At 41.8% G+C, this 122,500-nt stretch overlaps 1 protein-coding gene across 8 annotated transcripts; it reads right to left on the bottom strand.

Annotated features, from left to right (window-relative positions):
• Nucleotides 1-11,178: 11,178 nt before the first annotated feature.
• RASSF8 (ras association domain-containing protein 8) lies at nt 11,179-100,192 on the bottom strand. Of its 8 annotated transcripts, none has more exons than XM_076172827.1 (11): nt 100,075-100,192; nt 49,737-49,837; nt 46,074-46,184; nt 39,149-40,780; nt 38,144-38,293; nt 36,844-36,960; nt 35,362-35,501; nt 31,295-31,463; nt 27,624-27,762; nt 14,310-14,384; nt 11,179-13,391 (listed from the first exon to the last, which is right to left on the bottom strand). In XM_076172827.1, exons 2-11 carry the CDS (start codon nt 49,806-49,808, stop codon nt 13,291-13,293), a joined length of 2,706 nt encoding a protein of 901 aa, XP_076028942.1. In that variant the 5' UTR covers nt 49,809-49,837; nt 100,075-100,192; the 3' UTR covers nt 11,179-13,290. The 8 variants fall into 8 exon arrangements, with proteins under 8 accessions (XP_076028942.1, XP_076028946.1, XP_076028945.1 ...); XM_076172831.1 differs by having other exon boundaries at nt 27,633-27,762; XM_076172830.1 differs by having other exon boundaries at nt 31,295-31,460.
• Nucleotides 100,193-122,500: the final 22,308 nt, after the last annotated feature.

Raw genomic sequence — 122,500 nt, 5'->3', positions numbered from 1 at the left:
ATCACGCTGCGTCGATATCTCTCAGGACATTCGCCAGCGCTATTTGAGCAGAATCCTAAGTTAGTTGCTTTAACGTACGCTTCCGTGGAAAAACTGACTGTGCCTCTGTGTATGACGGTGTTAAGGAAGGGGAGTTTGTGATCCGTCCCCAGTTCGTATGAAAAATCGAGGGAGGAGTTTTCCTTGAACACCTCCATGATCTGAGAAACACTTTCTTCAGTATCAACACTGAGAAAGATATCATCAACATATCTTGCATAAATAAAGGCTTGAGTTCAGGGCGTTGTGTGAATGTCCTCTCTTATATTGAGCCCATACAGAAGTTGGCAATCATGACACCCTAGAAGGAACCCATGAGAACTTCATCAATTTATTCATACGTGTCCTTGCCGGGTCCATAGAACGATTCTTCTTCATTACAGGCTTGTAGTAATTGGGGCAGTACGTCCTCGGGAATCGAGAATGACGTTTCTTCTCCGTGGTATAGTCTATTAAAGATGAAGTTATTTGTTTATCCACAGATACATTGTTGAAGAGGGATTTAGCAGCCACTGATCCTAGGATTCCAGAGAGTCTGACATCAGGAGATTAAAGTTAACTGAAGCAGCATATATTTATAACCTATCGTAAACATTCAACAAATGCTTGAGTCAGCTCTCCCCTCAGCAAGAAGACCCCAAACAATAACACACGGAGCTCCACCATATGAACAAATTTATCATTACTATTTCGTATGTCAACAGCCTAAGTTGTAAAAATTGGCAATTGGTGATATAGGTCACTAGTTTTGGGTTGTGTAAGTCTGTTGATGGACAGGGAGGTCCTGTCACGTTACACTCATTCAGGATGTGTTCATAGCTCTGTATTTGGCTGCATGGACAGAAGTCCGATTCATCACAGGTTTTCGATGGAGCGACTTCAGAACCTCTGAGTCTCTACATCTAGATGCCAGCATTCTTTCACTCAACCAACACAAACACAAACTACACATGAGACACCTAGAACAACTGCACACCAAACACAAACACCTGATCTGACACATCATACCCAGGCTATTTATCAGCTGTGCCCCTCTCTCGTGCGCCATACACGAGAAACCGTGTATGTGAATATCGTCTATCATATTCACTAGGGATCTTTTCTTTTCCTGTCTCCTCCCTTTTCGATGTCTGTCGTGCACGGTGGGGAGAAGGCTTGGCACAGCGGGAAGTGAATTCGATTCACTTCCCGCGAACAAAATCACGACCACATACACAAACATTTCCACATGCCTTTGCTTCGACTAGAATTCACCTTTTTTCCAATTTTCATACTACATCTTCTCAATTCAGTTTACCTTTCATTATTTTTGTCCGTGTTTCTACCTTTCTCTGCAACTATGTCTAAGGCATTGTTCTACGCTTTTTGGTTGAAATAGATTCAAGCCTCCATGTCCAAGTCTCCTGCCACATTCTGAGCCACGATACAAGCCTTGATGAATATCCCTTAAAAGTGCTCAGTGCCAGTAACTCCTTTTTATACTATCGTATAATTTCGTACATACTTCTCTTCTCCCACAAAGCCGATCACGCGCGAGCGGATGGTCTGTCCTTGGTAGTCAGTCGCCCATAGTCAGTACCTGAACTATCACCACAAGATACAACACCTGAAGATGGTCGATTGATAGACGAAAGACGTCTTGAGGAAATAAACCAGGGGTTCTGGAAATCTACTCAGTACCCTGACCAAAGAGGACCCAAACATCGTAAAAAAAAATATGTAGAAAAATAAGAAAGCAAACTACAAACTGAAAAATGCTGTAATAGTCGAGTTTAAAACACACACACACAGATACGTACACACACACACACACACACACACACACACACACATATATATATATATATATATATATATATATATATATATATATATATATATATACACACACACACACGCACACAACAGGGTTACCAGGCCTTGCTCAAGTACAATTTAATTCCAAAACCATGTTTGACCATTTCTTGAATGAAAAGATCAATAAAAAGGTGGATGGATGAATAGATAGTTGAGTGACCTTATATAAGTGAGACTCGATATATTACGTCCACCTCCTTGTGAAAAAATGAGTGGAGCTAAGGGTTAACTACTAAGAGGAATGTGGAGTCAAGAGCCAAGTACTAAGGGGAACGTGAAGGTTAAAAGGATCAAGATCTTTTGGTTTTGGCCGAAGATCAAAGATTTCCGAAGACCCTTCATCTGGGATGGTTCTTCTCTCGGTCGTCAAGAGACGACCGCGCTCGCCTTCCTCCTCCCACTTCGCCGGAGTACGAGTTCGAGACGACGGAGAACCCAGACGACTCCGGCCGAAGACCTGCAACGCTACGACCCCAGAAGACATCGAGAGAGAAGAACAAATTCCAGGGACCTGAGGAGCGGCCATCGAGGGAAAAGAACAACGTCGGATAAACAAAAGAGTGGCCATCGAGGGAAAAGAACAACATCGAATGAACAAAAGAGCGGCCATCGAGGGACACATTACTGGCTCTCGACATAGTTCAGCAGACTCAGGGAGAAGATCCACTGCCAGTGAGGAACTCCTTGACTCCCACCACCGGCGACGGAGTTGGAGGTCTGACGAAGGCTGATGGCCACACGTGCCGCGATGGTTGACATCACTGAGATCCTCGTGGTTCTTCTTTATCGGGAGACAGAGAGCGGCTGATGTGACCCGCGAAGACTCGATGAGAGCTGAGGGACCGGCAGTTTTGTAATAATCTACTTACTATAAAGCGCGGAGTTTTCTCAAATTGTCAGTTTTCACAAAACCATAGTGAGCTTGAGCGAAAACGGAAAGGGGTCCGGCGTTTTTGGGCCACGTCACGTTGTTTAAGATAGTGGTCGTTTTTTTATTTTGTATCTTAGGCACTATGCCCGCCAGGGAACCCGACGCTAACAAGAAAAGGCGTCTTCGCCACTTTTGGAAATGGATTACGGTTAACCGGAAAAAATAAAAAACAGAACTGCAGAATGACAAGAACCTGCATGCCCAGTTACGTAACGAACACACAAAAGCTTTCCTGGATCTGTACAGAGACGTTAAAACCTTCCGTGCCAACGCATCTGTTCGAGAGTTCTAACGAAAAGTGCTTAAATTCAACGAGACGCTACGAGAAGTTGAAGATTTCGAGTATTCCGACGAAATGTTTGACAATTTTGAACTTTTTGACGGAGAAATTGAAGACAGCGTTTCTGAAAATTTCTCGAAACATTATTTCGTCGGGTATAAAAACTTTGTGAAATCGGGCGGAAGACCCGACCACAAAACATATCAAATGTATTATCTAGAGAAGGCCTTCAAAACGTTCAACCAGGCAAAACGAAGAAACATATACGCCATCAGGAAAGCTATGAAAGACTCCCGTGACCAAACGCTGTCTTCAATTTCTCCGTCAAAAAGTTCAAAATTGTCAAACATTTCGTCGGAATACTCGAAATCTTCAACTTCTCGTAGCGTCTCGTTGAATTTAAGCGCTTTTCGTTAGAACTCTCGAACAGATGCGTTGGCACGGAAGGTACGTCTCTGTACAGATCCAGGAAAGCTTTTGTGTGTTCGTTACGTAACTGGGCATGCAGGTTCTTGTCATTCTGCAGTTCTGTTTTTTATTTTTTCCGGTTAACCGTAATCCATTTCCAAAAGTGGCGAAGACGCCTTTTCTTGTTAGCGTCGGGTTCCCTGGCGGGCATTGTGCCTAAGATACAAAAAAACGACCACTATCTTAACAACGTGACGTGGCCCAAAAACGCCGGACCCCTTTCCGTTTTCGCTCAAGCTCACTATGGTTTTGTGAAAACTGACAATTTGAGAAAACTCCGCGCTTTATAGTAAGTAGATACTAGTATACTTGTACTAGTTCACTAATACTAGTAACATACTAATACTAGTAAACTAGTACACATATGATAATAGTACACTAATAAATTCTTCGTAATACACTAGTACTAGTATAACAGTACACTGGTACTAATACATTATTACTAGTATACTAATACACTAGTACCCTAATACTGGTTGGTACAGTAGCATTATAGTTCTAATACACTAGTTTGGAAGTGGGTAGAAACAACTTTGCTGTGTAGATAATGGAATAAAGTTCCTGCAGAGGCAGTGCAATGTAGTTCAGTTCGAAGCCTTAAAATTCGTTTAGATAAACACCTAAGCAAAATGCTGTAATGCCTGCCATTTTTATAATGTGTATTTGTTATTGTCTGTTTATTACTTGCTTTATTTTCATTTATTATATATGTAATTTTGCTATTTTCCTGTTTACTATTTAACTATACCTAAGCATTTATTGATTTTGTTTATTATTTATGTTGTTATAATTTTTATCTATCATTATTATATGTTTTTCGCACCCGACCTAGTTATGGACCAAAAGGTCTCCTGTCGGCATGCTCCTCCTTTGTAACTAGTACACAAGTACACTAGTAATAGTATACTACCACATTAGCACTAGTATTCTATTACACTAGTACTAGTACACTGGCACACAAGAAGCACACCAATATTAGTACATTAGTAAACTAGTATTAATACATTATTACTTGTACAATACTAGTAAAGTACCACTAGTGTGCTAGTACACTGGTGCACTTGTATCAGTACACTAGTACAGTAGATGTGTGTGTAGATGGTACTCTGGTAAGATGGGGTTCAGTGTGCTTCCATTTTAAGGCTGTGCAAGTATAAGGTTTAATGGTGGTTATTGTGAAGGGGAGATTGTTGTTGTTGTTGTTCCCTAGACTGTCTGTCCGAGCAGTCCTGTCTCCCCAAGGAATGCCACGGCTGAAACGGGGTTTTCCCACAAATCCTTTATGGAGTGTATGTTGTGTCGTTTGCGTGCATGATTGTGTATAATGCAGTCTTCCATAATGTGTTGAATAGTATGGGGTGAAGTGTTACATCCTGGGCATTTGTCCACATGCGGTCATCCAGTCTCTTCTGGTAGCTTAGAAGGGCTGGGTGGTATGGGGGGTATTTACCTCGGTTATTTGATGGGGAGAAGGTATGTTGGATTTTTTGGGGTGGGGGGTTTACAAGTATGGTGTACCTGATGATTATTAACCTGATTATGTCTTTATGCTTTCTCCTGGGGTGGGGGGCTTGCATAAAAGATTCTTGTATTTCAATTGGGATGACAATGAGGAGTCAAGTTTGAGTTGATGGAGGATTTAGGAATTTGTGTAGGGAGATTTTGTATCTCTTTTTGTGTTGTTGTTTTGGGTAGAACTACTGGGAAGGGAGGTCCACCTTCTACCCTTGTGACTAAGTTTGATTATCCTGGATTGTACTTACCTTTTGCAAACAACAAACAAGTGGCTCACTACTACAATCCTATAACTCCCCTCTTTCCTTTATAATATTGAACTGTACAAGCACTGCTCCAGCATAATTCCTTCCCTTGGGCATGCATTAATCAGCATCAATGACCTTTGTGTCTTATCATTTCCCTCTCCCCTCACAACCATCTTCCTAACACCTCCCACTGCCACAATAAATCACTTATCAATGTCTTCCACATTCAGCAATTCTCTGAAATACTCTACTCATCTTCCCCTTAGTCCCTTTATTTCCATTAACATCAGTCCATCTACTCTTAACCTTTTCCTCTCTGCTTAACTTACACCCCTCCCTCTCTTCATTTTCTTCTAAAATATCCCATCATCCAGGAGGTGCTAAGATGAAAGGGAGGGTGGAGGGGTGTGGAGTGTATTCAAGGATGGAATGGGTGGGAATGATTTTATGCCTTTTCCTTTTTGGCTACCTCCCTTGTAAGGGGGAAAAAGCCTTGGTATATGTATGTAAATTCTGCCAAACTCCTATTTTACATCTCCCCATCTCTTTGCCTCCTTCACCTTCCATTTTGCTTCTTTCTTCTTCCTGTACCTTTCATATGCTTCCCTTGTTTGACCTTGCAACCAATCCTCGATTGTTTCTTCTCTTTCATGATCACCTTCACCTCTCCATCCCACCATTCACTCTCTTGCCTTCCATCTTCATTATTCCACATACTTCGTGCATTTTATCACTTCCTCCTTCATACGTACCCATTCTTCTTCTCCTGCTTCACTTTTATCCCTCACCAATTCCTATACTTCTTTCAGCTTATCCTGGTATTCTCTGTCATTCCTTTTTTTTTTTTTGCTGTACTTTTCTACCTAATTCCCTTTTCCTCCATTCTCAATTTCCCTTCTACCAAAAATTATTTGACAAACCCTTTCTCCCCTGAAAATATGAATATCCAAAACTCTTCCAATCCTCCTTTTGGGTACCACTACATAATCCATTAATGCTATATCAACCACCCCTTCCCATGTATATCTATGTTTGACTCTCACTGCTTGCTATCATCAACTCCCTTCTAAACATATCTCCAACCCCATACTGGGGTAATGAATGCATGGTAAAACTAAACTAATATTTTAGAGACTGTTTTGGAGCACCCCAACAGACCAGAACTAAGCATCATTTGTCTATGTTAGAAATCAAATTTCCCTGTGGTGGGGGAAAAGAATACTGCCACCAAGTATTTCCACTTGGATCGTAAGAGGCGAGAAGGGACGGGGAGTGGGACTAGGCATCCTTCTCCTTGTAGCCCCACAGGGGACATTCCTAAACGAAAAAGTAAAGGCATAAGAGGGTCTGGGAGTTTTCCGACCAGCACCCTAAGGTTTGGGTCTTTTAATGAGCGTGGATGTGGTACAGATGAGAGTAAAAGGGAAGAGATAGGTAGTATGTTTGTGAGAAGAAAGATGGATGTGTTGGCTTTGAGTGAAACTAAGTTGAAAGGGAAGGGTGAGTGTAAGTTTGGGAGTGTAAGTGGGAGGTTATCAGGAGTGAAGAGAGGGCGAGGGAGGGAAGGGGTGGCTATTCTAGTATTTACCTAGTAGTAATATACGGGAGGGGAGCTATGCTTGTGGTGACCCGTCTTTGTATCTCTCCGCATCAAGTTTTATCTTAAAATCTTGTATAGTTTTAGCACATACTGTTTTCGCTCTGTGTGGGAAACTGTTCCTTTTCAAGTTTTTTCTATAACTATCCTTTTTCAATTTTTTTCCGTGTCCTCTTGTTTTACCATTGTCCCACATTAATAGGTCGTTCCTGCCTGAAACTTCCATTCCTTTCATTATTCTGTAGATAGTTAGCAAATCTCCTCTTTCTCTTCTTTGTTCCAGAGTTGGTAGGTTCAATTTGGATAGTCTTTGCTCATATGTTAGTTCGGCGAGTGTCGGTGCTAGTTTTGTTGTCGCTCTTTGTAATCTTTCTAGTTTCTTAATATTCTTTTTGGTACTGGGTGTCCAAAGTGATGCTGCGTACTCGAGTTTTGGTCTTATTAGTGTAGTAAGTATTTTCCTTATCATTTCTTCGTCCATATAGGTAAATGCCACTTTGATTACTCTCAATAAGTTGTAGGTTTCTCCGAACATCTTGTTTATATGCTTATCTGGTTTCATGTCCTTTCCAATCATCACTCCAAGATCTTTTTCATAGTTTGTTTTATTTATTTTTTCTTCCCAAATTCAGTAATCTTTTGATATTCTATTTTTACTCTTTCCAAATTCCATTATGCTGCATTTCTTAATATTGAATTTTACTTCCCATTTTTGAGTCCAATTCCATATTGTGTCCAGATCTTGTTGCAATGAGTTGCAGTCCTCTTCCGTTTTTACCTTCTTAAGTAATTTTGCATCATCTGCAAAAAAAATTATACAGCACTCCACGCCTTCATTCGTCATTAATGTATACAGCGAACATGATCGGTGCCAGTACTGATCCTTGCGGGACCCCGCTTTTTACTTCTTCCCAGATGGAGAATTTTTCTCTAATTACAACTCTCATTTTCCTCCCAATCAGAAAGTCTTTCATCCATTCCAATAATTTTCCTCTGATGCCACCTTTTGACTCTATCTTATTTATTAGTTTCCTATGAGGTACCTTATCGAATGCCTTTTGCAGGTCCAGAAAAGCACAGTCTGCCCATCCATCTCTTTCTTCTATTATGTCTACTAATCTTGAGTAAAAGCAAATCAGATTTGTTGTACAGGATCTCCCTTGTCTAAATCCAAATTGATTTGGGTTCAGTATAGATTTTTCTTCCAGGTACTTAACCCATCTGTTTTTGATCACTCTTTCACAAATTTTTGCTATTGTGCTTATTAGTGAGACCGGTCTGTAGTTACATGGATCTTCCTTATCACCTCCCTTATAAATTGGTACAATGTTTGCTTTTTTCCAGTCCAATGGTACTTTTCCTTCTTTAATTGATGATTTAATTATATCATATATTTTGTCAGTTAATTCTTCCATGCATTCTTTCAGTATCCAGTTTGCTATTCCGTCTGGGCCATGTGATTTTCTGACATCCAGGGTTTTAATTTGATCACTGATTTCTTTTTGTGTTATGTTTATTTCTTTCATTGCTGGGGATAATTCTCTCTCTCTAACTTCACTGTTAGGCGAGTTTTCTATTGTGAATACTGATCTGAAGTGGTTGTTCATTATTTCAGCCATTTCCAGTTCTTCTGTAAATTCCTTTTTATCTTGGCACAGTTTTTCTATTTCTTGTTTGTTTTTCAGTTTTCCATTTACATATTTGTAAAATAGTTTGGGTTCTTCTTTACATTTGTCTATCATCTTTTTTTCGTAATTTCTCTTTTCATCTCTGCGTATTTTTACATATTCGTTTCTTAGTTTGATGTATGTTTGCCATTTGCTTTGTGTGAAGAGATAGGTAAACGTGTAGTGGAGTGGAAGGAGGTTTCCTCAAGGATAATGTGGATGAAGGTGAAACTGGGAAAGGAGATGTGGGTCTTTGTAAGTGCATATGGGCCTGGCAGTGAGAAGAGCGTAGAAGAAAGGGAGGCTTTTTGGATAGATCTGAATGAGTGCATAGAGGATTTAGGGAGAAATATCAATGTAATAGTACTGGGAGACCTTAATGCTAGGGTAGGAAATGGTCCAATTGAGGGAGTGGTTGGGAAATGTGGAGTTCCAGGAAAGAATTGTAGTGGAGAGTTGATGGTGGAAATGTGTCTAGAAAGAGAGTTGATGATAGCAAATACAGTGTTTCGGAAGAAAGTCAAGCATAAGTACACATGGGAGAGGGTGGTGAAGGGAAGGGTGGTAGATAGAGCGTTGATGGATTATGTAGTGGTAAATAGGATTATAATAGGAAGAGTTAAGGATGTACATGTGCTAAGGGGAGAGAGTGGGGGAATATCAGATAATTTTTTGGTGGAAGGTAAGTTGAGAGTGGAGGATAGATGGAGAAAGAGGAAAGGGACAAAAGGTAGGGAGGTGCTTAGAGTGAACTCTTTAAATGAAAAGGAAAAGGAGTACAAGAAGAAGCTGAAGGAGGAGTGGGAGGGAGTGAAGGATAGTGGAGCTAGGTGTGGAGGAGGAATGGGGATGGTTCAAGGAGGGAGTCACAAATTGTGCAAGGATGGTGTGTGGAACAAGAAGGACAGGAGGAAATAGAAGGAAGGGTAGTGAATGGTGGGATGAGGAAACAAAGAAGGTTGTAGAAGAGAAGAAGCAAGATTTCACAAATTGGTTACAAAATAGGACAGTTGGTGACAGAGTTTGGGAGAGTATGTGATAGAAGAAAGCTAAAGATAAATGTGGGTAAAAGTAAGGTGATGAGATGTACAAGGGGTGAAAGTGGCAGTAGACTGGAAGTGAGCATTAAGGGAGAGCGACTGGAGGAAGTGGATAGTTTTAGATACTTGGGTGCAAATGTGGCAGGAAAAGGTGGAGTGAAGGTGGAAGTAGAATGTAGATTGAGAGAAGCGAGTAAATGCCTTGGTGGATTAAAAAGTGTAACGAGGAATAGACATTTGGGAATGGATGCTAAGAGGAGACTGTATGAAGGAGTGATTGTGCCAACAGCACTGTATGGGGAAGAAACATGGAACACAAGAGAGGAAGAGGGAAGGAGTTTGAATGTGTTTGAGATGAGGTGTCTGAGAAGTATGATGGGGGTTACTAGGCTAGAGTGAGAAATGAGGTGAGGAGGAGAACGGGGGTGGAAAGGGAGTTGGGAGATAGGGTTGATGAAAGAGTATTGGGATGGTTTGGACACATGGAAAGAATGAGTGAAGAAAGACTAGTAAAAGAGGTATGGAAGGCAGATGTGGAGGGAGTGAACATGAGGGGACATCCTAGGATGAGGTGGATGGATGGGGTGAAGGGGGCTTTGGGGAAGAGGGGAATGTCTGTTGAGGAAGGATGGGAGAGGACAGAAGACAGGGGTGAATGGAGAATGGTTGTATATGGATGATGTTGTGATGCATGAGGTGGAATGGGGGGTGAGGTAGTATGTGTGAGCAAAATTTGACGCAGCCGAAGGGATTTCTCCCCGTCTTCTCCTTTTATGCATGGGGGGACGGAGAGAGGGGTCGCCGATTTAATGAAGCGGCCTTGCTGTGGATGTGCTGTGTCTTGCGACACTGCTTCTGACCCAGGGCAGTGGACAAGGTGCAGGGATGACCCGTCATCCAGGTGCTAAGATAAGAGGGAGGGTGGAGGGGTGTGGAGTGTATTCAGGGATGGAATGGGTGGGAATGGCTCTATGCCTTTTTCTTTTTGGCTACCTCCCTTGTAAGGGGGAAAAAGCCTTGGTATATGTATAAATCAAATTTTCTACTTGTATAGGAATGATGATAATTTTGTATTATGGCTTTTTTCTTCTTTATGCTGTTCTCTTGAACCTGTTTTATACCATTTGACTTCCTATTTTGAATCCTGTGGCAAAAAATTCTGCCACTGTGTTTCCCATGCCTCTGACCCAGGGCAGTGGACAAGGTGCAGGGATGACCCGTCATCCAGGAGGTGCTAAGATAAGAGGGAGGGTGGAGGGGAGTGGATTGTATTTAGGGATGGAATGGGTGGGAATGATTTTATGCCTTTTTCTTTTCGGCTACCTCCCTTGAAAGGGGGAAAAAGCCTTGGTATATGTATGTATGTGTGTGTTTCCCATGTGTGTTGTAGGCAGCAACTAAGTGGAACTCAGGGACTTTTCTGTGTGTTCCTCCTATGAAAAGTCCAGGCATAACAGGATTTGGGAGGATTCCAACCATAACCATAGTAATTGGGTCATTAAATTGGCTCAAGGTAGCACAAAAGAAAAACAAAAGAAAGCTTAATTCAAGTATATATTTCTGAATCATACTGATATATACACAACTACAATGAAGTGCCTTTTGTCCATCCTTACTATATTCAGAATCACTCTTACCAAAAGTCTATTAACATATAAACATTTAAAAATTCTGGGGGAAGCATCTTTTAATAATTGTGAGTGTCAACATACATGCATATCTATGATACAATATAAAAATACAACTCCCAATTTAAAAAGAAAGGAAGCATATGCTTCAACCTATGAGAAGATAAAAGAAAACTATAATGTGAAAATAGTGAACTATATAGCAACCTTCTAATGGTGAATATGAAAAAAATATATATACTTTTATTCTCATATGGACGATCAAACTCATCCACCACAACATAAAGTGGAAGTACGACCAGAAGGCAGACTGGGTCTTATTTATTTATTTTTCTTTTTTTGTGATGAGTGGGACCAATTTTAATGAAGTGGTGGGAAATAGTGAGCAGAAAGAAATGCCTACATGAATACTATAATGGTTTCATTGCAAACACAATACATTGGCTGTGTGTGACATACTTGCATAAAGAGTTGGGATCAAACTACATGACACTCGAATATTGGCAATGTCTATATTATGTTTACAAACATACACACAAATATATATATATATACACATATATGTGTTCTCTTACATACCGATATGAAATGGCAAAAGTAAAACACAAATGCACCTAAAATCCTGCAATTTGCAAGTATGTACTCCAATGAAAAATAAGATACACAATTCACCTAACACACATATTTTTCACTTAAATGCCATCATTTCACCACACTCCTTATATATACATAGCTATAGGCACCTTGTTTTGATCACCTCATCTTAAGGCTACAGTAATTACATATATAGTAAAACCAGATGCAATTCTGGAGTCATTGCTTAGCTGCTTCGAAAGAAGTAAGAAAACCATAATTTTAATTCCACAAAAATATGACTAGGAGACAGAAGTTTTATACTAAAATAATAACAATAACTGTAGAAATAAAAAGACCAAAAGGGGGCAGCACAATTTCAGTACAGGAAGTCCCCAGTTTAGATTGCTGAAAAGAACCTACTTCTTGGCAGTTACTGAATAATGTAGTTTAATTCTAGGCTGTGTCACATTCATATCAGACATCCTAAGACTGTTCTTTGATCCATACAATGGCGCCATAATTTACAAATTTTGTTTTGAGTAAAGCCAATAAAACCAATTACAAGATAGAAGAGTTGTGAATTGACTGATAAGAGTCAGCCCTTCAGGTGAATAAAACCATTTGGTGTTATCCAGTCTTGCTACCACAGAGTATGAGTTTAAATATTAGTAAGTCTAACCCACTGCAATGTTACATACCCTCCCTCCCTAGATAAAGGAAAGTTCACAACTGACATTTAACATGTCTGAGGAATTCCTAGGCTACTGTTTGATACTAAGGAAAACTTAAAATTGATCAAAATTTATTACAAAAAAAAAAAAAGACAGCCACAACATAGTTCAAGAACTTGTTGCTGCAACCAATGCAGTTGTACGTTTCAACTAAAGAAATTTGAACAGTACTGCTGTTGTCTTAACAGTACAAGCCATTCTTGTTTCCATAAAGAATGATGCTAAACACACAGCTCCATTGTCTGTTCTATCAGTGTGTGATATGCTTACCCCTTCTACATCATACCTAATTCTTTCTGTTTTACGTGAAATCTGGCAGCAAGAGAACACAAGCAAGAAGACATATTGTAGACTTACACCATCATAAAATCTCCACTGCTTTGTCTCAACTACACCTCAGAGACTAGCATGACTTTATCTTATTGACAAAGTATTTTCAACAATGGAAGTTATACATCACTACACAGGCATCATATTAACTCTTACTGTTCTGAGAGAACCTTCAGTAAGAGGTGCAAAAAGTATGTTCAACTTGTTCTATAACCCCTGTGTGTTCCCTACAGTAGATTTACTACCTATTAAACAGATGTGTGATGACATCTGCCTCAATGTCTTACCTTGCTGCCAACATTGACTACAATACTCATGGCTGGAAAACACACAGGCCTTCATATGTCCTACATATAGCTAGATTCATACACTCCTATCAACTGCTAAACCCATACCCCATGGGGATTCTTGGAGGTAGGGACAGCATTCTCCAACTGTCGTGGCGAGCCGATCATCCGCCGTGTGCTGCCTGGTTTGGTAGGACCTGAACAAACAAACAAAAGGCATTACAGAGGACTGCTGACCAATCAATGGTCTGTCATGACATTATAATTAAATTCACTGTTATTCATGTATTAGTTAAGGCATAGGATTTAGATCAAAACACACCAAGAGCAAATTAACTATGGAAAGCAAAGTATGAACAGGAAGATAATAGAAATATAAAGTTGGAAATGGGTATGCTGATTATCACACAAGTAGTAAAGGAAAAGAAGCCAATACACCAGGGTGGGTGAGAGGGGAAGTGCAAAAGAAAAGGGAGAAAAACTATACTGGTGGATCAAAAAGAGCAACACAGAGGTAAAAAACAAACTGGAAAAAAGTTAGTAACAATAAAGAAGTCAATCTAGGAAAATTGTGGAAAACTCAGAGAGGGAAAGAGGGAGGGAAAGAGAAGGAGGGAGGGAGGGAGGGAGGGAGGGAGGGAGGGGGAGAGAGAGAGAGGAAGTAGAGGGAAATGGGAAAGAGAAGAGGGAGGAGGAGAAGAAGAGAGAGAGAGAGAGAGAGAGAGGAAGTAAAGAGGGAAAATAAAAAAAGAGAAGAGAGAAAGAGAGAGACTCTGAGAGAAGGGGGGGAGGAAAGAGGGGATAGAAGAGGGGTTGAGGGAAAGAAAGAGAGAGAAAGGAGAGAGAGGAAAGAGAGAGGGAGATAAGAGGGGAATAGAGAGGAAGACGACAGAAAAGGCAGAAAATATAAGAGAATGAGAAAGTGGCATAATTCAGAGAGAGGAAAAGAAATATACATGAGAGAGAGAGAGAGAGAGAGAGAGAGAGAGAGAGAGATACTCTTGATATTTTTATGGCATTATTAAAAGTTTTGATTAAGGTGACAAATCTGTTCTACACAGTACAAAAATTGTGGAGAGCAAAACGGCAAGCGGTTGTCTCCTGCTCTACCCTACCCTGCTTCTCCGCCCCACCTGCGCCTCGCTCGTGCCTAACCACCGCCTCTGCCCGCCGATTGGATTTAGGTGACTCTATACCCATGGGGGAGAACAGATCCTTCAGTCTTGACAATTCTAGCACAGACCTCTGTGCTATATTAAAGCAACTACCTAAACAAGTTTGTATAACTAAAAGAACTTATTCCATACCATCAATTACTACACGAATATAAATGTCCTTACAACAAATATTACAAATTATTTAAATATATATCAACCAAGCATTGTACAAAACATTTAACTGTTTACCTACAAAAAATATATATATATATATAATAATCTGATCTGACTTTATTAAAACTATGCAATAGTAAAATACTCAAGATTCCAGGATTCAACTGGATGAAACTTGTTTGGCATATTCCTCCAGTCTGACTTGCAGGGTAATTATTTGTATGCTATTTATGTCCAGAAACAAGTCAACACATTTTTACTATACACTCTTGAACCCTTTTGACTTACAGATATCTTCAAGACATTTCAATCTAATACCACATTACTTAATTCAGTTTGGGGGTAGACTGGGCAACTGGGTCCCCTTTCGTTGAAAATCCAGACTGCTGTGAGATAGTCCCCCAACTGAAGATGTATCTAGCACTTGCCAAAATTATGGTGAATGCATCAAACACTGGACTGAGTGTTATCAATAACAATATCATAGAGTTGCAAGTCACAGCTATACCTAAGCTTAATGGTATAGTTGCTGAAAGGCCTTTTTTTTCTTTTTAATAAAATAGCATTATCCAATACCCTGAGCCTCTTTAAAATTGAGGAAATTGCTGGGGAAGAACTGGCAGTGACAGTGGGAAGTACCAAGGTGCAATTTTCACACATTCAGAGAAGGGAATGAAAAGAATGTGTGTTGAATGAAATGAAATGCATGAGGATATCCCTTTTCCTTGCTCAGCCACCATGCTTTACAGATAATGATGTCCAAGTTGAAAGCTTCGATCTTGGAAGCTGAATATTACTTCGGTATTACTCATTCATCTTGAGATCTATTTTGATACTTCTGATCACTGACCTATCTTTCAAGTCTTCTGCTGCTTCTGAAATGTGAGCTAACATATTTGTAAATTTCAAGACATTACAATACTCCAAGATAACAGCTCTGGAGGTGCTGTGTCTTACTGCACTGCCTCTGATCTCAGTGGTACATTGGGAAACAGGGACAACCCTTCATCCACAAGGTCTTAAGATGGAATGAGTTTTGGATGGGTATGGGATGGGTGTATGCATAGACTTGACACCCCCTTTACAGGGTGGCAAAGGCCTTTGGTACGTTTCCATGTATATAATATTGCATAACCCAGCTACACTCCTTGCTGGGACCAATGAGAGGTACACTGTGGTGGTCCAGGAATAAAGTCAGTAATAATGGAATATACTTAGTAACCATGTAGTGAGCACTGAAACAATGGGTTGTTTTTAGAGAAGATTAGATTACTTTATGAAAAGAGATAACAGGTGGTGAGAGACAGAACTGTCTAGTGTAGCCCTTATGGTCTCTTGCAGTCTCCTCCATTCTTGTGTTCCTATAGACCAGGGGTTCTCATTAGGGGTGAAATTCACCCCCAGGGGGGAATTTTGGGATTTCTGGGGGTGATTTGTGACCACAGTCAGCTTACGGGGTGAGGAAAGCAATTATAGGTTTTGGCCTATCTGCCCTGTCACCTGGGCTGGATTTATACTAATTTGGGAAAAATATATACAAATTTGGAAAAAATAAAAGGGTTTTTAGTAATATTTGCATATTATTTAGAATGCACCTTTTGAAACAGACAATCTTGGAAAGGAGGGGGGGAATGACATTCTGACAAATGGTGAAAGGGGTGAATGGGCCAAGTAAGGCTGAGAACCCCTGCTGTAGACAGCAAGGGAGGACTCATAGTAATGGATTTAAACTGGACAAATTTAGAATTAAGAAGGAAATATGCAAGAACTGGTTTACCAATGGAGTGGTTAACAAATGGAATTTTCAAAACCTATCAACTCCCTCACCTCAATGAGGAGGTGCAATCCTAAGGGGCTGACATCTGGTGTCCAGATTGGGCCCAAAATCTCTCAACTTCAACTGTATTTCTTACAATTTTTCACACATGGAGATTGACAAACAATGACTGCTCCCCTTCTACTACTTTTGGAAACAGTCCCAAATTAATACAACACAGACAAGAGTTCTGTGGGAGGGCCCAACAAAAGGAATATTTTTTTTCATTTCTCTGTATAAGTATGTATAAAAGCCACAACAGTTTCATTTGTTTAAGTATTTCACAGAATCCTTGTTCATTTGCACCATGTTTGCATATCAAGTCTAACATTGCTTTGTTTCAGTAAATCAAAGGCCTTTTATCATACATACATACATATACCAAGGCTTTTTCTCCCTTACAAGGGAGGTAGCCAAAAAGGAAAAGGCATAAAATCACTTCCACCCATTCCATCCCTGAATACATTCCACACACCTCCACCCTCCCTCTCATCTTTGCACCTCCTGGATGACGAGTCATCCCTGCACCTTGTCCACTGCCCTGGGTCAGAAGCAGTGTCGCATGACACAGCACATCCACAGCAAGGCCGCTTCATTAAATCGGCGACCCCCCCCCCTCTCTGTTCCCCCATGCATAAAAGGAGAAGACGGGGAGAAATCCATTCGGGCTGCGTCAAATTTTGCTCACACATACTACCTCACCCCCCATCCCCCCACCCATTCCACCTCATGCATCACAACATCATCCATATACAACCATTCTCCATTCACCCCTGTCTTCTGTCCTCTCCCATCCTTCCTCAACAGACATTCCCCTCTTCCCCAAAGCCCCCTTCACCCCATCTATCCACCTCATCCTAGGACGTCCCTTCATGTTCACTCCCTCCACATCTGCCTTCCATACCTCTTTTACTAGTCTTTCTTCACTCATTCTTTCCATGTGTCCAAACCATCCTAATACTCTTTCATCAACCCTATCTCCCAACTCCCTTTCCACCCCCGTTCTCCTCCTCACCTCCTCATTTCTCACTCTATCCAGCCTAGTAATCCCCATCACACTTCTCAGACACCTCATCTCAAACACATTCAAACTCCTTCTCTCTTCCTCTCTTATGTTCCATGTTTCTGCCCCACTCCTTCAACCACTCCTTCATACAGTCTCCTCTTAGCATCCATTCCCAAATGTCTATTCCTCATTACACTTTTTAATCCACCAAGGCATTTACTCGCTTCTCTCAATCTGTATTCCACCTCCACTTTCACTCCACCTTTTCCTGCCACATTTGCACCCAAGTATCTAAAACTATCCACTTCCTCCAGTCGCTCTCCCATAATGCTCACTTCCAGACTACTGCCACTTTCACCCTTGTACATCTCATCACTTTACTTTTACCCACATTTATCTTCAGCTTTCTTCTATCACACACTCTCCCTTTTATCAACAAAAGGTAAACATAAATGTTTATCATATTCTTTGGTATTCTTGATTAGTTGGCTATGTTTACAGGTGTTCAATATTACCCATTTCTGAATCCTGCCTGTCTTTTCCAGATTTAATTCAAAACTTCACTTACTCTGTTTGTAAGAGTATTACAGAAGACTTTGTATGGAATTGATAAACTGGAAAATAATTGCCATAGTCTTTTTTTTTTTTTAATAGAAATGATCTTTCTCTCTTCATTACATGGGCCTACACAAAAACTTCTCTGAGTTCTTTCAAAATTCATCTGAGTATAACAATCACCCTTTTTCATCCACATTCTCTAGAAATAAGGAAAAATTAATAAACAGTAATAATGATAACTAAATAATTGTGTTTCCCTCCATCTATAGAGCACTTCTCAATGAATGGGACTGTCCACCCAACCATCACTAGAGGACCCATCAAGCCCAATACACTAAAATAGTGATGTACGTCCACCAATCAATTGTTGCCTGACTGAAACCCACAATTCCACAGCAGTTGGTAATGATCCTTGGGCCTTCCCTTCAATCTCTCTCAGAAGAAATCTTTGACTAAAGTCTGCATTGTATAAGTATCGTTACTTGCGGCGAAGGTCGAGGGGATGGCGGTTCGAATCCTGCCACTAGCAAAGTTGAACCAAGGGCATGGTTCATAAAATTCCACGCTACAAAGCCCTCTGTGAGGGGCACCATCCTTGCGTTCCGACAGGAGGGAGTTTGTGACGTTAAACCATACATACATATAAAATTCTATTTTACCACATGAAAGTAGGAAGGGGGCAGTTGCTGGCTCTCAGCTCTCCTTGTGTTTAAAGGTAGAGGAAATACAAATAAAGCTGATATAACATAAGAACATAAGAATAAAGGAGACTGCAAGAGACCATGAGGCCTACACTAGGCAGCTCCGTATCCATCACCACCTGTCATCCCCATCCATAAAGTTGTCTAATCATTTTTTAAAACAACTGATAGTTTCAGCGCTTACTACATGGTTACTAAGTTTATTCCATTCATCGACCACCCTATTAGGAAACCAATTCTTGCCTATTTCTTTCTTAAATCTAAATTTGTCCAGTTTATACCCATATAGGGAACTCTTGGGCCCATTGGGGTGGCACCTCCAAAGGGATGTGATGGAGTTGACAGGGGTTAAAAAAGGGTGGCATGGCAGGGAAATGACTCACATCCTACATGCAAGATCATTTCATGTATCTGTTGTCAGTCTCACTATGGTATATGTGAGGGTTGGGAATGAGGAGGGTGAATGGTCAGGGGTGAATGTAGGGCTGGATCAGGGTTGTACAATATGGCCATGGTTGTTTAATATGTATATGAATGGAAAGATAAGGGAATTAAGTGCAAAGAGTGCAAGGCAGATGCTTGGATAAGCTCTCCTTATGTGGAATAGATGAAGGAAATTCAGTTAAGTTGATGGATTTTGGAGATGGCCAAGTGGGTGATGATTTTGACACCAATTTTGCAAGACTACCACTTACAGGTCCTTATCAATAGTCCCATGAAAATGGATACAGTAAGTGAATCAATTGTCTTTTTTTAGATAACATAGTATTTGTGGCCGATTCTACAGAGAAACTAAAGTACTTGGTGAGTAAGTACGTGATAGATGAAAGTAAAGAGTTAATGTGAGAAAAGAGAAAAGTTGAACATATACAGGTAATGTTGACGCTACCTGAATGTAATGGTGAGATGCTGAAGGACAAAACAAGTATAATTTGCAAATATAGTTCTTACTAAACAGCAAGGTGTCTTTACCAAAATTTACCACAATATTTTACCATCCACCACCATCTACAAAGCTTTCTAAAGCACCACAAACTTCTATCCACACCAAACATCACATACTATTACTAACATCACAAAAATCTTAAAATTTCCCAATTGTACAAAGCTTCTGACCCAGGGCAGTGGACAAGATGCAGGGATGACCTGTCATCCAGGAGGTGCTAAGATAGGAGGGAGGGTAGAGGGTGGAGGGGAGTGGAGTATATTAGGGATGGAATGGGTGGGAATGTTTTTTATGTCTTTGTTTTTTGGCTACCCCCCTTGTAAGGAGGTATATGTATGCATGTATGTATGTACAAAGCCTGGCTGCCACCACCATCCAGTGCATACACAGTCCTCTTACTGGTAACTCCATGATAATTGCATTGCTCTTTTTCATTTGAAACAACACAATATGGTATAATCCAGCTTCATGGCATCCAAGTTCCTTCCTGAAGGATTTTTGTTATGTATCACTTACACTGTATGTGTCTTTACAACACAAAACTGACGGTGAATATGGCTAATGATAAAACTGACATTACAAGAAAGTTCGGATGCTTAAAGAATAAGAAAATAAATAAATAAGAAGAGAGAAAAAAATAAATAAAATAAAAATAAATAAGTAATCAAAAAAAGAGAAAAAATACATATACATATATATTTATATATAATAAATAAATAGAATATCAAGTTACAATAGCCACTTCCACAGCAAAAACTAACACACTAACCATAATTTCATGATAAAGAATGTGATGACCTGTTTTAATTTTCCTTGTTTCAATAAGAAATGGTTTCAACTGCAAACACCTATTTATACTCTGAATCTGGACAACATGTGCCAAAAAGGCTTAATACTATACTTGTGCAAACTTTCAGTATCTGTTCTAATGTGCTTTCTAAATTGGCCTTCTTTAGAATAATGACTACTTATAATAGTTATCAATTGACTACCAATCTAAAATAAACACATAGTACAACCACAACTACATAATTATGATCAATACCATCAATTTCTATTAGAATTGACAATTTCCACCATTAAAATTACATCCTGAAAAGAATATATACATTAAATTCTTAGATACAAATAAAAATTGATTTAATTTACAAGGTCACCACACAATCTTAACTTTATCCTTAGATTTGGCTAAACATTCTATCCTTGCCATCTTTGACCCAATATTCAAAATTTTTCAATCAATCCTACCCCCATGAAATCTTAACTATGATTTATAAGTTAAAAGATGTGGCTCTTCAGTTAATGATTTTAATGATTTTGTTCTGGCTTATGCCATATTACCTCCTTCAGCTGATAACTGGCCCCACTCAACCTAAAATATTAAAACTAACCATTCATAAATTCAAGCCAATGATATACTTTATAAATCCACACATTTGTGATCATTTTATTAAAACAAAACATGACCCTCAGAATGAAGGACTCTGTTCAACATGATTAGACTGAATGCAGCAGCTAATGAACATAACCTAAAGGAAAAGGTTCTAAAGTAAATGAAGTGAATGCCCTAGCTGTGGACGTTTTGTCTTGCTGCATTGCAGGGGCCAGGGACCCTTTATCCACAAGAAGCCAAGATAAAAGTGAAACAGGTGATGGATGGGAGTGGGAGAAGAAACCAATTGGTAAACAAATAGATAGCTGGAAAAATCAATTGTAGAAAGAATTATAACAAAACTACCCACTTTCCCAACTAGACACTGCTCACAAACATCTCTCAACAGGTGCAGGATATTGATTTTCATGTGATTTGTTAGGTTTTAATATTGGTATTATGTCAGTTTTAGCTCAATTTTTAGATAGGAGTGAGTGGAGATTGGTTATATATGGACTATGCTGTGATGAATGGAAGTGGGTGGATGGGGGGTTAGTGAGTGGTTATGTGTGCGAGATATTTTGATGCAGCCTGAAGGGATATCTCCCCATCTTTTCTTTTTTTGCATGAGGATAGGGAAGGGGGGGGGGGGTTGCTGATTAAATGAAGCAGCCTAGCTGTGGATGTGCTTTGTCTTCCTGCATTGCTTCTGACCCATGGCAATGGGCAACATACAGAGATAACCTTTAATCCAGGAGGAACCAAGAAAAGAGGGAGGGAGGGGTGGTGAATGGGAGTAGAGTGGGTGGGGATGAAATGGATGGAAGTGGAGTTATGCCTTATGACTTTGGCTACCTCCCTTGTAAGGGGGAAAAAGCCCTTGGTATATGTATGTATATAAGGGTAGAGTACCAGAGGACTGGAGGAGTACCTGTATAGTTCCAGTTTACAAGGGAGAAGGGGACAAGTGCGGGTGTAGTATTTTCAGAGGGATCAGTTTGTTGAGTGTAGTTGGGAAGGCTTATGGAAGGTTTTGATTGAGAGGATTAGGAGAGGAACAGAGGGAGTAATTGGTGAGGAACAGTGTCGGTTTAGGACAGGTAGGGGTTGCATGGATCAGGTTTTTGTGGTAAGGTGGATATGTAAGAGAGTTTAAGGCAAAGGTAAGGATGTTTTTTTGGGCTGGATTTGGAAAAGGCTTATGACAGGGTAGACAGGAGGGCACTGTGGGATATTGCAGATGTATGGGATAGGAGGAAAGCCTTTAAGAATAGTCAAGATTTTCTACAAGAGAAATAGAGCCTGTGTTAGAATTAGAAATGAAGAGAGTGAGTGGTTTGCGGCTGTTCAATTTACACATAGATGGGGTGATGCAAAAGGTAAATGCAAGGGTAATGGGTCGGGGGTTGGAGATGGTTAAAGAAAATTGAGAAAAATGGGAGATAAGCTAGTTGTTGTTTGCTGACAACACTGCACTTGTAGTAGGATTAGAGGTGGGATTAAGGCAGTTTGTGATGGAGTTTGGGAAGATGTGCAAAAGAAGGAAGTTGAAAATAAATGTGGGTAAAAGTAAGGTAATGAGATGTACAAGGGGAGGATGGCAGCAAATTGGAAGTGAGTATTAAGGGAGAGAAACTGGAGGAAGTGTATACCTTTAGATACTTGGGGGCAAATGGCCAATGTGGCAGATAAGGGAGGAGTGGAAGTGGAATTTGAATGTAGATTGAGAGAAGCAAGTAAATGCCTTGAGGGATTAAAAAGTGTAACAAGAAATAGACGTTTAGGAATGGATGCAAAGAGGAGATTGTATGAAGGAGTGATTGTGCCAACAACACTGTATGGGGCAGAAACATGGAGCATATGAGAGGATGAGTTTAATGTGTTTGAGATGAAATGCCTGAGATGTAAGGTAGGTTGGATAGAGTGATAAACCAGGAGGTGAAGAGGAGAGTCGGGGTGGAAAAGGAGTAGGGAGATATGGTTGACAAAAGAGTAATGGTATGGTTTGGACACATGGAAAGAATGAGTGAAGTTTAGTAAAAGGCGTGTGGAAGGCAGAGGTGGAAGGAGTGAACATGAGGGGGTGGCCAAAGATGTGATGGATGGATGGGGTAAAAGGGGCATTGGGAAAGAGGGGAATGTCTGTTGAGGAAGGACGGGAGAAGGCAGAAGATAGGGGCGAATGGAGAATGGTTGTGTATGAATTATGCTGTGATGCATGGAAGGGAGTGGGTGGGGGATGGGGGAGAGATGAGGGAGTATGTATGAATGATATTTTGACACAGCCCAATGGGATTGCACACTGTCTTCTCTTTTACTACATAAGGGAATGGAGTGGTGGGGTTGCTGATTAAATGAAGCAGCCTTACTGTGGATATACTGTGTCTTGTTACATTGTTTCTGACCCAGGGCAGTGGGTGAGATGCAAGGATGACCCCATCATCTAGGAGGAGCCAAGAAAAGAGGGAGGGAGGAGTGGTGAATGGGAGTGGAGTATGTGGGGATGAAATAGGTAGGAGTGGATTTACGTCTTTGACTGTGTCTACCTCCCTTGTAAGGGGGAAAAAGCCATTGGTATATATATGTATTGTGCGAGTCCCCCCAGCTCATTTCAATTTCAATGTGCATCCAAGAATGGTAAAAACTATAATCTAAGCCTTTTATAGTTATTGGACCATGGTGTTTATGTGATGTTTGATATCTTGTCAGGGCCTTTGGTATGGGAGTTCCAAATGAATGCGAGTAAAAGTTAAGTGGCGAGATGTGCAAGGAACAATGACTGTATCAGGTTAAACATGGGTAAGAGGCTCAAGGAAATGGAAAGTTGAGAATCTGGGGCAGTATGTAGCAGTGCTCCAGCAAATTTGTGATGAGTGCTGAGTCTTGCAGACTCTTTGCTTATGTTTTTGTGTTCTGTGGTCGGGTATATGGTGAATGTGTTCTTGTATGAGAATAGGTTTTGATGACAATTTTGTTTATATGTTTGTCAGGGGGCATATCTTTTGTGATGATCACTCTCAGGTCTTTTTCAGATCCCTCTTTCTTTTTCACCAATTATATATCTTCCCAATATCCTTTTTTCACTTTTTCCAAACTCCATTATGCTATATCTTTTAGTGTTGAATTCCACTTCCCACTTCTGACTCCATTCCCAAACCCTGTTTAGATCTCTCTGTGATGATTCACAGTCCATTTCAGTACTCATTTTCTTTAACAGTTTTGCATCATCTGCAAAGAAGTGTAACCATTACTAACCATCACCTACCACGCATGTGATCCATATGCTTGCAACATAGCGAGACTCCCCTCTTGCTTACCCAGAACCACATACACCTAATGCAGCAGAATTCAGACAAAACAGGATATCACCACGAACATGCCAAATGCCACCAGACTAACCCATTAAAAATCCTTTATTCTAACTGCCCTATTATATTACCCATAAGCTAACATATATATAACATACCTAACAACACCCACCAACTATACGACTAACCCTCATATATAAAACTGACCCCAATGTATAGAATAGTGAGACTAACACCTTTACTTACAACAACCCACTAACCCCCTATATTAACCTACGACACCTTTGTCACAAGCACCAGAGCTGGGCAGGTCAAGAGCCTACCAGCCTACCAGGCTGAGCAGTGTGATAAGACTGCCAGCCAGATGTGCCCTAGATCAAGGCCTGGGACTTACTGTATTTTGCCCACAGGGCCCATTTGTAGTTTACAACCAGATTCCTTCATTGTTAATAGAGGAAAACTCCCGGTTTGGAGTTAATCTCACCCGCATAAAGTCCTTCTTATGTAACCACAACCATTATCGGTTACACTGGCGGCAGCAGTGCACCCACGCCCTGAATAGAAGCGCCGTCCTCCGCCACACAACCATTATCGGTTACACTGGCGGCAGCAGTGCACCCACACCCTGAATAGAAGCACCATCCTCTGCCACACAATCATTATCAGCTACAGAAGTTCATGTAACATTCCACTCCCTCATCCATGTCATTCACATAAATGGCAAACATTATTGGAGCCAGCACTGATCCTTGTAGAACTCCACTAATTACTTCTTCCCAAGTAGAAGTCTTATCTCTGAGCACCACTCATTTTTCTTCCATGCAAAAAAGTCCTCCATCCACTTCAGTAGTTTACCTCGTATCCCTCCTATAGTTTCCAGCTTTCTTAATAGTTTTTTTGTGAGGGGCTTTATCAAAAGCTTTTGGTAGATCTAGGAAACCACAATTGGCCCATCTGTCCCTTTCCTGTATTATATCTAGTAATCTTGAGTAAAAGCAGATCAGGTTTGTGGTACATGATCTTCCCTGTCTAAATCTGAACTATCTCAGATTCAGTATATTATTCTCCTCCAGATGTTTTATCCATCTATTTTTTACAACTTTTTCACAAATTTTAACTACCGTGCTTGTAAGAGAAACCAGTCTGTAATTTACTAGGTCTTCCTTATTTCCTCCTTTATAAATTGGTACAATATCAGCATTTTCCCAATCTTCTGGTATTTTTCCTTCTTTGAGCAAGCAACATCTTATGTTATATATTTTGTCTGTTAGTTCTTCTTTACATTCTTTTGATATCCAATTTACTATTCCATCTGGGCTGTGTGATTTTCTGACATCAAGGTTCATCATATGATCCATTAATTCCTTCCGTGCTATTATAATTTCCTTCATGGGGGGGGGGGGGTTCACTTCTCCCCCTTAACCTGTTGTATTTTTTTTCTAGTGAAAACAGACTTAAAATGTTTGCACATAATTTCTGCAATTTCAGTATCTTCTGTGTATTCAGTGTCCCCTTGGCATAGTTTCACTATTTCTTGCTTGATTTTCAGTTTCCCATTTACATATCTGTAGAATAGTTTTGGCTGATCTTTACATTTATCAATCATGTCTTTCTCATAGTTACTTTTTTCTTCCCTACGTATCTTTATGTATTTGTTCCTTTGGTTAACATATAATTGCCACTTTCTAGGTTTCCTGTCTTTTCTCCATCTCTTTCAAGCTTTGTCTCTTCTATCTTTTGTTTCACTGCACCTTCTATTACACCAACACTTTATGCACACCCTTTCCTGTTTTTGCTTTGGTACATATTTCTCTACTTCTTTATAAATCTTCATCAGAATCACTAATTTTTCTTGTACTTTTGTTTCCTCTTTGTAGAATTTTTCCCAGTTTGCTTTAAGATTTCTTTTTTTTTTTTAATTTTCTCAAAGTCTGCTTTGCCATATATCAATCTACTCTTTCTGTGTTTCTCATTTCTCTTTATATATATTGTGTCCTGTAATTCTAACTCAAGTATTATATGGTCACTCTTCACAATTGGTGTCCTGTAATAAATTTTGTCTACTATTTCAGATTCTGGCATAAATATCAAATCTAGCCTTGACAGTTCTATATTATTTCTAAATCTAGTGCTTTCCTTTACCCACTGTGTTATTGTATATTCCATGGTCATGTCAAGTAATTGATCATCTCCGCCTTTCACTGTCATCTCGTCCCAACATATTTCTTTGTAATTAAAGTCACCCATGAGTATTGCATAAACATAAAAATGAGGGTGACTACAAGAGACCATAAGACTTACACTAGGAAGTTTCATGTCTATTACCACCTGTCATCCAACATCCATAAACTTGTTTAATCATTTCTTAAAACAACTGATAGTATCAGCGTTCACTATGTGGTTACTACATCTACTCCATTCGTTGACCACCCTATTAGTAAACCAGTTCTTGCCTATTTCCTTCTTAAATCTAGATGGTGTTATGGGCTTTCTTTATTATAAGGGTATGCTCTGCCATATCCATCCCACTTTATAGGTGAAAGGGCCTTTGGTATATAGACATACATATACCGACAGCTTTTTCCCCCTTATAAGGGATGTAGCCAAAAACAATGCTATTTATACATACATACATACATATATATATATATATATATATATATATATTTTCTATCAACCACAATGCACTTTAATTGTAAGCCATCAACATTGGACGAACCGTGGAGGAGGATGCAGAAATTGAAATATGATATGCCCGAGGACTCGAACCTTGGCGGCGAGAATGTTACCAGTGCTGTATTGACTATTAGACCAATACACCATCACATTTCAATTTCTGCATCCTCTTCCACGGTTCGTCCAATGTTGATGGCTTACAATTAAAGTGCATTGTGGTTGATAAAAATGTATCTCTAGTCACTGGGACCATTCAGTGTTGTACATATATATATATATATGTACATATGGTATTCAATGATGCATTTCTGGTACATGAAATTTCCAAAATAACCGAAAGAGAAGGGGGGGGGGGGTAAACCACCAAAACTGCCAGTCAAACTTTCTTTACATGCAACAACATGGTCTTTCCAAATTTTTGTTCCTTTATGTAAAAATGTTGCATTCCAAATATTATCAGCGGGTTTTCACCACACTTAACAGTCAAGTAACATCCTTCATCATCTTAGCAGTGCTTACTCTTGCCATTTATTATTAGCTACATAAGCTATGTTACATATGTGACATTATTGGGACCCAAGTCTACTCTAATATTTCATCTGCTTTGGCCTCTTCATATTAAGACTCAAATAGTCTCTTATCATCTCCCACACTCCTAAACCTTTTGTCCTACTTAAAATGAACCAAAATGTGCTTTTGTGTGTGGAGACCTTACCTTGCTTACCTTCCAGGAGTGTCCTGATCTCCTCTGAGGGTGTGATTGAAAGAGATTGCAAGTTGGCATCTTTCATCTCCTGAACCAAGGTCTCTACTTCCTTCTTCTTTTCAACTATTGAATCCTCTAGTTCAGACATCTGGATTTAGAACAGAGAATATAATACACACACACATATGTATATATCTATATATACACACATACATATACCAAAGGCTTTTTTCCCCTTACAAGGGGGGGGGAGAGAGAGAGAGAGAGAGAGAGAGAGAGAGAGAGAGAGAGAGAGAGAGAGAGAGAGAGAGAGAGAGAGAGAGAGAGAGAGAGAGAGAGAGGGGGGGGGGGATAAAATCCACTCCCACATATTCCATCCCCACATACTCCACTCTCATTCACCCCACTCCTTCCCTCTTATGTTGGCTCCTCCTGGATGATGGGTCATCCCTGCATCTTGCCCACTGTCCTGGGTCTGAAGCAGTGTCACAAGACACAGCACATCCACAGCAAGGTTGCTTAACTTAATTGGTGACCACTCATCTCTGTCCCCTCATGCAGAAAAAGAGAAGATAGGAGAAATCCCTTCATACTGTGCCAAATTATTTTTTAAATATACTCCCTCACACCCCATCCCCCACCTACTCCCTTTCATGCATCACAGCATTATCCATATACAACCATTCTCCATTCACCCCTATCTTATGTCTCCTCCCATCCTTCCTCAACAGACATTCCCCTCTTTCCCAATGCCCCTTTTACCCCATCCATCCATCTCATCCTTGGTCACCCCCTCATGTTCATTCCTTCCACAACTCTTTTACCAATCTTTCCTCACTCATTCTTTCCATGTGTACAAACCATCCCAATACTCTTTCATCAACCCTATCTCCCAACTCCCTTTCCATCCCCATTCTCCTTTTCATCTCCTTGTTTCTCACTCTATCCAACCTAGTAACCCCTACCATACTTCTCAGGCACCTCATCTTAAATACATTCAAACTCCTCCTCTTATGTTCTACGTTTCTACCCCATACAGCGCTATCAGTACAATCATCCCTTCATACAATCTCCTCTTTGCATCCATTCCCAAATGTCTATTTCTCATTACACTTTTTAATCTCCCAAGGTATTTACTTGCTTCTCTTAATCTACATTCTACCTTCATCTCCACTCCTCCCTTTCTCACTACATTTGCACCCAAGTACCTAAAACTATCCACTTCCCTCTTCCTTAATACTCAGTTCCAGTCTGCTGCCACTTTCTCACCTTGTACATCTCATCACCTTACTTTTACCCACATTTATCTTCAACTTTCTTCATTCGCACACCCTCCCAAACTCTGTCACTAACTTCCTCAATTCCTCCTCTGATCCTGCTACAAGTGCAGTGTCGTCAGCAAACAACTGACTTATCTCCCACCTTTCTCAATTTTCTTTAACCATCTCCAATCCATGACCCATTACCCTTGCATTTACTTCTTGCACCACCCCATCTGAGTATAAATTGAACAGCCAAAGCGAAATAACACATCCCTGGCGAAGTCCCACCTTTATCTCAAGCCACCCAGTCTCTCCATTTCTGATTCTAACACAGGCTCTACTACTCTCATAAAAGCTCTTGACTGCTCTTAACAGCTTTTCTCCTATCCCATATATCTGCAATACCTCTAACAGTGCCTTCCTGTCCACCCTGTCATAAGCCTTTTCCAGATCCATACCTCCCCTTTTTAGACATTCTGCATGACACCCATCCAACCCAGGTGCCTTTCCTGCTCTCATCTTGTTAACAACTGCCTTCACCTAATATTTCCTTATTTCTCCTCCATTTTCCTCACTCATCCCTGTCATCTTCTTAGCACTTCCCACTGCAACCACCCTATCCTCCTTCACATTTAGCAGCTCCCTGAAATACTCTGCCCATCTTCCTCTTACTGCCTTCTCTTCCATTATCATCTCTCCTTCTGCACTTTTTACCTTTTCTTCTCTACTCAATTCGCCTCCTCTTAATTTCTTTGCAAAATGTCTTTTTATTACTTTCAAAACTTTGTCATACTCTTACCCCATTTCACATCTCTCCTCTTTGCCTTCTTTATCTTATGCTTTACTTCTCTTCTCTTTTCTTTGTACCTCTCATATTCTCTTGTCCTATTTTGTAACCAATCTGTGAATGCTCGCTTGTGTTAGTGGGGTATGTCGTACATCATACCATTATCGTACATTGTAATTGTGTGTTGCTTATTAAGGGAATTATATGTTTCCCCCTCTTTATAAAATTGTCATATGTTTTGTTGTTTTTTGTTTTATCATTTATTGTAATTATGTGTAATCATTGTGTATATTGTAATTATATTGGATATCGCATAATGCGATGCATGTCTGTTCGCGCCAAATTGGCGGTGTGGAGTCAGTTGAGAGCCAGTTCTCATTGTATACACACGTATTAGTTGTCAGTATCCGAGATTACAGTGTGTTTCCCCCAAATTTGACTTTTATTTAGTAGCCACCCAACACGCTTCTTCTCTTCTACAACCTTCTTTGCTTCCTCATCCCACCACTTACTATCCTTCCTTCTATTTCCTCCCATCCTCCTTGTTCCACACACCATCTTTGCACACCCTGTGACTCCCTTGTATCCATAATTATTTCTTTAATGTGCTTCATATATACATACATACATTATATATATATATATATATATACACACCTTACATATAAAGCACATTAAAGAAACAATCATGGATACAAATAACTGTATACATCTGTACATACATAAATACATGCAAACAGACATTTTTCTTTTCATAATTTGTTGGTTGAGAGAAAGAAGTTATATGCAACAGTCCTCCACCCCTTTATAAATGTGTCCAGCCAAGGCATGCACCTACTCTTAATGCAACACTTCCCTGCTGAACAGACATTCCCTTTTTACCCAAGGCCCCCTTCAGCCCATCTATTCATCTCACTCTCAGTCTTCTCCTCAAGTTCGCTCCATCCACCACTGCCTTCCAAACTCATTTTTGCTATTCTTTCTTCACTCGTTCTTTCCGTATACCCAAACCATTGCAGCATTATTTCCTCAACAGTATCTGCCAGCTCCATTTCTACCCCTGCTCTCTGCACCACATCTTCATTTCTCACTCTATCCATCCTTGTAACCCCTGCCATATTTCTTAAAACATTTAAATTTATTCTCTCTGGCTCCTTTATATTCCAAGACTGCCCCATACAGTTATTCATCCTTTCATGTAGCCTTCTCTTTGCATCCATCCATCCTCAATGGGCCAAATCCAAACAACCTGTGGCTCAATTAGTTTGGATATAGGAGGCATTACTGTATTTTGTAACAATTATTATTCAACCCAAGTTTAATACATACACATTTTGGGTTTTGCTTGTAAATAGTGATCAATTAACACACTGCAGAATATACGGGCCATCATAGTTAATTTTTGGTAGAGCTTTTGTATATTTTTATCTCAAAGTGCCTGTAAAGCTGTCCACAATTATGCAATAAAAGTTATACTTCTCTGCTATTTGTGCTTGCAATAACTTAGAAAAATAGAAAAGTGGCCTGTTAGATCCCAAACACTATAAAATTCACTTTTTTTTCAAAACAATCACCACACTCATCTAAAGAATTCTAAAATTCAATGGTGCATTCCAATCATACACACTAACCTCCTGGGACAGTTGTTGTGACGTCTGCTGAGCATGTTCTGCCTGCTTGGAGGCCTGTGATATGGCGGTCTGAAGCTTCTCTATTTCACGGAGAATAGCTTCTTCTTGAGCTTTCATTTCCTCTTGACTCTTGTTCTTCTCAGTACTGATGTCGTCTTCTAACTGCCTGCTTGCCAAAGAAAAATAAAAACTTCAGCACAACAACATATGTTCAAGTCTTAATTGGTGACAAATGCAGATCATTCTAAACTTCTATACATAAATGTATTATACATACCAAAGGCCTTTTCCCTCTCACAGAGGGGTTGGCCAAGTCAAAGCATACACACACCTTATACCCATCCCATACACATTCACTGCCCTTCACGTATTAACACCTCATGGATGAAGGGTTATCCCTTCCCCTACCACACTAATCAAGTCAAAGGTAATGCAGCAAGACACAGTATCTCCATAGCAGGGCCCAACAGCTAGAGCTGATTTACCCTCACCTTTTTGTTATACGGCAAACCTTCTCCCTCCTTATTCACTCAATATAATTTACAGAGCAGACAAGATGAGCATCCTTTTGGGCTGCAACATTTCTTCCTCCATTTACTCTTCATTCACTCTTATCTTTTGTACAACACTGTGGGCACAATCATTCACTTGTACAACCTTTTCTTTCCAGTCATCCTTAGATACTTAATTCCTATAACAATGTCCATTCTCCCCATACATTTACTTGCCTCCTTTGCTTTATAATTCACCTCCACTTCTACTCCTCTGTTCACTGCCTTATGTGACTCGAAATATTCAAAGCTCTCCATTTTCCCCAACCTCTCAACTTTAAAATCACCTCCATCTAGCCACCCTTATCACATTATTTTTTGTCCACATTAATTTTCAGCTTTCCCCTTTCACATATTCCTTCAAACTTCACCACCATTTGCTTAAATCCTTCCTCAGATAGGTAAGCGAAGCGTATGGTGGAGTGGAAGGAGGAGGTTTCTTCAAGGTTAATGTGGATGAAGGTGAAACTGGGAAGGGAGATGTGGGTTTTTGTAAGTGCATATAGGCCTGGGAGTGAAAAGAATGTAGAGGAAAGGTAAGGATGTTTTTTGGGCTTTTATGGATTTGAAAAAGGCTTATGACAGGGTAGACAGCAAGGCACTATGGGAGGTATTGTAGATATATGGGATAGGAGGAAAGCTTTTAAGAGTAGTCAAGAGTTTTACGAGAGTAATAGAGCTTGTGTTAGAATCAGAAATGGAGAGAAAGTGGTTTGAGATAAAGGTGGGACTTTGCCTGGGATGTGTTACGTTGCCTTGGCTGCTCAATTTACACATAGATGGGATGGTGCAAGAGGTAATTGCAAGGGTAGTGGGTCAGGGATTGGAGATGGTTAAAGAAAATGGAGAAAAGTGGGAGGTGAGCCACCTGTTGTTTGCGGACGACACTGTGCTTGTGGCAGGATCAGAGGAGGAACTGAGTAAGTTAGTGAGAGTTTGGGAAGGTGTGTAAAGGAAGTTGAAGATAAATGTGGGTAAAAGTAAGATGATGAGATGTACAAGGGGAGAAAGTGGCAGCAGACTGGAAGTATAGGAGAGAGACTGGAGGAAGTGGATAGTTTTAGGTACTTGGGTGCAAATGTAGTAGGAAAGGGAGGAGTGGGGGTGAAGGTAGACTGGAGATAAAGAGAAGTAAATGTCTTGGGGGATTAAAAAGTGTAATGAGAAATAGACACTTGGGAATGGATGCTAAGACGAAATTGTATGAAGAAGTGATAGTGCCGACAGCACTGTATGGGGCAGAATCATGAAACATAAGAGAGGAAGAGAGGAGTTTGAATGTGATTGAAATGAGGTGCCTGAGAAGTATGATGGGGGTTACCAGGCTGGATTGAGTGAGGAACAAAGAGGTGAGGAGAACGGGGGTGTAAAGGGCGTTGGGAGATAGGGTTGATGAAAGAGTATTGGGATGGTTTGGACACATGAAAAGAATGAGTGAAGAAAGATTAGTAAAAGAGGTGTGGAAAGCAGAAGTAGGAGTGAACATGAGGGGGCAACCAAGGATGAGATGGATGGATGGGGTAAAAGGGGCTTTGGGAAAGAGAGGAATGTCCGTTGAGGAAGGATGGAAAGACAGGATAGGGTTGAATGGAGAATGGTTGTGTATGGATGATGCTGTAATACATGAAAGGGAGTAGGTGGGGGATGGGGGGTGAGGGAGTATGTGTGAAAAATAAATTGATGCAACCCGATGGGATACCTCCCCATCTTCTCCTTTTCTGCATGAGGGGATGGAGAGGTGGGGTTGCCTATTTAATGAAGCATCCTTGCTGTGGATGTGCTGTGTTTTGAGACACTGCTTCTGACCCAGGGCAGTGGGCAAGATGTAGGGATGACCCATCATCCAGGAGGAGCCAACATAAGAGGGAGGGAGAGAGGGGGAGGATGTGAGTGGAGTATGTGGGGATGAAATGGGTGGGGGTGAATTTTATGCCTTTATTTTTTTACTTCCTTTTAAGGTGGAAAACTCCTTTGGTATATGTATGTAAAATAGCCTTATTATTCTCCTCTCCATTCACGGTCATTCTCATGATTTCTCCCAGTGCCACAACCAAAGTCCCCCTATCTTTCTCCATTCAACAACTTGAAATACTCTACCCATATTCCACTTATTGCTTTCACTTCTATTAACATCTGTTCTCTAGCATACTTTACCCTCTCCTCTGTCAAATTCACCTCATATCACCCTTCACTTCCAAAATACCTTTCTATCCTCTATCAAACACCTATCACATCTCACATCTACTCTCATTGTTGCCTCCCTTACCTTCTTGGTCTTTCTTCTCATTCAACTTGCTCACTTTCAATCTGTTTATCCACCTCCTTTTTTTTTTTTATTGTCTATCCATTTCATCCTAGGTCGACCCCTCATGTTCACTCCATCCACCTCTGCCTTCCACACCTCTTTTACAAATCTTTCTCCAATCATTCTTTCCATGTGTCCAAACCATCCCAATACTCTTTCATCAAACCTATCTCCCAACTCCTTTTCCACCCCTGTTCTCCTCCTCACCTCATTTCTCACTCTATCCATTCTAGTAACCCCTATCATACTTCTCAGGCACCTCATCTTAAACACATCTGAACTCCTCCTCTCTTATGTTCCATGTTTCTGCCCTGTACAGTGCTGTCAACACAATCACTCCTTCATCCATTCCCAAATGTCTATTTCTCACTACACTTTTTAGTCCCCCAAGGCATTTGCTTGCTTCTCTCAATCTACATTCTACCTCCACCTCCACTTCTCCCTTTCCTGCCGCATTCACACCCAAGTATCTAAAAATACCCACTTCCTCCAGTCTCCCTCCCCTAGTACTCACTTCCAGTCCCAATACCACTACATTGACGTTTCTCCCTAATCCCTCTATGCACTCAATTAAATCTATCCAAAAAGACTCCCTTTCTTCTAAACTCTTCTCACTACCAGGCCCATTTGCACTTACAAAAACCCACATCTCCCTTCCCAGCTTCACCTTCATCCACATTAACCTTGAAGAAACCTCCTTCCACTCCAAGTTTACTTATCTCTTCCCTTACTAGTATAACCACCCATTCTCTCCCTCGTCAAAAGGCATAATTCCACTCCCACCACCCCTCCCTCCCTCTCATCTTGGCTCCTCATGGATGACGGGTCGTCCCTGCATTTCAACCACTGCCCTAGGTCAGAAGCAATGCAGCAAGACAACACATCTATAGCAAGCCTGCTTTACTGTGGCCAATCTAATAATGCCCTCCATTAATTTCTTGGATTATAATGACAATCATTTCAGTATTTCCTACATTTCTTTCTGGTTCTCTTCTGTTATGAAATAAGTACTGAATATTATTCATTTCTTATAAAAACCTTTCCAAGCTATAACAACATGTAACTTACCATAGTTTTTAATCCCTCACTCATATGCTGCCAATATCCTTTTCTATATTGTGCTAAATTCTATACTAACAAATGGGTACAGAATTCTTTATGTAATGCAGTGTATTACTATAATAACACATGGAGCTATACTAAAAACTCACTTGAGCTTTTCCTGACAAATGGTTAACTCATTTTCACAGTTTGAAAGTTTTGCTCTCAATCCAGCAAGTTCAGCATTGATTTTGTCCTCTGCCTCCTTGGCCTCTGCTGCCTCATTCTCAATATGTTGTAGCCGCTGCATCTGAGGATACATGACAATATTTTACCATACAATGTCCCAACAAAGGGGTACAACAGAAATTAAAAACACGAAACCATATACTTTACAAGGACAATAACCTAATATAAACAATATTGTCACTTCATAATACAGATCTCTTTGTAAAGAAACTTTAGACTGTTGTTGTTGTTGTCGTTCCCTTCGCTGTCTGACTGAAAAGTCATATCTCCCTGAGGAACATCATAGCTGGAATAGTTTTCACACAAATTCTTTTTTTTTTTTTCTTTTTTTTCAATGGCATGAATGATTGTGTATGATGCCATCTTCTATAGTGTGTTGCATGGAGTGAAGTGATGCATCCTGGGCAGTTATCTGCAATCTGTGGTCATCCAGCCTCTACTGATAGCAACAGTCTGTGTTGTGGAACCACTCCCCCCAACCCCAAGAGTGGTACTCCCCAAGGCAGGCGTAGCTCCTCTTGGGGATCAGTGCCACCTGTGTAGAGCTGATGGCCAGGGGTGGTTGCTGCCGTTTGGCCCCCAACTCTTGGGGTTGGGGGCTGGATGACCGCATTGTGAACAGCTGCCCAGGATGTAACACTTCACCCCATACCATACAACACATAATGGAAGACTGCATTATACACAATCATGCACACAAACAACACAACATACACTCTATAAAGGATTTGTGGGAAAACCCAGTTTCGGCTGTGGCATTCCTTGGGGAGACGGGACTGCTCGGACAGACAGTCTAGGGAACGACAACAACAACAACAACCCCAAGAGTTGGGGGCCAAACAGCCATAGCACACCCCTACCACCGGCTCTAATGCAGGTGGCACTGATCCTTGGGAGATGTTTCAGTTACCTAGGCAAGTTCCACTTCAGGCTATGGTTAGTGTTATACCAGTGTGAGATTTTTTCTATGTCAAAGTGGTTGGAAGAGGGAAGCTGTTGCTGGTTGCCAGCTCCCTATGTGTGAAAAAGTGTAATAAACACAACTGAAGTTATAAAAGAGAGATTCTGGGTCCTGACTGAGTTTGGCCCCTTAGGGCTGCACCTCCTGATGGGGGTGAGGGGGTTGACAGGTTTTGAAAATGGGCAACCTCACTTTCCATATTACAGAACCACCATATACAGGCACCTGTCACTGGTCCTTGTATGTATGGATGCATATGCCTTTGTTTTTGGGCTACCTCCCTTGTAAGGGGTAAAAAGCCTTTGGTATATGTATGTGACACTAAATATATTCACTTTGCTCAAGGGTCATCCCCACTTTGAATGTGATAAGATTGATAACACTAAGCCCACACAAGTCTCTGCCCAACTATTCTTCATAAAGATGAAAAGCAATTCTTTACCTCTTCTTCAGCTGCTTGAGCAACCTCTTCCAACTTTTCAGCTTCTCCCTCAACATACGCTAACCGGTTTTCATCCTCCCTAGATCTTCCCTCCAGGTACAGGATTTCTGCTTCATACTGAAAAACAGATGAACATTTGGGCTCAAACCTCTACTAACATTTACTTATCTAATCAAACTAAAATGGGACCACATAAATATGAACAGTATTCCAAAAATTCAAGTACATACTTTACCTTTGGGCTAACCCTGATAGTAACAAGATGCACACTTATGCAGTCATTATATAAATGCAGTTACATTCACACTCATCGTCAATAAAATCAACAGTGTATTTAGTGTATTCCATCATATTCCAACTGTAACAATGGTTCAAACATAACAGAATGGGAGCTTCACCCCAGAAATTAACAGTGGCATTACTCTTACCAATCATCAATAACGATAATAAAATAATAATAATAATAATAATAATAATAATAATAATAATAATAATAAATAATAATAAAAAAAAGATAATCATTGGACTTTCATCCTACATATTAAAAACCCGAAAGCAAAAAAAAATAAACACGAAAACCAAGCTACTTAAATCCATCGCAAGCACTGGCTTTGTACAACAAAAAGAAACTCATATAACCATCTACATGTAATTCAAAAGAACCACCCTCGACTATACCTCCACAGCATGGTTCCCAATAATTAGCAAAATTAACAAAATATTATCTTTCATATCTTACTTCCTTGTGGATGAAGGGTCATCCCTTTCCCTAGCCACACTGTAATAGATAACATATTTACCATCCAAGCCTCACTCCTGTACACATGTCAGCACAACTGTGGATTCATAATTCCTTTCACTGCTTCCGCTGACATTTTTATTTCTCCATACTGCTCTCAAGGCATTTGCCCCAAGAATAGAAGTGCTGGTTATTGCAGTGCTCAAATTACTCCAGATATAATCACTACACAAAAGATAATAAACACCTCATCCTAAAATGTCCTTCTCTCACCCTATCCAGACAGCAACATAACTCCTTTGAGTGACATATGGGCCAAACTGGAGGCCCTTGCTGGTCGCTTGGGAGCTGTGGGTCTTCTGCAAGAGACCTGGGGCTAGGGACTGATTAGCCTCTTCCTCAACTCCTCCACTTTATTGTGGGCCATACATATGCAGCACAAAAGAACACAGACTCAACCTTATGGCTTACCAAAGAGTTCACTAAGGTGGAGGCTGTCCACAGTAATGTGGCAGGCTATAACTAACCAGCCAAGAGTTATAAACAATGTCTCCAACTCACCTTCGTCATCTCCACCTGTTGATTGTTGAGTTTTTCTCGCTGTAGATTGATATGGCGCACAAGCTCACGGTATCGATTGTCCATGACCACTTGTTCCAGCTTGGCGTTGGTGTTATTACTGCTCCCATTACCACTATCATGAGACTTGTCCTGCAATATTTCATAAAAAATGAACATACTCTGAAATCATAAATCACATGATATCAATGATAATAATAATCTATTTTTATATAGAGGACCTAATCCCTCTTATACAGGAGGTAGCCAGTCAAGGCATGCACCCACTCCATTCCACTACTCATTGTTTCCCTCTCATCTTAACTTCTCTTGAGTGAAGGTTTATCCCACTACTATTATTACTAATAGTAATTGCTGCTACAAGCTTCATACATGTACATACATACATATACTAAAGGTTTTTTTTCCCTTACAAGGGAGGTAGCCAAAAAACAAAGGGATAAATCCACTCCCACCCATTCCATTCCCATCTTGTTTTGGGTTCCTCCTGGCAATGGACATAAGGAGTGAATGAAACTGATGAAATGAGAGGGAGGAATTTACAAAAAATCAACAGAGATGAGGCCTTCTGGGACTCAAACCTATGGAGAAGGCTCATAGAGTCCACATACTGACAAACTATGCCTACTTTCATCTGGTAAGATGAGAAAGGCCTACTCTGTGTCATGAAACAAAAAATTTATGATGCCATCACTTTGGGTGCTGACTGTACATTTTCTATTTTTTATACTTTATTACCTCAATTTATAGTTTTAGTCAAGAGATAACATAAAGAAATTCAGTTTACTGTCTGGCATCGATAACCTTCCTCTAGGGTTAGTATAAGCCATCTATGAGAAACCTAACCTTTGTTCTTAGGGATGCACAACAAAATTTTCAGTTATTTCACAAAGAAACTGCATCCTTGATGGTGGCAAATACAGTAAATGAAAAACAAAATAAGCAAAGGAAATCCATGCAAACAGACTTAAAACCACATTTGTGTACCTTAAAAAGATTCCTCCTTGTGATTGGTGATTTGATACTATTGTTAGGGTGTCCTCCTGTGGTGACCGAGTCAAATGAAGCATTAAGTCGTTCTGGAGTTTTGTTCAAAACATCCTTGGGTCGGAAGGGTTCCTCACTTGCTCCTCGTCTTGGACTCACATCAACAGAAGGTGAATTATTGACAATAGTAGGGGGAGGCCCCACTGGAAGTCCAATACCTTTAGTGGGGCTTCTACTTTGAAGGCTTTCACCTCCATATTCTTTAGAAGGACTTACAGGAGTGTGTTGTGAATTAGCTTGGATATTGACACGATTATTACCAGCGTTTGATGACAGAGGAGAGGATGGTGTGGGAGGATTCTGTGAATGATGGCTGGATGGTGGAGGCTGTCGATGGGATGGAGATGAGGGGAGTTTGGTGGTGTCTTGAGGAGAATGTACAGGAGGCACCATGGGGGAAGGTGAGACAGAAACTGGTGATACAAGTGGTGGTGGCTGACTGCCTGGTGGAGAATAAGCTGGAGGAGGAACTGGTCTCCCTTGATGAGGTACATTAGAGGGGTAAGCATTCATGTGTGCTTGTGTTTTTTTCGGTGAACCATGGGAGGGGGGAACCTTTATTGGGGATGAAGTTGGGGGTGGGGGATTTCTGTAGGGAGGTGGCAGTTCTCGAGGGAGCCCAGGATGAGAGGCGTGAGGCGGTTTAGGTGGAGGCTGAGAGTAATTGTGGGGTTGCGGCGGGTTACGGTAAGGGGGTGGTTGACTAGATGGTGGGGGGCCAGGGGGAGGACCAATGTGACTCCCCTGACTTGGTGTGACGACCCTTCGTCCATCACCGTATGGTGGCTCTGGCCGTGCATTAGGGTCATGGCTTGAGTCACGTCTAGCATATCCATACATGGACTCGTTACTATTTACATTTACTTTACCAGCATGGAGAGGGTAATTTTGTCTTGCTGGATCCTGGACACTGTTTGGGTAATGACTAGCAGTGGCACGAACATTCTCCACACCGGACCCTGGCACAGGAGGAGGGGGAGGAGGATTTCCACGCACCAAGTCGTATGGCGGAGGTGCCATTCTCCTTGGAGACATGGTTCTCTCGTGTCTGCTGTCTCCTGATGTTTCTTCTCTCCCACGTGCTGGGGAGTCACGGTATCCTCCCATATCTCGATATCCTGGGGGCCCCTGGCTACCCACCATAATACTTGGCCCCATATTCGATGGAGGTGGTGGTGGAGGTGGGTACTGGTGAGGATGACTTGGGGAATATGTGGAGAGTGAATGAACGGGTGATAAATGTGTGGGGGATGTGTGCCCTTGAGGGGCCCCCTGCCCAACAGGCAGGCCTGAAGGTGCATTGGGGGGCATGGACCTGACAGGAACACCTATTTCCTGCTTGCGAGCCTCTGAGTGCCCCCCACTAAATGTCAAAGACTTCTTGAGATCCTTGTGGGGATGACTTGCATTTCTGGATCCTTCTTGTGCTGCAGGTGGCCTTCCCAGTGGTTCCACACGTTGAGGTCCACCTGGTTTGGGTTGTGCTGGGCCATTCGTTGCTTTAGGATCAAGAGCTGATCGCTGGAGTATAAATTGTACGTCATTCGAGTATTCTCCCCATTTCATCAGCACCTGCAAAAAATAATATTTCCTGAAACACATATAACCACTTTCTTCACATCATTACAACTGAATAATTACATATCTGGTAAAAGTAGAGCTCTGACCAGGTTCAATATAAAAAAGGGTCTAAATGGGACTTTTTAAAGTTAGAAATACTGATGAGACAAGTTTGAATAAACTTTTCAGTTCAAGTCTGTATGATGCAATGTGACAACAATCAGTAACACCTTCACAATCTTTCCTGGCTGCTAACAGTTGATTTCCTTTAGCTAAGGGAGCTTTACTCCTTCCTATCTAAAGTGTACAAACCATGTGGCATGTATTGTATTGATTGTGTGGCATCCACTAGAAAGGATGCATCATGATCTGACATGCATACCTGCCTGGTCAGCTCTACTCAAAGCTGACCCAACCCAATGCAATTAGGGATGCACCATAGGGTCTTGCCTACATGGTACATATGTAGTTTCAAGCCACATATAAAAACAGTTCAGTTGTCACCTTAAGGTGCAACCATGGACCCACCTTCTGTTGTTAGCACCCCCACCACTGCTCCAACTCTCCGACATTAACCAAGTATACCTCAAGATGTCGTCCATCACCCGCCTACCAACTGAAGCCGATGGAACCAGCAGGAGCATCGACACGCTCCAACAAATGTGGCTCCTCCTAATGTAGTTTCTGTGTTGACACAGGCCCTTTCAGTTACATCTTTTCTGTATCCACAGAAGCACTGGACCTCCAAGGATGTTAGCATGAAGCTCACTGCAGCCAATAGAATCACCATCACCACTTATGGGTCCAAATGCCTCCACTTCACCTTTGGAAGTCGCCACAACTCCTGGAGATTCATCCTGGCTGATGTCAGGACACCCCTCTTCCATGCCAACTTTCTCACCTGTTACAGATTACTGGTCAATGTTGCCAAAAGCCTCCTGGTCTGTGCAACAGCACCAGCCTTGACACCCTTGCAAACCACACCACAGCCAACCATGGCTATTGCCATTGACACTAGACATCCCTACACTCACTGGTCATTAAGCTATCTGGGATGACTTCAACATGTCTCCAGCAGAGATAACCTCCAGCCAGCCCCTCACACTTGCTCCAGTATTAAGCACTCAATGCAAACTGCACTAAAGCTAACGATGACCACCATCATTGACACTAGACATCCCTATGCCCGCCTCTCAGAGAGCCATCTAGGATGACCTCAACATGTCTCCAGCAAAGATGGCCCTTGGCCAGCTCCTCATGGTGCCTGCTCTGGCATTCCAAAATGGGTCTCATCGAATGCCTGAAACAGGCCTACCTCAATACCAGTGACACTACCTCAATACCAGTGACACTTCCAATCATCCAAATCTCACATGCAGGATGCCCTCTGAAGCCAAGGTAACTTTAAGGGGAGAGTATCAAGGGGCGCATATTGTATTGATCACTTGCCCCTCACTAGAGAGGATGTGCCATGATCTGACGCACATACCTGGCTGATCAGCTCGACCCAACACTAACCCAACCCAATGCAATTCGGGATATTTATACACCATGGGGACTTGCCCATGTGGTATATATGTATACAGTATGGGGCCACATGTAAAAACAGTTCAGTTCTAACCTTACCAATAAAGGGCAAGGACTCTAATCCTCTTTCCTTCTTCCCGTAGCCTACACTGCTACAGAAGGTTAAACCTCAATTAACCTATAACAAGTGGAACATACATACATATGTGCCAAAGGAGCTTTTCCCTCTTACAAAGTGGGGGGTGGTTGAATCAAAGCATCCACCCACCTCATACCCATCCAAAACCCATTCATTGTCCCTCCTTTCTAAATACCTTTTAGATAAAGGGTCATCCCTGTCCCTAGTCACACTATCTGGGTCAAAGGAAATGCAATGAAACAGTGCCTCCACAGCAGGGCCCAACAGCCAGAGCTGATTTAACTTCAAAACTTCACTATATGACATTATCCCCTCCACACACACACACACACACACACACCAAGTTTGGAAGTGCAGGATGCTAGTCTTTTATGATAGTTTTTCTCCATTCCTTCCTTCCATGTGCCCAAACCATGTCGGCACTTTTTCATCTACTATATCTGATTACTCTCTACACTGTTCTCTAGCTTAGATCACCATTATTCACTATCCATCCTTGTAACACCTACATTTTTTAAACACTCTATCTCACATATATTAGGGTCTTCCTTTCTGCCTCCTGAAAATTCCAGGTCTCTGTTCAATACAGTACTGTGGACACAACCAATCCCCCATACATCTCTTCACAATCATCCATAGATACCTATTTCTTATAGCACTTCATTATCTAGTTGTTTGCTGATGACACTGCGCTTGTGACAGGATCAGAGGAGGGATTAAGTAAGTTAGTGACAGAGTTTGGGAAGGTGTGCAAATTAACAAAGTTGAAGATAAATGTGGGTAACAGCAAGGTGATGCGATGTACAAGGGGAGAATGTGGCAACAAACTGGAAGTGAGTATTAAGGGAGAGAGACTGGAGGAAGTGAATAGCTTTAGATATTTGGGTGCGAATGTGAGGGAAAGGGAGGTGTGGAGGTGGAATGTAGATTGAGAGAAGCAAATAAATACCTTGGGTTATTAAAGTGTAATGAGAAGTAACCATTTGGGAATGGATGCTAAGAGTAGACTGTATGAAGGAGTAATTGTGCCAACAGCACTGTATGGGGCAGAAACATGGAACATAAGAGAGGAAGTATTTGAATGTGTTTGAGATGATGTGCCTGAGAAGTATGATAAGGGTTACTAGGTTGAATAGTGAGAAACAAGGTGAGGAGGAGAACAGGGGTGGATAGGGAGTTGGGAGATAGGGTTGATGAAAGAGTATTGGGATGGTTTCTATACATGGAAAGAATGAGTGAAGAAAGATTAGTAAAAGAAGTGTGGAAAGCAGAGGTGGAAGGAGTGAACATCAGGGGGCAATCAAGGATGAATTGGATGGATGGGGGTAAAAGGGTCATTGGGAAAGAGGGGGATGTCTGTTGAGGAAGGAAGGGAGAAGACAGAAGATAGGGGTGAGTGGAGAAGGGTTGTGTATGGATGATGCTGTGATGTATGGAAAGGAGGGGTTGGGGGATGGGGGGTGAGGGAATATGTGTAACCTATTAGGTTGGACTAGTAATTGGTTGAATGGTCAAAAACAGTTGTTTTAAATGGAAAAACTTCTAGATGGAAAAATGTTACAAGTGGAGTTCCTCAGGGTTCCGTTCTTGGGCCACTTCTATTCATAGTATATATAAATGATATAGACCATGGACTAAAATCTACTGTTTCCAAATTTGCTGATGATACAAAACTGTGCGGAGTGGCAAATGATCACTCAAACCAATTAGATATTCAAGAAGATTTAGATCAATTACAGCAATGGTCTGAAAAGTGGCTAATGAAATTTAACACAAGTAAATGCAAGGTAATGCACATAGGTAAAAATAACAGTAAGTATGATTACAAGTTATTTGGAAATTCGTTAACAAAAGTGGATAGTGAAAAAGATCTCGGCGTAATTATCAGTAACGACCTCAAATCATCTAAGCAGTGTATTTCAGCCTCTGAGAAAGCAAATAAGATTCTAGGACTGATTGCGCGATCTTTTGATTTCAAAAGTCCATCACTCATTAACAAGCTATATAAATCGTTCGTCCACATTTGGAATATGCTGTTTCTGTATGGTCACCGAATCTCATTAAAGACATTGACAGACTGGAAAAAGTACAACAGCGAGCCACAAAACTGATTCCAAATATCAAAAATAAATCATAAGAAAATCGTCTAAAATATATGAATCTGTTTTCCCTAAAAAAGTGTAGACTCAGAGGTGACTTGATACAGGTCTTTAAAATTCTAAAGGGAATTGACAACACAAAAAGTGACCAAATTTTCACATTGAATGAGAATCAGATAAGAAACAATGGTCTCAAACTGTCCGGAAATAGATTCAATTTGGAAGTAGATAGAAACAACTTTGCCAACCGTGTAGTTAATGAATGGAATAAACTTCCTGCACAGGTAGTGCAATGTAGTTCAGTTCGAAGTTTTAAGAATCATTTAGATAAACACCTAAGCAAGATGCTGTAATGGTTATAATTTATCTTATATTATTTGTTTTTGTTTTGTTATCATTTGTCTGTCTGATTTTCATTTATTATTAGTTATATGTTAATTTATTATTATTTACTATTTACCTGTTTGTTTATTATTTAACTATACCTATGCATTTATTTATGTATTTGATTTATTATTTACATTATTATAGTTTTTATTTATTATTTTATTATTATCATGATTTTTTTTTTTTGCATCCGACCTAGATATGGACCAAAAGGTCTCCTGTCGGCATGCTCCGCCTTTGTAATCCTTTGATGCCACCCAAAGGGATTTCTCCCTGTCTTTTCTTTTTCTGTATGAGGGGACGGAGAGGGTGGGTTGCCAATTAAATGAAGTGATGTGAATGTGTTGTGTCTTGCTACACTGCTTCTGACCCAGGGCAGTGGGTGAGATGCAGGGATGACTCATCATCTAGGAGGAGCCAAGGACGAGGGAGGGTGGTGAATGGGAGCGGAGTATGTGGGGATGGAATGGATGGGAATGGATTTTATGCCTTTGTTTTTTGGCTACCTCCCTTGTAAGGGGGAAATAGCCATTGTTATATGTAAGGGTTAATCTGCTAGAAGCATGCATCAGTTTAAACAAACAATTTATAGCTGGTTCTGTTCAGTGTCTTCTATAATTTTTTCTCTTATGAATGTCACTTAATGCTCACATGAGAAACAAAAACCTAAAAAAGCATGAAGATATTTAGACCTCATCCACTACCTGAGAAACAACGATTTTGCAATAGAAATCATGCACTCTTTTATAACCTGGTTCAAGCCCTATCATTTACATTACAATATTTCATAAAGAATTAATTCATATATGATACACTAAAGTATCATGAAAAGAAAATAGTTCAAAGTCCACCACCAGTGGATGTCATTTGCTATTACCATTTTGCCAATACACTATACAACCATAGTGTGCACTAAAACACTACAACTGAATATCAAATGCACATTACCTGACTGAATGCAATAACATTCATAATAAAACCTTATGGCTAACAAATCAATCTTAAATAAGCTAGAAGTAAGTACTGCCACATAATCAATGTTGCTGACTTTATTATGAACCAAAAATTCCCCTGTAAGCATGCTTTATCATCCATTGAAGCTTGAACAATTTCTGAAATGTTAAAACAAGAAAACCAAGTACCAATATCATACCTTAAGAGGATGCTCATGGGGTGCCAGTAGCCTTTCATTATTCCGCCAACGTTCTATAAGAGTAAAGCGGCCTGTTTTTCCAGTTGCATGAGCCAAGGCATACACAACATCCTGAAGAAAAAAAAAAAATTAAAATTCAGCTCCTATGAAATATCCTTACTTATAGTTCCTCACTATCAGATCATTCTTTGGTGGAAGATAAGCTGAGAGTGGAAGCTAGATACAGAAAGAGGAGAAGGACAAAATGTAGTGAGGTGCTTAAGTAAACTGCTTAAATGAGAAAGAAAAGGAGAAGGAGTAAAAGAAGAAGCTGAGAGAGGAGTAGGAGGGAGTGGAGGATGGAGTAGAAATAAGAGTGGAGGAGGAATTGGGATGGTTCAAGGAGGGAGTCATAAGGTGTGCAAAGATGGTGTGGGGCAAGGAGGACGGGAGTAGGTAGAAGGAGGAGTAGTGAATGGTGGGATGAGGAAGCAAAGAAGGTTGTAGAAGAGAAAAAGCAAACATTCACATATTGGTTACATGATAGGACAGGGTATATGAGAGATGCAAAGAGGGAGAGATGAGAAGTGGCGCATAAGATGAGGGAGGTAAAGAGGGGAGCGGATGTGAAGTGGGGTGAGAGTGTGACAGGAAGTTTTGAAAGTAATAAAAACATGTTTTGGAAAGAAATTAGGAGAGGATGAGGATACGAATCAGGTGAAGATAAGGTAAAGCGTGCAGATGGAGAGGTGATAATGACGGAGACAGCGGTAAGAGGGGGATGGGTGGGGTGTTTTAGGGAGTTGCTAAATGTGAAGGAGAATAGGGAGGGAAAGTAGTTGCACTGCAAAGTATTGAGAAAATGAGGGATGTGAGAGGAAAATGAAGGAGAAATAAGGAAAGATGAGGTGATGGCAGTTGTTAAGATGATGAAAGCAGGTGGGATGCCTGGGTTGGATGGGTATTATGAGGAGTCTCTATGGGGGGGGTTCATTATTTTAATGTATTTTATTTTACTTATTTTATTTTATTTTATTTTTTGAGGGGGGGAGTGGAACGTCACTCCCTCAGGCTTTGTTTGAGCCTGTATGGTGGGTGCTTATGGAAGATGCACCACAACTTGCAAGAGATAAAGTGGGATGGTTTAGCTTGTCAGAGGAGCATGGAGGGGTGCTTGTTTAGTGTTTGTTTGAAAGAGGGTGGAATGCTGGAGGACTAGAGGAGTGCCTGTGTGGTTCCACTTTGCAGGGGAGGGGGGGATGAGTGTGGTAGTTTTGGGGGGATCAGTTTGTTGGGTGTGGTTGGGAGGGCTTATGGGAGGGTTTTGATTAAGAGGATTGAAGAAGAGTGGGGGGAGTAATTGGTGAGGAACAGTGTAGGTTTGGGACAGGTGGGGGTTGCATGGATCAGATTTTTGTGGTAAGACAGATATGTGAGAAGTTATGGAAAAGGTGGGGATGTTTTTTGGGCCTTTATGTATTTGGAAAAGGCTTATGACAGGGCCACTGTGGGAGGTGTTGCAGATATGTGGGATGGGAGAAGGGGTGCTGGGAGTGGTTGGGAGTTTTGTGAGAGCGGTGGAGTCTATGTTGGAATCAGAGGTGGAAAGGGTGAGTGGTTTGAGAATGTGGGACTTTGCTAGGGATGTGCTATGTCACCTTGGTTGTTCAATTTATACATGGGTGGGGTGGTGTAAGAGATGAGTGCAAGGGTGATGGGTCAGGGATTGGAGGTGGATGAGGAGGGTGAAGGGAGGTGGGAGAAAAGCCAGTTGTTATTTGCTGACAACACTGCACTTGTGGCAGGATCAGAGGAGGGATTGAGGAAGTTGGTGACAGAGTTTGGGAAAGTGTGTGAAAGAACAAAATTGAAGATGTGGGTAAAAGTAAGGCAATGAGATGTACAAGGGGAGAGAGTGCCAGCAGACTGGAAATGAGTATTAAGGGTGAGAGAATGGAGGAAGTGGATAGATTTAGATACTTGGGGAGGAGTGGAGGTGGAATGTAGATTGAGAGAAGCAGGTGAATGCCTTGGGGAATTAAAAAGTGTGATGAGAAATAGACATTTGGGAGTGGATGCTAAGATAGATTGAATGAAGGAGTGATTGTGCCTACATCACTGTATGGGTGGAACATAAGAGACGAAGAGAGGAGTAGTTTGAATGTGTTTGAGATGAGATGCCTGAGAAGTATGATTAGTATGATGGGGGTTACTAGGCTGGATAGAATGAGAAATGAGGAGGTGAGGAGGAGAACTGGGGTGGAGGGGGAGTTGGGAGGTGAGGCTGACGAGGTGGTTTGGATGCATGGAAAGTGTGTGAGGAGGGATTAGTGAAAGAAGTGTGGAAGGCAAAGGTGAAAGGAGTGAACATGAGGATGGGTTGGATGGATGGGATAAAAGGGGCATTGGGAGGGAGGGGAATGTCTGTTGAGGAAGGAAGGGAAAAGACAGAAGATAGGGGTGAATGGAGAATGGTTGTGTATGGATGATACTAAGATATATGGGAGGGAGTGGGTGGGGATGGGAGGGTGAGGGAGTATGTGTGAAAAATAATTTGATGCATCTCAAAAGGGATTTCTCCCCGTCTTCTCTTTTTCTGTATGAGGGGAAAGAGAAAGGGGGGCCCTCAATTAAATGAAGTGGCCTTGCTGTGGATGTGCTGTGTCTTGCAACACTGCTTCTGATCCAGGGCAGTGGGTGAGATGCAGGGATGACCCATCATCCAGAATGATCCAAGATAAGAGGGTGGGAGGGGGGTGAATAGGAGTGGAGTATGTGGGGGTGGAGTGGGTGGGAGTAGATTTTATGCCTTTGTTTTTTGTCTACCTCTCTTGTACGAGGGAAAAAGCCTTTGGTATAGATAAGTACACTCAAAAACCTAATATATAATTTGCTGTTATTTTTTTAATTGGATCATTTTAGGAAATGGTACAAGTCATATTCTTACTTTAGGAATCAATGACACTTAAAAGTATATTGGAGATTTATTGGAGAGAAAAAAAAAAAAAAAAAAAAAACCTTTTGTGATCTAAAACTTATCAGTAATTATTCATAAATTCCTTGTTTGGTGTAATTAACCAAAAGATCAAGATTTTATGTACAGTAGCTGCAACATAAAACTATACATGGAGACCAAATATGCTAAGCATAGTTAAAGCAGTTCAATTAGTACAACTATGTCAGCAGTTTGAGTGTGACTGTAGTCTAATCATTATTAATGTTGACAATTCATTAACTGAATACATTTTATGCCAAATAGGGTTTAGCTTTACATTTCTTCAACACACAAAAAAATCCTCCAAGGATTGCAATAGTGGTTACTTATTAGTCTGTTACTCTTATTTCTTATTACAGTTTAGCACTATTAAATACCACAAAGAACATGATTTTAAATAAAACACACTAATGTAATATTTCAACTGTCATTAAAAAATAGCTATTCTTTATTTTTACCATAGAAATTGAACTCTTGAGTATGATACTACTCTATTATCAATGATCATATATTAGACATTTTCAATTATCATCTCAAACTAAAATCAGTGAATATCAAAGAACCATTTTGATGAATCATACTAATTTTCTCCAGATTCCAATAACAATTACTGAAAAATGTTATTTTTTTCAATTCATAATACTAATTCCAATTAATCACCTCATTACATCTACCCTACAATATCTTACCTGACAGGTAGTTTTGTCTGTGACGCCACACACAATACGTTGGATGCCTTCAACCCACACTTTTAGCTCCATCGCCTTCAACCTCTCTCAGCCATTATCACCTGAAAAAAACAACCGAACATGTAGGCTACTATGTAACTCTGACCCCCCAAAATTACAAGCTGGATTAGCCATTGAAAAGTCACTATTACAAGATTTTTTTGTAACAAAATAACATCAAGTGACTATAGTCCAGAACTTAAAAGAAATTAAAATAAAAGGGAGTTCTCTACTTTACAGCACATGTTCAGTGATGGAACCAACTTTGATTTCCTTCAATAGCAAATGTGTGTATGTGTGAGCATAAACACACACAGTTTTCTGATGTAGTAGTACTGCACTTACCCACTAATTCAGCAATTTGAGTTTAGACCCCAACCAGGTCTGACAAAGATCACATACATGTATGCTGGCACCACAGCTCTGTTGGGCAAAGAGGTGTGTGTTGCAAGATGATTGAAAGAAAGCCAATCCTTTAGATGTCTAGTGTGCACATGCGTGCACGCACACACATCAAACAACAGAGAACTCAACACCTTCAGACAACTTAAAAGGGACCCTCCATTGTGTTTGGATCTGTCTCACATGGGATGCTCCATTGTCACTGGACCTGACTGTGACCAGGGAAGCCAGGCATTTCGGACTATGACCAAACACCTGGCAAAACAATAGACATCTCCGTCCAACTCCACCAACCTTTCCCAATCAGAATATGTCAACACTTCTAAATAAAATTTGGCAACCTACCCTCCGAGTTTTATTTGGAGGTTGCTCCATTTTTGTAAAGGAAAGAAGACTGATACATTACAATGAACAGACTTTCACCTCATTTGCCTCACCAAACATCCAATGTAGATCCTGACTACAAATCTACATGTGTGTGTGTGTGTGTATTTACCTAGTTGTATTATACGGGAAGGGAACTATGCTCACAGTGACCCGTCTTTGTATCTTTCAGCATCTAGTTTGTTCTTAAATTCTTGTATGGTTTTTGCACACACTGTTGCCTAGTTGTGTATTTACCTAGTTGTATCTTAAGGGAAGGGGATCTATGCTTGTGGCGTCCTGTCTTTTTATCTCGCAGTGTCTAGTTTGCTCTTAAATTCGTTTTTTGCACACACTTTTGTTTTGTCCAGTTTGTTCCTGATGTCTACCACTCTGTGTGGAAAACTTTTTTTTTTCCAGGTCTCTTCTATAAGTATTCTTTTTGATTTTTTATGTCCTCTTGTGTTTCTCTTGTCCCAATTTAGTAAGTCCTCTCCATCAAGGACTTCTATGCCTTTCATGATTCTGTAGGTGGTCAGTTGGTCGCCTCTTGCTCTTCTTTGTTCCAAAGTTGGTAATTTCAACTTAGCCAGTCTCTCCTCATATGACAGGTTTGAAAGTGTTGGGGCCATTTTCGTGGTTGCTCTCTGGATTCTTTCAATTTTCTTTATATTCTTTTTGGTACTGGGTGACCACAGTGTCGCAGCATACTCCATACACCTTATTAGTGTGACTAATATATTTTTAATCATTTCTTCATCTAAATAGGTAAAAGCCACTTTTATTGATCCTAGCAAGTTGTATGATTCTCCGACAATTTTGTTTATTTGTTTATCAGGGGACAATTCATTTTACATAATTACTCCCAGGTTTTTTTCAGATCCCACTTTCTTCACTTCCTTTGTTCAAATTGTATATTGTCCTGATATTCTTTTTTCACTTTTTTTTTTTTTTTTTTTTTTTTTTTACTCCATTATGCTCCGTCATCCAGGAGGTGCTCAGATGAGAGGAAGGGTGGGAGGGGTGTGGAGTGTATTTGGGGATGTAATGGGTGGGAGTGTTTTTGTGCCTTTCCCTTTTTGGCTACCTCCCTTGGAAGGGGGAAAAAGCCTTGGTATATGGTATGGGATGGTATTATGCTGTGTGTAAGGTCACAGCATTACCCATAGATCAGGCCATATATGAGTTCTGTACTTTCATCTGAGAGGGTAATATCTACTGATCACATGTCCAACACATAATCTAAGATCATGGTGAATCACACACACTGAAGTGAACACACATACACACACAAACAGCAAATCATACACACCCCAAATACATTTGCTCTTCTTTTCCTCGTTCACATTAAACGACTGTCACAAACTATCATGACCCACCAGTAATTCCTATTCTGTACTTTCCTTTCACCAAACAAGCACAGTTCCCTACTGCTTAAATATTCACCTCTTTGAACCTTTTGATCCAGTGATATACTTCATAGGCACTTGTCATTGCTTCTGCCCAACAATTTTGTCTTGTTGATGCAAGACCAAATGTAGTCTGGACTGTTTTGCTCCAAACCAACCTCTTGACCAATTTCAACCCTTCGGTATCTATACTTGGCACACGTTTATTTTTGGTGCAGCCAGAACTTATTTAGCTGAAAGAAACCCTTGCACAGTAGATGTCATGGGGTGAAACTGATTCTGAATATAAAGTCTTTTGCATCTATATTCATGTTTATTCTGGCAGCCACCTAGCAATTTTTCAGCTAAGATGCCTACGTGCTTAAGTCATCAAGAATAATTCAGACTAAAACCTGTTAGTACATCAACAGTGAAAGGGGTAAAGTACTTATGCTGCCCCCTCTCCTTTCTCCACACTCCTCTACTCCACCTCCCCTCTCAAGCCTCTCCCATTCTGTATCTTCTCCAATTTTTACTATTTCACTGTTATTCACTTGTACAGTATTTATATTCTGGCTGCTGCCAGGCAATCTCATTCAGCCAAGGGGGGGGGGACCCCTTAACAGCAATAAGTTAATTTCAAACCTTTCACTAACATTATTTGTATATTGTTCTGACTGCCACCTGGAGATTTTATTCAGCCAAGACACCCTTTGTGTAGCAAAGGCTCAAAGACTCCTTACCCATTCCTTCACTCCTCTCGAGCACCAACTTGCACTCCCTTCCACCTTCACTCCACTTCCCTTCGCCCCCTCTCGCTCTACACACCCCACTTAACTCCCCTTCAACACAGTAATGTGCTATATGCATCATCTTCCAACAGAGGACAAGCGGCTTTATGCGGCGGAAAGCCTTGGGGGGGGGGGAAAGAGAGAGAGAGAGAGAGAGAGAGAGAGAGAGAGAGAGAGAGAGAGAGAGAGAGAGAGAGAGAGAGAGAGAGAGAGAGAGAGAGAGAGAGAGAGAGAGAGAGAGAGAGAGAGAGAGAGAGAGACGAACTCCGTCCCTTTAGCCGAATCAAAGAGCCTGTCCTCTGTAAGCAACAAATCAGCACGTCACCGCATTGAAAAAAGGGGGAGGGGAGTTCAGCTGCAGCGTGGTCGCTACGATGACGCATATACAGAATTTGAATTTGGCTAATACTAAGAAATTTCATTCAACTAAACGAACAGGGATGTGATAGTGTACAGTTTTAGGAATTCCACTCTGCTAAATAAAATCGTTCAGCATTGACCATACTATAGGGCCAAACGGCGTCACCGTATTTAAGGCACACGGCCTCGTAAGAGTCTTGCCTGGTATACGTTACTCGATGCTTCACCTTCCCACTACCCAATCCTTCCACACTCCCGCTCTCCTTTTCCACCTCTTCCTCCCCCCCACTCCCTCTCGCTTTCCGTCTGTCTAGCCGACCCCACCCTCGTCCCACGGGGGGGAAAATTACAACAAAATTTATCCTAAATTCGGGGTACACGAATATCGAATGGGTACTAATTAGACAAATTTGATCAATTTCAATCTGGTTAACGCTAAGGCCGCCGATTTTATTGTGCAACTGGGATGTAATTACTCCCTATTTCTCTATATGATCCTATATTTATTTCTCACAAGGAAATTACTTTCAATGGCAAATCGTCGGAAGCAAATATCTGTGTTATTCAATGTAAATGCGGCAAAAATAAGGGTAATGAGATGTGCATGAGTTACTGACAGGATGGAGGAAGAGGAAACCTTAATATTTAGCAGGAAATAGAGGAAGCAAGTGAATCAAAGGCGAATCCAGGATTTTTTTTGGGGGGGGTTGTTGATTAAACTGAAATTTGTAAATGAAGATGACGCTTAGGGGGACTAACCTCAATTTTGTAAATATAGATGATACTTTTAAAGAGATGTACTACGTAGCACGAATATGATTATTTTGAATATAAATTGAAGTACATGTTCTCGCTTTATTTTTTTTTACCAGAATACTGGGCAAAAGTAATACTTAATCTTATATTTTAAATATTTGACTTCAATGATGTGTTGAATATACTTCTGCCACTGTAATACTGCTGTCTGCCACGTATGAGTACACGAAGTAGGTTTCTCGATCTCTACAATGAGGTAATGAAGGAACAAACTGGGGGGGGGGAAGCTTCAGGTGTGAAATGAAAAGTATCGCGATAAATGATGGCAGGTATCTGGGAACGAACATAAAGACAAGGCAATAGCTGAATAGAATCACTGGTGATTCTATTCAGGCATGACAACGGCGATAAATCCATCGAGGAAACGTACCAGTCTTAACCACTAGCTAAGAGCCCTGGTTCACTGTAAAATAATAAGTACGGACGGCAGTTAGCAGTCGACTTAGTTCCTCGGGAAGTAGATTAACTTCCAGGTTAGTGAATTTCATAGGGTCAGTAGCTCAGTCGGGAGGGCGACGGCAGTGAGAATTCACGAGACCAGGTTCGAATCCGGGGACGACAGTCGGAATTATTTGACAAGACAATAGGTTGTGCCCACGAAACTGTATGAGGCTTGAAGTTAAAAAAAAAAAAGAATAAAGAAACAATCGAATCATGTTTGAGATGGGATGATTAAGAAATATGATGACGGTTATGAAGATGGAAAAAGTGAGAAATGAAGAGGAGAGGAGAGCGAGGATGGGAAGACAGCTGGCAGAAAAATGGGAGAAGTAATAATAATAATAATAATGATAATAATAATAAGTGTGTGTGTGTGTGAGAGAGAGAGAGAGAAAGTGTGGAAGGCAAACGTGGATGGAGTAAGTTGACGGGATGAGCGAGAATGAGGTGAATGGACAGGGTGAAAAGCGCATTGTGTACATGAGGAGTCTGTCGAGCAGGAAAGGGAGAGGGCAAGATATAAACGCGGGATCACATGAAGAATCGTCACCCCAGACTTCGACAGGGTGACAATTCTCCATGTGGGTTATCCTAGGGTGACAATTCTTCATGTGGGCTATCCTAGGGTGACAATTCTTCATGTGGGCTATCCTAGGGTGACAATTCTTCATATGGGCCATCCTGGGTTTACAATTCTTCGGTTGTACAAGTTGATAACCATAACCCTCATTCAACCTAACCTAATCTTTATTCCACTGTTGATATTCGGCGTACTGGGTGACAATTCTTCAGATGGGATCTCATGTGGACGTTCTGGGGTGACAATTCTTCAAATGACCCTAAACGTGAATAGTGCTTGTGAATAGATGAGAAATTAACGCGGCCCCAGGGAGATTTCGTTTGCTCTGGAAAAAAAAAAAAAAAAAAAAAAAAAAAAAAAAAAAAATATATATATATATATATATATATATATATATATATATATATATATATATATATATATATATATATATATCGAGTGGACGAGGGGGCCGCGAGGATCGCCAAGTAACGAAGTGAAGGTAAACCAGCTTTCGGTTGTTCTGCACTACTGTGGAGGAACTGTATCTTCCTGCATTGCTTCTGACCCGAGTAGTGGGGGGACGGGGGACCCTTCATCTACAAGGAGCTAAGACAGAAGGGGCAACTCATGGGGACTGGATATGTGAAGGACGAGCAAATGCTTTGAACTGGCCATCCCTCTTGTAAGGAAGAAAGGGCCCTTTGATATATATATATATATATATATATATATATATATATATATATATATATATATATATATATATATATATGTATGTATGTACAGTATGTGTGTGTGTATGTGTGTGTCCTGATTTTATTTTGAAATGAAACCTATTCGGCCTAAGCAGGCGCTCCATTTGTTTTTTCGCCCTTTTCTGGGTTTACGAAAATGATCTACCATACCTTATCTAACCTAACCTAGGATATGCCTTGAAGAACGTTCATCGAACTCTGTAGCCAATTGTCACCCCCGTTTTCTTTGACAAATATATGTATTACTTAGCGTGGCTCCGAAATTATGTTCACCTGAGTCACCTCACCTATATATTGACATTTTGTATTTTTTTTTAAATAACAGCAAGGAAAAAAAAACAGAGCATTTGGAGTGTTCTTATCCTCTTTTTACCTCCAATAGGTAACGAGTCAGTAGCAGCAATAATAGTGCTTCAGCCAGACCCTACACGTCCTCTCGCTCTTCTTCTCCCTCCATCTCGGTAAGGGATAGCGGGAGGGCGGGCGGAGGCAACACATCGGTGCACACGGAACGGACTAAATTAAATGATTTAAATAATTAAATAACTTTATTCTTATTTACCTCCGTCAACATTTTGCTGAGCACTATTATTATTATTCTCATTATTTTATTTTTATTATCTTTTAAATAAATAATTATTTTACCAAGTAAATATGAAAAAAAAAAAAAAAAAAAAATTACAGTCCAGAATTCTACACCTGGACCTGCCTGAGGAGAGTCGGGATCGACCCCGACCCGTCCCACGCCAGGGTCACAAACAAAGCGGCTGGCGTCTGCAACGAAGGCTACAGAGAGAGCACCAGTGACCAGACTATTTGATTCACTTGCACGTGACCCCTTCGCAGTCGAAAGGTCACGTGGACGCGACTGAGGATGACGCGTCAGGGGTCTTTGTGGCCAGGTGGTGCCAATGATCTAAGGTGGTGTGGGTGTCCAGATGGTACGGACTAATGATGCCGAAGTGATGGTCAGGAACACAAAAAGTGCTGATAAGGTGACTCGCGTGAGCTATTTATAGGGGGGGGGGAAGAGGAGGAGAAGGAGGAAGAGGAGGAGGAAGGTACCCTTGGTGGAGTCGGGCACTCCACGACCACCACCACCACTTGGGATGTGCTGCGCAGAGCGGCTGGCTGCAGAGGGAAAGCAGAAACTCGGGGGGGGGGGGGTAGGTGGGAGGTGAAGGAAAGGAGGGAGAGGGACGAAGGTGATCGAGGAAGAAAGGGTGAGTGGGGGGAAGGGAAAGAGGGGGAAGATGGAAAGAAGGTATTTAGGGAGAGAATGGGGGGGGGGAAATGTGTGAAAACAGGACAAAAATGGTTACAGGGAAGTGAAAAGAAAGACTTTGGGGGAAGGATGAAAGTGTGGGGAATTATGGGCAGAAAAGGACTAGTACGAGTGAGCGAAGGAGAGGGAAAGAGGAGAAGGAGCGGATGGAGTGAAGTGTGGGGAGGAGAGGTAAGGGTATGAAGGGGGTGACGGGAAGAGAGGAGGGAATGGAGATGAAAAGGAGAGGGGTAGTGGAAAGATAGAGGGGAGAAAAAGGGGGATCGCCGGAAAGGAGGCGAAAGGACACAAAGGGGGAAAGAAGGGCTGTGCAAAGGGGGGCGGTGGGGCGGAGCGGGAAGGGGTGGGTGGGGGGGGCAAGATATATATATATATATATATATATATATATATATATATATATTTTTTTTTTTTTTTTTTTGGGTGGGGTGAAGACTCACAAAGGCAGGCAAGATGAGGTGCAAGTTCAACAGGGCGAAAGGGAAAGGAGAGAGCTGGGCGAGGCTTGGGAGAGGGAGTGGCTACGCCGTGGTGACGGGGTGAAGATGGGCGATGCGAAGAAAAAAAAAACAGAGAAGACGGAAGGATGGGAAGAAAGGGAAAGAAAAAAGGAGGCAGAAGAAGATGAGGATAAAGAGGATGAGGATGAAGAGGGTGTGGAGAATGAGGATGAGATGGAGATGAAAAAGGTAAAGATGAGGTGGGAATATTTCAGGAGAGATAACTAGCGCTTCTACGCACGGGGACCAAATAACACTGAGGAGTTGAAATCATTGAGGTGGTCCAGTTTAAGGTTTAAGGGAGGCGGGAGAACCGGGGGGGGGGTCTAGTCAAAGTAACTAGCCTTATTTTCTATTATTTTCTTATTGAAGGCTAGTCTCCGATCATAAAGGAACAATGCGTGACTTTGGTCTGAGGCATGCACGCCACTTAAAGTCTCTAAAATATAAACTGCACAAGTTATGCAGTCAATACAGGGGTGAAGGTGAAGGGTGGGATGGGGAAGTATGTGGATGTCACAGTACGTTTCGCATCAATCGCTGCCCGCGGAAGGGTGGGAGGGTGGGTGGATGGATGGATGGGTGGGTGGGGCCTTTGCAAAAATGCCGAGCTGGGCTGGGAGGGTCGTGGCGTGGGTGGCGACTACGCACAGAACATACCGTTCTGCTTTACCACGGCGAATGATTGTTAGTGAATAGTTCGTTGGTAATTAAGGGATTTCAACGAATTGCAGTTTTTCTACATTTCCTATTCTTTCTTCTGCTTCTTGTAATTCGAAAGAAAAAGATCCTATGATTATTGCATTTTTGTTTTATCTTTAAACAAATTATTATTTTTTTTTTTTTAGAAAGGTACCGTTACCCAATATCTTGTCACTGGTAAGTGACTTGGCCCAGCTTTTCCCATTGGCTCCGTAGACCAACTGAATAAAATCCTGTCACGACAGCCAGAATAAACATTAACACGTCAACGTAGTACTTCCACCGGCAACTACGGACTCAACCGGTGGCCGTTGCCGGCTTTCACGGGGGCCGCAGATCAAATGCTAGAAAACGCGGAGGCACGGGACTAAACATTTCCACCCACGGCTGCAGGCAGCCAGCCAGCCAGCTCCCTCTAGTTCGGCGCCTTTGCGGAACACACGGGGAAGGCCTCTGTGGGGTTACATACCCAAGGACAAAGCGATATCATCGATTATCCCTCCGAAAGAAATCGAACCCACGAACTCCTCCTCGAGGGCAATCGAGTACGCTAGCTACTACACCACAACTCCCTCTATGGTTAGAATAAATAAATTGATAATTAGTTACATAAACAAATGAATAAATATTATCACCAACAGCTTAGCAACGTCCAAGAAAACAAAGTCACCTCTTGCCTCTTCCAGCACAAACTCTGCCCCTCCCTTTCCATGGATCCTCGTGGGCGAAATTAGATGACTCGACGTTACAGTCCAAGAGCTTGAATCAAATGCGTCACCAAGTGAAATGGTCACGTGACAACGACACCCAGCGTCGCCCCCGTTCATAATTGCAGGGCGCAGCCGACATGCAATCAAGCATTTTCATCACTGAACGACTGTACAATTTAATTAATGAAAAATCTGACAGCGACTGTAAAGGGTTCTTCGAGTCTTAAAACTGATCCCGTTTACATGCGTTTGCGTACGGTGACCTACTTCCAGGACTGTATATATGTATGTATGTATGTATGTCCCGGTTCAGGTCAAGCCGTTGTTTTGATGCTGCTGTGGCAGAGACACCTCGACAGACTCTCGGCAGATCGAGGGCTCACTCGGGTGCACCCAATCGTCTGTCCTTCGCCAGAACAAAGTCTTTAAAGTCGACCACCGTGACAAAGAGGATGAAGCTTGGGTAGTTTGGCTTCTGGCACATGGCCCGAGCTTCACACACACACACACACACACACACACACACATCCACCCCCCACGAGGACGAGCCTTGTGTTCAGGTTTACCACACCATCTCCGTAACAGTCAAAAACAAACACCAATGGAGGTCAAAGTAAAACTCCATAGCAAAAACTTCTCCCAGTAACGATCTCACCCACCCTCCAGTTTCCCCTTTCTTTCTCTCCATACTTCGCCCGCCAAGCATCCCTCAGGAGCTCCCTGCCCAAAACACCTTTCCCTTCTTCCCCTCCCCCCTAAAAAAAAAAAAAAAAAAAAAAAAATACACAGACGTCACCCTCCCAACCCCATATCACTTCTCCCTACTTATCGTCCCTCCAGTCTATCTTAATCGGGAAAGGCCACAGAATAATGATTAAACCGTCCCCCACACAGGGCTTTCCTCTCCTCCTAAGGCAATACGAAGCAGCGATGGGTTTCGAGGATCCTATTGATCGCCAAACAATTTAAATGAGCTGAGAGAGACCAGCTCCTCCTTGCCCGCCAACTCCCGGACAAGTCCTCCTGTCACGTGTCCAAATGGACCCAGGAAGGGACGACTCGCAAGCACAGCCAGACGTGCCCTGGATACAACAAAGCCGGACATACCAATGCACAATAAAGCCAGATACATCCAGATGTAATCATACACAACAAAGCCCGGTTCATGCACGTACAACAAAGCCGTACGTATACAAATCCATATCGAACTTGGCCAAACATAATAAAGCCAGACTGTCCAAGTGAAACTCCGCGTGGCGAATCCGGCTTTAGGGTAATTTGTAAACCGGCAGGCAACACTGGACGTTCTCATATACTATTGTGTCTCGCCGGGCCATTTGGTTTGGCTGCAGGACCCCCCACCCCCTCCGGCCCTGAAGAGTTGGGGCTCATCGATTACGTTAGTCTTAAGAAACCAGGAACTCAAGACAGTGGCAATCGTTTTTATGAGCTTTTTATTACCGTCAGGCAATTTCATTATGAAGGAAACCTTGACGTTTAATATATAGAGTCTGAAAGGCGGTGGTGGAGAAACAGCTGGTCTCAAACAGCTTGTCTCAAAGATTAAGGATCAAAGACCGTCTCGACAGAGTGATCCCCTATATCTGTCACTAACTGGGCAATTACCAAATCAATCTATCAGTCAATAAATACCTTATTCAACAGCAAATAATTTAGCTCTTTTACTCAAGCCACCGCCGAGCGATTTCATTCAGGTTCATGTGATCCCTTCGGTCGGCCAGCGTGTGTGTGTGTGTGTGTGTGTGTGTGTGTGTGTGTGTGTGTGTGTGTGTGTGTGTGTGTGTGTGTGCGCGCGCGCGCGTGCCCTTTGTGAATCTCTTCAGTTTCACGACCTGGCCGCCATGCCAGCGGGAGCCGAAACGTCTCTTGCCGCCGCCGGCACCTGTCCTTGGGGGTCGGGACGCGCGCGCGCCTTTCAAGGGCGGGCGAGTCGAAGGAGACGGGGGAGTCTCGCCCTCGGCCAATCCCCACGAACGCGCCTTGATATACCTCTACGACGACGACGACGGAGGGAGGGGGGAGGGAGGAGGAGGGGTGTATGGCACATTCACTCCTCCCCGCCCCCCTCCACCGCCAAACACCTCTATCCCAAATTGTTAAACTCTGTTAAGTTGTTGATGCGTATCTACATGGCAAGGGAATGGGGAAGAGAGGGGAAGGGGGAATGGGAAGATATGGAAAGGAGAGGGAGGGGGAATAGGAGGAAAGGTATAGGGGAGGGGAAAGGGAGGGTATAGGAAGGGGGAGAAAGGAGGGAAATGGGAAGAGCGGGAACAGGGACGGGGGGGAGGGAGGGAAGGTAGAAGGGGATCCCACCGAGGCACCATTTCAACTTGCGAGGAAGAGGAAGCATGGACATGAAGCAATCAGCCTTCGTCATTACTACCGTCTTTGCATTTGCTCTACTTGCCGCCGGGTGATTTTATTCAGCCGAGGGGGATGAGTGGGGGGGCGGAGGCGATAAGATTAGGGGTGATGGGCAGTGAAAGGCCAATCAACCACCAACCACATGCTCAGTGGGGGCAAGGGGCAACAAGATGGGTCTTCTGTGGCAAAGGGACTGTCGGCAGCTGGTGGTCAAGCGCTCACGTGATCCACAGCTGGTGACCTGATGACTTAAAACAGCTGGTGACCACGTGACATATATGGTGATCACGTGACACAGCTGGTGGTCACGTGGCACAGCTGGTGGTCACGTGGCGGACAGTTGGTGACCGTACCATGCGACTAACAGCAGCTGTCCGACACTTGGCCGCGACTCCCGACACACTTAACGATTGGAATTTTGTTCATCTTTGAAACGCGCCTGCCGAAGGTTAAACGTTTAGCTTAACTCACAGTGACGTCAAATGAGTTAAACAAATTTACATTCGCCCCCTTTTTATTATCTATTTTTTTTGGGGGGGGGGTTGTGAGGCACGGACAATGAATCATTCCTTTCAGAGACGTTTTGATATATTTTGTACATGGTGCATTCAGACAATCATGGGGTTCTGCTCGTATGCGAGACCCAATCTAGGCCAGTTACAAGTAAAATTCGTGAACGTTAAACTTGGTTATACAGACACGTGACACGCTTCCTTGTTGTTGATCCCGTTCACAGGATCGTCTTCACAAGAGACAAATTTCAGTGAAGAGAGACGAAGTGGGGGGGGGGGGGCGCCGACAGATCTCCTAGCTGGAGCAAGTAGACGGACCCTGCTGTAAGCTGCTTAGAGAGGTAAAGTGGACGGCATAGAGGCTTGTTCGGAGGAACCTCAGGGTAGCGCCAGTGTGCCAACGTCCTATTCCACACTCAGGGGCTCATAGACCAGTGTTTCCCAACCCCGGGGTAAATTACCCCAGTGGGGTAATAGACCCATACTTTTGGGGTAATGGATGTTCTGTGTGAGAAGAGGTAGCCTGACCAAGTCAATCAGTTTAACTGTCTCCAATTACATATATATCACTACACTCTACACTTGCATTTGTGTTGGAGTTCATCAGGTGACAGTGGAAAAAAAATCCGATATTACCGAGTATATGTTCAATGGGGTAATTGATAACTGCGAAATTGAATTTTGGGGTAATCATTTCGAAAAGGTTAGGAAACACTGTCATAGACGATGATGATGATGGCGCACGGTCCTGGCTGTTAGGGGCGAACGCCAAACGATCTCATTTGGCGAGGTTTAAATAGGGTCTGGATCGATCAAGGCTGTCTTGGCCAGAGACCAAACGTGGTGTGTTTACACAGTGAAAACAAGGGTTGCAGCCCGCCACAACTAAACGTAAACAGTCCACCTCGGTACCGGCGAGCAATTTTCTTCACGAGATGGTGGTGGTGGTGGTGGTGGTGGGGGGGGAGAGTTCAAAACCAAGTCAAAAACCTCCCCAAATCCCACCGTCATGAAGGGTCTTACACACACACACGCACACACACACATATTCTTCCTTATCGATTTAACTCTTTATTTATTGGGGTTTCATCTCGACTGAAGAGAATCGCCTGGTACGAAACAAAGCACTGGATTAGAAACAAAAGATCAACTACTTTTCAAACCCGTGACTATCACTCCATTAAATCAACTGGCAGCGGACGGAATGGCCCAGAGGATGCGATAGGTTATGCGAGTTAATTCACAGATGTTCAACACTTTATCTGGGAATACCTTCTCTCAGCTGACAGATTCAAATATCAAAATTCGCCTTCTATAACGAACGAGTTACGGGACTAAAACCTCACGCGTCTTCCATTCCCTCCTCTTCCACCACCATCTCTTCCTCTTCCTCCTCTCCCTCCTCGGTCTAAATATACGTGCGTAGACGCGAAGGCCATAACAGCCCTCGCCCCGCCATATATTACGGTACGTCACTCACCCCCACCCCCCTCCCCAGACACCACCTTCCCCCCCTCCCCCCACGTCACACCTGTGACGCTATATCACGCCTCTGGGCGGAACCCCCGGGGGGGGGGGAGACTATTTTATTTACCTGAAGCATTCATTGGTGTTCCAACACACTTTTGAAACTCACCTCTGTGGGTCCTCCCACTGTCGTGATTAGAAACATATTTTCTAATATCTAAATGTACATGTTTCCATTGTTGTCATATTACATAACGTGAGGATCATGACAAGGTGATTTAATGCCCGGCAGTTAATTGGGTCTCATATATCCTATTTATATAATGTGGCAACCCAGAAACGTGGCACTGTCTGGTTCATAACAAATTCAAGGATAAACTAAGTGGCGGAGACGGGAGGATGGCGAAGGGAGGGAGGGGAGGCTCGGCCGATTGAGAACAACCCTCCACACCCCCAACTACCTCGAGATTACCTTCAAGACGTAATAATTACCCGAGTCAGGCAAGAATAAAATCTTTACAACAGGTGAAAGTATTACAGAGCAAATGGTCAGCCCATACCAATGAGTCCTAAGTCGCCTTCATGGCTTAAGCTTCTGGACTTTAGTCGAACGTTCCGTGGACTGAGAGTAGATTTGTTATAATCATTATTACTATTATCATTATAATTTATCGTTACTATTGTTATTCATATTGAGCTTTACTATTACCATTATAATTCACCATTACTATTATTCTAATTGAGCATTACTTTTATCATTATGATTGATCGTTTCTATTACTATTCTAATTAAGCATTACTATTATCATTATAACTTATCGTTACTATTGTTATCCTAATTGATCATTATCATAATGTTCGCTATCATCCTACCCACTGGGGCGTGCAACGTGCCTCCCACCATTCAGGTCTTGCGAATTCAGAGGAAGTAAGAATTGCAGCAGAACTGTAGTGTTTAGTCCATTCACAAACCACTCAATTCGTCGAGCCCCAACGTGCCTCTACAGCTACAACAAAGTCACTCACCCCTGCATCTCCATCATCTCCCTACCCCGTGGGTACCTCCGCAGCAAACCCACCGTGGCGCCAAGAACCACGGGAACAAGACGAAAGAAGAGAGAGAGAGGGGGGGGGGGAAGGGGACCTTAAATGAAGAGAAATTAACGCCACAACTGCACTCTTCACGGGAACGGCTGCCACTTCCCTGCCCTCCAAACAAGTGAGGGCCTGAGCACACGAGGTCCAGTGTACAAAACCCGCCCTCACATGACCGCCCGCATCGGATTTCTTCGTCCGGGAACCCAGCACTCCTGCGGAACAACCCCGGAAACCCCGTTGCCTGTGCCCTGGGTCTTGCTAAATCTCCCGGGGTCGTATCTTTATATATATATATATTATATATATATATATATATATATATATATATATATGAATTGCGAATCTAATGGAGACTTTTCAGCTCATAACGACGCCTGGTGCGAAATCGCGAGCACGCGCATACATAACAAGTAAACTAATTTGACGGATGGTGAGGATGAGGAACCTACGGCTGGAGGCGCCTATGCACTTTGGACTGTTGGGGGGTCAGGTAACAGTCACTGCTGGGAATCGGACAAAGTGCGGGACTCAAACCCACAACTAAGCGAATGCCAGACCACTACGGTTCCGATGACGCCACCAGCGCACAATCTAACGGAGGTACTAATACTTGTTCCCATGAATCTCACTCTCGTCATTTAACCTGCTCATTCACCCCCCCCCCCGGATCATCCCGAAGGGAAGGTGGGGAGGGGTCTTTGGTCAACCGGGTACTCCCCCAGTCTAAACAAAACGCGCCAGCACCTGCGCGTCTGGGCAGAACCGAGCGGAGCAGTCAGTGTGGGCTATCTGCAGCCGGCATCTGGCCGAGCGACCAGGCACAAGACGCCTTACATCACCCGAGGTCGGCCCCGTCCGTGGTTGGCGGGACCCTCTTCCTTAATCCACCTGTCGCTAAACTATTTCATTGACTCCCGTGCCACGCCCACCTCCACTGAAGGGGGCCTCGCGTCTTTGAAACATGGTTTCCGGAACCTCAACCGCGTTTCCGGAGTGTCTCGGGACGGTCCTGAAGCGTTTCGAAACTGTTCCTAAACAACGTTATATTGGGTTGTATGCCAAAGGTCTAAACAAGAACAGGACGGATCACTTCATCAAGAAGATGAACGATACGAAGTCACGCGACGGTGGCGACCGAGACGCACCTCCTCGAACCGCGTTACTTCTACAGAAGACACAACCCGACGGTCTCAATCGACGGTTATGATCAAATCTACGGGGAAACGAACCGACCTGTTCTTGCTCGGACTTGGGAAGTCACTTGGTTGGGCGAGACGACCCCGACCTGCTCGCTATATGCACGACAGCAGGTCAAGCGCAGCGAGCGAGCGAGCAAATGCATACTGTACTGGTCGAAGTGAACCTCCCACTCTGGAGGTGGGAGAAAAGGGGATTCCTCTCCCATGAATAAAATCGCCTGGCGGCACCAGGCACATCACCATAGGAGCAATGTGTTAACACTTTCAATGCTGAAGGGGTGTTCCTCTCACCTGAATAAAATCGCCTGGCTGCACCAGGCACATCACCATAGGAGCAATGTGTTAACACTTTCAATGCTGAAGGGGTGTTCCTCTCACCTGAATAAAATCGCCTGGCGGCAGGCATGGGTAATAGACGGCCAAAGTAATCAGCAAAGAAAGTGTTAATCGAGATTTTTTTTTCCAAACGTCCAACGTTCCCTGGATCATCCATCTCGGTTTTGACCACCACCAACCCTCTCCACTACCACCACCACCTCGTTCTCCTATTACTTCCACCTTACTTTCTTTTACTCTACTGAAGAGTCCCATTATTACCTCTATGACCCCATCACCCTCCTCGGAACAGAAGCGCTGGTTGTTGGCTAAAAAATATAATAATTTTTGTCCACACACTCCTTCCGCCAACTAACGTGAGACGGTACTAATCCCCCATTCATTCTCGCGGCAAATGTTTACCTCTGCCGACTCGTGGGGGCCACTTGGGATTGGATAACACCCAAGCCGGGCGTGCGTGCGCAAACACAACCTCGCATGCAGGTTCCCAACACACACACACACACCCGCCCCCTCTATCTCTCATACAAAAATGCCCGAGCGGTAGGCACGTAGGCGCACATAAAGGAGAATGCGCGCATATAACAACAAGTTGGGTGAGAGAGCAGACTAGAGTGAAATATATTGTGGAGGCGGCAAAAGTGAGGAAGTGGAATTGGGCCGGTAAGTTGGTGCGAACGACTGATGAGCGATGGAGCAAGTGTGTTACTGAGTGGACGCCGCGAGATGGGAAGCGTGGATGAGGGAGACCAGACAGAAGGTGGAGAGACGAGATTGAGAAGTTTGCAGAAGTGACGTGGCAGAGGTTGGCGCGGTCGTGTGCATCATGGAATGCTATGAAAGAGGCCTTTGGTCAGCAATGAACTCAGTATGGCTGATTGATTAATTGACTGACTGATTGATTGATCTATCTGCCTCCCCTCTCTCACACACATTCGAACCTAGGCATGATAAATGGAGAATAAGAGACGGGACACCCTGAGCGTTACTCTTTTCCTGTATACTATAATTAGGTAAACACGCACACGTAAATAAAGCAATAATAGTACTGATGATTGTTGGTTTGATCTTCGCGGGGACCCACAGTCCCACAACAGCGAACAGCGGTCCTTAGAAGACCCGACATCTCTAAGAAGACACGTCTGTGTTGTATTAGTGTGGCTATGTTTCTCTGTCACTGGAGGCGGTGGGGAGCAGTCGCCGGTTGTCAGAAACCACAGTGCCAACGCACTCCGTTATTTCTTTTTTTTAATTCTGATGATGAGTATCGGGAAGACGAATCCGAAGTCCACTTCGAAGGACATTATACACAGCAACCTATCGTTGGTCCTTCCATCACCCTCAAAAAAAAAAAAAAAAATACAGACTAAGATGTCAACAGACTGGAGGTACAGAAGGCCAGGCTGGACGAGGGGGTCTGAATTTAATTTAGTCACCCCGGCGATCAGACCCCTGCAGCTGGTCTATGAGGACGCAAGTCGATTCGCCTCTCGTACCCGACACCTGTTTTCCAGCAAGGCAACAGGTTCCTGGACCCTGGGGCGGGTGTCTGCACCCTCCCTGCAATTTTCTGCCGGCCTCTCTGCGCATGCGTGAGGTTGTCAAAGGCCCCGAGAGGCACCTGGCAGCTTAAGTAATGGGATGAGGCCGCGAGATGTGGGTGTGGCAGGATGAGAGGGGGGCGTGGCTTCGAGGTGTCGACTGCCTGGGCATTACGAAGAGTATCGGAGGGAGGCTCTTCAACCATTACACCATTGTGTGCTACGTCAAGGTGTAACAAGCAAGCGTTCCACCATTACACCTTACGTAGCTACTTTTATTCTGAATGTCGTCAAGTGGTTCTATTCGGCTGGTGGAACCTCCCTGCTGGGTGAAAAAGCTAAACCAGCCGTAAAAGGAACGTTGTGACACTAACAAGGAGATAGTAAACCCATCGACGAGTGTCTCACACAAACATATAAAATTGGAAGAGTTCATCGTGACACGCGACAACCCACAGGCTCAGGGGGAGGGGGGAGGCGGGGAGCGTGTGCATGCTACCGAGGAACGGGAACGCGGGGCGGTCGTGTTGCATGCCTCTCGGCTGGCGTTTGTGATGGGTACGCGTGGCTGATGAGTGGGGGCAAATCTACGAGGAGTGGGCAAATCTGCAAGGTGTGGTGCGTTTGGGTAAAGTATGACCAATCTATATGTGTACGTGTGTGTGTGCGTGTTCGTATATGTGTGCGTGTTCGTATATGTGTGCGTGTGTGTGTGCACGTGTGTGGTTCATAGCCATGGTCTTGAACCACGTGTTGGACTCGTGATCAACAGCTATTATCCTCCCGGATGAGAGCTCAGAGCTCATATATGGGTAATGATGTGACCTTACACATACACATACACACACATAACTCTTTGCCCACCAGAGCAGGAGTTGATGTGACCTTACACATACACACACACACACATAACTCTTTGCCCACCAGAGCAGGAGTTGCGGCGAAATGTTCAATCTTAGGCGGGACTCACTCAGATCGCTGAATTTGCGGTCGAGAGCGGTACCAAGGCACCGTCGAGCAGACATGCGTGTGGATGCGCAATCGACTGTAAAGGTAAACTCTTTACGTTATCGATACACGTTTACGCTCCTAAGGCCCAGACAGGTGGTTGTCTGTATATTTCTCTGCAGGAGTTTGTTGTAACATGACCTCATACGGTGTCGACTTCAAAGCCCGTCTCCGAGAGCCAAATCTTCTCCTGACGTGTACGTACTATATATATATATACTTACGGGACTACGCCGCGGCAGTGAGCGTAATTATGTACGCCGGGCAGAGTGACTAAGCCCTGTGTATACGTTTACCTCTAACCATACGAGTTTATGGTTCTCTATTGTTGGGTTTGTACATGACTACACACGACTCTAAAATCACCTTCCTTCCTTCCTTCCCTACCGAGAGGTACGTTTCTTTTTATTCCGCCTGTCGCCGAGCGATTTCTTCTATCTAGTGGGCAGGAACCGGATACTCATGGGAACTGGAGTTCACTTGTGTTGGTTCTCTAAACTCGTTCCCTCAGTTTTATCACCACTACCTCAATTTTAGGATAATGTGCATTCCAATAGGATTTCGTTTTACACAAGAGCTGAGGAGGGAACATTTGTTCTTTAATGAATCTTCGCCAATTTAAAAGTGAATAGGCCAGATATACGTTAGTCAATGGAGCCTGTCACATTGTACTGTAGTGTGGACAGACCCCCCCCCCTTTGTGGGGGAGCATTTGAAAAAAAATCTAGAACCGACAGTTTTATTATATATATTCTTACCACAAGGACACGGCCTGCCTTCACCTAAACAGTCCACAGCACCCCTGGGTGGGTGTATAGAAACCAGGAGGGACATCAAAATCATCTCCCTGTCACCTGTCTTGAATATCCTCATCTTATTCTGCAGATGCAGCCCCGAGGGGATGACAATCTGTCCCCAGACTGGACCAAAAAAATTGGCAGCTTGTCCTTTACATTTAACACAAGCTGATCTGACAACTGGCCATTGGTTCCTCTGCATCATTAATATTGTTGGGTGACACTGAAACTGCCCCATTAACTGTAAGGGGTTAATGGGGCCCAAGGACTGTTGACAGCTGCAGTGGGGTTGCGGATCTCCATTCAAGGAAACAAGGGCACAATTATCATTATTACACAGAAGGTTCCCAGTATAAAAGGCAAAGTGTGTATGTAAAAATTAAAGTGTTGGACTGGCCTTGTGTGTGTGTGTGTCTGTGTTGTCTGTACAAGGCATCAGGCAAAGCTGATAAGGTGCAAACATACGTTGCGAGTATGTATGAATCCTTTCTATCAGCGCCATTTCTGTGTCTATTTGAGGATTTAAACTCAGGTCACGAATGCATTATGTATGAATACTATCCTTGATTTCCCTGGGGTGCCAACATGTGATACCATTCTGACACTGATATTGACACACACACACACAGAATGAAACAGAATAAAATAAAATAATAAAAAGGGGATGGGTCGGGGAGAGGTCGACATAACCTTCAGATTTACCTTTACTAAAATCAGTCATGATGTTAACGGTGGACCATTACCAAAAGCAATGTTGTTAACACATAGCAATACCGAATAAAAATAACAAGCAAAACACGAAGAAAGGCACACACTGCTATCCAAAGGGGGGCAGCTTTGCTTGCCTCGGCTCCAGAGCTCATCTGCAATCTATCCAAGTGCTGCTGCTGCAAGACTAACCTTGGCCCTCATGCGCTTCAGGGGATTGGACTTCTACACAAACAGATCTTTTGGTTCTTTTTTTGTTTTGTTTTTTCCGTTACACCAGCTCCACTTTTAGGCACATCGCCAGCGCAATGATGCAAAACGTATATTGACAACCGGCTCTGACGTCCTTAGAATTGCCTCTTCAGCCAAAGAGGTGGTAAAGCAAAGGTTTATTAAGGAGGGTGGCAGACGAAGTAATAGGAATTAAAAATTATCAACATTTGTTGTTGTTTTTTCCAGTGTAAATTATTTCCAATAATAAACGAATAGTACACAACGTTCCTCCAGAAGGGCGTGCTCCTAAAGTATTGCCTACACGAAACTTGTATAGCTAATACCCACGTGAAGGGTGTGAAACGAAATCACATTACTATCATTGCGGTGCACATAAAATCCTCATACACTGCACCAGTTCCTTCACAGAAAGTGAAGTCTACACAGTACAATCAATATCATTTCCACACTAGAAAACAAGAGAAACTTCTCCAGCATGACAAGGACTTCTGAAATGTACCTCTGGACTCAACCACAGTCTACACAGTACAATCAAGTTGATCCTTTCCACACAAGAAAACAAGAGAAACATCTCCAGCATGACAAGGACTTCCGAAATGTTCCTCTGGACTCAACCAACAAGCCCATGATTACCACCAGAAAGTTATGACACAGTAACTATTAACCAACAAGTCCAAGAGCAAGTACGAGAAGAACAGGGTACGAAATTAGTTGCAGTACATCAGACTTCAAGAGGTGCCTCTGACCATCATAATATTCAGTGAGCTCAAGGTTCCAAATAATTAACCCTTAAACAAGAGCTGACCAGTTTTACAGCGAATTGATATATACAAGACCGATTGTTGTCATTTTCAAATTGACCTAGGTAGGTTTTACCACTTCAATATCGGGGTTTCCAAATCTCGGGGTTAATCAATCAAATAAACTTAATGTGTAAGTATGACAACAATATCTGTGCCTATAGAGGAAATGTATTTTTTCATGAAGTTCAATATGCAAAAGCCTCATATTCAAATATGAAAAATCCTGCCATTTACAGACCACGATTCGCCCACAGTACTGAGAGGCTTCACCAATTCACTGTGCTGAAAAGAGCCTATCACTGAATACCGAGACGATAACAGTCATATGGAACTCCAATATGATAATAACACAATGCCAATAACAAGAACAACGATAAAATAACAATAATAACAATGATGCCAATATTTTCCAATTTAAACAAATATCTGCTCTTATAAATGCCATGAAAATCCCTCGAGTACTGATTAGACATAAAGTACTCATGAAGGGAATACCCTCAGGCGTTTAGAAAACCAATATCCTATCCACCCATTTTCAGACTGGAAAAAGTACAAACATATACAGTACACACACATATATATATATATATATATATATATATATATATATATATATATATATATATATATATATAATGAAACAAACTAAACACGGAACCCCATTAATGTAACTGCGCGCGCACGTTTGTAATCCCACAAGTTAGCGGCTGAGGCTTGCAGGCCCGCAGGCCCTCCGGAGGGCGGTGTAGTGCTGGCGCCATCGGTGTCATGTGTACAAGTGCCAGTCTCCTCCTCCTCCTCCTCCTCCTCTGCGTCTCTCCTTCCCACCACCTACGCCCTCACCAACAGAGCAGAGCAGGGCAGAGGGCATTCCATACCTCTTCTGGGACGCGCGGACTACAAGGGCACATGACAGACCTTTCTGATAGGGCTAAAGCTGTTAGGTCTTCTTTGCTACAAACTTAAATAAATTTAATGTCTATGTTGGTGAGATGTGACCGACATACTGCTGTTACGAGTGATGTATATAAACGAGTACTTTTGTCCGAATGCGATTGTAAGCGTGTGAGTATGCGAGTGCAAACGCTAAACGAGGTTAATCGCAAGAGTATGTGTGCGCAATCGTCTGTGCAAACACGTGAATCTTCACATTCAATTACGTGAGCGCGTGGGAACAAGTGTGTGGTATTCAAGCGCGATCATAAGCGAACAAGTGCGACCATTTGCGGACAAGCGCGATTATAAGCGGACAAGCACCAAACACAAAAATGTAACGGTGCGCGTACATGCGTAAGGCCGTAAGTGTAATACATACGCGCAAGTACGTACGTACGTACGTACGAAGTGAGAGCGGGTGTGCGGTCCGAGCACGTGAGAGCGAAGCATGTGAGTGAGGCACGTGAGAGAGGTGTGTGTGTGAGAGAGAGAGAGAGAGGGCGAGAGTGCGTGCTTGCATGCATGCATCCGGACGCATTCCTGACTGTGCATGCAAGCACCACGGCCAGCAGCAAGCTGTGCCTCCTGTAGGTAAACACATCCGTTGAATCCGCCTCTCTGTTATTCCGTCCCCACCCTTCCGTCCTCCCGTCACTGCTCGTCCCGGCCAGAGCCGCTCGGGGCTCCAAGGACCGAGCGAATTAACCCACCACCACCACCACCACTCCGTTCCCCCACCTTACGAGACCAAACAACCACTGTGTTACAAAGATAGTCTATTTCCTGCGTCACGAACTATGTGACACATTACTACCGGTAGGACGTCACTTCCGTGATGCGTCACTACCGGCGTGACTGTCGACATAAGGCGTCAAAGCGACACGTCTCTGAGGGCGTGATGCGTCACGACCGACAGGACGTGCGTACGACGTGACGAGTCAATGTCGACAAAATGCCTAACTGAGGTGGGGACCTAACGACAGGTAGCTGTCAGCGGGCTGGCCTGTAAGAGGGACGTGAAAGAGAACCACCTCCCCCGATCATCCATCTTCAAAACCTGTCAACACTGTTACCTTCATCTACAGGTGCAACCCTCCCCTCCCCCATTGATGAGGGACGAGTTGTATGCCCTTCCTTATCTACCCTTTCCTCATCTTCCTACTACCCGGCGACAGAAATAAAACATCCAGATTATTACAACACAAATAAATCTAACGTTTCTTCCCGGAAATCTCTACGGGAAAGCCTGAGGACCGTCGCCGAATCCCACGGGGCTCCGAGTTTCGGGTTAGAAAAACTCAAGACAACAATCATAATACGGTTGTCGGTAACAGCATTTAACCTAACTCCGCTTATTAATGTTGTGGAGTCCATGGTGACGGGGATCGTCACTCTCACGATGTGTCACGGTCTTTGTAACGCCAATGACGTCGTCATTAATAAATGGTTACAGACCTGCCGAGTTAGTCTACTTGACTCCTTCGTCCTCTCGCTATCAAATTCCTGACAATAATCCGTTAGGGTACTTCAACTCTTCTGGTGCGTGTGTGTGTGTGTGTGTGTGTGTGTGTGTGTGTGTGTGTGTGTGTGTGTGTGTTCGTGCGTGTGTGTGTGTGTGTGTGTGTGTGTGCGTGTGTGTGTTCGTGCGTGTGTGTGTGTGTGTGTGTGTGTGCGTGTGTGTGTGTTTGTGTGCGTGTGTGTGTGTGTTGGGGAGGTGTCTGTTTAATACACTCACAGTATAGCAGTTAGCATTATATGTCAGATGGGTTACCTAGACTAGAATTTCAAATCAGAAAAAAAGTTATTTATTTTTATAAAGTCACTAATCATAAATAACTTGGTTTCGTGCCGACCGATCCGTTTTACTATGATTAACGAACGGTCGAAGTCTCTGGGGCTGGCAGTAGCGTTGTCGTTATCATTTCCTCTGCCGCCGTCTTTAACGCTATCGTTATCGTCGAGAAATATGTATGTTCTGGGACCTGCGTCCTGAGCAGAACTCCCCTCCCCCTCCCACCCTCATCCACCACCACCACCTCTCCGTCTCACCCTCTAGGTTTCCGTGGTCGAGTGGTTAGTGTCACCGACTAGCACGCGAACGATCAGAGTTCAAATCTCGGGCATTGCGGTGCTTTTTTACTCGCAAAGTATACGTTTGGAAAAGTCGATTAAACCGTGATGCAGAAACGACAAACAAATTATTAAACATATATATATATATATATATATATATATATATATATATATATATACACACACACACATATATATATATATATATATATGTATATATATATATATATATATATATATATATATATATATATATAAGTATGGGAGCAGAATCTCTTGTAAGCATGTGTTGTTAAAATCGACAGCATTCTGACAGCTGTTAATCTTCTTGTGCGTATTTTCAATTTTTCTAACAAGGATTCGGCCATTTGGGATGGGGTGGAGGGCAAATACCAGTTAACCAAAATCGTACATATAAAAATCAATATCGTGTCGTTGGCGATCTTCTCAAGGTCGGTTCTAGTCCCGGTTCAAGACATTTTGATTCGGTAAAGCAAACATACCATTTCATCGCGTCATTACTTCTTCTACCTCACTCAGGATCATTCACTTCGAGTGCGAAACAAGTGATCGAGGATCCGATGGGTCCATGACACTTGCCAATCAACTTATAACCTCTCACCCCTTTTACATAGATCCGCTGCCCCACGGCAACCGCCTATGACCACAGGCCTGGTCCACAACTAATCCTCTGAAATAGGTATTCAAATTGGAAAATATACTGCCTATGCTGTATAGACCTATCAAAGATCAGAATGCAATGGACGAAACATACCACCCACTCCAAGTCGATTCCACCATAGTAATACTCATATTCTGATTACATGTTAGAGTGGAATTCTGAAGACCCCGAGACGAGCAGCCATCCGTTACGCATCGGTGGAACGTCATAGTAGTCAAACATTGTCTCTAGAAAATTGCGAATTATTATTGCATACACACTCGCGGTTCCTATTGAGAAATGTCGCGGATTTTAAGTGAATCTGAAGAAGAGGAGTTAGACAGTGGAGTTCATTATCCGTCTAGCCATATACATTTGAACCCATAATACGACGCCAAACGCAAAAGACGACCAGGAAATGGCTGAATATGCCAAATTTGACATTCTTGACTATGATGACGGAAATGGAAAATCCGACCGTAGCGAAGAAAGTGGGAACAGAATCAGGAAGAGGAAAACCAGGGATATAGGACAGAATGAATAACAAATACTGACTGGTATGTCTAGGGATAGGCTAGGCCTAAGATGAAACAAGATCAAAGGATTACAAAGGCAAAGCATGCCGACAGGAGACCTTTTGATCCATATCTAGGTCGGATGAAAAAAAAAAAAAAAAAAAAAAAAAAAAAAAAAAAAAAAAAAAACCTAACCTAACCAATGAATTGGTGCTTTGCCATAGGCCTACGCATGACTTTACTCACCCAAGCCCCTTGGCCGGGCCAAGTGGGTGAGGATCTGGGGTATAGCCACAGACTAGTGTCAGTCATGACAGTCTCAGTCTCGTGTCACGTAGGCATAGGTCAACACAGGCCATAACTTGGAAGTGTTGGGGCAGTCATATTCAGCTCCATGGTCTAACATAGCCTAGGCATGCACATTTTGTGAATCTGCACATAAAAATATGCGTTAAAATGTGCAGCACCAACAATGAAGTCATAATTGGGCGTACATATAACGAATCGATTTGACATGCACACATTATGAACCCAACCTTACTAAACCTAACCTTTTACGAATTTTCATGTGTGTATATAAAATAGATTCGTTATTTGTCCGTCCAATTATGAATTCGTTATTGGTGCTGCACATTTTATGAATATTCATAATGTGCAGCTTCACAAAATGTGCGTGACTAAGGCTATCTAGGCCTATAGCCTATTTGGGGGAGGGAGGTTCTCGTGTGCGAGGAACGTCCCCAAAATTACTCTTCAGAATCACGAGCTAGACCATGAGAGATGACAAAAAGGTTTGGGTAGAATTTTCCCATCCCAACAATAACTGAGACAATTATATATATAACCCTCTTAGATTAAAAGACATAACTTGCATGAACGTAAGTAGTTATAATTTGCATTCAGTCTTGTATATGGGAAAAATTAAAACTAAATTTATCATTTTGAAATATAAAAATGAAAAGACATTTATTGTGGTATAAATGGGTCAAATTGGACTATTAAATTATGTACCCTGTACAAATTCTTGACCAAAAAGCTGTAAAAAAAAAATCCCGTCTCTGTAATATGCCTTGTTGAATACCTTACAGTCATAGAGGGAGGGACATTTATACTTTACAAGGGAACCTTCTGCATGAATTTTTTTGTATTTATATATGTTACGATACTTTATATTACAAGGGAGGATCCCAAAACATCAGAAATAGAATGGGGCAGATCAACAAGTATTGGAAGCTTAGTCTTAAAGATGTGGAAATAAAAAATATTGACAGCGTTGATTTTGTTGGTACATTCCTTAAAGGTTTTTACGCTCGGCAACTACACAACAGACCATAATTTATTACACTGTCTCATAGCTATTCAATATATTCAATGTTTAGCAATGGTGAACAGTGGCGTGTGAATAGCGATGTTTGACTACTGATGCGTCACCCTTCCGAAGATTCCCGACGATAGCCGTGGATGTCTTCGAAGTACAGATGATTTATTCAGAGTTGAAAATAGCGTTTTTATTGCCTAAATCCCAGCTTAATAGCAAAAATATTTCGTGGGAATGGTTGGCAATGTTTTTTTTTTCTATCTACTCTGCTTGGAGTTTAAAAAAGTGTCTTCCGCTGCACATTCTGACCTGTAGATGAACTGACCCACATTGCTTACAACTGCGCCTTGTCCTACATCGCCTTTTTGTCCATCGCTACTTAAGGACGAAGCTGGGGGAAACACTGACAGAACAAAAACAATCAGGAAAAAAATAATAATTCATGAATAAATAGAATATAGCGGAGGCAATTAAAGAGCAGGCATTAAAAAGTGACGCAGAGAGGCATTACAAGAGGCATGAAAATGTTCTGTTGACTGGCCAGCAAGATATGGTGAGAGAGAGAGAGAGAGAGAGAGAGAGAGAGAGAGAGAGAGAGAGAGAGAGAGAGAGAGAGAGAGAGAGAGAGAGAGAGAGAGAGGGGGGGGGAGTCATAGGTAGGGCCTGGCTAGAGAAGTTCCTAGGAGTGGTGGGACCGTTTGTCAAAGACGTGTGACAAGTGGGCGGCCAAGTTGTTGACAACTTCACTTCAACAGGATGGTGATAACTAAGATAACCACGTGACTGGTCTCTCTCTCACTCTGAGGTTACGGTAAAGGTGACCTCATTAGCTGCTTCATCACAAGTTTGTGAGAGAATCTAACTTCAGCATTCCTAATCAAGTCGACCACCGTTCTAATCACATTAGAGATGTGCGCATGCGTGTGTTTTCATCATTTAGCAAAGGCCGTTAACTTTTTCTCTGCGATGATTTGTTGACACATCTTATTACGGTTAGGCAATACTCGATTTCATTTGGATTGGAGAACACCACGGTAGCGACAGCTGATATTTTCAAACATCACAAAATTCAGTTTATTTACTGCACATTTTCCAGTTGGTGCGCATTCTACCGTAAAATACTACAGCAGAGTCCTTACATTACCCAAGTGTCGCCCACCCCCTCTCCCCCATCACCACTTCCCATCCCCACCACTCCTCACTGCCTATGACCTTAATTTGTCCAACGTGATCACAGGATACAGGTATACGTAATTAAAAATGCATTTGCTGATTCTAACGCAAAAATCGTCGATTACGGTAAAATATTCAGGGCTTCTTTGACCTCTTTTTTATCATTACTATTTTGTCAGCCTTGTGGGCGGCAAGTTCGAGGCTAGAATTGTCACCCCCGGTCACATGCCCCCCCACCCACCCACCCATTCGAGGGCCCTGTACTACAGTAACTACAACAGGGGTGTTGTTATGGGCTGTAGTTTACCAGCTCTTCTCTCACTATAACATGGCCAAACCACCAAGTCTCTAACAAATTCCTACCAAGTTAAAAAAAAAAAAAAAGGTTGGACAGTTTGTGTTCAATTTTGGTTTGAGCACTTCGGCATCACTATTACGTTTCTTCCCTAGGTGCGTTGGTGCCTCCTGATCACTACCACACCAAAGGTCTCCCACATCGCTACTGTTTCCCCCTCCGGAATGTGACGCAGTTAACAGGTTCTTGTTCCTGCAGATGCCCTAAATGGTTTTAACAAGATAAAGGTGATATCGAGATAATGGGAGTACGGACAATTTCAAGTGTCATTTTCTTTTTTCAAGAGACCATCCTTAACTTTGAAAAAAATATCTTGATAGCTGGACCAAAAGTCTAAAAAAGCCTGCTGAAGGGGGTAATATACTCGCCAGACCCAATTCCACGATTTGATTCCCACACAAGTATCATTAGCGGCATTGTTTGATGACGTCATGTCGTTCACACTGAAATGCGACTTTGGAGCCGGGGCCGCCCAAACCAAATCCTGACCTGCTTAGCTTTCGTTCGATTAATAATATCACACGAATCTAGAGAAAAGGGATTGAGATGTTTAAAATATCACAATTCCTAAATTTTGGTTAACACGTCGAATGAAATATAAGACTATGATCCACTTACAGGGTTCTGTCTAACGCCAGAGGACTATTCATCCTCCACCCCCCCCCCAACTCCTCCCACCGGTGCAGTAAAAGCCTTACCTACAGTTACCAGGGCCCAAGATCCTTATCTAGGAGCCCTATGGTCGCACTTGCGTGGACAAGAACACAGTGCAATTTCTGTGACACAACTCCTCCCGCACGCATCTGTCACCATTTCCTAGGCCCCTTCTACGGAAACGATAACCGACATAGCAGTGTCATAGATAAGGCACATCTACCAATGGCCAGAATAACATTAACAAAGCGCGTCACCAAGGCGGCTGATCAACATTCTCTTAACTTCCTTGCCGACGGGAACGACCCCGAAGCGGAATCAAGTCAACTGTTGTCGCCACAACAAAATCGGGGGAAGAACACACAAATGAGCGGTGCGTCATGGGTTAATTAATTACTCAATTACCACATGAAAGCCCCAGATCCCACGCCAGAGCCACGGACCGACGTTCCTGCTTTGTAACAGATCTCGCCGCTTCCACCGTTGTCACATTTCCGCCGTGACGACATCCATCCGGTTCACGTGGTCTCTCTCTCTCTCACACATACACACACACACAGCGAGAGATAGATAGAGATATAAAGAGAGGGGGGAGGGAGAGAGACAGATATTGTCATTTATGCGGTCAAGTTGCATACAAACATGTCTGGCCTTTTTTATCAATATCGTGGTCAGACGCAAAATAAACAATCAAACCCACCAATAAAAAATAACTGTACTGACAGAATAACAAATAAGACATTACAGCTTACCGCTCACATTGCTTAAGTTGACAAATAAACAAATATACTGACAGAACTCAAAGTCCACCTCAACAATGATTTTCTAAATTATCTTTTCGATCGTACTGACTTAAAACTAAATCTACCCCATGAGTTCCGATTCGTCATTTTGAACGAATTCAAATATTTCAAGCGATTTTCACCATTTGTTTTCGGAATATGGTTATCTATTCGGGAGGTCGTCGTTTTAACATTTTTGATCAATCAACGAGTCACATACGAGATCTTTCTACATAACTAAAGATACCTTTATTCACAATTGTCTATCACGTCAAATCACGATAATCGCAGTGAGCAATACCCCCCTACGACAATGTTTATGCCATTATATATACACTTAGGCGAATAATATACACAATGACGAAGCTTTGACGTCATGTCGCCATACACACAAGTAACCAATAGCCGCGCAGTGACGACGCTGACGTCACGTCGCTGTACACAAACAATAAACACTGTCCACAAAGCTACACTTCGCGCCAGGTCACTAGCCACATGCATGAGGCTGTTATTTGCTGTGACGATGATTCTAACATCTAGGGGCAAAATTGACGCTGCTTATCACTGGTCATGTCGGCGTCGTCACGCAGCACGCGCTCTGACGCAACAGCTGGCACCGTTCCAAGTGCCAACAACAACAACATTAGCTGCAATCTGGGGCCTCATTTCAGGGGGAACGTGTATATCATCACTATTTCACACTGGGTAGCACACACACACACACACAGCTTCAAGCACCGCATTCTTCAGACTTCATTACTTCAGCGTTATACTGTACAATACGCTGTCTTCGTGTCTAACAATCATTTAATAACCCGAGTTTTATTTATTTCTATAAGTATGGAAGCGAGTTTACTGTCTAAGGGCTAGATTATCTAACCCACATTCCCCGGCACTCTTCTAGCAAACGTGGCCCTATCGTCCCCCGCCTCCTACTGACGGGGCACCCCTAAGACAAACAAAAGCGCCTGGCGCCAACCAGAAGGAAATCTGCCAAGTGTGGCACCGAGCGGACCGGATGGGTGTTCAAGATGCGCTCAAACTAACCGAGGTTTTCCTTGGCTGAATAAAATCGCCTGGCGGCACACGATCAATGTATATATCAAGATGATTAGGGAAGGGATCTAAATGAGGCTCAACCACTTTCACTCCGCAAGGAAAGGGACAGTTTCCCTTGAATGAATGAATGGAATGACCCGGCGTGGGTCGGAACCAAATTACAGGCTATGAAGTATCAAAATGGAAATGCCAAAGAAACGACACCCGACACAAACGAGGATAGGGAGTCGCATATACGACACACAATGGGGGGGGGGTGACACACACACACACACACGGCTGGCCTTCAGAGATCTGACACTTTTTTTCTTGCCGTATTCACTCCAACACACACTGGGACGAACTTGTTCGCGTACTTTCTGGATGGCGCCGTGAGATTTGAATCAGCTGCGGGCAGGACTCCACGGTGAAGGAGTTGGGCCAATCTCGAATAATTCCTTCGCTGCGATGACGCAGACCTACAAAACCTTATTCTGGCTCGCGGTAGACGATCTACTTCTGCTATGGACTGGTAATGTCTGGGTCACTGACGCACACGGACGAAGACCTCCCATATATGGTCCTACGGGGCGCCGAAACACGGGTTCACTTTTCGGGACCGAGTGAGGAAGGAAGGAAGGAAGGAATGCTGTCATCGGCTGACACTGGCCGACGCCCCACCCCCAACCCCGCCTTAAAAATAGATAAATAAAAACAAATAAATAATTAGACCCGGGCACGCACCCAGCCCGAAAAGCCTATTTTTCCAGGAAGACCAAAGGGCGTGGCTAGGGAAGGGAGGGAAGGAGGGGGAAGGGGTGCAGACATCACTGAGTTTTTTCCGATAGTGTCATATGACACCAAATCGCCACAGAATATCTGAAGTCACATGACACCAACACTGTGCCACGCTCCCCTTCCACCACCTTGCCCCGCCCGCCGACGGGAGGGGGAGGGGGAGGGGGAGAGGGGCGGGGCGGGGGAGTGTCCCACTTGACTCACCTGTGCGGCTCGGTGACGGCGACGAGAGGTGCGAGGCTGGCGGGCCCCTGGGCGCGACTGAGGCTGAAACTGAAGGACGGGGAGCGGGGCGGGCCGACCAACCCGCACTCGACCGCGGCGGCGGCGGCGTCGGCGGCGACGACTGGCAGTGGCACCCCTCAGGCCCTCTGCGGCTGGCGGGAGGGGGGGGGGTACCACCTCCAGATAATCCGGGAGGACGAGGAAAGGGGATAGGGGGAAGGGATGAGGAGGAAGGGGATAGGAGGAAGAGGAAAGGGGGAGAAGGGAAAACGGGGAGGAAGGGGAAAGGGGGAGGAAGGGGAAAGGGGGAGGAAGAGGGGAAAGGGGGAGGAAGAGAGAAGGGGGAAGAGAGAAGGGGAGGAAGAGGTGAAAGGGAGGAAGAAAGAAAGGGGAGGAAGAGAGAAAGGGGAGGAAGAGAGAAAGGGGAGGAAGAGGGGAAGGGGGAGGAAGAGGGAAGGGAGAGGAAGAGGGATGGGGAGAGGAAGAGAGAAGGAGGGAGCAAGAGAGGAGGAGAAAAGGGGAATGGTGAAAGGGGGACGATGGGGAAAGGGGTGAGGAACGAGAAAGGGGAGGACGGGGAAAGTGGGAAGGAAGAGGGAAGGGAGGAGGAAGAGGAAAGGGAGGAGGAAGAGGGAAGGGAGAAGGAAGGGGAAAGGGGGAGGAAGGGGAAAGGGGAAGGAAGGGGGAAGAGGGAAAAAAGAGAGACGGGGAGGAAGAGGGAAAGGGAGAGAAAGAGAGAAGGGGAGAGGAATAGGGAAGGAAGGAGGAAAAGGGGAGGGGGGAAGAGAGGAGGAGAAAGAAGAAAGGTGAAAGGAGGAGGATGGGGAAAGAGGAGGTGAAAAAGAGAGGGGACGGGGAGGGGGAAATGGGAGGGGGAGGGGAAAGAGGAGAGGGAAAAGGAGAAAAGGAGGGGGAGGAGGAAAGTAAAAGAGAGGGAAGAAGAGAGAGGGGGAGAGAGGGATGGAGAGAGAGAGAAGCTAGACACGAGATTGGGGTATTGTCAACAGCAGGAAAAATCAAAGGATCAAAACCCAGAGAGAGAGAGAGAGAGAGAGAGAGAGAGACAGGGGGGGGGGAAGATATGCGGGGGCTAATGTGAAAAATGGACGCCCGACAACGCAGATAAACACGATATACTGACCCTAATTGCATGCATACTCGGTTTCAACAAATCCTGGGGGTTCACACTTTGTGTGTGTTTTATCTGTACAAGCTGCGGCTACGTCCCTTGCAGGCGTTCTGGGGCCATCTACCGAGGTATCGACTACAAATGCCATCGATGTAGACCACATGATGCCCCGTCTCCCGGGCGAGGGCGCAAGGTCAAGTCCGCAGCATACAACAGACTACAGTCAAGAAAACAAGGTCTCCTTAGTGTTATTTCCCAGTAATGCTATGTTAAAAAGAATAAATAAACAGATATTGGCCGATTTTTTTCTTACCCACGTGGTTGAGAAACTTAAGTTTCCCCGTGTCTTCTACCAAGGCCCCGATGAGGAAGAAGAAATACGCGTGCCAGAGGCCTCGTGGCACGCTCGGCTACGACGACGACGAAGTGAGCCACGTGTTTGGCACGCACGCTGCCCTATTAACCCCTTCAAGCACGAGGCCCCCGTGCCACGAAGAGCAGAACCGTTGCTCCTTCGAAACGACATCGTTAAATCTTCGAAATGAGTCTTTGGCCAAGAGGTGAGTAAAGCGGCACTCAAGCTAGCTAACAGCTACATGCCCGAAAGGCACTTAGAAAAAAAAAAGAAAAAATGTGCCAATACCTAACAGCCACTGAAGGGTACCTAGCGAGAACAACACGTAGCCACGAGCAATTTTTATGACCCACGCTACAGTTATCACAACGGCAATATTATTTTTTTTGTCGAGTATGTAATATATTTTCCTATGTAGTATCTAGCTTACAGTTAAGGAATTTTCTTTGATAAAGAAGCTGTTAGACAAAGAAATTGAATTTGTGTCATGAAAACCTGTGTGTAACTCCAAAGTTTTGTTTCTGAGTGTACCATACATGCGAACAACAATTGGCCCCTTACAACACAAGGTTTATATATATACTGAATAAAATCCTTTAGCTTGAAGTGGAACTGTTGGGAATGCTTCACTGCCTATCCATTACATTCATGGTGTTTTATGAATGCTATTCTGGCAAGGACAGGAGAACAAAGCCTTTATAAAATAGGCCACAACGATGAAGATGTCGAAGCTCAAGGATGACTTGTGAGTAGTACTTGACACTTTCGTCGATAACTCAGATTACGTCCCACCAAATTAAACTTTTTATTTGTACATTTGTCTTGGCTACCGGCAGTCAACTTCATTCATCTGATGGGGGGGGGGGAGACCGGCTAAGGCTCAACGATTGTGGCAAACAAGGCACAGTCTTCATTGTCGTCGTCGTCGCGCATTCAAAGTGTTGGGGAAGTTCAATCTCCATTTCGAGTAATCCCTTCTTGGGTCTTCCCTTCGACAATGTTATATCCCTTTAGTTGCCTTTTATTCCGGATTAATCAACACAGGTGATTTTGTTCAGCTGGAGTGGGAGGGTGGAAGTTTTGGTATTAAGGTGAATAGGAGTCTCAATCAAACGACAACCCTTTCAGCCAAGGGCCCGGCCCTCTATTCAGTAAAATAGTTTGGCATTCTGCCAGAACAAAGCTCAATCATGTATGTCACTGTGTTGAGAAATGTTAACACATTACGGTCAAAAACTTGATCAAAACCCTTTTTATTCCTAATCCACTTCTATCCAAAATAAATAGCATATCACATGGCTGAAGAAGAGGGCACTCAACTGTGGCTGAAACCTTCAATTCTTGTCCTGAGCAATCAGAGAAATGTATGTGGCAACCATAAGTAACAGTTGAAAACCAAACTTAAGTGCCCTCAGTTATGTGACCGTTGCAAAGCTCAATATGTCACGGCTGCTACTCAAGGGTGTTCCTTGTAATGATTAAAAATTTGCAGTATTCTAATTTGCCATTAACACCTAGTTATACACTCAATTGGTGTTCTGGCCAATGTTGAATTAAATCAGTTGAGGAGCAACTTCTGCAGTGAATGGGGTTATATTTGTTTTTTACAGCCATTACATAAGAACATAAGAATAAAGGAGACTGCAAGAGACCATAAGGCCTACACTAGGCAGCTCCATATCCATCACCACCTGTCATCCCCATCCATAAAGTTGTCTAATTGTTTTTTAAAACAACTGATAGTTTCAGCCCTTACTACATGGTTACTAAGTTTATTCCATTCACCGACCACCCTATTATTAAACCAATTCTTGGCTATTTCCTTCTTAAGTCTAAATTTGTCCAGTTTATACCCATTACTGTGAGTCCTGCCCTGTTGTTTTATTATGATGACCTTGTTATAACCTTTGATCCACTTGAACACTTTTATTAGATCACCCCACACTCTGCATCTTTCCAGAGAGTGTAAGTTAAGATGCCTAAGCCTCTCTTCGTAAGGCAAATTTCTGAGTCCATGTTTCATTTTGGTCATTCTTCTCTGTACTCTGTCAAAATAGGTCTCCCCTTCTGACCATAATGCCCCATCCAAAGCTAAATATAAACATGTTCAACTTATAGCAACAATTCAGGAAGTATATGATGATAACAAAATACATGATCAGCCATTTTAGTGTTCCAGGTCATAAAGGCAATGAATCACTCATGGAAATCTTTTGCCTACAGAGCTCACCACGACTAATCTTGTCTCCCAAGATGATTTGGGTTCTACCATGGAATTGGAACTACAATCAATCAATCAATCAATAAAGTGTTGCCTGAAGTTTCATTAAGTGGAAAAACTGCAGCCCCACAGTGGCTGGCAAGTCCTCAGAACCTCCCATAGATTTTTTTTCGGAAGAAACTTTGGACTCACGTCTGTGTTGCATCAGTTGGGGACTGTTTCTATGTCACTGGCCGAAAACTGAAGGGAGACTACCAATTGTTAACTCTTCATGCTTGTAAAAATGCAAGAAATATAGCTGAAGTTGATGGAGAGAAATCCTAGGCCCAGTTTAGATACCACATATCAGCCCTGAGCCTGAGGAAGGAGAAGGGGTTTGATGGGTCTTGAAAATGGTCAGCTTCCCTGTCCATCTTGTAGGACCACCACATAAAGGTACGTGTCATTAGTCCCTGGAGGTACAATCTGTTCCACAACTATGCTTGTGCACAAAAATGCCTAAAAGAAATAAAACTAGCTTACCAAGGGTCTTTTACTTTTTAAGACGTAATTACCTTTTATACTTTAGTAAACAGTAAATGAAGTCTTTAACCCAAAGTTTCTGTCAGAAAATACAGGATTTCAGGATTCCATGATAATAAAGTTATTTTCTATACCTTTTTCAAACCTGCTAAAATACAATAAGCCCTCTCATATCCAGGTTAATTGAGCCAAAGGGTCACTCAGATATGAAAAATCCAAGATATAGTGCAATGACACCTACAAATGAACTAGACAACTTAATCCTCTTCTTATTTTTCCTCAGATCATACAACATGTTAGGTGGCATATCATACTCTCTTCGGATAAGAGGGATCGACTACCCTGACACCATTACTGTAAAATATGATAACACAAAACAGATGCTGCCTAAAATTTCATGGACAGGAAATTCCACAGTACCACAGCACCCAGCAACGGTCCCCCATGCCTTTACACGAACCTCTGGAAAAAATATGGATGGTCATCCACTGTATTTTTATGGTCAATTTATGATTCAATGGCTTGTTGACAGAGAAGGGGAGAGGGTGCTTACAGTCAGCTCTCCTTGTGTAAATCTGGAGGAGAAATAGTTTAAGTTAACAGAGATTTTGGATCTAATCCAGAGACAGACTGCCACCTCCTAATGGTTATATCTCCAGTTGAAGGTGAGGATGTGGATAAGCTTTAAAGAGTGACATTAGGGAGCAAATTCTCTCCAAAATCCACCTCATACAACTAATACAGTACTAGTAAGAATCCTGCTAAAATAAAAATAAAAAATAAATCACTCCATTATACTAATAGTAATGTATTGTCATTATTTAAACAGCACAATCTTAAGGATGCAAAAAAAAAAAAAAAAAAAAAATCTTGTTTAGTGATTGGCTGCACATGTAGTATTACTACAAATGACAGTCTTCATCACATCACATCAAAACAAGGAGTCAATTTGCACGAACAAAGTCTGCTATTTCATGCACTATTATGTTGTCCAAATGAGTGGCGAATGGTTGTGAATGGATGATAAATTGGCATGGCTCAAAGGGATTTCTCCTTGTTTTAATTACTTTTGAATGAAAAAGGAGAGAAGATTGCCATGCAATAAAGCAGTGAGAGTAAACCAGCTTTGGCTGTTAGGTCCTGCTGTGAAGGCAGTGTCTTGATGCAGTGCTTCTAACCTAGGCAGTGGTCCGAGGGGATCATCCACAAAGAGCCAATATAAAATGTAATATAAATGGGTGTCAGATGGGTGAAGGGTGAGTGCATGCCTCAGCTGGTTACCTCCTTATGTGAGGGAAGATGCCGCTTTGTATACAGAAGGATAGATAGATGTTGACTAAGTGAATTATTTTCAATATTATTGAACATATCTTTGATTTACACAACTGCTGGTATTTATGTAATATTACAATTCTTCTTAATGTCCAGGTTACTTTTTGTCACACAATGTAAGTCAATGGGTTTTGGGGTAATGGGTGGGACCCTGGAACAAATGAGGTCCTTTATAACTAATGCCTGCAATAAGGCAAGGAACACAGACCAGAAGGTACATAATTCTGGCTGAAGTCTTCACCTTTGACCTATCTGCACCTTTGCCCTATCTGCTTACTGCTCAGAAATGGAGAAAAGTAACTTGAATCAAAACACTGGAAATGGATGCAGAAATAGGAAATCACTGCTCTGAATGGGTAATGATTTAATTGCAAAAGCAAAGGACGAGAGACTTGGAAGTGATGGTTACGGAAAAATTGTCACCAGAAACATCAAGACTCACTGAAGAAACAATCTATTGAAGAACACAAGAGAAGCATTCCTCTACATGACAAAGATGTGATGATTATCAAAAACCTGATATGCTCTAGACTTGAATATCCTGCAGTGGTATGATCACCACACTCAAACCTACGAGACAGAAATTTCAGACAACAGTGACTAAAATTATTCTGGATCTTGCTAATAAATCATACAAAAAGCGGCTGAATAGTCTAGAGCTGCCAACGTTAGAAGGGAGAAGAAAGCAAGGTAAACAACACTGTTTGGAGTTATGAAGGGTGTGGACATACTTGATAAAGATCTCTTAGTGTATAAACAAAGGAAAAACAGAGGCCACGAGATGAAATCAATTAAATACGATGTTTGAAGAACATTAAAAAATAAAGTTTTCTACATAGAGACAGGATTCCATGAGCACAGCTCTTATCTTGTGAGTACAACTATGTAAACACACATGCCCACACACCAGTGAGACCAAAAAGTATCTGTAAGTGGTGGTACTGCATTACAGTTGTCAGATAATCTTCTGTTAACCATCTTCAACACTTGCCTCCTGATGGTACACCCCTGAGGGGCTAACACTCAGTCACAAGATCTCTCTGTCAACTATATTTCCTCCATCTTCTCACAATAGGAGAGTTGACTACTGCCAACTGCTCCCCTCCTATCCATGTACCACTCTTTACTCTAGACCAGTGGTTCTTAACCTGTGGGGAATTCCCCACTGGTGGAGAATGGCAGAGTTGCCAAGTGGGGAAAACAAAAATTAAGGGCCGTAAAATGGCACAAAAAAGCAAAGCGTATATTTACGTACTAAACACTGCATGGGTTAAAATCGAATTTGTCAAAGACCAATGCTGTGGTGGGAAATGGAGAGTTGGCTCACTAAAAAGTGGGGAATTGGAGAAAAAAGGTTAAGAACCCCTGCTCTAGACAATCTACTGTTAGCATTCTGGAAGACTGTTAATCAAGTTTTGTTGCTGTGATTCATCAAAATCAGTCATAATCTTCTGAATGCAGGCTTCGTGCTTTGGGAAGAAGTGTTTGAATTTGAAATCCCTTTTCACGAGAGCCCAAAAGTTTTCTGTGGAGTTAATGTCAGGCAAGTTACCAGGCCAGTGTCCAATGAAGTCCACACAATAATCTTTTATCCACTACTTAGTACTTTTGGCAGAGACACAGAGCTCTACCCTGCATGAAAATTGGAGCACTGAACTTCTTAAAACTGTCAGGTAAACAATCAAAACAGCTCGAAGTCATACATTTGGCACATTATTTAATTTTTGGGTACTACTACAAAGTCACCATCACCATGATATGAGAAACAACCACAGGTTATAAATGAGTCTAGGTATTTCACCATGCTCTCAATGAATGAACTTGGTCAAACTGGTCACACCCAAGGCATCAATCTTCCCATCAACCAATTGCCAGTAACCATTAACACTGCCTGATCAATCCAAATCACCTACGAATCCTAGACACTGCTTTTCTTAATGAAATCAACTCCCAACTTCCTGGTCATGGCTTTCTCAACAGCTTACAACTTACAGTGTGTCTCTTCATAATTTTCAAAGTCCTGGATAGAGTATTATGTGGCCTGACGAGTTAAACACCATATGAGGACGGAGCCTTTATTTGTACGACGTTTTGCTTATTACAGCTTTTTCAAGTACCTTATTAAAGTACAAGTTGAGATACATATGCTTGAGATTAAATAAGGGGAAAGGAGGGAACGGGGAGAGAAAAGGAGGGAACGGGGAGAGAAAAGAAGTAGGGGAGAAGGAAGAGGAGGAGGAGGAGGGTGATTGAATACTGGGAAAGGTTGAGAATACTGGCCCAAACGTCTGCAGGCAAAATGTTCACAAAGGGTGGTTTAAATTTAAATTTTTGCTGGCCATGGGTATTAGGGGAATTATGTGGGGTGAGATGTTGAACATGCCCCTATTTTGTTCAATAGTGTTCGTTCCTTGAATGATCGCTGCTTCTAAACATTTCCTGTGGATCTTGTCTGGTTCTCGTATCAGCAACTCTGCATTCTTCCAGTCCATAAGATGGTTTTCCCTGTTTCTATGTGTCACACATGCATTGGTGGTGACATCATGCCTGATGTTGAAAAAGCTATAATAAGCGAAACATCGTACAAATAAAGGCTCTGTCCTCATATGATGTTTAACTCGTCAGTCTTGTCGGTAACTGCTACTTTCATGAAAATTATGTGGCCTACCATAGCAAAGTTTGGAAATGTGTATGCAAGTCTCCCCACTGTCACAAAAATGCTTCACCCACTTTTGCACTAATCAAATCTATAAGCCCACAACTTTACAAATTGCTTCCAGTGTCTCACCTGCCTTGTACAGGGACAATTCTCATATCACCATGAGTTAACAGGTTTCTTTCCCCCATTTTATACCACAAAAGCACAAAAAAAAAAAGCCAACTGCAAAGCAAAACTGCACTAAAACTAAAAATACATTTTAAACAGAGCCATTGCTAGCTGAGCAGCATGTGTTGCAGGCATTGACAATTATATTAATAACATTCACAACAGGAATATGGTGTGACTTATGTTGCAAACATGAACTTTTTAAATCAGCTCTTGTTTTTACAATGAAAATTTAGATGCAGGATTATATTTGCAATGATGTGTTGGCACAAACAAAAGGAAATCAATGATTACCACAGGACCCCCCCCCAAAAAAAAAAATAAATAAATAAATAAATAAATAAAATTCTAGCACTGTGATGATTAACTCAGCCTGAACAATAAAAAAGGATTCATCACTGAACCAACATTTCACAACACTATCAGGTTGATCCATCACACACTACTGCTACAATCGTTGCAAAAAATTAAATTGAACTTGTTCAGCTTCCTATATCAAGGAATCACAAATGAAGCATCATAGGTCAAATGCAAACCACAGAAATACTCAGACAAAAGATTGGAAAATCAAATGGAGGAAAAAAACAAACAAAAAATGCCAATATGCAGTGCAAAACAGGATGCCTGAAACATTACCTTAACATCACAAATCAACTGCTCAGTATCATTATGATACCCCTTTTGAGGCTGTCAATGATATCACATGGGAAATGAGGAAAGAAGAAAAATGCTAATAATAACATTGGGATTGGAGTATAAAGAATAGTGTCTCAATCTGAGGAAGGGGATGAGAAACCTCCTTGGGCTAAGCTCAACTAAGGGTAGGATATGGCAACGGAAGGAGAAAATGGGGGTGGGGGTCCTTTGCCTTCAGACCGCTATAACGATATTACTATCTAAAGCAGTGGTTCCCAAACTAGGGGGCACGCCCCCCTAGGGAGGCATGAGGAGGATAGAAGGGGTGTGTGAAGTCATCTGCTAAAAAATATTTGTTTAATTAGAATAATAAAATCACTCAAAGAACAAATATCTGCCATTACATACATGCAAAGTATAATTATAGCAGTCGCTCCAACCCATTTTCTATTAAGCTAGTTATCCTTACACGTTTTGGACACATCACCAATACCAACCACAATTTGCTAATGTTCAAACTTTTTTTTGCTCTCTTTGAACCAAATGTTTCGTTTTCAGTTACTTAGAAAAATGTCTCTGGAATGTACTATTATCTGTTTGAGTGGCTTTCATTATTAAAATTTAATACAAACAGAAATCTGTTTTCCTGAACAATGCTGAGAAATAAACGCAAGAATCATTTCACATGAACAAAAGAGGGAGTGGGGGCATGCAGGTCTATTGGAAGCAAAAAGGGGGCATCACGTAAGATAGTTTGGGAACCACTGATCTAAAGCCACACAATTCCTGGAAGTACAATTGAATAGCTTGAATCAAATCATACTGTTATGAATTATAAGTGCATTCCTTTTCTTTCTCTTCTTCCTCCTTAGATGCATTTTGGGAACTAACATGCCCATCCTCAGTTAACTCAAATCTAAAAGCATCTATGAGCTCCTCCACCTCCTTCAAAATGTCCTCAATTCCTCACTACTACCATTCTTTGCCAACTTCACAATATCCTTGACAATGAACAGTGGGCAAGCCTTTCAAATAACTAACACTGATGACTTCAGAGTTAAACTCCAGAAGGCATTTTCTTGAAATGGCGAGATAGCCTGAAATCATATACTATTTCTATATTTGCACAACATGAGCACCAGTATAATTCTCAATCATATGGATAAACCTCATTGTGGCTCAGTCCCAGTAAGACTTAAATGTACAAATTTCCTATGCCATTGGCCACAATAAGATAAAAGCAATATGAGGAGGAATATCACTTCCTCTCCCTTATGGGCTGATTCAGCAACTAAATGATGAAATGGAGCATTGTCCAAAATTAGAAGGGACTTAAGGCTGGGAGCAGACGAGCAACTTCGTGGCCACACACCGGTGTGTGATGGGGATATGGCTTCCTAAAGGTTTCCATTATTTAAAAGTAAAGCTGCACACATGCTCAACATAGATGCTCATGAGCACAGTTTTACTTCTAAACAATGGAAACTCAAGGGAAGTCATCCACCCACCCACCCACACACACGGCAATGTGATGCCACAGTCACTTCTCTGCTCCTGGCCTAAAAGGCAAGCCTCTGTCACGCAAGTACCTTGTAACCTATGGAAGAACAGCTCTCCAGTGGTCCATGTCATGAGGTTGGACATCTGAATAACAGGAAATGTATGCTTGTATTTGCCCTTTAATGCTTTTGAGTTGTTGGACCTATGAATGGAGCCTTTCTATCATATGCCCAGCTGCACTTCCACCAAACAATAAGGTGATGTGCTTCTTTCTTGGCTTGCACCTTAGAACAGTCATCAAACTTGGTCATCAAAGTCCTTGTCAGCATCTTTTCCTGAAACAGGTCTAATCTATTCATGCTGAAGGCCTGCTTAATCAGATATCCCTTCCCATTTGTCAATTCCATAAACATACCAAGGTATATAGCAGCAGCCTCATGATCAGAGCACATTGATTTTCCAGTTGTCCTAACAGCATGATGTCAAAACACTTCTTGAATGTGTCAAACAAACATTCACTAGAAGTGAAAGGTAGTTCATGACTGATGGAAGGGTACCTCAAAAATCTCTCAAACAACTTCAGTGCCTTCATAATAATGCCAGACCATAGATGTTCCTTCTTCCCATTTTCAATTACTATGTGCAGTACATTCTCATCATTGTTTTTCTATGCACATAATATGACACTAATACCAAAAGAAGAAGTGGAGGCCAAAGCTTCTGTATATTTTTCTCACTCTTATGTCCCACACATCACCAACCATAAAGAATGGAATGCAAAATAAGGAACCATAAAGTTGGAGGGGCTACATCATATAATCCAATGTTTATTTTCAACATGAGGGCCACTGCTAGTTACCCGAAAGCTGCAAGTCTTCTGTAAGAGAGACCAGGGGCAACGGATTGATTAATTGGTTTACAGTATGAACACATCTATATTTTGAGTCATAAAAAACATTCTGGGACCAATGATGGGTTCTTCCTGCAAGTGGAGGTCCTTTGAGATGGATGTCAAAGACTCATCTTACTGCTGCCCATCTTCAGAACCTATCAATACCCTAACCTTTATTTGAAGGTGCAGCCCACAGGGGTTGACACTCTCCCTCAGATCAGGACCAAGATCTAGATAAACTTTAGACAGTATATTCTTCACCTTCTTTTACATAAAGACAACTGACAGCTGACATGTACTCCCCACTTCATTCTACCATTAGCCAGTGACACAAAGTATAAAATTTATTCCCTTATATTGATGAGAGGACCTGAGTATTGTTACAATAGATGTGGTACTACAGGTTTCCAGTCAGTGAAACACGAGGCAAAAATTATTACTAAAAGATTTGCTCATACATTTATAACCTCACAATGTAAACAGCTCACAATTCCATGACAGACATCAGTCTCTTGTGCTTGATGAGGAAGCAACAGCACAACCATGAAAGAATGGGTGGTGACACTGTTAGGATATTATATTGCACCCAAATCTACATACACAAAATCATATTCAAGCATTCAGACTAGTTATATGAAGACCTTCTTCCAAAGAGAACATTTGCATTTTTGGGGACATTTTGAATGGCAAATATTTTACCCAAGGGCACTACAACCAGGGAGAGACCAATGACAGGTACTTGCATGTGGTAGTCTTACAAAATAGACAGTAAAGCTGTCGATTATTAAAATCCCTCAACCCCTTCACCTCCATAAGGAGGGCCCAAAATATCTCATCAGTTTCAACCACATTTCTTACACTTTTTCAGTTTCAACTGCATTTCTTACAATTTTTCAAATGTGGAGAGCTGAAAACTGTCAACTACTCCCCTCTCAGCCAGTGACATAAAAACAGTCCCACACTAATACAACATAGACAACTGCTCAAAATTTATTCCTTGATAGATATATGTGAGGTTCCACAGACTGCAGCCACCCACTGTGAGGCAGCATGCTTTTAATTTACTGAAACTCAAGGCAACAACTAATTAAAGGCACTTTTTTTTCTATTCATTGGGTTATGGATACCATGGATTCTTCCCCTCGGGTCAGAGGGTGTAAAAAAAAGACCCCAATTATGTATATAAATCTTTTAGAAGGCCATGTTGTCAGGAGGATTTTTCTTTTCCTTCATTTATTTATTTATTTATTTTTTACTTTTCCCCATCTGGGGTATTGGCTGCATGTTATTGTGGCTAAGTAGCATGCAGCTGATACTTTAGGGTCTATATGGGGCACCCCTACAGACCAGAGCCACACATCATTTTGTCTGTGATAGAGGAAATCTCTGTTCATAAAGAAATGATGATACTTTATTATACTGCAACTGTCCCTCTGTTATGCTGTCCCCCCACCCCTTGTTACTGTCTTGTACCATTTCTCTGAATATTCATTTCCTTTTTTTGCCGTATTCCCACTTGAGTTGTACAAGGCAACAAAAAACAGGACAGGGATAGGACTAGGAATCCTGCTACCTGTAGCCCCAAAGGGGACATTCCTAAAAAGAGGATAAGCATAAGAGGGTCTAGGTGTTTTCCAACCAGTACCCTAAGGTTTGGGTCTTTTAATGTGTGTGGATGTGGTACAGAGGAAAGGAAAAGGGAAGAGATAGGCAGTATGTTTGTGAGAAGAAAGATGGATGTGTTGGCACTGAGTGAAACCAAGTTGAGAGGGAGGGGCATGTGTGAGTTTGGGAGTGTAGTTGGGAGGTTCTCAGAAGTGAAGAGGTGGCTATATTAGCAAGTGAAGAGATAGGTAAGCATGTAGTGGAGTGGAAGGAGGTTTCTTCAAGGTTAAAGTGGATGAAGGTGAAGCTGGGAAGGGAGATCTGGGTTTTTGTAAGTGCATGTAGGCCTAATAGTGAGAAGAGTGTAGAGGAAAGAGAGGCTTTTTGGATGGATTTAAATGAGTGCATAGAGGGATTAAGGAGAAATGTCAATGTAGTTGTATTGGGAGACCTTAATGCTAGGGTAGTAAATGAATCAATAGATGGAGTGATTGGGAAGTGTGGAGTTCCATGCAAAAATCATAGTGGAGATGTCTCAAAACAGAATTGATGATAGTAAATACAGTGTTTAGGAAGAAAGTCAAGAATAAGTACAAATGGGAAAGGGTGCTGGATGGAAGGCTGGTAGATAGAGCATTAATGGACAATATAGTGGTAACCAGGAGTATAGTAGGAAGAGTTAAGGATGTACATATTCTATGGGGAGAGAGTGGGGGGAATATCAGATAATTTTTTGGTAGATGGTAAGTTGAGAGTGAAGGATAGGTGGAGAAAGGAAAGGGCAGAAGGTAGGGAGGTACTTAGAATGAACTGCTTAAATGAGAAAGAAAAGGAGAAGGAGTATAAGAAGAAGCTGAGAGAGGAGTGGGAGGGAGTGAATGATAGAGTAGAACTAGGAGTGGAGGAAGAATGGGGACAGTTCAAAGAGGGAGTCATAAGGTGTGCAAAGATGGTGTGGGGAACAAGGAGGTTGGGAGGAAATAGAAAGAAGGGTAGTGAGTGGTGGGATGAGGAAGCAAAGAAGGGTGTAGAAGAGAAGAAGCAGGCTTTCATAGATTGGTTACAAATTAGGAAGAGGGAATCGTATGAGAGGTACAGAGTAAAGAGAAGTAAAGCATAAAATAAAGGAGGCAAAGAGGAGAGCAGATGTGAAATAGTATAACAGAATGACAGAAATTTTTGAAAGCAATAAAAAAATGTTTTGGAAAGAAATTACAAGAGGAAGAGGAGGCGAATCAAGTAGAGAAGAAAAGGTAAAAGGTGCAGATGGAGAGATGATAATGGAATAGAAGGCAGTAAGAGGAAGGTGGACAGAGTATTTTAGAAAGTTGCTAAATGTGAAGGAGGATAGGGAGGGAAAGGTAGTTGCAGTGGGAAATGCTAAGAAAATGACGGTGATGAGTACGGAAAATGGAAAAGAAATTAAGAAAGATGAAATGAAGTCAGCTGTTAAGATGATGAGAGCAAGTAAGGCACCCGGGTTGGATGGATGCCATGCAGAATGTCTGAAAAAAGGAGGTACAGTGATGGTGGACTGGCTGGTGAGGTTATTTAATGTTTGTTTAAGAGAGGGTCGAGTGCTGAAGGACTGGAGTGGCTGTATAGTTCCACTTTACAAGGGAAAAGGGCACAAGTGTGAGTATAGTAGTTTCAGAGGGATCAGGTTTTTACGTGTAGTTGGGAAGGTTTATGGGAGGATCTTGATTGAGAGGATTAGGAGAGGAACAGAGGGAGTAACTGGTGAGGAACAGTGTGGGATTAGGACAGGTAGGGGTTGCATAGATCTGATTTTTGTGGTAAGACAGATATGTGAGAAAGCTATAGGAAAAAGGTAAGGATGTATTTTGGGCTTTTATGGATCTGGAAAAGGCTTATGACAGGGTAGACAGGAAGGCACTGTGGGAGGTATTGCAGATATATGGGATAGGAGGAAAGCTGTTAAGAGCAGTCAAGTGTTTTTACAAGAGTAGTAGAGCTTGTGTTAGGATTAGAAATGGAGAGAGCAAGTGGTTTGAGGTAAAGGTGGGACTTCATCAGGGATGTGTTATGTTACCCTGGCTGTTCAATTTATATGTGGATGGGGTGGTGTGAGAGGTAAATGCAAGGGTAGTGGGTAAGGGATTGGAGATGGTTAAAGAAAATGGAGAAAAGAGGGAGAAGTTGTTTTTTGCTGATGACACTGCACTTGTGGCAGGATCTGAGGAGGGATTGAGGAAGTTAGTGACAGGGTTTGAGAAGGTGTGTGAAAGAAGATAAATGTGGGTAAAAGTAAGGTGATGAGATGTACATGCGAAGAGTGGCAGCAGACTGGAAGGATTAAGGGAGAAAGACAGGAGGAAGTGGATAGTTTTAGATAATTGGGTGCAAATGTGGCAGGAATGGGAGGAGTGGTGGTGGAGATAGAATGTAGACTGAGATAAGCGAGTAAATGTCTTGGGGGATTAAAAAGTGTAATGAGAAATAGACACTTGGGAATGGATGCAACAAGGAGATTGTATGAAGGAGTGATTGTGCCGACAGCACTGTATGGGGCAGAAAAATGGAACATAAGGGAGGAAGAGGGGAGGAGTTTGAATGTGTTTGAGATGAGATGCCTGAGAAGTATGATAGGAGTTACTAGGCTGGATAAAGTGAGAAATGAGGTGAGGAGAACAGGGGTGGAAAGGGAGTTGGGAGACAGTGTTGATGAAAGAGTATTGGGATGGTTTGGACACATGGAAAGAACGAGTGAAGAAAGATTAGTAAAAGACGTGTGGAAGGCAGAGGTGGAAGGAGTGAACATGAAGGGTCGACCCAGGATGAGATGGATGGATGGGGTAAAAGGGGCATTGAGAAAGAGGGGAATGTCTGTTGAGGAAGGACGGGAGAGGACAGAAGATAGGGGTGAGTGGAGAATGGTTTGTATGGATGATGCTGTGATGCATGAGGGGGAGTGGGTGAGGGAGTATGTACGAGAAATTAATTGACGCAGCCCGAAGGGTATTCACCAATTTAATGAAGCGACCTTGCTGTGGATGTGCTGTGTCTTGCGACACTGCTTCTGACCCAAGGCAGTGGACAAAATGCAGGGATGACCCATCATCCAGGAGGTGCCACAAGTTTCACTAAGTGGAAAACCCACATCCCCACAGTGGCTGACAACAGTCCTCAGAACCTCCCTTAGATCTCTTTGAGAAAAAATGACTGTTGTCTGTGTGATATCAGAGTGGGATGATTTCTATGCCCACCCATCCCTGAAAATTGTAGGAAAAGGAGAGCAGTTGTCAGCTATCAGTTCTCCATGTGTGAAAAAGAGTATGAAATAGAGCTGAAGTTAAATCTTGGACCCAGTTCAGAGATGAAGTGTCAGCCCCTCAGGGCTGCACCTCCTGATGTAGATGAGGATGCTGACAGGTCATGAAAATAAGTAGATTTTATGTCCAGCTTGCAGGATCATCTCTTGCAGGTGATGTCATTGTTCCCTCTGGCAAGATGGACTGAAAATCTACCTATTTTCAAAGCTATTCAACCTGCAGCCCAGAAGGGAGGATGCTCAGTCTTCTGACTAGGCCCAAGATTTCTCCTTATCAACTTCAGCTATATTTCTTACACATTTTCATACATGAAGCTAACAACTGGCGACTGCTCCCCTTCCCCAACCACTTTCAAACAGTGACACAGAAACTGCCCACTGTTTCTTCACAAAGAGATCTGTGGATGATCCAAGCCTGTGGGATGCAGGTTTTCCAATTTGTGAAACTTAATGCAACCATTAATTAATGTACTGGTTAGAGTAAGTGTTCATACAAACTACTTTGCCAAAAATCTGCCAAAGATTTGGCACTACTACAGAAAACAGTGCTATTCTAGTGCAATTTTTTATGCAGGTTAATCATATGGACAATGCTATTTACATTGTACAGTGATTTTGGACCTGTCTATTATTTTCATCATTGTGAATGTAGATCTTTATGGGTATAACCTTTCATCTATAAAGTGAATAATAGCTTTCATCCTATCCTGAATTGTCCAGGTAGGTCATGTCAAGACTTGACTGGTTAATTTCAGACAAAACTTTTGACGTCAATATTACTATCACATGATACACAACGTTTTCTATGAACAACATAACCCTGCAGCCATGTTGGATCGGTGCCGATGTCAATAAAAATACGCAAAGTTATAGAAAATCTTACTACAAGTAGAAAAACCTTTATCATCCTACCACAATCAATGGAATACTGCCTATCTTTTTCTATCAAAATATAGCCATACATTATGAATGGTACTAGTATGTTTTGCTTTACTGTTTAAAGTTGGTTCATATATTCAATACCTTATTTGAGTACCACTTAACCACTTCAGTATGACTCAAATTCTCGTCTGCAGCATCAGCTACCATATGTAATTTGCATCAACTTACTCGTATTATAAAATATAAAGTCACTGCTGTATTACCCATTCTCTTTTACTCTAAGTAATAATAAACACAGAAAATGTGATCAAACTAGTTCACAGAATCCAGGGGGGTAACTCATGTACAACTACAATAAAGATTTATAATCAAGATGCCTATGCCGGCATCCTCGCATACCCACTCATGCCTCATGATGCCTACATAGGCGTCATTGTACCAATGTGTTTAAAGAGTTTCTCTACCTATAAGACCTATTTATATTTCCTAAATATCGTAAGGTAGGTAGGTGAGAAGGGGGAAAGGATTATGGTTTGCAAAAAACTGTTACAAATAATGTAAATTGGATACTTTAATTATAGTTATACTTTACTATAAACAAATAATTCAGATTTCTGACAACTATAAAAATACAAAATTATTGCAAAACTGTATCAACATGAAAACAAAATAAAATTCCATCTTTCCAAATAAAAGAATTCCATTCCACACCCAAAAGTCCAACCTTCTTCTATTCATTTTATGTCAGAAATACCACTTTCAATGGGAATATCAATATACATTCTTGTAAGGTGGCACCAATTTATGTTTTCTCTTCACTTTTCAAGAATATTTGTCTTGAAGAAACGAAGCAATAAATTATAAAATATCAAAATACTATGGGGATATCACCAAACCAAATTCCATTTATTTCTTACACTTGTAACTTTGTCTATTTAAAAATGGAAATGCTCACAAATTAAAATACATTTCATACTACCAACCACCCATTTCAACATAACATCCCACCTACTTCAAACATTGCAACATGCATACACGAAAGACAACAGGGAAAACTGGATTTTTAAAAGTCGATTGTTTGTCTTTCCATGGTTAGGGCTTAGGCCTCGGCTTAGCCTCCGATGCCCTGTCGAATTCCTCATACCCTGACAGCCAAAATAATAACAGCCCACTTACATACAATAAATATACCACACGATAAAATAAATTTCAATACACGTGTTTATTACCGATACTTCATTGTAAATACATGCCAAAGAAATAAGCAATAAAATGTTGTAACCAATAGTTATCAACACTAACAATTGTGTAAACAAACTTGTGGTCTCTATAATTGCATGCAAACTCAATCAACTCCTACTAATTCTTGCAGTTTTCCTTCTCACAGCATTTATACTTTATGATGTACTCACCAGTGATAGTAGTTATTCAACATTCGTCCAGTAAATAACGAGATAATACACTTTATCTCATTCGTACAACTTCAGACAGCAGCCATGTTTGTTGACTACTTTGACCAGTAAATGAAAAGTGAAGTACAGCGTGCGCATCAATAAACGCTTTACTTTTCCGTACTTCTATATATTCATTCATTTATTTTGCGGAGGAAAGAAGATCAGTTTCTAAGAAGCAGACAATTTTACTCTCTTGAATATACATGTTTGTAGCTTGTATGATAGTGGATACAGTTCAGAAATCAATTAAACTACAACTATGAATCTATCATAAAACACCGAAAAATGTTAGCTTAATATTACAGTGAAAAATGTACTTACTAATTTCAAATAAATGAAAATGGAATTTTTACTCTATGAAAAAACGTAAACAGGCAAAACAGTAGCGAAAAAGTACGATGTGAACAAAGGTAAAACTATTACTTCGAATGATACATTGGATAGATTGTAATATTTTTTATTTCATTTACGGAGGATGAACTCATTTATGGAAGGTTATCCAGCACACCCACCATTTTCCAAATTTCCTGCTATGCTTTCATTAGTGTGGTATAATTTATATACCGTGCTCATTAGCGTCTACTTGAAATCCACGACTAAATGAAAGCCTCCTCAAACTTTTTCATAATTTGCGCGATCGCGTTTGCTCTTGACACCCCACTATTGCATACTTCTCTATCTCTGCTCTGCTGCATTTGTCATCTCGGTATGATGTCCAGGCAGGTCGACGAAGAGTCCGTTTCCACTAGTAATGTGCGCCCTTCCTGCTGCTGCACAAAATTCCGCAAAATACGTCACGGCGTTGAACAGCCGTGTGATACCCTTTCGCTACCCACAGGACTCCCTCCCTCATTCAATAAAATCGCCTAACGACAACCAGAAGGATCATGCTAACAGAAGGCAGATTTTAGGATGGAAAACTGAATCCATAGAACATCAGACCCATAAGCTTGACCCTCGATCACAGGAAAAATTATGGTAACTGTTATTAAATATGTTATGAAATGTCACCTGTAAAACTAATAAATGACAGCCAGCGCGGATTCAGACAAATAGTCTTGTACGACCAAACGTCTAGAATTATATATGATCATCGACAAAAGGAACACTAGATTTTAGTATACAAGCTGACTTTGATTTTTTTTTATATACAATCCCGCAGAATAGACTACTAACCAAGCTCGACTCCCATGGAATTAGAAGTAACTTGTGAGACTGGGTAACTTGTTGAATAATCGTAAAAGATGAGCAGTTCTGAATGGTTAAACATCGAGATGGAAAGATATCACGGGCGGAGTTCCTCAAGGTTCCGTCATGGGTCCACTTCAATTCAGAGCATCCATCAATGACATTGACTATGTACTAAATTTACCAATTCCAAATTTGCTAACGATACTAAGCTGTGAGGAATAGTGAATGATTACTTGATTCAACTGGATATTCAAGAGGCAGACAAATTACAACAAAATTCTCAAAAATGGCTGACGAAATTTAATTCAAGTGTAAAGTTGTGTACATATGTAAGGATAATGCTACGTCTCTACGATTATTTGGGAAAATAGCCAAAGGGGAGAATGAAAAAGAAGTTGGTGCAAATATCAGTAGGCTAATGACCTCATTAGGTCCAAACACTGCAATGAAGTTATTGGGATTAGTAGCGCGATTTTTTACTATCATTATTTCCTAAGCCCAACTATTGAGATCACTGGTCAGCCCACATTTGGAACACACACACACACACACACACACACACACACACACACACACACACACACACACACACACACACACACACACACACACACACACACACACACACACACACACACACACATACACACACACACACACACACACACACACATATATATATATGTATATATAATATATATATATATATATATATACATATATAATATATGTATATATATATACCTTTTTTCTGTTTCTCAGATATAACTGAAAGCACTAATAAATTGACAAGGGTACAGCGCAAAACCACAAAACTTATATAAAATCAATCGATAGAGAAACACTTAAAATATTTAACCCTATTCTTTCTCTCAAAAAGAAAAAAAAAACAAGAAGGAATTGGTAACAGTCTTTAAGATATTAGAAAAATAATGTAATCTCAAAACTTAAAATATATAAATGTACAAACTGTTTTGGATAACGTACTGTACTCGCTATTGACGGATACCACCCCCTCGAATGAGGGTTTTAGAACTCATAATGGTTGACGCTTTGATCCTTCACGAACTTGGTCCTAAGTGCCGGGATCCCGCTTTTATGCCGCCGCTGGGCATACAAGAGGCGAACGACCGAGACTGCGCATTGTCTGTCACATCGGCATTCGAAAAAAAAAATATAATATTTATTTCGGGGCATATTCATGATCATTCATTGGCCTCGGGTATGCCATCGGGTTACCCATCCAATCAGATGACTGTCCTTTGACTGAATAAAATCGTCTGGCGTTCGCTAAGCCAGAACATTTTTATTGGGGTAACATTGAGCTGACACTACGCAATCACAATTGCGGACAATAAGAGGATAAGCCGGTTGTCCTGCAATGGACATTGAAGCTGAACGCTTTCATTGACTTGTTTGTTGTTGTTGTTGTCGTTCCCTAGACTGTCTGTCCGAAAGTTGTTCCCCTTGGTGGCTATACTGTCAATAAAATTGTGCAAAACACACTATTGTAAAATTTTGTTGATCGTGTAAAGGTTGTTGTACTTTCTATAGAATTAAGGAAACCTTATAAATAAATTTGTTCAGCGCCAGTCAAAGTATATCTACAGAGTATGTAGCGATGAGTGGCAGCCGCTCATTTCTTCACCATTTCATCACAGTGAAACGTATATCACCATATTCTTGTTGCAGGTGACTTCAGACGATTCTAGTCAGCTGGGGGGATCGATGGAGACTCCGTTTTGCCCCGAGGTGACCCCAGCAGCTGAATGAAATGGTCTGACACTAGTTACAGCAAAGTTATGTAGACCACAACGTCGCAGTACTGAAAGTCTTCCAGTGGCATATCCCTGGGGGTAGGCGGTGTGTTCCTCCTTCTGGTACGTGCTGGTACTTCTGGTATGTATAACTAACACTGCAGGCTTGCAGTAACAAATTTAACTGAAGCGTAATTAAGTACATATCTCTGCGGGGGTACTATTTTTTCAAGTACCTAAAATATATACATTCTTATTTTAGTTACTACCTGCCACATGGTGGACAAAACTATTGTCAATACTTCTAGTACCAACAACTGTTATCTTCAATATGGCATCAATCAACCTCGAACAACTAGTCTTACCAACAATACTTAGTGCTGACAATCAATATTGGTCGGGGCATCTGTAGAGAAACCTAGATCAGAACCAACAGGGAGTCATATCAATAATGCAGACTGACCTTTGCAGGACTCCAAGATCTCCCACAAGTTGAACCTTTCTAGCGGACTTCTTCTCGCCCAGTAAACTAACGAACTAACGACATGGGATACTGTGAATTCCTCAAAATATCTGAGGTTACACCCCAACAAAGATGATACTGTAGTAAGACGGGAAAGCTCGACGACACCCTCCAATCATCAATACTCCGACGAACGCGCAAACTCGGTGGTGTGTTTCATAGATGTCGCTAGTATAGATTGCATATGAATAATGCTAAAGCATACATGAGATTATGAAAAGATAACCAAACTTCAGTGTCCAATGACAAGTACTTCTGTGTCTATTAAACTGTCATTGCAACAACGGAATAGTTGTATGAATTATTGTTTCTTTTTATATCTATCCTTCAATTAATAGATTATTTTTTAAAAAACTTTTTGGAGAATGTTGCTTTTTTATTGCTTGGCCTATGTAGTGTGGGTACTGAATCCACGTAGGTAATGTAACGATCCATAATTACAAGAGAAAAGAATGAAACACGGGCAAACGTACTCTCCATCTTTTGGTGGACAATCGCACACCAAATGGAAGATCCATACCCACGCTTCCGCACCTGAAAGTTTGCATCTTCTGCGCCGCACGTCTGCTTGTTTTTTCATTTTTTTCATTTGTACCTTGTATTTTTACATATATCATTTTTAGTGCAGAGAAATATACGTTTATCATTGATATATCAAATAATGATAATACTTCGCTAAAGGAAAAAGTATAAGAAAGTATTTATAGGTATTTCGAATTCATACATACACCAGTGGCTCCCCTTACAAGGGAGGTGTAAAAAAAAAAAAAAAAAAAAAAAAAATAATAATAATAATAATAATCCACTCCCACCCATTCCATCCCCACACACTCCAATCCTTTTTGCCCCTCCCTCCCTCTTATCTTCGCTCCTCCTGGATGACGGGTCCTGCATCTCACCCACTACCCTAGGTCAGAAGCAATATAGCAAGACGCCCACATATTATAACTTCACTATCAGTCAAGACCGGACCGATGTCAACGGCACTGGACTCATCACCCTGATATACCAATCCATCTGTTTCGTGGACACGGCACCACCATCAAATCCCTCCTCCTTCCCACAGACAGCACCCCTGAAACCAATCAATCCAAATCTCAGTAGGCAACAAATCCACGATTACAAAATGTACACCCCCACAAAATAATCCCCCACAGTTCCAAACAACTTTAGGCCTAACCTGAACCAGCTTGCCACCATCCCTAGCCTTGTCCTGAGTAGTGATTTCAACGCCAACTTGTCGGCCTGGTATGTCAACAACATCGACAGGAACAAAGGGCTTGATCTGCAGACGCAACTTGATTCATTGACCATCATGAACAACACCCATAGTCACATATATATCCCCCATCAAGCCGTCTGCACCCCCTACCCTCCTAACATCACCTTCTGTTGCTCCTGTTTAACCCCAATTACCTCTTGGAAAGTGGTCGGAGCCCTTGGATCCAACCACCTTTCAATCATCATCACCAAAACACGATACACCCCAGCTGACCACAGACACACATACACCAATTACAAAAAAGCAAACTGGGAAGCTTTCACTGAAGAGACAAAACAACAGTTTGAGACACTGACAAGTACACCAATCATAGACACAGAAACTGCTGTGCACACCTTCACTTCAACCATACAAAATGCATACAAGAAATATATCCCCAGAAGTAACAGAAAATCACACAGCCCAAACTTTACATCAGAAATCCAAAGCCTCGTCAGACTATGCGACATACTTAAACCAAATACCCCAACACCTATCCCTCAGGACATAAAAGACCAAATACAAGCACTCAACACTGAGATCAACAACAACATGCACGAAAAAAACACACTAAACTGGCAAACATTTGTGAACACTATCACAAAAAAGCATAAAAGACCAAATACAAGCACTTAATACTGAGATCAACAACAAAATGTACGAAAATCACTAAATTGGCAAACATTTGTGAACACAATCACAAAAAAGTGCAAGACTCTCGACAGCATTACACTATCCAACAGTAACACAACACGCTCTCACGCAGCAATAACCACAACAAAAGTCAATTTACCCTCAAACAGATAAAAAGCAAATACATTCATAAATAATTTTGCACAGACAAACTATTCTACCCCTTACCCTAACGACCGACGCATTATTCGACGAAGAAAGACTTCCCCATAGACCCAAACTACATGCCCTTTATAGATAGCCAAACGAAGTATATAATCCATAACCTCAAGCACTCATCCACCTGTGGCCCTGGCAACATAAGTAACATCTATCTAAAACACCTTGGATCACATGACATACATGCACTCACAAACATTGCCAACTACAGCTATTCACACACTATACCCGACATCTTGAAATATGGAAAAATCATCACCATCCCCAAACCCAACAAAGATCCAACAGTTCCAGCATCACACCACCCAATCACACTTCTCTGCACCCCCTCCAAATACATAGAACGCCTCATGCTACGACTCGTCACGTCACATACCCTACTTGCTGAATTATAACACGGCTTTAGACCACTACACTCCATAATTTTCTGATAAACTTAACACAAAGAGTTTTCGATGGCTTCAATTCAGATAAGCCCCCTTACAGAACACTTCTAACAATGGACATTAGTAAATCTTTCGATGTCATCCCCTCTTACAATATTACAAACAAAATATATAACCCAGACATGCACAATAGCACTAAAAGATATCTGACCAATTATCTGGCAGGTAGAAATGCCCATGTGTCATATAATGGCCAATTATCGTACACCAGAAACTTTAGGAATGGAGCACTGTAGGGGTCAGTTCTATCCTCCACACTCTTTAATCTATACATGCACGATGTATACCCCACACCTCAGAAATAAAAATCTCTTCTTATGCAGACATAACAATTACATGCGCACATTGTAACGCAAGGCCACAGAAATATTATAACCATGCCTTGACACTCTCAACACCTGGTTCACTACAAAGTTAAAATAGCCCCAACGAAATCTACAGTCACACTTGTTATCAATTGGAAAGTGGACCACAAATACATACCAAGGCTCTTTATCAACACTCTCATACCATACACACATACACATATAACTCAGTATTCTTGGCATAACATACGATACATCTATGTCATTCAAACAACACATCACAAACACAAAGACTATATGCACACCTAGATTTAACTCGCTTAAATCAACTGTAGAAATAATATTCAGGCAAAACAAAGAAACTACCACCACAGTGTACAAACAATGCATACGCTCAGTGATGAATTATGCGAATCCCGCATGTGCCCTTAATCTTACTAATACACAGCACAATACCCTACAGACCATACAAAAGACGATTTCAAGTTGCACAAATACACCTACAGACCATTCACACCATGAAACGAAAGTCCTCAAAATTAAGGATCACCTTGACATGAAAGGCACACAAACATTTGCTGTAGCCTCCACAAACACAGCACACACACTGCAGTACACAGAAGAACACCCACACACGCCTAGAAACAAACATCAAAACACCAAAATACCTATATCACATACAAATATTCTCTTTTCTTCCTCCACAACAACCAGACACCAGCCTCCAGAAGTATATCCATAACCATATCGCTCACTGTTCCATAAAAAAGGAAGACAATACGTTGTTACATGCCAGACCCCTTGATATCCATCACTCTGAATCCTCTCTCCCCCGAGAGGACAGAGTCCACTTGGCCAGGCTGCGATGCAGCCACCATCTAGCTCTTGTAAGTTAACAGAAGAGGTTGGATGACCGCATTGTAGACTACTGCTCAGGATGCAACATTTCACCCCATACTATACAACACACTATGGAAGACTGCATTGTACACAATCTCTCACGCCAACAGCACCATATACATTCTAAAAGGGCTTTGTGGGAAAATCCAGTCCCAGCTGTGGCGTTCCTCAGGGAGACGGTACTGCTCGGCCAGACAATCTAAGGAACGGCAGCAGCAAAAACGACGAGTAGATAATGAAGAACATTATTTAAAAAAATGCAGCCCGACGAAAAGAAGGCGACAAATTATCAATCACAATTTATTACAGGAGTAGGAAGACCTTTTTCCTAAAATTTACTACTGAAAAATAACACTGCACCGAAACCACAGAATTCATCAATCCCACGTAGTGTACAAATTCACTTACCCTAAGGAGGACTGCATACTCCTACCTACCTACGTGGGAAGGACAACTACCACCTTGTCCAGACGAATCACTCTCAACCTCTAACAAGGACCTAAATACCACCTATGGACCCACCGTAGACGTTACCCCAACAGGGAAATTGTGATAGATAGCACAGAAGTTGCCGCAGAGGAGATGGGCTCCCAATGCTTGGACATCCCGGAGGTCGTCTTTATAAAGGAAATATAACCTGACATTAATGTACAGGTTAACAGTTTCGCCCTCATTCCGAGCATGAAACTTGTTCATAGGAGGCAAGGGTAATAGCCCACAATAGAAGAGCCCCAAATGTGTGTGTGTGTGTGTGTGTGTGTGTGTGTGTGTGTGTGTGTGTGTGTGTGTGTGTGTGTGTGTGTGTGTGTGTGTGTGTGTGTGTGTGTGTGTGTATGTGTGTGTGTGAGTGTGTGTGTGTGTGTATGTGTGTGTGTGTGTGTGTGTGTGTGTGTGTGTGTGTGTGTGTGTGTGTGTGTGTGTGTGTGTGTGTGTGTAACCAATAGGAACGCGAGAAGATGTGTCGGCCAATCAAATACGTCGATTTCGGGAGAGTGTAGGACAATTATGTTGTGGAGCCTGGGGCATAGATAGGTCCCTTGTCGAAAAAGTTCTCGTGAATGACTGGATGACCATGTAATCCTATGACTGCAGATTCATTGTAGGTACTCTTTCTATAATTAAGGAAATAACGAGGATCTTTACCCTTCTATATTCTTGAGCTTATCCTATTAATCTAGTGATTACTGCCACCATGAATGTAGTTAGTATAAGAGATTGTGTACATTTTTGGTGTTTAGTTCTGTAAATGGTGGTTTATTCTATGATAAGGTGGAGCTTGCATAATTCTTTATATGATGAATGGACTCATAGTTCCCTGTTTGTAGGTGTTTTCCTACGCAAGATGGCTGCGTTGAAGCTCAGAGAGTTTGATGAGAGGAATATTCTTTAATAGGAGATGGTGGTTTATTCTATGATAAGGTGGAGCTTGCATAATTCTTTATATGATGAATGGACTCATAGTTCCCTGTTTGTAGGTGTTTTCCGACGCAAGATGGCTGCGTTGAAGCTCGGAGAGTTTGATGAGAGGAATGTTCTTTAATAGGAGATTTGCCTGTTTCTTTTACAAATAGAACTAAATCCACGCTGTCCTCTGGGTTGACTAGCTTTGGATGACATTTGGAACTCTTCGGTTTTATCAATTATGTGGTCATGCGTGAGTTATGAAATTGTTTTATCCTTTACCTATCTGCATGTGGTATGCCCAGGGTTTGATTTTGTACAATCTTTTTTTCTTTCTTCCTTTACAACCTTGGTGTTTTCTTGGATGAAACGCTCGTTATTGGCCAGAACTTGCGCGGCTCCTTCAATTTCGTTATTGGCGTCGGTCCAACTGCTAAAATAAGTGAGAGCCTTGACGCAGGTGCCGACGGTAGAATTTTAATAACGCTGGAGACACTCACCGTTAAGACACATGGTGGGGTTAGAGTGTTTAGTGTACACTGACGTGATGAATTGCTTTGGTTCTGTATCACTAAGGCACCCGGGAAGAGGAGTTCATCGTCGGAACTAAACCCAACTATAAAAGTAGCCCCTAAACATCCAGCTGTTTTCCTTTGAGGAGGGTGAGTCCTTCCTCCTTTTCGACTTTCACAAATACCTCATTAATGTATTTTCCGTAAATTCTAGATTTACTGATAGCACGGAAGGTCTCTCTCAACATCCCTGGAGAAAAATATATAAAAATACACTGAGAGGGTAACACATTGCTTCTTTAACTATGTGCGAACGTTGGCATATCTATCAACATTCTGAAAGACGCAGGGGAAAGTTTATGATAGATTAGCTCAATTGTTTGCTCAGTATGTACAGTTCGTAAGGAAAACGTACTTGCATCATGGCATGACACTACAATTATTTCACTTGATAAGAAAGAGAACCAGAGAGACCTTAGTAGTTATCGACAAAATAGTTTGTTTTTAAGTGTATACATGCTTTTCAAAGATTCTTATAAAAAGACTACGGATTTTTTTTTTTTTTTACATGAAAACCATCCAAGAAAACATGTGGGGTTTAGAATCGGATAATCCAGTATAGACCATATGCAGACACATAACTAACCTAATAAACGACAAAACACAACAAACTTTTGTGTTTACCTTAATTAGATGACGAAAAGGCATCCGATAGAGTAAAACAAGGTGCAAAAAAACACATTATGAAAGCCCACTTTTGTAGATCGACTGTATGAAGATGAAAAAAAAAAAAAAATGAGAAAGGATCAAGATAAGGATATAAAATTCTATCTTAATAATCTACTGCTTGCCGCGAAGAATTTTAAAATATTTGAGTTAGGAAGGGAAAGGTTTTGAACGTTAATGGAAAACAATGGATGACTTGCAAGATATGTTGATTGATCATTGCTATCAGCGATCTGCACATTTGTGGCTGTCACCTGGAATTTCACTCAACCAAGGGAAACTCCCTGCACAACGAAAGCTTTAAAGAATACTTTAGTGAAGAACTGGTTAGTTCTCGATGGTATTTACGGACGAAGCACGAAAAAAAAAAAAAAAAAATCCCGTCCGTCTGACAGATTAAACGATCAGCAGCGTCCAAAACTGATGTATATATATATATATATATATATATATATATATATATATATATACATATATATATATATATATATATATATATATATATGTGTGTGTGTGTGTGTGTGTATGTATATATATATATATATATATATATATATACATTTATATATATATATATATATATACATATAATATGTATATATACATATATATATATATACATATATATATATATATATTTATGTATATTATATATATATATATATATATATAATTTTTAATATAATTGTCGATTATTTTCATATCAAAAGAACTGTTGGATTTTGTGTGATTTGTTCTCACTCACATCTATCAAATTGGTTGCACAAGAAAGTGCAATTAAATGCTACAATTTAATAGAGTGGACACAGTATGGCTTCGTGTAGTGATTTTTTTTGACAGCTTACATAGATTTTGGTTACCTAGTTGATGTAAATCTAGACATTTCAATGACATCTAATTAGGTATCGCACCAGCGACTTCTGAAGATTAAGGCACTTGGAATTGGGCAAAACATGCATAGATAGATTGGTGAGTGGTTACAAGGTAGGAAGTAGTGAATAATGAGAGGACGAAAATCAAAACGGAATTTGGTGTAAATCGCTGTCTCTCAAGGATTAGTGCTGGGGCCCCTTTTATTCAATATTTATAGATATAACACGGATGATATTGCCTGGCACATCCTTAGGTCTGTTGATATTATGAAATCATGTGTCGACCCAAGGAAAAAATGCAGAAGGACTTGAACGAATTACATCTTTGGTCAGTAGTGGCAAATTTTATTAAATGTGGGTAATTGTAAATGTCTACATGGGAACAACATGCCAGACACACAGACTGTGAGAAGAGATTATACTTGCAGATCAGGAGAAAAGACTTAGGGGTGGAAATATGCAAGACGTTAAACCCTGGTGTCATTGTTAGGCCGGTGGTCTATGTTCCACGTTGGGCCGTCAAATGTTAGTCTGGTAATCTGCCCCACGTTGGGCAGCCAGTTAGGCTGGTTGAAGGCAAACTCTGGTGACAGAGTTGGTTTATCTAACAATGAAATATTGGGCGCCAGTGGGGGTGGGGAGGATCGAGACGGCGAGGGACGGGACGACTGTGGTTCAAGTCGTGTCTCCGGTGATCTGCTTGCGAGGGAAGAAAAGGGAGAGGGGAGGAGAGAAAGTAAGAAGCAGCGAGTTATCCTCACGCATGCCTCTCCGAGGCTATCTGTATCTTCAGCGTCTATTCAGCTACTTATATACACGGGCAGGTCTTGACCAGTGCTCCTGATTGCCGTGAGGTCACGTGTGCTGCGTGAGAAGTCGGAGGCAAAACGCTCTGACGCTGGTGACTCACAAAAACAGAGGGTAGGCATTCCTCAATGAGTCCGGTGTTATGTGCCACGTGGTCGGCAGAGATGCAGGCCAGCCATGACGGGCTGATCCTGGGATTGCACGTGTGATTTCTGAAGGAGGCTTTGTGTGATGGTCATGCAGCAGACCCTAGTGCTGGTTAGTCATCCTGGGGCCCCACGAGTGATTCACGGATCATCCCTGCATCTTGTCCATTACCCTGAGTCAAAAGCTGTGTCGCATGACACAACACATCCACAGCAAGGCCGCTTCATTAAATCGGTGACCCCCACCCCCTCTCCGTCTCCTCACACAGAAAAGAAGAAGACGGGGAGAAATCACTTTGGGCTGCGTTAATTTATTTTTGCATACATACTCTCTCCTCCCCTCCCCCCTGATGCATCACAGCATCATCTATATATAATCATTCTCCATTCACCCCTATCTTCTGTCCTCTCCCGTCCTTCCTCAACAGACATTTCCCTTTTTCCCAATGGCCCTTTTACCCGATCCATATCCACACATCTCATCCTAGGTCGACCCCTCATGTTCACTCCTTCCACCTTTGCCTTCCACACCTCTTTTACCAATCTTTCTTCACTCATTCTTTCAATGTGTCCAAATCATTCCAATACTCTTTCATCAACTCTATCTTCCAACTACCTTTCCATCCCTGTTCTCCTCCTCATCTCATTTCTCAATCTATCCAGCATAGTAACCCCTATCATACTTCTTATCCATTTCCTCCAGTCTCTCTCCCTTAATACTTACTTCCAATCTACTACCACTTTCTCCCCTTGTGCATCACATCCCCTTACTTTTACCCACATTTATCTACAACTTCCTTGTTTCGCACACCTTCCCCAACTCTGTCACTAACTTCCTCAATTCCTCCTCTGACCCGGCCACAAGTGCAGTGTCGTGAGCAAACAACAACTGGCTTATCTCCCATTCTTCTCCATTTTCTTTAAACGTCTGCAATCCCCGAACCACTACCCTTGCATTCACCTCTCGCACCACTTCATCCATGTATAAATTGAACAGCCAGGGTGACATAACACATCCCTGACGAAGTCCCACCTTTACCTCAAACCACTCACTCTCTCCATATCTAATCCTAACACAAGCTCTATTATTCTCGTAAAAACTCTTGGCCGCTCATAATAGCTTCCCTCCTAATTACACACACACACACACACACACACACACACACACACACACACACACACACACACACACACACACACACACACACACACACACATATATATATATTTATATATATGTGAATACACACACACACACACACACACACACACACACACACACACACACACACACACACACACACACACACACACACACACACACACACACACACACACACATATATACATACATATATATATATATATATATATATATATATATATATATATATATATATATATATATATATATATGTGGAAAAACCAGCAAGGAAAAAGATAAACTGATGACCAAGCGCTTTCGTCTATTCAGACATTCTCAGGGTACCCTGAGGATGTCTGAATAGACGAAAGTGCTTGGTCATCAGTTTACGTTTTCCTTGGTGTTATTTCCGCATATTTAGAATCACGAGTTTATGTGATTTCTCATGCACACACACACACACACACACACACACACACACACACACACACACACACACACACACACACACACACACACATATTTATATATATATATATATATATATATATATATATATATATATATATATACTGTATATATATATACACACATATATATATATAAATAGATATATAAGTACATATATATACATATATAAACATATATATATATATGTATATATATAATGTATATATATTTACATATATATATGTATATACATACGTATATATATACATATATATATATATATATATATATATATACATATATATATATATATATATATATACTGTATGTATATATATAAATAAATATATTTATATATACATATATATATATGTATAATTTATATACATATATATATATAGGTATAATGTATATATATATATATATATATATATATATATATATATACATATATAATGTATTATATGTATATATATATGTATATATGTATATGTATATATATATATACATATATGAATACATACATGTATATATACATACACACACACATATACATATATGTATATATATATATATATATATATATATATATATATATGTATATATATAAATATATATATATATATATATATATATATATATATATATATATAAATGTGTGTGTGTGTGTACGGTTATAACGTGGTTAGTCCTGGGGTACTTAGCGAGTCTATCCGGGAAAACAGTTTCGTAGAGCCTCCGCATGTCACTGTGCCTGCCACTGCTCTGATGACTGGGGAAAATTTCAAGAAGAAGGACGAGGACTTCGCGACGCCAAGTGGGAAAACCCTGAAAAAGGAACTAAGAAAGTTCCAGAAGGTCTTCGAATGCTCCCGAGTTCCGAAGAGCTCCAACAAAACCTTGCGGAGCTCATGAGGAGGAAACGACGCCGAGAAAAAGTTGTCAGAGAGATCGTGATCGTGGAGACGAATTCCAGCCGCGAAGTCTGACGATCCTGTCACGGAGGTCCTCATGGAAATGGAGGGCAGTCGAGGATTTTATTCAGCTGAGGGGAGCCCCGAGGATGACTCGATCAATCATATGTAACCTCGAAAGTTTCGAGGCAAGATATGAATTGATCAATTCATTGTTTGGGGCTCCTCTCAGAGGAATAAAATCGTTTGCCGCTCGCCAAAATAACGTTTCGGCTTCGGTGAATGAATATTACTGGATCTGGATCTACGGCGTGTCTGTGCAAGACGTCTCCACGAACTCATTTGATACGACGTCTCAAAGTGAACGCAAAAAAAAAAAAAAAAATCTATCCCAGCCTCAGAGGACTTTCGTGGTTCTAGACTCTGGAGGGAAAAAAACCTAGCCCAGACCAAGAGGACTTTCGGGGCTCTAGACTCCGGGGAGGAAAGAAAATCTAGCCCAGCCCAAGAGGACATTATTTGACACGACGACTCCGTATAAGAAATAAAAATAAATGAATAAGTAAATAAATGAATAAAAAGCCAGACAAGTCTCTCGAGTCTCTAGACTTCAGAGGGTTAAAGAAAAAAAAAAAAGGAGAAAGCCTCGATTAGCCCCTGAAGGTCCCAACTCATCTTTATCAATATTCTTCTGGCCTGAGAGGGACATCTAGAGGATTAAAGAAATCATGTGCCCTCTTTTTCGGCCATTATTTTGAAAATATAGAATTTTAAAAAAAGCATCATTGTTGAAAAGAAAAAGAAAACGGTTAATCATGCGTTGCTTATCGAGTCTGCCTGGGAAGTTCGTTTCCTAGAGCCTCGGAATGTCCCTCTTCCTGCCACCACTTCAAAAACTGTGAAGAATTTTTTTCAAGAAGGACCAAGGTGACACCGAAGTCCGGCTCCCATGCAAAGGAATAAAATAATTTGACGTTACGTTATGGCCTCGATGAACCAATGCTCTTGGGCCTGGACCTACAGCGTGTTTCTACCAGCCGTCTCCACAACGACCTCGTGTTACGGAAAAAAAAATCGAAAATACTCTGAAGGACCAGACTCATCTCCCGCCAAACTTAATTTCTTACAAAAGAAAAAAAAATCCATTAGGCTCTGAGGGACCCGACTCATCTCCCACGCCAGTTATTTTTCTTAAATATATACCGGTATATATATACTGTATATATGTATATATATATATGTATATGTATATGTATATGTATATATGTATATATATATATGTATATATGTATACATATATATATATATATGTATATATATATATGTATATATATATATATATATATATATATATAAAACGACGCTCCGCCAGATTCTGACAGCCTCCAAAATCACCGACAGAGATGAACTCGGGCAACCTGAGTTGGATTCCGAAGGACTTCGCCATATTCCGAAAGGCTTTGGCCTACCACAGAACACTAATGAAAACGGACTTAGACGTGCTCTAACAACCTCTAATGAATTCCGGCAGACTCTACGAGACTGACAGACTGACACAAAGAAGGAGTCTTGAAGAGTCCGACAGAAACTTTGGAGTAAAGAATCAAGAGACAAAGCTGGAATACTCTTCTTGATAAAGATTTTAGATTCAAGTTAATACAGAAACTACATCAGACTCCGGCATGCGTAGAGACGAACCACAGATTTTGACAGAAATGGAATTCAAGAGATGACTGAGACAAACACTGGAAAGAAAAAAAAATAGGGAACTAGACAGAAAATCTTAACAATAACCTCATGTTCGAAGAATAAAACGCATGGAACTTGAGAAAAAAAACAATCCCCATCCCACTTTCACGAAATGGGAAGTGAGAAACCCTTGGTAAGGTAAGCCCTGTCAGTTGCGACAAGCCACAGGGATTTTTAGACCGATGTTGGGTCACCTCCACGCCTGGTCACTGGTGTTGGAAACCAACGCAGGAAGCCCACAGCGGGTCCCGGGAATCGAACTCGCGACCACCTGTTCATGAGTTTGAGACGTTATCCACTGTATCACCGCGCAGCTCGAGTTTTTAAAATGGTGACTTTTTCTGAAATATTTTGCTCCGACTCGTGCTGATGGTGTCATTTGGCCGTGAAATAAGCTTTCATTCCACTGCAGTATTGAAGACAACAGTAATTCATAACCTAACAGGTTCGGATGGTCTACCAAGTTTTCTTCAGCATTGCGAAGACAAATCCGCTGAGTCCGAGAAGTTTCTCTAAGCCGAATAAACTCGACTGGGATTAACCAGAATAGCATAATTAAAATCATACAAAGGCCACAAAGCGTTAATTAGAGTGGTCATTAACTAGCACAAAGCCACCAAACTCTCAGCTTAAAGACTTGAAAACTGACATTTGATATCGAATTAAAGTCAGCAGGAAGGCGATGATGGCCTGGCAGTCTCCTCTAATTTCAAAGTCCTCGTCACTGCTGGCACCCAGCGCCTCAGTCAGACTCAGCCTTGACATCAAACTATTCTCTCAGTATCATCCAGGCGCGACCGATAATGTATTTCGTTCTTGCAGGGTCCTGTTAGCGATGTAATCATTTTAGCCAATTCTGGCGGTGTGGCTGTACTACGCCAGGTGATTATAACGACAAGACCAGCGTGAGTGACATTGCAAACGAAATTATAACCGCTGAGAGATTGCGGTGAATGATAGATGTAATCCTTGACGGAGTTCTAGGATTATTGGCTGGAGTAGGTAGCTAGTGCTAGTGAGATCAGAGGACCTAGTCACGTCGGCCTCACTAATTAGAAAGAAATGAAGAAAGGATCTAGATCCGTAAATGGATCCCAACACCAAGAACGCCCCATCCATTAGAGGTTGTCGAAGTCGGAAGGATATTGACTAGGATGAGATGGGACGTTCAGACGCTGAGCGAGACATTTTTTCCCCGGAGTCTTGAGCCCCAAAAGTCTTCTTGGACTGGGCTAATTTTTCTTCTCCGGAGTCTAGGGCCCTGAAAGTCCTCTAGGACTGGGCTGATTTATTTATTTATTTATTTTTCCTCCGGGGTCTAGAGCTCAGAAAGTCCTCTTAGACTGGGCTGATTCTTTTTTTCCTCCGGAGTCTAGAGCCCTGAAAATCCTCTAGGACTGGACTGATTTTTTTATACGGTCACGTGGAGACGTCTTGCACAGACACGCCGTAGATCCAGATCCAGTAATATTCATTCACCGAAGCCGAAACGTTGTTTTGGCGAGCGGCAAACAATTTTATCACTCTTAGTGGAGCCTCAAACAATGAATTGATCAGCTCATATCTTACCTCGAAACCTTCGAAGTTCCATATGACTGATCGTGTCATCCTCTGGGCTCCCCTCAGCTGAATAAAATTCTCGACTGCCCTCCTCCAATTCCATGAGGACCTCCTTGTCGGGCATCGTCGGACTTCATCTCCACGATCTCTCTGACAACTTTTTTCGGCGTCATTTCCTCCAGAGGAGAGCTCTTGAGCTCCGCAAGTTTTTCTTGGAGCTCTTGGGGGCTCGGGACCATTCGATGACATTCAGGAACTTTCTTAGTCCCTTCCTTGGGATTTTCCTGCTCGACGTCGCGAAGTCCTGGTCCTTCTTCAAGAAACTCTCCCCAGTCACCAGAGCGGTGGCAGGGGAAGACCCATGCGGAGGCTCAACGAAACTGTCTTCCCGGATACACTCGCTAGTACCACACGACTAACCACGTTATAACCGTGCACACACACACACACACACACACGCACACACGTACACACGTACACACGCACACACACACACACACACACACACACACACACGCACACAGGCACACACACGCACACACGCACACACACACACACACACACACACACACACACACACACACACACACACACACACACACACACACACACACACACACACACACACACACACACACACACACACACACACACACACACATATATATATTTATATATATATACATACATATATATATATATATATATATACATACATATATATATATATATATATTTATGTATGTGTGTGTGTGTGTGTGTGTGTGTGTGTGTGTGTGTGTGTGTGTGTGTGTGTGTGTGTGTGTGTGTGTGTGTGTATACGAAAAAGGCTGGAGTCCGGGAACCATAATGGTGGAAACGTAGAAAACACTCGACTCAGAAGTAGGTAATTTATTCACGACGTTTCGAGTCCTGTCCGGGACTCATCTTCAGGGGATACAATGGGATACAGAGATCACATGGTCGGGCGTAGCTACTAGTATATTAAGACCAAGTGATCTCTGTATCCCATTGTATCCCCTGAGGACGAGTCCCGGCCAGGACTCGAAACGTCGGGAATAAATTACCTACTTCTGAGTCTGGTGTTCTCTACGTTTCTACCACGCACGCACGCACACACACACACACACACACACACACACACACACACACACACACACACACACACACACACACACACACACACACACACACACACACACACACACACACACACACACACACACACACACACACACACACACACACACACACACACACACACACACACACACACATATATATATATATATAAATATATATATATGTATGTGTATATATGTACATACACACACACACACACACACACACACACACACATCAATCAGTCAATCAATCAAATCACCCATCCTGAGTCCACTGATGAACAAAGGCCTCCTTCATAGCATTCCATGATTCACACGACCGTGCCATCCTCTGCCACATCACTCCTGCAAACTTTTCGATCTCGTCTCTCCACCTTCTGTCTGGTCTCCCTCTTCCACGCTTTCTATTTCGCAGCGTCCTCTCAGTAACGCACCTGCTCCATCGCTCATCAGTCGTTCTCATTAACTTACCTGCCCAATTCCACTTCATCTGTACCGCCTTCACAATATATTTCACTCTAGTCTTTTCTTTCACTGAACTTGCTCTCTTTCGGTCTCTCAGTGTTATTCCCATCACTGATCTCTCCATTCTCCTCTATGCAGTCCTCAGCTTAGAATTTGCTCTAAAAACTATGAAACAAGGAAAAGCAACTGGGGAAGATGGTGTATCAATACATCTGTTGAAAGACGCAAGGAAATTAGTTCATATTAAATTAGCTCAGCTGTACACCCAGTGCTTACGTCAAGAAAGCGTTCCTGATGCGTTGTGCAATGTTATAGTGATTTTGCTTCATAAAAAAGGAGATCAGAAGGACCTTAGTAACTATCGACCGATTACCTTGCTATCAAATGTATATAAAGTATTCTTCAAAATCCTTACAAATAGACTAAGTCAAGTTTTAGATGGAAACCAACCAAGAGAACACAGGCGATAAACCAACTAATCGAGAAAGCGACAGAATACAATATACCTCTATGTTTAGCTTTTGTAGACTACGAGAAGGCTTTTGACTCGGTAGAACAAATAGCAATACTAAACTCGCTACGCAAACAGGGTACAAACGAACAGATCGTTAGAGTTTTAGAAAAGATTTATGCGAAAGGTACCGCTATAATTCGACTACATAAAGATACAGAAAAAATCAAGATCGAGAAAGAAGTACGGCAAGGCGATACAATTTCACCCAAATTATTTACAGCTTGCTTGGAAGATATTTTCAGAAGATTGAGTTAGGAAAAGAAAGGTTTAAAGATTAATGGCGAATATTTGAACCACCTAAGATTTGCGGAAGACATTATTCTTACTTCAGAAGAGCATAAGACTTGCAAGATATGCTGAGTGATCTAAACAAGGAAAGTATCAAAGTAGGTTTAAAAATGAATAAAAGTAAAACCAAAGTAATGTTCAATACGAAAGTTCAAAGTAAAGAGATTGTAATTGATGACGAGAGCCTTGAGGAAGTTGAAGAGTATAATTATTTAGGCCAGATGGTGAAAGTGGCAAAAGATCATGATAATGAAATAAAAAGACCCATTATAATTGGTTGGAAAGTGTTTGGTAAGTATAATAAGATCCTGAGAGTCTCTCTACCTTTATGTTTGAAACGTAAAGTTTACAATCAATGCATTCTACCAGCAATAATCTACGGGTGTGAGACTTGGAAACTAACGAAGGCGATGGAAACAAAACTAAGGACAGCACAGAGGAGAATAGAGAGATCAATGATGGGAATAACGCTGAGAGATCGCAAGAGAGCAAGTTGGGTGAGAGAGCAGACTAGAGTGAAAACTATTGTGGAAGTAGTAAAAGAGAGAAAGTAGAATTGGGCAGGTAAGTTAGTGCGAACGACTGATAAGCGATGGAGCAAGTTTGTTACTGAATGGACGCCGCGAGATGGGAAGCGTGGAAGAGGGAGACCAGACAGAAGGTGGAGAGACGAGATTGAGAACTTTGCAGGAGTGAAATGGCAGAGGACAGCGCGGTCGTGTGAATCATGGAATGCTATGAAGGAGGCCTTTGTTCATCAGTGGACTCAGGATGGCTAACTTGATTGATTGATTGACATATATATATGCGTATATATATATATATATATATATATATATATATATATACAGTATATATATATATTTTGGAAGGAGGCCATTTATGATGCATGCGTTATTGAAGTCAACAGCTGCGATAGCATTATTACGCTTGTAGAAATGCTTTTCTAAGTTGCGCACCAACGTGCGGTCGTCTGGAAGCAGGTTCTTAAGAAGATTGCCATGGACTTCAGCAATCTGCTTAAGAACCTGCTTCCAGACGACCGCACGTTGGTGCGACTTAGAAAAGCATTTCTACAAGCGTAATAATGCTATCGCAGCTGTTGACTTCAACAACGCATATATATATATATATAGATATATATATATATATATATATATATATATATGTACATATATATATATATATATAGACAGAGATATAGATGTATATTTACATGTATATATACATATATATATATGTATATATACATGTATATATACATATACATATGTCTGTATATATATATGTATATATATGTATATATATATATGTATGTATGTATGTATGTATATGTATACATATGTATATATATCGGTTCTTCCGATGTAGGAGAGAGGCCAAATGCAGAGTATGGGATCCGATTTATTTAACGTTTCGCCCAGCAGGTCAAAACGTTTAATACTCGTACAGTGGATACCTCTCTCCTACAGTGCTGTTGCAGTCGTTGCTGCTTTTACTTTGTTCTTCCTATGTTGATGGCTTAGAATTAAAGTGCATTGTGGTTGATGAAAATGTATCTCTAGTCACTGGGACCCATTCAGTGTTGTGCATATATATATATATATATATATATATATTTATATATATATATATGTGTATATATATATATATATATATATATATATATGTATACATATATATATATATATATACATATACATATAATATGTCTGAGTGTGTGTGTGTGTGTGTGTGTGTGTGTGTGTGTGTGTGTGTGTGTGTGTGTGTGTGTGTGTGTGTGTGTGTGTGTGTGTGTGTGTGTGTGTGTGTGTGTGTGTGTGTGTGTGTGTGTGTGTGTGTGTGTGTGTGTGTGTGTGTGTGTGTGTGTGTGTAATGTTCTGGAGAGAAATTAAGAGAGGAAGAGGAGGTGAATCAAGTAGAGAAGAAAAGGTAAAAGGTGCAGATGGAGAGATGATAATGGAAGAGAAGGCAGTGAGAGGAAGATGGACAGAGTATTTTAGGGAGTTGCTAAATGTGAAGGAGAATAGGGAGGTAAAGGTAGTTACAGTGAGAAGCGCTAAGAAAATGACCGTGATGAGTGAGGAAAATCGAGACAAAATAAGGAAAGATGAAGTGAAGGCACCTGTTAAGATGATGAGAGCAAGTAAGGCACCTGGGTTGGATGGATGCTATGCACAATGGTTGAAAAAAGGAGGTACAGTGACGGTGGACTGGCTGGTGAGGTTATTTAATGTTTGCTTAAGTGAGGGTAGAATGCCGGAGGACTGGGGAAGTGCCTGTATAGTTCCACTTAACAAGAGAAAAGGGAACAAATGTGAGTAGTAGTTTCAGCTTGTTAAGTATAGTTAGGAAGGCTTATGTGAGTGTCTTGATTGAGAGGATTAAGAGAGGAACAGAGGGAGTAATTGGTGAGGAACAGTGTGGGTTTATGGCAGGTAGGTGTTGTGCAGATCAGGTTTTTGTGGTAAGACAGA

This window comes from Oratosquilla oratoria, chromosome 33 (genome assembly GCF_046742065.1).
Source record: "Oratosquilla oratoria isolate Oo_2021 chromosome 33, ASM4674206v1, whole genome shotgun sequence".
Lineage (NCBI taxonomy): Eukaryota > Metazoa > Arthropoda > Malacostraca > Stomatopoda > Squillidae > Oratosquilla > Oratosquilla oratoria.
The sequence above is the reverse complement of the archived record's forward strand: the minus strand, read 5'-3'. Positions and strand labels throughout refer to the sequence as shown.

Bases quoted from the DNA above. Each gene is read 5' to 3' on its own strand.
- RASSF8 (XM_076172827.1), bottom strand. From the start codon at position 49,808: ATGGAGCTAAAAGTGTGGGTTGAAGGCATCCAACGTATTGTGTGTGGC. The intron at 38,294-39,148 runs GTACACAAATGT...GAAATATTGCAG, and splicing joins CAAGGAGGAATCTTTTTAAG to GACAAGTCTCATGATAGTGG. The intron at 14,385-27,623 runs GTAAGGTCTCCA...CCATGGGTATAG, and splicing joins ACTCCTGGAAGGTAAGCAAG to AGTCACCTAAATCCAATCGG.